A 141861-nucleotide genomic window follows, 5' to 3' on the forward strand; every position below is an offset into this window, starting at 1 on the left:
CGGACTTGAATATAAGATTAAGTTATGATAATAAAAATATATATTATGATTAAAAATGATGATTGAATTTTAACCGGTCTTAAATGAATCTCAAGTCTTAAATGAATTTGATCATGATTAAAGTTTAAGTTTTAAATATTATTTATGTGGAGGATCATAAGTTACTAAGGTATAGATAGAGTAATAAAAATTTAAATGAAGATAGAAATAGAAAAGAAATATTATACTAAATGTTGAGATACATAAGTTAAATTGAATGATGAGTATATACCAAAAATATTATCTTTGTTAAACTAAATTAAAATCAATTAAAGTTATTATAAGTATATTAGTAAAAAAAAATTGAAATGATGCCTAATAGAATTGAACCCTAAACATAAGGCAACGTCCTAACCACTTGTTCTTTTTTTTTTTTTTCATCATCTTTACCAACCTAACAACACAATACCTTTTTTCTCTTTCTTCAACCATTCTTTTAGCTTTTCTTATGCAAGCTAGAAACCCTAACTCTAATGAAAATTGAGGTAAAAAAAAACTTATTTCTTCCTTTATTATACCTAAGGTTTCAGTTTTATAGATTATATACTGATATTATCAATTTTTTTATAACCTAGACTTTTAATTAATATTTAATTTTTGGATATATTTTGTATGATTTTTGTATGGTTTTAAAGTCTCTAGTATGATCTTAATCTAAGAGTGTCACAAATATGATGTACTCAGAATTTCTTATTTTCTAAGAAGTTCTATTTAAGCTAAATTGACTCATTAAATATATGATTAAGCTCTATCCTTTGCGGATATTTTAAAAGATTATTTTAAGGTTCTATGAGATTTGTTATTAAGTGAATAACACTTCTACCAAAATATAAGGTTTATAAGTTCAAACAATCTTAACCTAGTTTCAACGTAAGATAATAGGTGTTGATAATTGTATTAAGAGAATAGTTTAACCTGATTTTATTTTAATCTAAAATTTGTTATGTCTTTAGTTTATATATTTCTTAGTTTTTTTATAAAAATTTATGATAATTCAACATCGTTGGTCAACTAGAATAGTAAAATAAAATTTCTTCGTATAATTGTGTGTTGGTTTGATTGATATTAACTAGTTAATTTGATTATAATGTGAATTGATAGTAGAATCTATATGAATTTTTAAGTTAAGTATAGTTTATTTTATGAGAAATTTTATCAGAATTTTTTCTATGAATTATTATAAATTAATAATTCAAGAGATAAAGTTCTTGATTAAGACATCTCTCCTAATTTGATAAGTATATCAATTCCTAATACACTTGATCATTAAGAAATGTTACATTTCATTGACATCTATATTTTGAGTTAAATCAAGTAAGTATAAGTTTGTTTCATCATATAAATTATCATATTTATAATATATTTTAAAAAGTATATTTCAAATGATATGATTATTTTGAGGTAAGCATGAACTAAATGTGAATGTATATATTTTGTAAGTATAAAAATATATAAATTATGATAAAAAAAAATCTTATATGTATACATATATGAAGATATAAGATATAAGATACGAGAATTAAATATGATATGAGAGTGCATGATTATATTACGACGTACTATGCATGTATTTGTTATGATGTAAATTTTTACTTTCTTATTATTCATATGATATGTTTTAGGGTCATGTTTGCAAAAAAAATCGAGATGTCTACCATTATTTATCTTATGCTGATAATTTTAAAATATGATATATATGATATGATACATGCTCACCTAGATAAAAATATAAAAGCTTATAATTACTGAGTCATTACTTACTATAGACCTTATTTTATAGGTAAAGATACTAATACCTCACCCTGATCAAATAGGGAAGTGAGTATGTGCAAACCTATATTAGTGCATATGTGAACGATAACTTGTAAACATTTTATGTGTATAAATTTTAAACATGTCATTTTTCTTTGATTAGATTTTATAATTATGTACGGTTATCAAAAATTATATGTATATATATATCATTTTATTTAGTAAATTTATATATTTTAATTTTAAAATTATTTATTATTTATTTTAATTCTATCGATAATAATAAGTATGGATTGCAATTAAAATGACAAGGACCGACATGCCCGAGAAACAAGCATATTGATATGTGCTTTAACTGCAAATTAGATGTAAATGAGTGCAATTATGAATGTTAAGAATGTGGACCGATGTATATGTTTATGCCTAATAAATATATCAACTCAATGTCGAGGTAGAATGCTTTGGGATCAGGGAAGGGATGATATAATTGCATTAGCAACATACTAATATGTTTTCTGTGAGACGGTTGCTTAAGCACCCAACTCTTTTTCTAATCACCAATTATTTTTGCCTAATGGTTAGATTAAGGTCAATATGAATCATATCATGAAAGTAATCTCTCTTTTGGCAAATTTAATCGTGCATTTGGACAATTTTAACCCTTTTTTTTTTCCCACTGTCTTGTTAAGTTACTTAAACTAGGCTTTAGAATTCTAAATGAAATTTCTTTTAGGAGAAATAATGAGGTTTATCTCAAACATTTTTGATATATTAAGTGTAAGAAAAAAAAAATGCTTCCTACATCCTTTTGGCCATTCAACATGCATAAAAAATTATGTATAACATAATCCAACGCAAAAATTTTATATATATATATATATATATATATATATATATATATATATGTTTCAACATTCTTGTATAATAACACTTATTTTTTTTTAATTTGTGGAATGTTTTTCTAATTTATTATAGTTATTAATTAAATCCTTACAAATTGTTCTTTTACACATAAAGCACAAAAAGATTGAAGTCAACTCAAATAAAGAGCAACATAAAAATACGTGTCAGTTGAGGGGTTATTTGCAAAACATAAGATATTAACTGTCCGTTTCTCTCGAGGATGCGCCCTTAGCGGGGAATGGGATAACGAGCTCGCTTCGGTATCTCTCTGAAAGGCGTTGGTTTGGGGATTGGTAGCGCTTCCCTTCCGGATTTAGATCTCTCTTTTCTTATCGCTTTTGTCTCTTTTCGTGAAAGGACGCTGGTCGAGAGTCAAAAAGCCTATTTTTCGACTATTTCCTGGTTTTTTTCGCTTGTAATTTGGTAAAGTAACGAAAAGCTGCAATTTGATGTCAGTTTGCTGGATTTTCTGTGTGGTAACGCACTAAATTTTCCTATTTGGGAGCATTTATGGAGGTAGAGATAGGGGATTCGGTTCATGGTGCTTGGTTGAGAGATTCTCTTCCCGTTTGATTGGTTTGGGTTGAGGAATCGAGTTGGTAGGAGGCCTCCACGTCTCGTTAAAAGCCGCCGGTTGTGTTTCATCGGTCTGCGTGAGAGTTTTTGGAGTTCGATTTGAAGGAAATGGTGCTTTGGTTGTGAAAGTTAGGGTTTTGTTTCGTCTTTCCACTTAAGGTTTGCATTCCCGCATCATCATCATCATCATCATCATGTCTTCTACCTTGTTGGCGGCTCCAACTGGCGCTCGTAGCATGATGGAGGAGATGCTGATTGCGATCAGATTGAGGGATGAGAAGCCAAAGGACGCCTTACCAGCATTGCCCGTCCGGCCCACATTGAGACGACGCCCGCCGTCATCGAGGAACTCGCTGCCCATGGCATTCAAGGGTGGGAGCACGGCAGAATGCTCATCGAGTGGTCCTGATCCGGCAAAAGATAAGGCATGGCCAGAACGGAGGGAATTCAGTAATGGCAGCTCTGTAAAAGATAGATCAGAAAAGGTGAATCATCTTGAGGCCGAAGAGTTTGTGAACTATGAAGAAGTGCCTGAAAAGTCCATTGTTTCGCAGTCCTCCATGGCAGGTCCGGTGGATGAGAAGCTTGGATACGACACTCACAATGGTTTTGTTGAAGTGGAGGTAATGCAATTCTGATATTGAGTCAACTTCTTTTTTGAAAATCAACAAAAGAAGATGATTATTCTTTTCCAAAATTTAATATTTTTTATAATTTGCTTATCCCGGTAATATGTGCATAAACTTCCCCATGATCAGTAAAGTTCGTTGAATACTGTGGCTTTGCACCAAAATATGTTTAATTTTCTTCTTAATGATAAAGAAAGATGTATATGCTTTCATGTTATTGTTTGTTGGTTATTGGTACTAATTGCATATTATTTTAACAAAAACATCTGCACGTTGTTTCTTGCTTTTTCATTGTAGGTTTTTTGAAAAATAGTTGAGTTTAAGAAATAATTAGAGTTAGAAGTTTTATGTTCAAAGACTGTTTAGATATGGGACAAAGTGCTGATCAAGTAAACTTCCTCAATTAATAAGAGAACTTAGCATACACATGGTTTTATTAGTTTAAAGTGATCATAATGAGGATATTGGTGTGAAGTTCGGAAATTAGCATCAAGAACTGGCACGACATGATGACCGTGCACCAATATGGCACATTACAAAAGGTAGCTAATACATGCAATGTGGACATGGCTACAATGCATTTAACAGATGGTATATAGCAAAACATGACATGTCAAGTTTAGTTATTCAAGAAAATAATAACTTTTACAACATGACGATCCAAAACGTACAAAAGGAACAAAAATACTAACAGATGTTCAATTTTTCTTACATCTATTTTGAGCATGTTTAAATGGTAGCCAAGCGCATGAGACTCCTGACAACCTGGTAGGGAAGGTCAATGTACATTGCAAAGGTGCAATCTTACTATGGCATGAAGCCTTGGCCTCATTTTAAGCATGGGTCCATTCAACTTAGTTCTTGTTTAGCTAGCATGTTGATCTAGATATTTCATTTTCATCAAAATTTCTTGTGCCATTTTTGCCTACAAACAATAACACCATGGGAGCTCTGAAAAATTTTTGTGAACATGTATGGCAGGCTTCAAAAGAAGATGGCCAGAAGGTGCACCCTTCGAGGGTGGATGACCTTGAGAATCTGGTTTTAAAGACAAAGGCAGAACTGCGACAAAAAGAGGAGGAAAATGTTGCATTATTGAAGCAAGTTCAACAGTGTGAGAAAAAGTGGTCACTGTTTGAGGTAAAACTGAAGTCCATGGAGGAGATGTATCAGACACAAATAGACACTCTGAAGGTGAGTATACTTAGTTACTTATAAAGGAAATAGCTTTTAATATAGTGATGTCCTCGAAGATTCTAAATTTTTATGTTGTTAAGTGATGAGTGAATGAGTATTACTCACAGCAGTACAATGAGTGCTTGTCTTTTCATTGTAGTTTGTCAGACAGCTAAAATGTGATGCTTAGTGTTATGCATTATACAACCGTCAAATTAGATCAACATGTTATCAGACACTAGATCATCATCTAGGTTAAAATCACTATGTCATTGTATTGTGATTTTCAGTTAGAATGTCAAGGAACTGTTGTTATTGTTGAGGGTGTACTATTTTCCTTCTGAATTGGTAAATTAGACACGTGTGTTTTCTGATAATATACTCTTGATTCTGTACCTTTTGAATGAAAGGGACTGATAGTAGGGATTTTTTTTTTGGAAAACAAATTGAACTTGAGGTATTACTACCCTGTTGGAACTTATCCATCCACCGAATGCACATTATGGAATTTATATAATTTGTAGCATACTGCTGCAATTCAAATACAATCTTCTTCTTTCTAATCGGTTGCACATGCAGGTGAATCTAGCTGCGGCACAGAACAGCATTGCTGCTGGTGACACAGTTAAGCAACCTCTAAAATTTGAGGGTGCTATGTCTGCTGAAGCGCAAACGCCTGAAGAAACACCAATTAAACATCATGTTGCTGAGTCAACAGTCGCAGATGGCAGAAATAATGTTGTTCATCACTTAACAAAGGAGTTTGAGCAGCAGAAACAGGTGTTCGAGGATGAAGCGTGTGTCCTTAGTGAGGTGAACTCTGGGCAGTCGGGATCCGTTGCAAAATCTATCGAAGAGCTTCGGAACTTGACGATCCGCTATGAAGCTTGGAAGAAGGAATACAAGGTCCGTCTGCGTGATGCAAAGGCATCACTTCTGAAGCTTGGGAAACCAGAAGGCGAGAAATCGCGGAGAAGATGGTGGTACAAGAAAAAAAAGAGAAATTGAACTTTGATATGATGTTAGTGGTGCGCTAGAGCTAGTCGATACGCTGCCAGTGCCTGAAAGCTAACTCAAGACATCTACCATGTCATAAACACTGATGCTCTATGTAATTCAAGTTAACAAGGCTCTTTGTATTTCTTGTTTCCTGCTTTGCAGTGCACAAGAGCATTGTATAGAACAACAATTTCATAGCATGTTGTACTCACTACAGACAGTTGTGAACATAAGAATAATAAATGTAAGCAAATGGTTCATGTGTTGGAAAAAATGAGATGTATGTAATGCTATTTCACTCTTCCCACGATTTCATATTCAGTATAAAGAAGCATGTTACTCTTTTACCTGTGCAGAAATCTTCTTCGTTATACTAAGTGAATATTATAATTTTGTCCCTAAGGAGGTATCATAATGATTAGGAAGTTGTCTATTATATAATTTGAGTGGAAGAAACAAAGGTTTTTTTGGGCTCACCATAGCAATGTTTAGAATATTAAAGTATATCTCTATTTTATGAAGAAAATAGAGTTACTAATTGGCTCACTAATTACACGAGATCGAATCATGGTGATGATATTTGTCTCACTAGCTTTTGTCAGGGGTTCTATGGATCATAAAACTTATTTGTAGATTCTAAAATCTCTTATTTTTACGAAGAAAAATAGAGTTACTAATTGGATTCTACTTGATCGCACTGATGGAATGTATAACGTGGAGATCTAATATTATGTCTGTGAGAAGTCCATGTCATCCGTAAAGTTCCAGCGGTGAGTCAGTCAATCTGACTCGGCCACCGGCTCCCGCGCCATTTCCTCCCGGTGGCGCGGCTTCTGGCGCCACCGCTGGCCCCACCCTGCCGCCCTCGACTTCTCCCCGCTCATCACCGAGTTCAGCGACGAGGCCGAGGCCGCTTCTACGACACCGACATCAAGCGCTGGCTCGGGTATGCCGCCTCCTGCGGCGTCGAGGAGCTCGGTCCCTCGTGGCCACCTTCGTTAGCCGCGGCCGGCGCCTCCGGAGTTACATTGGCGCCGCCAACTCCTCCGTTCTATTCCATTCCATCTACGAGTGTTCCAATCTGACCCGGCTCACCCTCTCGAGCCCCAGCGTGAACATCAAGCCGCTCTCCTCCCTTGTGGTCCTCATCCTGCATTCGCCGCACGCTTGATCTCCGGCACTGCCGTATGCACGTCACTGTTTTGCTTGAATTATAAGTTGATGTCTATGCCAGAGATAAATGAATGACATACGTGGAGACGAAGATGGCTCCCGACATGCACAACCGACACATTTATCATCACATGGATAGTGCTCCTTTTAAAGCTTTGTGGATTACTGTTGCATTCCATCAATTTAAATTGTCAGAATATATTTACATATATATATAATAATTATTTACCATATAATACGTAACAGTAGTAGCCACGTGTTTTATTTCGCAAATAAGAAGGGAGATTGACGAGCTAAAACCTGCGCTCTTCGACGGGGAGCACTTCGCACTCTCCACATCTCTCGGATCTTCCTCTCGGTCTCTCTCGATCGATCGATTGATCCAGCGCTGGAGGATGCGCTCCGCCACCTTCTTCCTCGACGGCGCCTTCCGCCGCAGCCCCGCCTTCTCCAAGCTCGTCCTCATCTTCGCCGCCAGGTCCCTTCCTTTCCCCAGTCCGTTTTAAGCTCTCCTACTGTTTCTTGATCCAACTCGGCCAATCTCTTCCGAAAAGCCAGGATCTTTCTGGTCTTGGATTTCGATTTGCTTCTTTCTTGATCCGTAGGACCAAGAAAGATGGCATCTTGTTCGTGTCTAATGCGAAAATAATCGTGTAATCTGCTTAAAGAAATGCTAGTGTTTTGGGGGAAAGACGAGGTGGTTCTAGTCTCGATTGCGTCTTCAATCCCTAAATTGTACGATTAGAAAGCCAAGGATTCGGTTTGAGTCACTATTCTATCCGCTTGATGAACTCGAAAATGGAGCTACTGCAGCTTATCTTATGCGTTCTCGTACGAACTGAGATGTGCTTGGAAGTTTTAGTTGTTAGACCATCTCTTTGTACTCTAAAACTCTGTAAATTGCAGCGGTGGAGGTCTTGTGGCATATGCTGATGCAAGAACAGATCCTGCTGCAGAACCATCTCAAACAGCTCCCAAGAAGAAGATGGTTGTGCTTGGTACTGGTTGGGCTGGCACAACCTTCGTGAGGAATGTCGATAGCTCCTTGTATGATGTGCAAGTGATATCACCTCGGAACTATTTTGCATTCACCCCTTTGCTGCCGAGCGTCACATGTGGGACGGTCGAACCACGCAGCATTGTTGAACCAATACGCAAGATCATAAGAAAGGTATGCACAAGATGTGTTGGGATGAATTCTTTGTCTTCTTTATTTTTATGCTGGAGTGACCCTGCTATTCTGGATGGTTCTGATAGCCTTTATGTCAAAAATTTACTTCTTTTATTAGGTACCAAATGGTGTATTTGTGGCACTAATTATTTGAATCTAGGATTTAAATACCAATTGGACCGACATGTATTGACTGATATGGTTCGACCAAGTACTGTTGTCGAAGCATATAGCTTGATGTTATCACTTTCTTCGATGATATTGAGTAGTTCTAATCATTATATCGCCCAATATACCTGTACCAAAATTGACGATAACTATAATCCTTGATTTGAAGAACCCTCTATTTGGAGGGGAGTATCATCCATATAGAAACCTCACATACCATCAAAAACCATGGCAGATTTTATAGGACTATATTTATGTACAATATAAGCCCTGTCATCATAATATTCTGGAAACTGATGACGTGAATGGATTATGATAGGAAAAAAACAATGTTTTTAACACATAGGAGGATTGATAAAAAATAATATGAAATCTTTTGTAAAACTTAGAAGGCACTAAGATGGACTTTGATAATGTCATTTCTATTTTAGACATTTTTTGATTTTTTTTCTGAATTATTCAACATCAAAATAATGTGTCATTTCCTAATTTTCTATTTTTTATTTTTGCTGTAATGTTTTTTAATATTTGAGCTTCTAAATATGTCCATACACAGAGGTAAAAATTTATGAAAAAAATATTTTCCAATACATGGTACACTATTTTTGGGGTTAAAATAAAAATAATGTATTGCATATAAGGACTAGTTTAAATCATTTAAACTTTTCATGAAAGGTTTGGATTTGTCCCAGATGGGTATATGTCACTGTTTTTCTAATTTAGAGAATTATTTTGATATATTTTAAATTTTCAGCATCTCATATGTGATATATTGTTTTTTAGGTTAATGATTTCCCTTTGTTTTGTTCCAAAGTTATCTTCATTGTTGTCACCAGCATATTGAATACCAGCCTCTTGTTGATGATTGATTTTTCAGAAAGGTGGAGAAATCAAGTTCTGGGAAGCTGAGTGCTTCAAGATCGATCCAGACAACAAAAAGGTCCACTGCCGGACTAATATAGGAACAAATTTGGAGGGGAACGGCGAATTCCTTGTTGATTATGACTACTTAGTGATAGCAGTTGGAGCAAGGGTAAATACCTTCAACACCTCTGGTGTGGTTCAGCATTGTCATTTCTTGAAGGTAATTTCCATAATCAATTGATTTCTATGTGCAATGATGTTGGGTATGCTAGTTTGTTAGAACACAAGATTAGAGCTCTTGCATGGCAAAAATAGTCTGGCTTCCGTTTGATGAATGTCCGGTACAGACTACAGATTGTTAGATGATTGTGCATTCAATAGTTAAATTGTTCATTGTTTCTGATTTACTTTTAGGAGCACTACCTTTTTGCAGGAAGTAGAGGATGCTCAGAAGATACGCAAAAGTGTCATAGACAGTTTTGAAAGAGCCATTCTTCCAGATCTTGATGAAGAAGAGAGGAAGAGAACTCTCCATTTTGTTATTGTTGGTGGTGGTCCAACTGGTGTTGAATTCGCAGCAGAGCTGCATGACTTCATCTCTGAAGATTTGGCTAAGTTGTACCCAACTGTTTGCAACCTAGTGAAGATATCAGTTATTGAACATGGAGGGCACATCTTGACCATGTAACACAGAACTTAGTGTGAATTATCTCTAATCATATAGTTACTTTTTAAGTTTACAAGCACTGAGTAGTCTGCACAATTGTAGAACCTTCAGCTCACATCTGTTTGCTAAATGAAACTTCGTTGCCGCTGTCAAATTTTAGCAACTAGGCACATCTGATGTAGAACATCTCACAGGTCTTTTAACAAGTGTAGCTCTAATTGTGCTAAGTTGATCCAACTTCACAAATCACTTTTTTTGCATTTTATACTTGTCTGCTACTGTGACATGAGTTGCATTGTGACATCATCCACAGGTTTGATAAAAGGATCGGCAAATTTGCAGAAGAGAAGTTTCGAAGGGATGGTATTGAACTGAGAACGGGATATAGGGTTGTGAAGGTATCTGATAATATAATAACTATGGAGGACAAATTGCATGTTGAGACTTCTGTATCATACGGAATGGCTGTTTGGTCAGCTGGTGTTGGAGCCCGTCCCATCATATTGGATTTCATGAAACAAATTGGTCAGGTTAATTTCTTCTATCTTGAGATCATAACTGTCTTGTAAATTTTTGTTTGGATGTACTAATTCATGCTGTCTTGAAAAATCTTTTCCTTCTATCCGCAGGGTAATAGGCGTGCATTAGCTACGGATGAATGGCTGAGAGTCCGTGAATGTGATGGTGTATATGCTATCGGTGACTGTGCCACAATGAGTCAAAGAAAAGTCATGGTACATGCTCTTTTTCTATCGATCTCATGACTTGTTTACCTTGTGAGAAGCATCATTTTGGGTAACACATGAACTCTCTCTCTCTCCGGTTGCAGCTTTTGTTTCCCTTATCTTTACCTTTATTACTCTTCATTTTAGAATGCATAATATCATACGTATTGCAAGCAATATATGTATGTATGACATCCTCTTTTTTTCCTTTTTCATTAAATCCTCTTATTGCAAGTCATCTATGTACTTCATGTTAACATCTTCCAGGAAGATATCTTGGAAATCTTCAAATTTGCAGACAAAGACAACTCAGGAACTTTAACTGTGAAAGAAATCAATGATGCTTTGGAAGATATCTGCATACGGTATCCTCAAGTTGAACTCTATCTAAAGAGCAACCAAATGAGCAACATTGTTGATCTGATAAAAGCTTCAAAAGGTGATGTTGGGAAGGAATCTGTAGAACTCGACATAGAAGAGTTCAAAAATGCTCTTGCTGATGTCGATTCCGAGGTCAAAAATCTTCCTGCAACAGCTCAGGTAGTCCTTTCTTTTGAAAGATTGGTCACCTGGTTTAGATAATGTAATAATCACATTTAATTATCAAATCAGGTTGCTGCACAACAAGGAAACTATCTTGCCAGTTGTTTCAATAGAATGAAACGTTGCGAAAAGAAACCTGAAGGTCCACTACGGATAAGAGAACTAGGTCGGCATCGCTTTCGTCCCTTTAGGTACCACCTTTTCCATTTTCTCCATCTGTCTTTGTCTTGCCAGCATTTCTTAGCTGCTTTAAACAATTTTGGCTAGAATTTTATTCATTAAAATATGTGTTTACAAATAAAAGATGTCTCGGAGCACGAGACTCTTGCCAACATGGAGTTCCAAATTCTTGACAGGAATTTGAAACTTCTGAATAAACAGGGAAAATATTTTATCTCCACATCTAACCATAAATTACCCCTGAAAGAGAATGTAAGTAATAGACTAGGCAAGCTTGAGTTCTGAAATTTTGGTGGTCTTCAATAAGAAGCTTCTTCATCTGTTTTGCGAGAACCTTTTGACTAAAAACCATTACTCATGAATTACATGTGGAACTTCATCAACCCCATGCATCTTCTCTATCTATTTCAAAGCTTTTCTGATCTAGTTTGTCCTTCTTTTAAAGGTATAAGCATCTCGGTCAATTTGCCCCCTTGGGTGGAGAGCAAACAGCTGCACAACTCCCAGGAGATTGGATCTCTATAGGACATAGCAGCCAATGGCTTTGGTACTCGGTATATGCGAGGTATATATGCCTTGTATTTCTTCCTTTTCGGAACTTATTTTGTGTAGGCAGTGGCTTTCATTTATGTTATGAAGTATTTGTTTGTTCTTCTTTCAATGCAATGAGTGCAGTGCAGTCTGCCTCTTTCTTGCATGCATTGGCACATCATAAATTACAACATAATCCTTGATTAGGATCTTGTTCACTTCTTGTTAAATCCATGTCCAGCAAGCAAGTCAGTTGGCGCACGAGGGCATTGGTGATATCGGACTGGACAAGGCGATTCATACATGGGAGGGACTCAAGCTGCATATAATTCATCTACAAAAATGCAAATTTTGCTGGAGTTTCAGTAACTGAAGCTGCATCGTACCGTGATCTATCTTATCTTTGCATCGATCTCAGCCTTTTTGTTAGTTAGTAATAAGATAAAACTCTTTTTGCATCGATTCCATTAATGTTGTGTTCTGGAGAGATGCTGAGTATGGTGAAGTTTGTCCATCTCCTCTCCCGTGCATCATTTTCGGATTTTAGTGAGAATTGCTGCCAAAATGTGTCATCAATTCCTCATTCCAGTAGTTCTTCTGAATGAAATATGAATACTTGGAATTCTTTTGATATTGACTGTATACATTAATTGATGCATACATTCTTACAGTATGACGTAATCGGCTTCTAAATCAGATGACATATCTCATTTGTGCTTGTATTGCACATCATCCACCTTTCGACTCCCCCTTCTTCAACCATGTTCACCTCTTCATTCTCTTCTCTGCTGCCTAGTTTGTCTTCTCCTCCATATGTTTCCAACTGTGAGAGCTATCAGTTCTACCTCCATGACTGCTGCTGTGTTATGATCTGTGATCTGATCTACTTCAGAAAGAAGAGCTCATCACAAACACTTGGCAAGCACCTCTCTGAGAGCAGAGTGATACCAACCATCGAGCTGTATCTTCACAGATGAAGAAGCATCCCAAATAATTCTAGGAACCATAATTATTAGAAATAGAGGAAACATTAATCAAGAATGAGCTTGATGTAGTCTTAGATATCAACAATCTTTTTATCATGTGCATCACTGCAGGGTGGACTCTTTGTTCATATTCCCAATTGATGTCTCCTCAGCAAGTCACCTTCCTGATCTGATATATCTCATCATTTTCTTTTTCTGAGATAAAACTCTCAAGAAATTATGATGATAATGAAACTAGCAAGATTCACAACTCTGTCATTGCAACAAAGATAATCTGATAGGATTTTGACTATTTATATGGTCGATCCCATGTTAAAGTTGATCCGATCAAACTCAGTTTTTTCTTCGAATTTAGTCATCCTCAAAATCGAAACTCATTAAGTGTTATCTCGATACTAAATTCTCAAAATCATAACCTCTTGAAATGGCTAAGTTGGTAACGTTTTTTCGAATTTAATAATCCTTCAAATCTAAACTCATTAAGTAAATGTGTGATTTTAATTAACGATTATATTTAGAATAAATCTAAACCTTAAAAATAAAATTGATCATGTAAATATCCTCTCTTCAATTTATTCAACTACCTGCATTTCACATCTATTGCTTTAAGATTGTCGAAAATGAATCATTCATTTCGATGGTGATAGATAGCACAGGAATAAAAAGTCAAAAGACTCCCCAACATATTTTATGGTCGGCCACCAGCGAAAGCTCTTCGGAGTCCCATCTCTCCAACACATGGTTGGCCATCAGCGAGCAACCATGACAGCCTCTTGCTTCAGGGAAGCTTCTCTCTCCTCAGGGCCTTATATAACTCCACCCTCTCTTGCCTCCCATCGAACATCGCAGGATCCTTACAAGCCTTCTTCCATTACCATCATCTTGGATTGGACTCGCATCAGCCAAGAGGAGAGGGAGAGGGAGAAGGAGAGTGAGAGGATGGGTTCCAGGAGCAAGGCCTCGTTGGTGGTGGCAGCGAGCTTGGCCGCGGTGGAGGCCCTGAAGGACCAGGCGGGGCTCTGTCGATGGAACTACATGCTGAGGTCCCTCCACCAGCGGGCGAAAAACAGCAGTGGCGGCACCGGCCAGTTCCCGCAGGCCAAGCTGACCATTCCCTCGGTCGAGCCGTGGCGAAGGGGCGGCGTGGGCGCCGTCGAGAGGGCCAAGCGGACCGAGCAGTCCATGGGCAAAGTCATGTATTTGGAATGCTGGGGTCCCAAGTAGGCAGAGAGAGAGAGAGAGAGAGAGAGAGAGAGAGAGAGAGAGAGAGAGAGAGACGAAGAAGACGACTTCCACGACTCTTTCATGCGTTTTGGCCACTCGTGCATTAAATCCCTGTCTCCTGATGTGATGAAATCATCGATTTGTCCTTATGTTGACTTCTTTATATGAAGAATAAGATTATTCTAATAATTAAATGTTCTGTTATAAGCTTCTTTTTGTTGCAATCATGGACGGGAGGATTATAGTTATTGGCATTCCCACCAAGTATATGGGTCCTTTGGTCTTTTTGAATTTCATATTATATTTTATATGGTTTTTTTAAATTTTTAGTGTTTTTATGGGACTGTTTTGACCAAAATATACAAAATTTCAAGTTTATTACTGATTTTAAAAATTATTAAAATAAAATATATAATTTTAATATTTGTCTTTATTATTTTAACCAATTATTTGATTTTTATTTTTTCATTGTTTTTTCGAAAAGGATATTATTGTCAATTAAAATTTTGATGTCGTTATGTTGATAATTACATTGTCACATGTATATATATATATATATATATATATATATATATATATATATATATATATATATATATATATATATATATATATATATATATATATATATATATATATATACACTGCAGGCGGCGCCTCCGTGGCGGCGAACTTGGCTCCGGTAACCCCCTCCGGAACCGAAACTCCTGCAGCTCGTGATCGGAAAGATGCGCGAGATCGGATGCCTCCGCCGGCGCGGCCTCCCTCCCGTCAGGCTCTGCGGCCACCGCCTCGACCTCCGGCGCCGGGTTGTCGTATCTCCCTGGGAGCGGGAGCTTCTCCTTCCAATCAGTCTGTAGAGGTTCCCTCTCCCATCTCCGCCGTTGCTCCTCCTCCTCGAACCCTAAACGTGTAGAAGTTCGCGGAATCCCGAGCTGCCGAGCTCGCTTCGCTCCATTCCATCATCTCCACCCGACTAAACTACGGCTTCCGGATTCGCCGCAACAAGCGGAGGCGAACCACCGGCCACAGAGCCTCCACCAAGTATCATGGCCACCCCAAAAGAAGGAAGCTGGGGGTCGAGGATGGAATCCTGCCCGAGGATGAAGAGGTTCAGACGACCAAGAAGGCGTCCCGCAGGACTCGTCGGAGGATGGAGTTCCGAAGCAATCCGTCTTCCGGCTTTTGTACCGCAGGAGATTTTACGAAGAGGTTGAGGACTCATTTGTGGCATGCTAAGCGGTTCACGATGGTGAAGCGCTGGGGATTTTACCTTCCTCTGGAGCTTCATGGCAGGTAAACGTCCTGTCTGATGTATCATGTCTCCTTTGGTTTCAAACATTTTGGGTGGGGAAGATAAAATTTCGGCAAATTTTGTGTTCTACTTCACTTCTATTGTTGTTGAGATCCTAATTTTTCAGAGAAAATCATACTAAAGTACCAGAAAGAAACAATATGAGTGAGGTTACATTTGAAAAACCTATAATTAGGAGTGACCTGAAGTTCTTAGAAAGAAACAATATATATTCCTTAGGTTTATGCAGGAGGCTGCCAAACTAGATGAGGATACGTTTAACAGGATAAAGCATGGTGAAAAAAGTTGTGGAAATCTTTTCATCTAGTTGTACAATCATCAGACTTGTGTAGAATTAAACTATGTAACAGAAGCAGAAGGGGAGCTTCTTTTCATGTTGGAAACTAGTACCCATCCATGCTGCAGTGTATTTGAGGAAAGATGATCGAATCATTTTTTATTTTAGAATAATGTTATGGTGTGAATCAAGGTTCTGCTTAGAGTTTCCTTGTTGGGCCAACTGCATAGTGATAGACATGGTTTGTCTGTTTTCATGTTCCAGATAGAATCATGTTTGTTACTTGAATATTCTATCGTTACTTATCGGTCTCACTGTTATTAATAGGACATGCTCATGAACTTCTTCTGATACTGATTTTTTTGAAGTTTAATGGAGTTTCTTAAAATATATGTTTATATTATGGTTTTATGCAGAGGACGAGGTTCAAGGGCTGCATTGAAGTGGTTCAAATATGGTGCCCTCTTGCATGATGCTAGTTATTGTCTTCCCATCCAAGTAGAGGGTCCAGAGGCAGCCATTTTCTTTCTTTTTATGAATTTCGGCTGTTAAATCCATCCATCTCATTTCCGTTTACTTCACATGATTTTTTCTTTTACTGAACATTGCTTCTACAATTAACTCCTTTAAAAAGATTTTACCCCTTCTATCTGTTCAGGACTCCATATTGGCTGTATTGAGAATGGTTTTGTTCCCATTGCCTTATGTACCTTCAACTGCTCCAGAAAAACTATCTAACCAGGTTGCTCATGGAGTTTGCTATGGAAAAGCTATGGTAGGTTGTAATTTTTGTGAGCATGATTGATTCAGTTCCAAGAGGTCCATACTTGAAAGAATTATAACATTGTCATTCTGCAGCTTTATCATATTGAAGCTCCAGTTTCCAACTTGATATCTCCAGTTATTTACATGTGGCAACCCTTCCTAAGAGATAGTGATCATGCTAATGCTGAGAAAGATGGCGATTCCAATAGCTCTGGCAGCACTCATAAAGATGAGTGTAGTTCTCCGATTCGAAAATTGTGGATATGGATACATGCTGCCACCTTCAATGAAGGATTTGGTGTAATTGATAATGCATGTCAAAAACAGGTACCATTAAGCAACTTCTCTTCTCTTCTCTCTCTCTCTCTCTCTCTCTCTCTCTCTCTCTGTCCTCCTTTTCTGGTGCCCCAGGACAATAAACTATATGTTGTCTCTATCCTATTCTTTTAATTAGATAAACCTGTTTATAGATGCATCTATTTCCTATGATGTAATGTCATCCACATGTCCTCTTTGTTTGGTTCACTTAGCAGATGTGCTACCAACGTTCAAATGATATGCTGTTTTGTGTCATTCTCTCTTTTTTTTCCTTATTCAGCAGATGCATTTGTTGTCCTTGGAGTAACTTTGTGGTTCCAAACAGAGTAATGCCCTTAGCCATTTTTGTTGAGTACATGTTAACAGTTGCATGATGATAAGAGCACTGAAAATGACAAGTTGTGGTAAAATAGAAATACTCTAGTGTTTTAAGCCATTTAAGAATGGAATTATATATCTTTGTTGGGACATCTGGGTTGGTTAGTGCAATGTTTCATAAGTGATAGGTCGCAGGTTTGAGTCCACTTGTGAGCATCATATACGTTATTCAATGTAATGAAGATTTCTTCAAATTTTTGTTTTTAAAAAAGAATTGAATTATCTCTATTTTGGACTTGTCAGAACTTTTCTATTTCTTGGTTACTTAAAACTTTGGCCTTTTATGTCTTGCTTTAATAGACACATATCTGACTTGTGTTATACTGAAAGATTACCAAGTTGGCTATATTCTTGGATTGCTAACAGTACATAATCTTCGGTTGCTAAAATTTCAAGTGGATATGTGCACCAGCTTGAATGTCTAATGGCATTCATGAAAACTGTATCCCCTGTTTTCAATTTTTCAGATGCATGAGTGTGGTGTATATGTCAGATGCTTTTCGCTTGAGGGGCAAATTGCCAGATTAGAAGTTATGGGGTCCAAGGCAATAAAAATGATAAAGAAGATTCTACATCCTGTATTCCAGTAAGTTTTTGTTGCCACTGACATGGAGTTTTGAATCTATCAATTATTTATCAATTTAATCTTTGCAATGAGTACAGTACGTTGTACATTCTTTGCGGGTCATGTAGTAGTGCAGATGATTCTCTATTAAATCAATCAAGTCTTACACCTTGGAGCAACTCACAAGTTCAGAAATCTATTCTCCTTTGCCATGCGGAGAAACTTGCCTCCCATGCAATTTTATCTTTAACAGTTCATGATCCACGAGATTTGCCATCTAGCAGAACTGAAGTTACAGATAACGAGTTTTCTACCATCCTTGAGGGTTATTTGCAGGGAGAAGATTCATTGTGGTCAAGACCTGAAACCAATGGCATTTTCCTCTCTGATAGCATAAGTTTGTGGGATTGCAGCAATAACTTAAATCCTCCTGTTCCAGAAAGCATTATTTGCAAAGAGAAGCATGATAGGCGCTTAAAGGACTTCTACCTTGAGCCTTCCAGTCATGCAGGTGCAGCAACTGAAGTAAAAGATTGTCCAAGCCGAACCTGCCCTGTTTTACTTCTAAAACATGCTGACTATAGTAGCTTCTGTATGGGGTGAGATGCTACCTTACTATCAATTTCCTGCTATGGTAATCATATCGTCCTTATCTAGATTATCTCCATGATAGATGCATGCTATTTTATTCTTTTACACAATGTTGTATCTATCTGTGCTTTTTTCAAAATAACCCTTGTCCTTTGCCTTGTTCTGAAGGTTATTTTGCTTCAGCAACTGAGCTTTGAGCTTCGACCGTGAACCACGGAAATAAATAACGGATCAATCTTTGATAACTAAGTTATTGTTAATATTTGAGAAATTACTTATTATTCTTGGTAAAAGGATGGGGAGAGCTTCGAGATTGATGATCTTATCGGTAAAAGAATTTTGGCAAAAAAAATTATTATCATTTATTGAATTCATATTTGAATTGAATGGTCGAGATGTCTTCTTGGTTTTAAAGATATTACTTTTCTTGAACCAATAACTTGGTACTTTGTATAATGGTTACCCCTGAAAGAAAATACTTTTCTTACTGCGTACAGACTTCACTGATAATATTGTGCTACTGCAGAATATGGAAATTATTTGTTTTATGGTTGCTTCATCCTGTGATTTACTCCATCATGGCTCCCTCCTTGACACCGTGCAACAGGAGATACAAACATGATTGCTGATATTCCAGGATAGTCTATTGGATTAGATTGTTTAATTGTGAAAGCAATTTTGTTATAGAGATTTGTCGTACCAATTTCCGCTTCAGTTGTGTTGGGTCTGCTTGTTTTCAGCCTGGCCGTTGGTTGCTGATGCTGCCCGGAAAGGACTTAACATGGGTCTTCTTTGCTTTGCCGCCCCTGGCCGATTGCCAGTCCTCTACTCTCAGCAGCTTGAATACCTTCGACAGGTATTCTTCCACCTCCCTTCTGTTCTCTCTCTGTTGCTCTCTTCCTTCTTCGTTATTTAAATTTATTATTTGTTGTAATGATACGGACCGGTATTTGAATCCTTGGATTGATAATTGACAAGCTCGTGCTGAATGTGTTTTCTAGGCAGTCATTGATTCTTCTAGATCATTCTTCAACGAAATGTCATCTTTACCCTTTAAATTCTTCCTTGTATGGGCGTGTCTAAGTGAAGGCCACGCTGGACCAAACAAGATATGCGGGCCAGCGATATGGATCGTGCAAGGATGTTGTTCGAGGGAATGCCTGAGAGAAATGTGGTCACATGGTGTGCGATTATCTCCGGGTGCATTCAGTGCGGACGCTCGAAGGAGGCGTTGGCTCTCTTCTCACGGATGCAGACCGACGGGTTTGAGCCAAACGACATGACCCTCGTCAGTGTACTCGCCACCTGCGCTCATCTGGGAGCTCTGGAGCAGGGGAAATGGGTCCATATCTACATGAGGAGTAACGGGATAAAGATCAGTGTGTTCCTGGGCACTTCATCGATCGACATGTATGTCACGTGTGGCCAGGTGGAGTTGGGCTTGAAGGTGTTTGAGGAGATGCAGGAGGAGAACTTGCTAACCTACACAATGATGATAAAAGGGCTCGCCATGCATGGTCGAGGATTCGAGGTGCTATGACTCTTCTCAGATATGGAGATGTCAGGCTTCGTCCCTGATGATGTCGCATTCATTGGCGCCCTTTGTGCATGCACTCATGCAGGGCTGGTTGACCAGGGTCGCGAGATCTTAGATTCGATGACCAGGCAGTATGGCATTAAGACAAAGCTCGAGCATTATGGGTGCATGGTTGATCTACTGGCACACAATGGGCTACTCGATGAGGCTCGAGATCTGGTGGAGAGTATGCCAATGGAGCCCGATGCTCTTGTCTGGGGAGCGCTGATGGCTGGTTTCAAGGTTCATAGAAATGTTGAATTGGCAGAGCATGCTGTGAAACACTTGATCCGACTAGAGCCAGATTCTAGCGGGGTTTATGTGCTTTTGGCCAATGTATATGCTTCTTCAGGCAGGTGTGACGATGCCAGGAAGGTGAGACTTCTGATGAAGAAGAAGCAAGTGGAGAAGACCCCAGGATGCAGCCTGGTGGAGATAGGAGGGAGGATTCACCAGTTTTTGGTTTGTGACATTGCTCACCCCCGGATAAAGGATATACTGCTCGAGTGGGACGAGATCGAGAGCCGCATAAGGCTGGAGGGCTATGTGCCAGACAAGAAAGCAGTTTTGCTCAACATCGACGAAGAGGAAAAAGAAGATGCACTTGCTCGTCACAGTGAGAAGTTGGCAATTGCCTTTGTGTTGCTTAGCACCGAGGAAGGCATGCCAGTTCGTGTGGTAAAGAATCTTAGTGTGTGTAGCGATTGCCATCAAGTAACCAAGCTCATATCCAAGGTTTACAATAGATAAATTGTTGTTCGAGATCGAACACGGTTCCATCTTTTCAAAGGGGGTAGCTGTTCTTGCAATGACTATTGGTAGAAGCACTGTTGGTCTCAACTCTTCGATTCTTGTGCTTAGAGACTGAGAGGCTATGATTGCCCAGGGAAGGCATGCCAATTCATGTGGTAAAGAATCTTAGAGTGTGCAGAGATTTCCATTAAGTAACTAAGCTCGTACCCTAGGTTTACGAAAGAGAAGTTGTGGTCCGAGATCAAACAAGGTTCCACCTCTTCAAAGGGGGTAGTTGTTCTTGCAATGACTCTCAGCAGAAGCACCGATGATCTCAACTCTTCAACTCTCGTGCTCAGAGAGACTGAGAGGTTATGATTGCATTAGTTGACTGGAGTTAATTGAAAGAACAACAGTAGCAGACTGCAACTGCTCCATGAAAATGTCATGGCTGGTGAGAGGAACAAGATAGATATCATGGCATATTCATGATGTTTGAGCAAGATGTGATATCACCTGGTGATGAGAACCAGGTGACATGCCTCTCCTTGAGCATCAGACAAAGGGATTACCGGTTCCAGCCTTAAGTGAGACTAATGTATGTGCAAGCAGTACAACAGCATAAGCAGGCCCCAAGGGAAAGAAAGAAACTACAAGACAGACTAGAAGTATGAGAAGCACTTCAGATCCTTGAATCCACCATTTAAACATGGAAGCGGATTTGGTGAAGACATCTATTTCATTCAACCAGCATGTTCCACCAGATTGCTGGCAATATCACCAACCAGCTTCCTCCTCGATAAAATTACTTCTTGTCCAATCATTCCAAAAGGGAGTGAAGTTAGCAGGCTCATCAAAGGTATGATAAATATTGAAAATGCCTTTCCATATTCTAGAAGATAAGCGATGTATAAAAAAACAAATGGTTAATATCCCCATTTTGAGGATCAAAATCTACAGTCATCTAAGCAGTCGAATAGGATTGATTTGCTGATTTACTGGTGAAGGATATATTACTAAGAAGGGACTAATTGTTTATTGTATTAGGTACCTTATGGCATGAAAATTTTGGCACAAATTCTTCTTTTTATTGTACAATCTTTACTTAAATATGTTTTAAGCATTCTAATGGTATATATTCTTTTTTTTATATAGATTGGAGAGAAATAAAAATACATATGTGATACCATGCACTTATGATTAGATGGACTTGAGTCTTTTTATTATACTTGATGAGGATGCTAGAATCTTGTCTCTAATCCCTTCTGGAATATAAGATTTCATTCCGTGAAAATGTCATGACTTATGCTGACAATGCACGATGAAAAAAAGTACAACATACATGATCTAGTTTAGTAATTCTCATTGTGTTGATGCTCATGACTATAATTATAATTCTGCATTGGAAGTGCTTAATTTCCAGCCCAGAATTCAGTACCATCATCAACCAATCTCATGAAGTATTGGCTCCAAGTCTTTCTGAAATAAGTATGCCTTCCTTTTTTTGCAGTGTTCACTTTCTGCAACAAAAAGAGGGGACTCAAACACACCTAATAATTGGACTTAAGCTTGTGGGGGGCCAAACATACTTGCTTTCACTTAAATTTCCTGTGTGTGTGTGTCTTGGATAATTTTTAAGATCAGCAAATGGATGAGAAGATATTTTTTTAGCCTATATAAGATTAGATAAGAGTACCATCTTTACCTATAGACATTTTGGACTATCTGGATCAATGATTTTAGTTTTTCCTCTCCAAAGTGGAAAGATGATTATGAGTTTATATTCCTATTTATCAGATTAAGCATTTTACATTATGTGGTTCTAAGTAGTCAACAAGTCAGTATCACAGTAGTTAATAAATTAGCTATTAAATGATTATAATCAAGTTACTCAACATTACTGCCATGCTAAGTCTAAGCCCTATCAAAGGTGAGAAACAATTTCAAGTATTTTTTATTTTTTGCCTTATAAAACATTAAATCCTAATTCTGTGTCCTCCATGTTGTGTTTGTCAGTAGGTAGCAATCAGCCAAACCATGTTATAATATGGGGACAAGATGACCACTTCCTGAGTGGGTGTTCGAAAGCGACTCCCATGTTACATATTGGAACCAAAAGCAGGTCACCTTTCTGTCATGGAATGACCCCTTCTCCTTGTAGTTATGTGAGAGGCCTTATTTTCCTTATTTTCTTTTATTTAATATTTCTCTCGAATTTTATATCAATTTATTTATTTACAAAAAAAACTCATTAATATCCCATTTTACAACAACAATGTGATGCTTTACATATTATTTTATTCATTTAGAAACAAGATAAAGTAATTTGAGATGTGGATAAATAGGATAGAAAAAATAATAATCATATAATTAGAGAACAATCCATAAAAGGCAACATTATTTTATCACCTAATTAAAAATTAGGTGACCATTGATTGACTAATTTTTATTTGAGAACCAAACCAAAGTTTAAAAAAGATAAAAAAAGTATTATGAAATAAAAAAAGCCCCCTACTCTTTGAACCTGGCCGTCATTTCCGGCAAGGTTCATCGGTCAGCGATCTGAAGGACAATCCAACGGTTGGCATCGTACTACAGTAGATTAACACGAAGCTGTGGTCGTACGCCACGTCTCCTGACAGGTTTATTGTCCGCGATGCCGGTGGGGCAATCCAACGGCTGATATGATGGCGTCTCAGCGTCTCATCGTATGATTCCGGTTGGCACGAATCATTACGGTTTGGTCGTATCAGCGTATGATGGCGTACCTACGTCGAAGATGACGACAGTAGAGATTATGGGCATAACTTTAAGACATGATTAACGAGCTAATTAATCACTTAATTAGGAGAGGATCGAGGAGAAGACTTATTACGGAACAGGTGGCAAACTTAGCTGGCTCCGTTAACTGTTGACTATAAGTGGCTCTCCCATCCTCTGCCCCTTTCCATTTCCACTCCGGAGGTAATCGGAAGAAAAGATCGCTCTTTTACGTTTCTCTCCCTCTGTCGTTTTGCTCTCCGCGGAGCTCGTACTCCTCCGTCAATGGCGACCAAGATTTACATCGTGTAAGCATTTACACCCGCTCACCGTCGGCTTCCGTTCGTTAATCGGATTCATCTTCTTGATGCCCAATCTTTTGCGTGTCACTGTTCGAATTTTGTGAGGTTTTATCAATTTGGGGGCTTTTTGGTGAATTCCTTCCATGAATCGCGGTGATATATCCTCTTGAGTCTGTTTTTGATCGGATCTCGTGTTAGGAACGGTTGTAATGTATTGATCTAGTGGCATCCTCGGCAAAGATGTTTGTATGAAACGTTTGGATCGAGGGTTTCTTTGGAAGGGACAATTGAATTCCTGGAATGTTGTAGATAATCGTTGGTGCTTCTTACTGGATTGCAGCGAAAATTTTTCTCTTTTGACCTTACAAAACCTTAGTCTGGGTTGTATTTTATTTCAACCAGCGAAAACACAAATCAAACAGTGCAAAGCTTGTCAACTCTTGAGATTCCTGATTGGCTGTAGAGTCTTAGAGTTTATGCCGTTTCTTTTACCTAATACTCGATAGGGAATTTGTCCAACATATGATGTATATTGTCTAAAGGTATTCTTAACATTTCGACAAATTAATGTGTAGATTAGTATACCGTTACAGTTCTTACATCAATCTGTAGGCTTTTAAGAACGAGTCATATTATTTAAACTTATTTATCTGATCTGCATTTACATATTTTAGAGTTGATTCACCATATCCCACTATTAAATAGCTGATTATTTCATATCTAAATGCAGTGTAGCTATGCATGTAATTATCAAGCTGCTATCTCATGTTTTTGTTCAGGAGATATATGAAATAATATTATCAGAAAAGAACATTTTATTTGCTTGATATGTTTTTTTTACCATTATGTTTTTGTACATTATTTTTCTATGAGCTGCTAACGGACAACATGATCATTTTCTGAAGGTATTATTCCATGTATGGGCATGTTGCAAAGCTAGCAGAAGAAATTAAGAAAGGTTCTTCATCTGTTGAAGGAGTTGAAGTGAAACTTTGGCAGGTAAAAGCTTGTCATACTATTAATTTCAGCACACTTCCTAATGTTTAAGGATGACAACATTGGCACAGTAATAAAGAAAAAGTAGGCGATGTCTCCTAAAATTCATCATCTTTAACCATTTCTCTTTGAAAATCAAGGGTTGTATGGGCAATAAACTTATTGTCTTCCACTTGATTTTTTTTGACCAGAATCAACTATATCTATAGATGGTGTTCCTTACAATATCCTTTTGTTATCTGGATAACAATTTTATATTCATATGCTATCAGATTAATTGTCAACTGGTCTCCTTTTTCACTAATTGTATCTGTTTTCTTTTCATGTCTTCTTTTGTCTAATATATGTTGCCTGTTTTCATGTTCCAATTTCTGATTTAGTTTTCCTAATTAAGCACTAAATTCATTGTGGAAATTTTTGCATTGAGTTGTAAGTCATGGAACGAGTTGTTTGTTATAGAAGAACTTAAGCTTCTGGGAACTAGTATCGGCCAAAGCTGCTAGGACCTATCGTAGTCAAGTTGCTGGAGTTTTTGTCTTATAAATATATAGACAGAATTATTAAGCTATTTTGGTTGAACAGGTTCCTGAGACTCTTCCTGAAGAAGTTCTTGTTAAGATGGGAGCACCTCCTAAGAGCGATGCACCAATCATTACACCGAATGATCTTGCCGAGGCAGATGGGATTCTCTTTGGTTTCCCAACAAGGTTTGGCATGATGGCTGCACAGTTTAAAGCTTTTCTTGATGCAACTGGAGGTCTTTGGAGAACACAGGCTCTAGCTGGCAAACCTGCTGGACTCTTCTTCAGCACTGGATCCCAAGGCGGTGGTCAAGAGACTACTCCGTAAGCTTTTTACCCCTAGTAATTCGCATCATAACTATAAGAATCCTGATGTCTTTGTTGCACTTCATTGTCACTATCTAAATCTAAAACCATAATAATTATCTCATATAGGCCGTGGTTGAGCAACTTTTGCATCAAGATAATGAATGTGTAATTAAAATAATATCAAATGTGTTTTTCCTGCAAGGTGTTGGGAAAAGTTGTGCAGTAGAACAATGTTTATTATATTCATTTCTTTCTCCTATGGATTGCTAATAAATTGGCTACTTCCTAACATTTAAAATATATAGTTCTTGAAACTTTTTACTGACCATATTTCTTCTACCATTTCCATTTTCTCCTAAGTTTGACAGCCATAACTCAGCTGGCCCATCATGGAATGATCTTTGTCCCAATTGGCTACACCTTTGGGGCAGGAATGTTTGAGATGGAGAAGGTGAAGGGTGGCAGCCCATATGGTGCAGGCACATTTGCTGGAGATGGTTCAAGATTCCCATCCGAGCTTGAGCTGGAACAGGCTTTCCACCAGGGAAAGTACTTTGCCAGCATTGCCAAGAAGCTCAAGAGTTCCTCTTGATGATCCTGTGTCTCCACATAGTACTATCATTGGATTGAGGATTAATATCCTGGTATTTGTTGGCTGTTAAACTTTCATTGAACTTTACAAATATGTTATTTCTGGTACAACAGTTCTTTTATAAGTTTGGTATATGATTGCTTGACTTAGTATCTGATGCTGCCTTTTTAACGTTTTGATATGAATATGGTTATTGCATCTTTGATGTCACTTTTGATTTAACATACTCAATAATCTACATCAAAAACTTAGGAGAAATACATCCCTTTGATTGCTTGACATTTGAGGACTTATGCCCACCAATGCATCTTTGTAATTTCACATTGCATTCCTGTCTTCTATAATCAGTGATTTAAAAAGCACTGGGCGCCAAAAGGTACTAAGATCCAAAAACACCCAAGGCGCTAGGCATTTGCCCGAGTGAAGCGAGGCATTAAAATATAAAAATATATAATATAATTAATAAATATAATTATTTAAATAAAAAATATATTATTAAATTAAAAAAATATAAAATTATAATAAATAAATAAATCATAATAGTATATTTTTATTTTTTAAATAAAAAAATATATTATTAAATAAATAAACATTAATAATATTAAAATTAAAATAATATATTATTAATCTAATAAATAAAAATACTATTATTAATATATAGTTAGTATTATAATGTTAATATACTGTTAACAATATAGAAAAAAGAGTGTGAGAAGACAAAGGCTGCTGAGGCAACGGTAGCGGTAGCAGACGATAGCCGTAGTGGGAGTGGCGAGTGGCAGCGACAGTAGGAGCAACGAGCGATAGCGGGAGTGGGAGCGGGAGCTGCGAGCGACAACGGGAGTGGCGATAGCGACAACGGGAGTGGCGATAGCGACAACGAGCGACGACAGCAATGACGAGCAGTGATTGTGGCAACGACGAACTGTCACGAACTTAGCTGGTTTTGCCTAAGTCGTACGGCATCCTTGCGTGTCCGTCCACAAAGGTCAGCCTCCCATGGTCCCTCAGGACCCACAAAAGAGAAAACAGGTTAGATAAAATGCCTCACTCGGAATCCACAAGCAAACATTTCTGAAAACACTTCACAGACAATGCAAATTACAAACAGACTTTACAAGCTCTGAATAGTTGCATAACAAAGGGTCAAAATGGTTCATTACAGATCGAAAATCTCTCACAAATGTCCATATGACACAACCTTTATTTATAAGCCTAAAGCGGCCACCAACCCAACTAAAATGAGACTATTAAGCCTTCAGTCGTCCCTCTACATGCTGTGCAAAGCATGAACATACAAAAAGACACGGACATACAGAAGCATTACATCAAACATCATGTTTAGAAGTTTGTCTGTGACATTCTCCCCCACTTATTCCTTCGACGTCCTCATCGAAGCCTTTGCCGACACTGCAACTCCTCGCCTTTGCTGAGTCTTCAATCTTCTGCTCCAGCTGCAATGCGCCTCTTGGCTCCCAGCTGCTCTCCGTTGTTGTTTTAGAGTAGTCGAACCTTTAATCCGCCATGCTACTTCAACTCGCCAATGACTCTAACTCTAGTGTGGGGTTGGCTGAGTTGTGTTAATCCTTGTTGGTTCCTGCGGATCCTCCAGATGAAGGCAAAGACCATCCTTACTATGTGCCAGTCTCTCAAATACCATATGCTGCTTGAACTAGGTGAATGCTTGTTGGAGCTTTAATGAGCATCGCCTCATAAACTTTCGAAGTTTTGGGTCCTTCCTCCACAAAATGTCCATCGACTCTTCTTTCATTTAGTTGTCACTTCCAAGTAGATTCGCATCACTTTCGCTTTCGATTGACATTCTGTTGGGAAATGAAGCGGATAATCTACTCTTAGTAGCACTGATCACTATTGGTGGGGATTTGACAACTATTGTCTTCCATTATCTTCGAAGGGTCTTTGGACCTGTGTAGCGCTCCTCTGCTGGATAGATAAGAGAATTGAGATACTCGGTTTCGCCCATTCTCTTAAGAGTTGAGAAGGCAATGGTTACTTGACTTCGCCCGCCTCCTCAAGTGTTGTACTCCATGCATCGAGCTGGTTACTGACCTTCGCCTGCTCTTTGCTCACACTTCTGAAGCACTTGAAGTGTTTGCACTCCTTGCATTGAGTTAGCTACTATGATTCACCTTCTCAATGCCATCGAACTTCTGGAATGCAGGAAGTTTTCACCCCAACTTGGAGTAATTCTCTAATAGTTTTGGTTGCCTCTAGGATTGTACCATCTTCTCCATCAACCCGGTCACCTACTCCACTGAGTAGCAAAGGTACAGCACCACGTACTGCCTGCTTCGTTCCTTGGTCGTGTACTCTTGCATGACCCGAATTCCTTCACTTTCGGCTATCTTAATGAGAAGCTCGTTGACACCGGTCTTACGAAGTTCCTTGGCCTCTACCCTTTAGCCTTGTCTCGGTACTTGGAGTTTGTCTTTGCATGCTCTACCTCTTCGGCCCCTTTCATGACCAAGTGCTCTCCCTCCATGAGAGCAAGGGATCAATGACTTTTACGGAAGTCCCGCCTCTACGGTACCATGGCGCTGCCATGCCCATGGCCCTACTATCCGTCGCCTTGCATCTGCATCCCTTTTCTTCACGATCAGTAGATATGACTCTGTGGCACTCCTCCGAGTCCACCTCCATTCTAACTTATGCTTGATTTTGGGTAGCTAAGTTCCTCTGGACTCATCATCGCTTCCTCGCCCATTTCGACCCCCTGCTTCAACACCTCTATGTTCTCCAAGCAGCTCTCTTTGGTCGATGGAAATACATATTGCAACTCCCATACATGGCCCCTGCCATCACGTTATAGGGTTTACATCGATTCTGTTCTCCTTAGCTTCCTTGGTAGCAACGTTCGCTTACTCAACCTTGTCCTCTAACTTGTCGGGCTCCCTTAAGTGAATATGGGCTCTGGAGCAGTCCAACTCGACAGCTGCTTCGATCATACCTCTGCATGATCAAGTCTCTCCCATGGGACTCACTGGTATTTGCATTCGAACTTTTCCCTTGGTGGAACACAGCCCCCATATGCTGACGACCAAGGATTTCATCCGATGCAAAATTCGATGCACGCACGGAAGACCCACCTCTGTGGTACCATGGCCTTCACTCCTTGAATCCATAGCCCTTCTTGCCATCGTGTTGTTCACCGAAGTGGAGCTTCTAATAGCTCCCGATCATACCTCCGTATGATCTAGTCCCTCACAGGACTCACTGCCGTGTGTATCGCATTGTCACAAACTGTTCCACCACGTTCCTCTGCACCATGTCGCCTCTTGGTGACATCTCTATTGCATTCTGATCCTTGTGGGATGAACTTAAATTGTGATCCCTCCATGTGTGGCCTCTGCCAATACATCGCAGGGTCTCTTCCACCTTCGATTTTGTTCGTTCCTTTGGCAATCGACCTTCATCCACCCACTCTTGGGTCACACCTGGATGAAGCACTGCTATAGAACAGTCCGTCTCCTAGTAGCTCCCGAAGTCCACCGACTTCGTTGAAAATAGTGCACCATTGTCTGGATCTTGGGCCTCTACCCCTACCAACACAATCTCCACTGCGCACCGCTTCCTTCATGGCAACTTGAATGGCAACACTATGGCGTATTCTTCAAAAGCACCCACCTCTGCGTCCTCTTGCCCCGTGCCAAGGCCTTCTGAACCCAACTTCGCCTCCGCAAGTTGAGTCGCCTTAGTTCCTCCATCAAATGCTTCTCCGAGATAAGGTGTATGTGCCCAGAAGCTCTCTTCGTCATTGGCACCATACAAGATGAGCCTGCTCCGTCAGAATGAAGGACCCATGGAACAACATGAGTTCTTGCCTCTGCAAGAGTTCATGTCCTTGACCTCTATCCAAGGAAAGCACTGTGCCTCCACTCCATGTTCCACCTTCTATGCTGGCTCCCTTCATGCGGCTTGGGTATTTCGCCAAGTTACACCCAAGTTGCTCCGCTCCTCGTTTTTGCATTGAGTTGATGGTGGCCCTCGCGCCCACCATTCCACGGGTCAGCCCCCTCTTAAGTCCGATCTCCATATTGACTCCAAGTGTGCCTTCATTTGTGTTGCTTTGGGTCGCTCCCCCACTTGATCTCGCAATGCATCCACCAATGCATTCTCTCAAGCGAGATCATGCGACTACTCTTTGCCGCTTACTCGGTCCATTGAGCTTCGTGGAGTTATTGTTTGTTGAGGCACTCCTCATCAACATGTGCGGTCTGTTGCACATGATTCTCCCTCTGGAGAAACCGGGATCTATCCCTCCTAGATAACTGTCCCGTTGGAGCAACATCTCTCTTCGTTTCGGAGACCACCATCCCCATGGACTACTCCGGTTTGCTGAACAAACTGTGCATTATTCTGCCTTCTACAAACGCACTTGCTAGATTGCGACTCCACGTCAATACAACTCCTGCTGCACCACTCAAGGCCTAGCAACATGCTGAACTCGCTGCACACTTCAGCCTCCTACAGACGTATCCTTCACATGCCGAAGAGAAAGTTTCAATACTTCATGGCGCCGAGTTTTGGTCGCCTTGGGATGGCCGCGAACATTCCATCGTCCGCATACAAGCCCATGCATATGAGTACCGAATTCTTCGAGTTAGCAATTCCCCTCACCTTTGTGTGTTTTGCACAACTCTTTTGGTCACTAAGCAACTTATTCCACCTTGTGTGGTCTTATCCTTTACCAAGCGCCTCGCTTGCCTTGAGCACCATCAAGTATAGTTGTCAACGTCGAGCCGTAGCTCGAACTCAGCCATCCCAACCTTTGTGCGCTCCGCATTCTTCCCAGCTTGCTTGTCATTGTGGTGCCTCTTATGCGAAGGGTTGGCCATTCCTCTAAATGTCACTCTCAGATGCCCGCTCCTCCGAACGACTCCTTTTTCCTACATCTCCATACTCGTTTTCCCTCAAACAGTCACGCGTGTACTGACTGCCCTCAACACAACCCCGTTAGGTCCCCCACATTTGCATGCCAAATGTTTCTATGAGTGCTTGTCCCGCTCTGATACCATCTGTCACGGACTTAACTGGTTTTGCCTAAGTCGTGCGGCACCCTTGCGTGTCCGTCCGCAAAGGTCAGCCTCCCTGAAGCCTCCTATGGTCCCTCAGAACCCACAAAAGAGAAAACGGGTTAGAGAAAACGCCTCACTCAGGATCCACAAGCAAACATTTCCGAAAACACTTCATAGACAATGCAAATTACAAACATACTTTACAAGCTCTGAACAGTTGCACAACAAATGGTCAAAATGATCCATTATAGACTGTAAATCTCTCACAAGTGTCCACATGACACAACCTTTATTTACAAGCCTAAAGCGGCCACCAACCCAACTAAAATGGAATTATTAAGCCTTCGGTCGTCCCTCTATATGCTGTGCAAAGCATGAACATACCAAAAGACACGGATATACATAAGCATTACATCAAACATCCTGTTTAGAAGTTTGTCAGTGGCAGAGCGACGACGACAATGGGACCGGCGAGCAACAGCAAGAGTGGGAGCGGGAGCTGCAAGCGGCGAGCGACAACGGGAGCAACGACAGCAGCGGCGAGCAATCGGCAAGCAGCGATTGTGGCAGCGGCAAGTAGCGACAGTAGCGGCGAGCAGCGATAGTAGCGGCGAGTAGTGACAATAGCAGCGAGTAGCGATAGTAGCGGCGAGCAGCGATAGTGACAGCGACAACAGAGAGTAGCGATAGTAGAGAAGAAATCTCAGCGGCAAAATCACGAGTGCTAGGGTTGGGGAAGTCGGGGAAATTGCAAGAGGGAGCCTGATATCGATGATTTAGTTGGTTTGATTGAACCAACTAAAGCACCGGAGACCAACCTGACCTAAAAATCTGGTTCGGTCGCCTGGTTTAACCCAGGCGCTCGCCTGAAGCGCCCGACGCCCGACGCCCGGGCTTGGGCGAGCACCCAGGCAATGTCTCTTTGAAGCGAAGCGCTCGGACATGAAGCGAGGCGCTCGGGCCTCTCCTCGCCTCGCCCGAGCGCCTATTGAAATCACTGATTGTAATCAATATATGCTTTGCGTCTCTACCATTTATATTTGCTCATTTCTGGAAAATTCTGGGAAGGTTCGCCTATAATTGCATTGTACTATTTATCCTTTTTAAGTAATTATTCTTAAAGATTTTATTTATACTATTTATCCTTTTTAAGTAATTCTGGGAATCCAATATGACTGACATCAGATGGATATACAACCTATTATGTGATATGCAAAGTTTTACTCTGTTGGACTTTCATGACATGAAGATATCAGCAATGTGCTTCTATCTAATTCTGAATGAGTGTTTCTCAAAAAATAATATGTCAATGATGTCCATTCTTTCTATCTGACTGTTCTGTTCTCACTTCTTAGCTTTGATGACAAGAACAATTTCACTTTCTGGATTCTTTGTGCAAAAAAAAAAAAAAAAACTGTTTTCAAGTGAACAAATCTCTTCTTAATCTTTTTATGAATATGGGTGATGGTCTATGAAGAAACAATCTCATTTCTCTCTCATATGTCAGGGTTAGAGATATTCTTTTTACCAGACATGCCTATAATGTAGATGGCTCACATGCACTTTTATCATATATCATCTGTGATATTCTCATTGGAAGTGGAAATATGATCATAATGATATATGAGATTCGAGGAGTCTAATACTATTGACCATATATTGATGTTTAATCAAAAGAATATTTCTTGGGTTCCATGGTCCATATCATGTGCCACCACTGCACATGTTGTTGTTCCTCACCGACCAGAGGGGACATGTGCCAGCCAGCATTTGGCACGGTGGGAAAGATGAGTCTTACCCTATTATTCCATTAGGAAGAATCCCTTTTTCCTTTTTATGATTCGGAGATGTGATTGATACATCCACATGAAGCATGTCAAGTCTTACACCATTTGATTGCTACTTCTTCTGCCTTGTGCTTCCTAAACAGGTGCATCTCTCTTTTACCTTTGCCTCCATCAATGCAACATCTAAACCTTATCAGTAATGGAATACTACAACACAACCACAATAACAAGCTATAATTAAATCAATAACATTCATATCTCTTCTAACTCCACCATCTAATGTATGCTTTAATGACTTAATCTGAACACTGTATATAGTTAATAAAAAAAAATCAATCAATGTGCCATGTAGATAAAATAATATGATTTGATTGTGATATATATATATATATATATATATATATATATATATATATATATATATATATATATATATATATATATATATCGTAAATGGTTACGCTTTCTCTTTGCCCCTCTCTCCCTTTCATCATCATCAGTTGTGCTTCCTTTCTACCCTCCCTCCACTAATCGTGGATGATTGTACTTCCTCTTCGTCCATTTCGACCAATGACGACTATACTTCCTCTTTACTCTTCTCCTCTCATTATCAATGTACCCTATCTCTATAAGTGAAAGTGCATTAGGGCCAACAACTATAGAGGCCTTCCTGAGCATAGAGCGCAAGTTCTAGGTAGCCATCATCGCCAACTGCTACCTTTTGCTGCTTGTTGACTAACATCTACGACGGCAACATCGTTGGAATGGTGAACTATCTCCTTTCACCATTATAATCAATAGTCGTAAATGATACCCATCGTAAAAAATCTCTCTATGAGAAAATTATTCATTGTGTGGGTAAGGGTTTTGTTTTATCTACAACATGAAATTACTTTTTATTTTTATTTCTACATAGATAACATTATGAGATACATATTTGTTTGGTAAAAATATTAAAATTTTCATGGTTATTGATTTTGATACATAGTTTTATGATGAGGTGGAAGAATGTTGTTATTAATTGCACCTTTCACCATTAGCTATTATTTGTATGTTTCCTAATATGTTTATCAAAATATAGCTATCGTTGTATTAAGAATCAATTTAAGAATAAACTTTTGTTTTCTTATTGATATTGTTTCATAATCAAAATTATTGTAATAGAAGTTAATTTTTAAACACGTTAGAGGAGTTGTTACGTACACTCATAATATCATGCCTAACATGATCAACTTCTTATTATCTTTATTGTTTTTGTTGTGTAGACTCAATGATATAATTTTTCTTTATTTCTTTTCCTATTGATGAAATATTACGGATAAAAGTTAGATTAATAATAATAGAGTTCGTAACGAGTATTCACAAGATGTTAAGGTTTCATTAATTTTGCATTAGAAAAGGGTTGCTTGGGATGGAAAGATTCTCTGTCCATGCAAATTATGTTGTAATTTTTGTTATATGAATCATGAAACTATATATAAAAGAAATTTAACATGCTACATAAAAAATCTATGCTATGAGCCTTTCGACCTTACTTAACATGTTTTAAGATGCTTGATGTGATGGCGACATGCACTAATATGGGGTTCTTATCATTTAAAAAATATTTTATATGAATCGAAATATTATTCAATTTTTTTTGTTTTTTTCTACTGAACTTTGAACTTTGATTGAAGGTGAATATTTTCTTTATCCATCTTTGGGAGGAAATACAAATTTTTTATTTAAAATTTTATTTTTTTTATTACTTACATAAAATAATCTTTTCATTTTTTTTTTACTTTTCTCGCTTTACAAAAAAAAAATATATCTATACTATTTTTCTTATTTTTTCTATATGTTTATAATTTAAAGAGTATTTTGGTATTATTGGAAAAAGGAGTCATTATGTGGTGCTTTGCAAAACAAAGAAAAATAAAACTACTCATAATCTTATTAAATATGATGATAAATTAATATAACGAAATATATTACATTCTTCGAGTATTCATACAAATTTCCTATTGTGATGTAATAATATATTTGTCTATAATAAATAAACAAATAATAGTGTTGTATTTGGTCAATAATGAGTATAAATGAAACAATGTGAAGGTTGTCAGCCACATCAACCATAGCGACAAACAACATCAGTCAAAGGACCGGCGGAGGTGGATTTCTTTGATAACTGTGCATATCATCATCATCATCATAATCATCGTCATCATCATGCCAGTTGTGATAAAAGAGAGATTTTTAAGCGGCCTTTGTCGACGACGGGAAGGAGTGCGAGTGGGAAAGCATCGGATGCTCTCCTTGGCTTTGCTTTCCAGATAATCTCGTTGGGGTTCGGCCTCATCCCCCCCCCCCCTCTCCTCCTCCTCCTCTATAAGAATTCGCGACAGCCTCCGTCGGCGATCGACACCAAAACCCCTCGTCGATGGCGGACCTGCTGGCGCCCGAGCAGATCGCGGAGTTCAAGGAGGCCTTCAGCCTCTTCGACAAGGACGGGAACGGTCAGCCCTCCCCCATTCCACTTCTCTTGCTTCTGTCGACCTCTCTTTTTCTCGTTTACGATTCGCTTCGAGTATTGAAGTAGGGTTTTTGCTGCTATGCTTGATTGACGTGGTCGTCTAGGTGATTCCCTTTGCTGCTTTTGCTAGGAATTCATTGGCCTTAAACTTCTCCTTTTTTTTTTCTTTTTGTTTGGGTTTTTCGATCTAAAGAATTATCTTTTAATTTCTTGCTCTTTTACCGTATAATTAGACTGGGCGTCATCATCTCTTTTGTTCAACAAGCTTCATGCTTTCTAGCGGGCTATAACTTGTACCCATGATATTTATTGGAACTCCATCCTAAATTATGTACAATAATTCCTTGTGGTTGTGGTCTGTTCTTGTCATCAGCATATCTTGACAAGAAGATTTATGGTGGCCGTTCTCTCACCGAAATGATTACTGAAATAAATGGCCTCCTTTGAATCCATATCTACAAGTTCAGGTTCGATGGAATTAACCTTAAGAACCTACTGACTCTGAAAGTAATGTATTTTTTAAGAAAATTCAAGATTTTGAATGTTTTGGTCGGGACATTAGTCTAGAAAGCGAGTAATACGCATGAGGGAACCCATTTCTTCCCAGTTTGCGCTGAACTAATGATGGTAAGATTGGAACTTCTTCTCTTTTGGCCAATCCAGCTATTTTTAAGGCTGACATTGGTTTTGGCCCAGACTTAGCCAGAACTTGAAACTGTGACGGAAGGTCTTTCGGAGATTCATGTTAGTAGAGGAACTTCAAACATTAAACAAATATTGGTCAGTTAAGTTAGAAGTTAAAAATATTTCTGAATTTTGTTTAGGTTTGATATCCCTACAATTTGTTTCCATAAAATAGGGATGGCTGTCCTTGTAATTTTTATAATATACATTTTCACCTTTTTTGGTCAGTTTCCATTGTCTACATATTTTTCTCAAGCTCTCTATTTTTACTGTATTAGCATATGATTTGAGTCTACTTTTGTTTGTACGAAACTAAGTTAATGAAATGTTAGGTGTGTTTTACTATTCTAAATACTTGTACCGATTTAGCTGATGAAGTTGCTATGTAAATCATTCCCATCCTTTTGATTTATTGAATATCTATTAATTTTTCCACACTTAGCCTATGATTTTTAAGGTTTTTTGTCTTTGCACAAAAATTATGTTAGTATTTTCTCATTTGTTGGATATCATAAAATTCTCATTGTAGTTACCTTCTCAACAATAGAGTGTATGTTCTTCATTTGGTTTCTCCTAATAAAGAAATATGGTTACCCTCCTCAAAATTAGAGTATTTGCTTAAATTTCCTGAGTATATGTTCTTCATTTGGTTTCTCTTAATAAAAAAATATGGTTACCCTCTTCAAAATTGGAGTATTTGCTTAAGTTTCCATCTCAAATATGTTGCATCATTTTTTTTTTTTTTGAACTTTTGGTCATTGTTGCAAATTGCACTATCAATTATAAACCTCTTGTATCTTCTGGATGAAATGTCATTAGGTCACATCACAACTAAGGAGCTTGGAAATGTGATGCGAACACTGGGACAGAATCCTACAGAGGCAGAGCTACAGGATATGATCAATGAGGTGGATGCCGATAGGAGTGGAACCATTGATTTTAAAGAGTTCCTTAACCTGATGGCACACAAGATGAATGCTGGCTCAGAGGAGGAGCTTAAGGAGGCTTTTCGGGTATTTGACAAGGATCAGAATGGGTTCATTTCTGCTGTTGAGCTTCGCAATGTATTGGTCAATCTTGGAGAGAAACTGACTGATGAGGAGATTAATGAGATGATGCATGAGGCTGATACCAATAATGATGGCCAAATCGATTATAAGGAGTTCATAAAAGTCATGAATGCAAAGTAAGGAAAATTCCTGCAAATGTTTTTCTCTAAAGAATCAATACTTTCATGGCTTTTCATATAAGTAGTATTGTGAGAAAAGGCAACAATTTGTTGGTTTGGTGATTGTTTTATTTTGAACTGGCTTCCTAGAAATTTGTTCTTTCTGTTAAGATTCTTCAGGTTTCAGATTTTTCCCTTTCGAACCTCTGGATACCAAGATTTGCGACCTCTTTTTTTCGTAGTTTTGAATCTCAGAGTCGACTTTCACTATTTATTTACAAAATAAATGTCCAAACCAATCATAATCATATTAATAAGTAAGGCTTACTTCATCCCTATCTATATCGGTTTGGGCCACATCCAAAACCTGGACTACTGCAAAAACCTGCATTATTTAAGTCCTCATGTTGCAAATTGACTAAAAGTATATCTGCTGTGTGTATTTGCTTTTTCTTTTTCATGCTTATTTTGCTATTCACTTGTAATATTAAAATGCCTTGGAATATATCCTGTACCATAGGTCATAATGTCATTCTGTTCTTCCAGCTTTGTTTAGTTGAAACTTGAAGAAATCTCCAAAGGGTGCCTTGTAATATTTCCTACCCAATCAAACACGTGAAAATAATGAAGTAACTTCCATTGATCCTTCCTATGTTTTACTTTACACTCCACAAGTGCTCTTGTTCTCAAAATCTCAGGATTTGCATTACTTTGTGTCTAACTACTAGTTCTTATTGCATCATGTGGCAAGCTAAATTTGTTAGATTAGTTTTCTGTTTTCATTGTGACTGTACTTGTGGGATGAAGGATTTATTGCCTTTTGCATGCAAGCATTTCTTTTGTTTCTTTAGGTGTTCATCATTTCATTTAAGTATCTTCGCTAACTAGATGCTCTTGTGGCAGATCCTAGGAAACCCATTGTCTTTTCAACTCCAATGCTCTGCGTTTATTTTGCTGGCTATTAATTTGCAGCCTATATTATTCTGCATAACTGCTTGATACTGCCTTCTTTGGCATTAGGGCTGAGTCTTTTATCTATAATGTAGGTCCACTCAAATTGAAACATAGATGAAAGTAGCAGACCTCTGCCTCTTGGCCCAGCTCGATTTGACTCAGTTTCTAGGGTTCTATAAGCTTCATTGGTCAACAATTCTTCATATGCCAAATTTAGTTTTTGTTTGTAGACAATACTGCCCAATACTTTTGTTCATTGGAACCCATTTTAAAGCCACACAATTCCAATGCTTCCAAAAACTATTTCTGTTTTAATGGTGCTGAATACTCTGATCATAAGTTGGCTGCTTGTGGCTTGCAAGATGAGTGATGTTACTCTCTGGTGTTGCTTTGGTTACTGTCTGCTCTATTGTCATGGCTAATATTACCGTCTTAAACTTGCTGTTGCAACTCTTGCATCGTTTCCTTGTGCACTAGTCTATAGGCTGTGCTTAAAGAAACTACATGGTCAATTGGGAGGTTTCATGATGGGAACTTCTGATTGTTTATAAAGGTGTCAGCTAGCTTAGCTGGTAAAGATCTTGATAGTTTATCGTAAGGTTCTAAGCTCGAATTCCACCTTTATCATTTACCCTTTGCAAAAAAAAAAAAATTGATTATTTATTGTCTATATAATTGGTTAATAGTGCAACCATCTTATTTGTCATTTTTAAGAGATGGCATCATTTAAAGAATCCATATGATTAAAGCAATACTAGAGCTCTGATTGTGATTGGAATGTGGACTTTTTTTTTTGCAGACGAAGACCAGGTGAGGGGAGTGATAGCAAGAAGGCTGAGACCAGTCCTCGTCACTCGAAGCACAGCGGCGACGATCCTCCATCAAAGTGCAGCCAAGTCTGCTCGAACTGCACTGTTCTCTAATCGACCTGTGTGGGGCATCCTTACTGGAGACATGGAATGAGTGAGTGACATGGTGTTATGTTCTGTATGTATTTAACATTGCTTGGTACCATAAATGAATTCCTCTTCCCTGTGAGTAGACATATTTACTGTATCACACTATAAAAGCCATATTGTTTATATCATATGTATTTGCAAATATTTTCATCTGATTCTGCTTCTTCCTTCTTGTTGTACTGAAGGTGTTATTGGTGTTCACTTTCAATAAGCTTATTTATCTCAATTCAAACATATTTCATCTTCCTCTGACTTTGAATTGGCAGAAATATCATGCACTGGGGTATTTAGAGTAGTAGTATGATCCACAAATGCTAAAACATCATTCATTCTATCTTGCATGATTATTCATGAAAAAAAATCATGCTAAAATTTTTAAAAATAAAATGAATATTTTGCATGGTATATATTATTTGAGGACCCCTCCACCCAGGCCTCACATTGATGTCTTATCCATGATGCTGAGGGGCCTCACTTTGAACCCATTTCTTCCATTAATACTAAGAGAAGTTGTAAACAAGATTATCATACACTCAACTCAGTCCAAAAATGTGAAAACTTCTGAGATGTGTGCAAACCATTACCAAACAATTTGAGCTCCAAAGAGTCAGACTACTGTGGTCACATAAGTAAATTGAGCACCAAAATGCAAAAAGGATAGAGTTTTACTATTCACAGACCCATTTGACTATTGAAACCCTCATATCTCTTTTTTAAAATAATAAAATATTATTTTACTATCTATAGTCTTGATATTATTGATTTTATCTTTTTTTTTTCTTCTTCATGACCCCTTCTTTTATCCTTGATGTCGATGTCGCTCGTCACCTCTTGCTCGTCGTTGTTGATACCGCTCGTTACGAAGAAGAAAAAGAAAAAGAATAAAGAAGAATATTTATATTTATTTATAAAAAAAATAATTAAAAAATATTAAAAAATTAAAAATATGAATATAAATAGTAAATATAGAGTTGCAAATATTAATATCAAAAAAAAAAATAGTCACCTACTCGAAAGATAGTAAGACAGTTGTCAACCAGCATGAATGTGATCCAAACAAAAAAGAAATGACTTCCAAAGAACACATCACAGTCTTGTGGGATCATTCACAATTAGTTCCTTGCATTTAAATTGAGCAAACCCAAAAGATGTTGTCTTCTTCGTCTGCAAAAAGACACGGCATCATCTTCAACAAAGTCATGGGCTCTACAATTTGAAATCTCCAAAGAAATAGGAGATTTCAAATGACAAGTTTTTTCCTTCTTCTATTCATAATCACATTTTAAAAATAAACTTATTATTTAAAACTCCTCTCTTACTATTTATAATATTTTTTAAAAATACTAATAATAATTTACTATTCATAGCCCTTCTAATTTTATTTTTGTTATTTTTTTCGTTGTTTTTCTTCCCCATGGCTCTCCGCTTGGATTCTCTCCATCGCCCACGTACCCTATGACCCTCATCACTATTGTTATTGACTTTCTGTATTGTCCATTGTCGTTGATCATCACTCATGGTCTTGCCCTCACCACTTACTATCGTCGGCCGCCGGTCTGAACCTGCCCACTTGTTATGAATCTTCCACTAACGTCATCACTATCGAATTTGCTACTTGTAAAAGAGGAGGAAGTCATTATCGTCAATCGTTAGTCCCAACTTGCTCGCTTATCGTTAATCTTCTATTAATATTGTCATCGATTTTGTCGATTGTCGAAGGGGAGGAAGCTATTATCGCTAATCATCGCCTTAGCTTTCTCGACTATCGATAATCTTTCGTTGACATCATTTTCATCGACCATGTTGGCTACGGAAGAGGAAGAAGTCATTGTCATTGATCATTAATCCCAACCTATCTATCTACCATCAATCTTTTGCTGACATCATCGTTGCCAACTCTACTATTTGCAGAAGAGGAGGAAGAAGATGAGAAGTGGAAGATGATGACAATGATGAAAAGGAGGAGGAAGAAGAAGAGAAGAAACAAGTAAAGAAGAAGATCAAAAGGAGGAGAAGAAAATAGTCACAACAATCAATGTTCTTACGGATGGTTGGTCGACAAACGAAATGAGTTATATAAAATAATATAATTGAGGAGTCTGGAAAAAATAAAGATGTCATTGGTAATATAGGAAATGTATTTAGTATAATTATATTTTTATCTGTTTAATGATTATATGAAGAAGTAATGGATTGTTAACAACAAATAGCAACACTAAAAAAAGAAAGAAAAAAAAGAGAGAAATACTTTCTATTTATTAAATAAAAAAAATAACAATATTGAGAAACTTTTGTATTATGGGAATCGGTCAATAACAAAGTATAAATAGTACGGCGAGAAAGTTATCGTCCACATCATAAACAATGACGAAGAAACTGTCAAAGGAGCAGTAGAGGTGGATGCTTTAATAACTGTGCATCGTCGTCGCCATCATGGCCAGATGATAAAAGAGAGATTTTTAAGCCGGCTTTGTCGACGACGGGGAGGAGTGCGAGTGGGAGAGCATGGGATGCTCTCCTTGGCTTTGCATTCCAGATAATCTCGTGGGGGTTCGGCCTCATCCCCCCCTCCCCTCCTCCTCCTCTTCCTCCTCCTCCTCCTTCTCCTCCTCTATAAGAATTCGCGCCAGCCTCCGTCCGCGATCGGCACCCAAACTCCTCGTCGATGGCGGAGCTGCTGACGCGCGAGCAGATCGCGGAGTTCAAGGAGGCCTTCAGCCTCTTCGACAAGGATGGGAACGGTCGGCCCTCTCGCCCCCCCTCCCCCACATTCCCCTTCTCTTGCTTCGATCGACCTCTCTCTCTTTCTCGTTTACGATTCGATTCGAGGATTGAATTAGGGTTTTTGTTGCTCTGCTTGATTGACCTGGTCGTCGTCTCGGTTCTCGCTCGCTGGTGATTTCCTTTTCTACTTTTGCTACGAATTCATTCTCCTTTTTCTTTTTGTTTGGATTTTGGATTCAAAGAATTATCTTTTAATTTCCTGCCCTTTTACCATATAATTAGATTGGGCGCCATCATCTCTTCTGTTGAGCAAGCTTCATTCTTTCTAGTGGGCTATGACTTCTACCGATCATAATGTCGTAGATAAGATGATATTTATTGGAATTCCATCCTAAATTTTGTACAATAATTCCTTGTGGTTGTGGTCTGTTCTTGTCATCAGCACATCTGGACAAGAAGTGTTGTGGTCTCCGATCTCGCACCCAAATGATTACTGAAATCAATGGCCTCCTTATATAATCCATATTTACAAGTTCAAGGTCAATGGAAGTAGCCTAAGAACCCACTGACTCTGAAAATAATGTAATTTTCAAGAAAATTCATGATTTTGAGTAGGTTTTCGTGGGGACATCATCAGCCCAAAAGGCTGAGTAATATGCATGAGGAAACCCACTACTTCCATCAGTTTTGCGCTGAACTTGATGATGATAAGATTGGAACTTCTTCTGTTTTGGCCAATCCAGCTAATGTCAAGTCTGACATTGGTTTTGGCTCAGACTTAGCCAGAACTTAAAACTGTGATGGAAGGTGTTTAGGAGATTCATGTCTGTAGAGAAACTTAAAACATTAAAAAAAAAAAATTTGTCAGTTAAGTTACAAGTTAAAATTATTTGTTAATTTTGTTTAGGTTTGATATTACTACTATTTGTTTCCACAAAATAGGGATGATGGGTGTCCTTGTAACTCTGGTAATATACATTTTCAATTATTTTGGTTAGTTTCTTCCATTGTCTATATATTTTTCTCAAGCTCTCCATTTTGTACCCTATTAGCATATGATCTGAGTCTACTTTTGTTTGTACAAAATTAAGTTAATAAAATCTTGGGTGTGTTTTACCAATGTAAATACTCGTACCGATTTAGGTGAGGAAATTCCTAGGTAAATAATTTCCGTCCCTTTTATTTAATGAAATATCTATTAAATTTTTTTTCCAAGTTTAGGCTATGATTTGTAAGGTTTTCGGTCATTGCACAAAAAATTATGTTAGTATTTCTCATTTGTTGGATATCGTAAAATGCTCGTTATAGCTACCTTCTCGACAGTAGAGTGTATGTTCTTCATTTGATTCCTCTTAATAAAGAAATATGGTGACCCTCCTCAAAATTAGAGTATTTGCTTCAATTTCCTTCTCGAGTATGTTGCATTTTTTTAAAAGAACTTTTTGGTCGTCGTTGCAAATTGTACTACCATATATAAACCTATCGTATATTCTGGATGAAATATCGTTAGGTCACATCACAACTAAGGAGCTTGAAAATGTGCTGCGTACACGGGGGCAGAATCCTACAGAGGCAGAGCTAGAGGAGATGATAAATGAGGTGGATGCCGATAAAAGTGGAACGATTGATTTTCCAGAGTTCCTTAACCTGATGGCACGCAAGATGCATGCTGACTCAGAGGAGGAGCTTAAGGAGGCCTTTCGGGTATTTGACAAGGATCAGAATGGGTTCATTTCTGCTGCTGAGCTTCACGATGTAATGGTCAATCTTGGAGAGCAACTGACTGATGAGGAGGTCAATGAGATGATGCGTGAGGCTGATTCCAATAGTGATGGCCAAATCGATTATAAGGAGTTCGTCAAAGTCATGATTGCCAAGTAAGGAAATTCCTGCAAATGGTTTTCTTATAAGAATCAATACTTTCATGGCTTTTCGTGGCAGATAAGTAGTATTGTGAGAAAAAGGCAACAATTTTTTGGTTTTGTTGACTGTTTTACTTTGTATCGTCTTCCTAAAAATTTGTTCTTTCTGTTCTTGTTCTTCAGGCTTCAGATTTTTCCCTTTGAAACCTTTGGATGCCAAGATTTCCGACCTCTTACTTTCATAGTTTTGAATCCCAGAGTTGACTGTCGCTATATATTTGCAAAATAGATATTAGAACCAATCCTAATCATATTAATATAAGTAAGGCTTGCTTCATCCCTATTTGAACTGGTTTGGGCCACATCCAAAACCCGGACTGCTGCGAAACCTGAATTATCTAAGACTTGCCACAAATTGACCAAAAATATATCTAATGTATGTATTTTGCCTTTTTCTTTTTCATGCTTATTTTTCTATTCACTCATAACAATATCATTCTTTTCTGGAACTGGAAATATGTTCTTCCTGCTTGGTTTAGTTAAAACTTGAAGAAATCTCCAAAGGTAGCCCCCTTGTAGCATTTCTTTCCCAATCAAACACATGAAAATAATCAAGTAACTTCACTTATGTTTTGCGTTACCCTCCACAAGTGCTCTTGTTCTCAAAATCTCAGGATGTGCATTATTACTTTTAGCTTTCTGTTTTTATCGTTACAGTACTTGTTGGATGAAGGATTTATTGCCTTTTGCATGCAAGCATTTCTTTTGTTTCTTTAGGGGTTCATCATTTCATCTTAGTATATCTTTGCTAACTAGATGCTCTAGTGGCAGATCTTAGGACTTGGTTGGCCTTTTCGACTCCGTTGCCCTGGGTATACTTTGCTGGTTATTAATTTGCAGCCTAAATATTCTGCATAACCACACACTTGTTTGTACGTCAAACTTAGTTTATGTCTGTAGATAATACTGCCCAATACTTTTGCTGATCGGAACCAATGCTTCCATAAACTATTTCTACCTTAATGGTGCTGAATTCTCTGATCTTACTTAAGTTTGCTGCTTGTGACTTGCAAGATGATCATATTACCATGGTTACTGTCAGCTCTAAATTTTGATTGTTGGTTGTCTGTTTGACTAGACTGGTTAATAATGCAATCCATCTTATTTGTCATTTATTAGAGAGATGGCATCATTTAAAGAACCTATAGGATTTAAATAAAGCAAGCAAAGCTCTGATTGTTGTGATTTGCAATCTTCTGCAGACGAAGACAAGAGGAGGGGAATGATAGCAGGAAGGCCGAGACCAGTCCTCGTCAGTCGAAGCACGGTGACGACCGCCCTTCACCATCAAAGTGCGGCCAATTCTGCTCGAGCTGCACCATCCTCTGATCGACCTGCGTAGGACGTGGAACGAGTGACATCATGGGGGGTGGGGGGGGTGTTTTGTTCTATATGTATGTATCATTGCTTGGTATTCAACCGAGTGTTAGGCCTGAGGCATGTGTGCAACAGTCGAGATGCATTATTCCTCTCTCCATAAGGTCAATCCTAATTAATGTGGTGGTCATGCGAGTAAAATGAGCTCAAAAATCCATAAAGTAACCTCCAACCGAAGATATAACACAGTTCTAAAGATATTGTTGTCGACGCAAATCAATTGCTTCAGCCCATGATGACATATGCTGATATAACACAGTCGGCAAGCTATATTTCTCTCTATCTGTGAGGGCAAAAACCAGTGTGTTGTGATTCACATGAACATTCGGCAAGCTATATTCCTCGTATTTAAATTGAGCAGACCCAAAGATACTCTGTCTTCTTCCACATCACATGGACTCTGCAGAGCATTTATCCTCCACAACATGACACAGTGCATCATCTTCTACGATTTAACCCAACCCCACATGTGCCCCCCGACAAATGGGAATCAATTCTGGTGACTCCTTTTACATGGAGGCTGTTGTGATTCACCCACACAGCATTATAAAGAATGCCAACAGATACAATGGTATAATCTCGCTTCTCATTTCTTGAGCTACTAAACAATTAAAAGTGCAACAAACCTAAAACTACATAAGAACAAGGAGGAGGGAAAATTCTAAAAGAGAGAGCTTTGAAGAAGTTTACAAGCTCACACTAATCTGCGAGTCAGAAAAAGAGCAGCTTTTAGTCATCTTCTCCAGGGGCAGCCTTGGAAGAGCCAGAGCCCGCCTTCTTGGGGAGGAGAAGGTTGTGGATGTTGGGCATCACACCACCGCTGGCAATAGTGACCTCCCCCAATAGCTTGGAAAGTTCTTCATCGTTCCTCACCGCAAGTTGGATGTGCCTGGGGACAATCCTGGTCTTCTTGTTGTCCCTGGCTGCATTCCCAGCAAGCTCCAACACCTATTCACCAAGAGCATAATATTTAGATCTTGAGAGGAGTAACACCACAGTAAAACCAATAAATTAAAGTCGAAAAGAAGGAAATCAGTGAAATAACCCCAAAGCAACACGACCTAGATCCACAAATTACCCAAAATCACGAAAAGATACTAATAGATTTCCAGAACACCAAATTGGAGCCCTATAAAACCAAGACCAAAACCAGATCGAAGAACATTAACCCTAAAGTTAGTAGAAACGACAGAAAACATCGATTTCAACGACGAATCAATAGAAACACCTGAATCAAGTAGAAGAGAAAATAACAGATAAAAAGGGGGGGAAATCCACACCTCAGCGGCGAGGTACTCGAGGACGGCGGCGAGGTAGACAGGGGCGCCGGCGCCGACGCGCTCGGCGTACTTGCCGGCCTTGAGGAACCGGGCGATCCTACCGACGGGAAACTGGAGCCCGGCCTTGCTGCTCCTAGAAACGGACTTCTTCGCCGCGGCAGAACCGATCGCCTTCCCCCTCCCGGCCATGGCGACTATTGCCTTTAGGGTTTCGGAATCAGTGGGAAAGGAAACGCGGCCGTGGCAAGCGATAACGTTGTCGATTGGAGGCGGGCTTCGCTTCCTATTTATAGGCCCGAAGGGAGATGGAGATTGGCAGCCAGAGGTAGCACACGGATCGTGAATCCTATCCGTCGGATGTGCATCATATGGACGGATGGATCTTTTTGATTAAGTAACACGAAGAAACGGGAAACGATTATGAGGTTATTTACATATTGGTCCTCCTAATTTAGATTATTAACTATTTAGTTCATATATTATCCCTAATTGAAAGTGTCAATTATGTCCACGGGATTAAATATTTAATAACCTCACATTAGGTTATGAGGTTAGATTCCGAAATTAAGATTTATATAATTAAGAAAACCATCCAATTGTAATGACTTCAGATTCGAATCACAAATCAAGTAAAAAAAAGAAAAATCATATAATTAATAGATCATTTGGCTAAAAGAATTAAGATTTAGCATATACCTTGGCAACATGTATTACTTTTTATTACCAATAAATAAACATATAATTAAATAAGTGTTCCTATCATTTCAGTGATTTGAAGTATCATCTCACTGTTAATTAAAACTCCAAAACGATTGTGGTTTTATAAATATTTGGGTTATTTAAGTTTTTTGGTTTTTTATTATACTTAACAACTAATAATCACAATTAAGTTATACTTGAGCTAGGATGATATTTAAAAAATATATATTAATATTTTGGATTTTTTCAAAACTCCCATTTTATTTTTTACATAATATTTTTAATTTAAAAAATTTTCATCTTTTTTATAAGATCTATCTATTTGAAAATACTATAAATGAGCTAAATAAACCTCAAACCTTAACTACAAATATGAAAAAATGATACTGTAATATTTTATAAGCAATAATAATTAAATAGACAATATGATATCACTTACAATACTTTTCAATAACGTTTATAATATTATCAATATCTTAATAAAAATATATAAATATTATTTAAAAATACTATAAATAAACCAAATAAAAATATTATAGTAGTTAAAAATAATAAAAAATATTTGATAGGAAAACTTTTGAGGGGTATTTTAGGTATTTTAATTATAGGTACTGTTTAAAAAAATAAAAAAGGGAGTACTTTTGAAAAATACTTAAGATATGGGTATGTTCTTGGAAAATCGTCCATTGAGCTTCTCATGATAAATATTATAGCAATAGAATTAGTGTATGTGACCAATCTTAATATTTGGAGCGAAATATGAGACATATTACAATTTATAATAGTAAGTAAATATGATTTTTTTTTCAAAAAATACAAATAGGTCTAAAAATTATATTATATATATATTATATCATGTAATCCATGACCGTCGTGGAAATCCAATTGGATTTCGCCACGTCATCGGCATTCCATTGCCTTCAAAGCCGAGCTACCTAACCCGCAAGACGACGAAGTAACATCGGGAAAAAAGAGCCACATTTTGGCCCAACGGCAGGTCGATATCAGTCATCCCCCGGTCTCCCAGCCGTCGTCGAAATCTGGGTCTCTGGCGACAGGTCGGAGATTGGGCTCCTTCGAGAACCCTAGTTACTTCTTGGATTGCTCCCTGATCGACGAAATCCCCAACGATGGGGGTGATTTCGCGGCGAACGATGGCGGAGGGTTCTGTTTGTCCCCTCAGGGCTTCAATCCCTCTTCCACTGTCCGGTAATTCGAACTGGAATCTCGGTTGTAGCTCGATTTTCTTTGGTTGATTAGATCGGGTGATGCTTGGTTTTATGGTTGGTGCTGCAATGATGAGTGAACATTTCTGAGAGAACCATATTTTAGTTGTTTGTTAGGAATTACTAATGTAGGAAAGAATATTTTTGAATAATTTACAATTGTTTATGAAAGTAGATTGGTGTTTTAGTTATAATTTGTATTGATTGGTAACAAGGTTGATGATTTGGTCCATTTGGTGCCTATTTTTCTGTCTTGTGTAGGATAATATGCTGCTTTGCTAGGATCTGAAGTTTGCCTCCATCATCTGAACATAGAATTGTGAGGCAAATTATGTTTTTTCAGTAGCAAATTGAATGCATATCAGATCTATTTGCAGCTTATTCTTTTTTCTTAATGCACTTTTGATTGACAATACATTTGACAATCAGTGGTCTAGGATAAAGATTATAGTTTAAAATTCTTTCCAGCTGCCTTCTATGACTTACAAATTTAGAAATCAGCCTGATTGGAGAAAATTTTGCTCTTTATGCTTCCACTCGCCAATTCTGCTCACTGTTAACTCTTGTCCATTACCAGTCATAAACTACAATTGAAATAAATAAGGGCAAACTGCTATGATGCATTTGTCTCACATAGGTGAACCTAGGCATTCCCCAACTCAAATTAGAGGAATAGCAGCAGTGGTAGAAGAGCCAACCACTGCAAACCAGGGTTGAGGCCCCCTCCTTATTCGAACAAGCGACTGGTATGTCTTCTGATTTCGATGAGGGTTCGGTGACGTTCACCAAGTATCAGACAGGGGAACTAAACCCATAATTGTCTTGATTGGCTTTCTCAGGTCCTGTTTGCATTTAGACAAAGATTGATGACATAACACGGCCATTTTTATTCTGATGGGGCCCTGAGCCTTCCACTGATGCACTATGCAGTGCTCACCTTCTGCTGACACTTGCACAGTTTTAGCATGGTGATATGCTATGTATTTTTTAATAATTTAATTTACTAATAAAAGATTCTTTAGGCTAATTTTGTCCTTCCATCAGCATGCTTTGGAGCCAAAAGTTGTTGCACATTATCTGATCTTGAATTTCAATATTAGTAAATCATCCAAAAAGTTCCAGGACAAGTGACCTTATTTTGATGCTACGTGTACCAATGGCAGTTGCACTTTCTGTCACATGTATATGACTTGGCAGAGTCCTGTACCGACTGTTATTTCTGACTGAATCTTGCATTTGTTCTGCTTTTTGTCAGTTTCTTATCTTGCGTCATCTTGACACACTTGAAGACTTGTTTATTTAGATATATCTTTTGATCTTGTAATTGTTTTTGTACAATTTCTTACTTATGAATCTCTTTTGCTAGTGTGGATATTGATAGCTCTTTTGTAAATTCTGAGAGTCTCAAGCAACTAGGCTCGGCAAAGCGGTTTGAGTCCTTTTGATTAGGGATTCTTATAATAGTACTTTAAATAAATCCTTTTGTAATTGCAGAACATTTATGAGTTGCAGTGTCAGATCAGAATCCTGCAGTAGACCTGCCTCAAAAGCCTGAAGGGAGAAGATGAGAAGGGAAAAGTTAAATGATAGGTAAATATATTCATCAGTACATGATTAGTTCTTGTGACTTATCAACCTCCAGCAACATGTCTTTAGAGTTTTCACATTTTCACAATTAAAGGTTCATGGAACTGAGCTCTCTCCTTGATCCTGGGAAGCCACCAATGACTGACAAAAGCAGCTATTTTAAGTGGTGCTGCTCGTTTGGTTTCTCAGTTGCATGATGAGGCACAAAAGCTAAAAGATTCAAATGAAAGCCTCCAGGAAAAGATAAAAGAATTGAAGGTGAGATTTCTTTTCATGTTGCACATTCTCTACGAGTGTAGAGTTGTTGATAGTTCTTTTCATGTTTGTTCCTTTATGATCTGGAAATATCGATAATTTATCATTTGTTTGCTTAATAATCTTTAATCTTTTATAGTTCTATTTTATTTTATTTTATTTTAGTGTTTTTTTAATTTGAAATGATAATTAAATACTATAAATTTCCCTGATAAGGATAGTAGCTAAATGTTGTGCTATTTCTAAATTCGAATTTAAATGGTTAAAGAATATTATTTAAAAGCTTCTTGGAGTTCTAATATAAGTATAGCATTGTTGACACGTTAGGTGTCGCGAACCATCTCGGATCAAGCATCTAAGCCTGTAGTAAGTCTAGTGTTGGATATTAGAGGGATACGGATGTAATGATAAAAATCTCTTCGTTGCTTCGGAAGACTCGTGCCGTTGTTAGGGATCCTCGAGCAACATATCGGGATGAGAGGGCAATATATCGAGTCGATGCTGATGTGAATGCAACGTTCAACCAATATATCGAGCTAAAGGGTGCTTGTCAGGATGTGACATACCATCGGATTGTTTGCATGTCAGACCCTCTCTTATCAATCATAAATTAGCAAAATTGGAGAGTATACTTTGCAAAATAGCAATCTACGAAATATAAATAATTGAAGTTTCAGTAATATTCTATTTTTTATTTCAAATTATAAGACTTCTCAATAGAAATGTTAGGCTGTGAGAGAGTTTTATATCACCCAAAAAATTTTCTATAAGGCGACAAGGAAACCAACATGTGGCAGCTTGACTTGAAAGACCTACTGCATTTGATGTTATTTTCTTGTTTTAGGCTATATATTTTTGCTCTGGGTTAATTCATCGTATTTTAATGTTTTTCTCATTTATATAAGTTCATGTTCATCTTTCAAGATGTTTTTGCTTACCTGGGGAACAACAGATCTTCACACCAAGTCCTTCATCACCTTTGTGTTCATCAAGACCTACGTCTCTTTGCAGGCTGAGAAGAATGAGCTTCGCGATGAGAAGCAGAAGCTAAAGGCAGAGAAGGAGAGTCTGGAGCAGCAAGTAAAACTCTTGAATGCACGACCAAGCTATCTCCCTCACCCACCTTTTGCACCAAACCTCTTCCCAACCCAAAGCCAGGCAGCTGGCCACAAGCTCATGGTCCCCATCATGGGTTTCCCTATGTGGCAATTCATGGCACCCACAGACGTCGATACATCGCAGGATGCGGATAAATGCCCGCCCGTTGCTTGAGCAGCTAGCTGTGGTTTCATGTGTAGTTTCTTAAGATAGGTTTTGTCGATCTCATTTGCTTCAAACGACGGTTATTTAACCGAATGTAATTCTAGTTCTCCTCATGGATGTGGGGTATCACTGTCCATGCCTCCTTGTTCAATTGTATATCATGAATAAGATCTCATCTCTGTAAATTACATTAACGAAGGTCATGCGATACATTTCGCCATGCCAGTATGAAATACATGAAATTTCCTGAACCTTTGTTGTTATGCTGCTTAATTTGATGTGCCATTCTGGGAGAAAATGGTACATATACAAATGGATGTGCCGCAAACGTAATCTACATGAAAACCCTTTTCATTCTTTTGGAACATCAATCTTTTTTTTTAATAATTATTAATATCCATTATTACATTAGACACGTACAAGACTCGAACCAACTTGAGACTCGTTGCTACCCATCAAGTCCTCTTAACAGACACTAAAAATCGATCACTTGTGTATCGATACACTAACCATCAACCGAGATGGAACATCGATTCTTATTTTGTTTGTTCTCTCTTGATCCAACACCCAGGAAGAAGAAAGACTCTGTAGCCACCATTTTCCATGTTTCAGCAGGTCTGCACAAGACATGAAATCACGATAAGCTCCTCTTCATAACAGTATCAGATTCAAACAATGCTGCCGGAATATTATGTTCCCCAAACCAAAAGCTGTCATAAACAGAGCATGCATGGAAGCAGCGTATGATGCAGCAGCAGCAGTAGCAGCTGAATTCCAAGCAATTTGAGGAGAGTGAGAGGTAGAATGGTGTTTACAAAAGAAGAGAAAGCATTTTTTTACAAGAGCTATTTCTTGAGAACCGAAAAATCAATCAAGAGGGACAAAAAAACAGAGACAACTTTCCAAACTAGATTTTCTTTGACAAAAAGAAAAGGTTAAACTAAGGTTAGGAGAATGTGTTCTAAAAGAGGACAAAGTACTTCTTCTTTTTTTTTCCTCAAGCCTTGCTATCAAAAGGATCACTCAAAGAAAATTTTTGTTTTTGAATTTATGTTTCATAAAAAGAAATATTTATAGAAGCCAAAGAAAAAAAGAAGGAAGCATTTATTTTCTAGAGCTGTTCCTTGAAAACTAAGTCCAAAAATTAATATAAAATATAAAAAAAATCACAATCATTCACAATTTGTTTTTGGAAACTAAAAATTATGTTCCCTGACAGATACAAATTAATCATCGGTTTTGTTCTTCGGGTGGAAGCATTTTCTTCTTCTCTGCCACCTTAATCTCAAGAAACTACAGAGTTACCAAGTATTTTCTTGTTCTTTCTTTCCGGCATTGTTTTCAAGATCTGTTTCTAAAAACGAAAACCGAGAATCAAAATAAAATATGTTTTGGGAACGGAAACAAACCGGCCTTTGTTTTTGTTTTTGTTTTGTGGTGAAAGCATCCGGACGCACTTTACCTGCATCAGAACCCCACTATGTCATCCCAATTCCGCCGAGGGACAGCACCAGCAGCAGCGGCGCCACGGCGATCCACATCACGGTCTTGGCCACGGCGGCGCGGCCGACGCGGTCGCCGGACACCCAGACAGCGAGCCCCAGTAGCCCAACCCCGAAGAGGAAGAGCACGAGCAGCGCGAGGTAGTAGGCCACCGGCAGCAGCTGGTGCGACGCGAGGTGGGCGGGTGGTCTCACGGCTGCGCCGATGCAGAAGGACGTCACGGTCATTCCCTCGAACACGAGCTTGCGGAGCAGCTCCGGCCCCGCCGCGCCAGCGATCGCGTCGGCCGCGTCCTCGCCGCCATCGCCTCCCCCGGCAGCGGCAGCGGCATCGATGAAAAGGCGTTGGCCTCCGCCGCCGTCTGCCCCGGTCGTGTCGAGCGTCGCAACAGCAGCCTCCAGGCCGCCTGCGTCATTGGCGTAGTAGGCCACCGGCAGCAGCTGGTGCGACGCGAGGTGGGCGGGTGGTCTCACCGCGGCGCCGATGGAGAAGGACGTCACGGTCATTCCCTCGAACACGAGCTTGCGGAGCAGCTCCGGCCCGGCTGCGCCAGCGATCGCGTCGGCCGCGTCCTCGCCGCCATCGCCGCCCCCGGCAGCGGCATCGATGACAAGGCGTTGAACTCCGCCGCCGTCTGCCCCGGTCGTGTCGGGCGTCGCAACAGCTGCCTCCAGGCCGCCTGCGTCATTGGCGAAGCCGCCGTTGCCGTCAGTTGCTCCGTTCATGGGTGCCTACGCACTCTCGGGGAAAGCAACCCAGAGACAGCAGAGCTGAGATCGACGCTAATCGTGTGTGCTTATATAGGCAGATAAAGTTGACTCTAAACAGAAAGTAAAGCGTAGAGATGGAAAGAAAAAAGGTGGGCCTTAGAATGTCGGAGAATCTGTCGTGGCGGTCGCGTCGGCCCCAAAGGAAAAGCAAACAGTCGGTGGGAGGCAAAAAGATGGGAAGACGCATGTCAGAAAGTATGTGGTGGCGGTAAGTGTTGGCTCTAAAGAGAAACAAAAGTAGCTGACAACGATATTTTGCGAGCGTTGCTCCAAAAAAAAAAAAAAAAATATATATATATATATATATATATATATATATATATATATATATTTTAAAACATTTATTGAATATTACGTAATAAATTTATTTTTAAAAAATATTTTTAATACTTTTTATGTAAAATATAGTTTATTGAATATTTATTCTAAAGAGAAAGTAAGCAGATGGAATTTTTATTTTTTTTCTAAAATAATATTCTTAATTAAAAAATTTTCACCACACCAAAAATACTGTAAATAATATAAATAGACTCCTAATATCAACCAAACTAATTACAAGCCCAAAAATATGATATTATAATGCTTTATGAACAATAATAAACAAAGAGATATTATTTGATGTCACTTATAGTATTTATTTAATAATATTTTTAATACATCAATAAAACACAAAGCAGTATAACAATTGAAAACTGTACGAGTATTTTCTAGGATTAGAGAGCGAGAGAGAGAGGGGTGTGAGGAGGAGACCTTCCCCGCAGCATGGACGGATAGGAAGGCTGTCGTGAACGCGGCGGGGAAGTCTCAGATAGCGATTGTGGTTTGGTTTTGCCTGTATATTAAACGAGATCCGAAACATTTGCTTATATTCCGCTTTTGTGCCTCGGGCACTTCGAATTTGACTGATAGTAGATGACATTTGAGAGTGTCAGATGATAAACAACCACGTAATGGACGACAAAGTATGGAAGCAGGCCAAAGTTGACTGCTTCATTTGATCGCCACGTTCAAACAAAAGCATTCACTCACTAAAGAAACTCTCTCCTTTATCAGAGCCTCACATTAGTCCATCGATCTTACCGTGAACGAACTATATTTTATATTATAATTCTAAAGGAATCCATCATTGCCGACATAAGACATGACATCAGAATATATATATATATATATATATATAATGACATCAGCTATCACAGACTCCCACCTGAAACAGTAACCAAAACATCAGCTATCTCGTCGAACGTTCGAACAATGGGGAAAGGAAACTCATCTTTCTGAAAGAATTATATGTGTATATATATATATATATATATATTCTTAATTAATTCAAATTTCAAGTGTTAAGCTGAACCATTTACCATACACACGAGGGAAAACGTTAAAAATATATATTAATAGATCATATCTTATTTATTAGTTTAAGCTTTTAGATATGAATATATTAGGTTTTAAATCAACTTGACAGGATAATTTAAATTCATCCCAAAGAGCAACTGTTGAATACTCGTTGCCACTTATCTAACATAACATGCAACTTTTTGTTATCAGATACACAAGTATCATCCCACTGCACAGTTGACATCAAGAAACCCTCCATGTAGATAATGCCATACTTTCACAAGTGTTTATTAATGTTAATTTGAGAACTCATCAGTTTGGTCCACAGATGACAACATGTTATTCAAGGTCACTTGGATGCAAATGCGATTGTATCTCAGAGAGCAAATGTAATCTTCAATAAATCACTGAGAGGCCTAATAAGCTTTGATTAGTCATGTAACAATTGTATTTAATTATTGAACTGAACTTTATGGTGGTCATATGCTGATGAATTAAATAGTAACTTGATTACAACTGTTTGACAACATAACCATGGTTTGAAGATGAAATTTCATAACCATGATCTGCATGAACTTAAATGTTGGGCAGATTCATGGACGCCGCCTCATATGGGTTTCTGGATCTGATCTTTGAGGCTGAAGCTGTCTATCTCCACGTTTTGCATTTATAGATCCAGCTGAAATACATCAAGTGGCACAATGGTTGGTGGAATCCTATCACGGACTGTTCTTGCATAATCTGCGCAGTTTGGCAGACTGTCTGCGCCACTCATGGATAGGGACCTACAATGTATAAACATTTGTCTTAGGATTCAAGAAGAACAAACAAAGGAGGAGAAAGAGGAATAAAAAACAATCCTTACTGCAGGAAAACCACCGTAATCACCAGATTCCGCAAGATCCTTTGTCACACAACTATTTGCTGCGAGTCGAACCTGCAATCCAGATAAAGATATCATTGACACAGTTATGCACGAGGCAAAATTTTGTTAGTCTGAACTATGTGCCAAGAACAGTTGTGGATGCACGAAATCCACTGTTCAAGTTCCAGAACAGAATCCAAAAATTATCGATGGCGGTGCGACAAGATCTTGTTAATCCCCAGCTAGCAGGATACTTGATCGACCAGATAGATGTTGCACGACTACAGGTTCACTAGATTGTACACAGATAAGGAGTGTAGAATGAAGAGAACCTAAATGTTGAAGCAGAATCTAGGCTTGAATTCCATAATTATACCCAAAAATAAATAACTTAGATGTCACTCAGGTCAGGCAGCACTAATCTCACCCTCTTTTGGCCAGAAAGATCAACACGATGTTTTTTAAATAAGGTTTAATCTTGTCAAAATGTTTCTATGCAGATCTCTGTTCTCTAGCTGACACAAAGCAGCTGGCTGGTCTGCACGCCAACTATTCATGATATAACAACAAGAGGGGATTGAACAATGCCAAAGTTTAGCTGATTGGTAAGAATTAAGCACAAGAAGTCCAGTTAAAGAGAATAAGGCATAAAGGGGGCACTGAAAGCCACCAAAATAACTTGTTGATAAGAAAGCCAGCAATTTTACTGATACATCAAAGCAATATCTATTGTTATTGTTGAAATAAGTACCTTAGATGCGATGGACACATGATCTCGTATGGCTACTCGGCCTCCCAAAGTGACATAATCACCTAACCTACAAACACAGACATTTATCAGCTACTAATGTATCAGGTGCCAGAACACAGAGGCTAGAGATAGAAAGAAGAGACTAATATATAGTTAGATACGTCACAGAACCAGCAATCCCAACTTGTCCGCAAAGCATACAACACTTCCCAATAATGACATTATGACCTATCTGCAAGATGAAATTTCATAACGCAGCAAAAGGTTTGTATTTAACAGTTTTTATTAAAAAAAGTTCTTGGCTTTCACTTCAAGAGAATCTGTTAGTGCATAAAGGCACTGAAACTCACCTGAACAAGATTATCTATTTTGGAATGATCTCCTATTACAGTGTCTCTCCAGCTGCAGCATGCATATGATAAGTTTTCCATTAAATGGCAGTATCAAAATATTGTCTATCAAGCATGATTTAATGGAACAATTTTCAACATAATGAAATCAGCATAAAAACCAATGAGCCTCCTGGAGCTCCTTCACTAGGCATTAAATGTTATAAAGTTCATGGAACAGTAAATTCAAATGTACCAAATAATTCACCTGCCCCTATCAATGCATGTGTTGGCACCTATCTCCACATTGTCCCCAATCCTTACATGTAGTGCCTTAAGAAAAGGAAAAGAACAAAGATGTGACATATTATTGCTACAGTATTTATTTCTAGAACATACAGTCCTCATCAGCTAAGTTTTAGTATTAAAAAAAAAATGATGCTAAGATAATATCTTAAGAAAGTAGATGCTTGTTGTAATCACCAAACATGTAATTCCATAATTCAAACCCTGGTCTCCCAAGTTACAAAGGACCAACTTTATCATTGTGATGAGGCCTGCTTTCATAGGACTACGTTATAGTTGATTTATCAAATTGGCACTGAAACAACAATCTATTAATGATGTTCCTGTCCTCAAGAGACATAAATTAAGATAACAACATGTCTGCAAACGGCTACGTTTCTCCTCACATTAGTGAATCATGAGACAACATTTAGATATAAATTCATGCTAGCTTGATTGTCCTATGCACACCATGATATATGGGGATACAACATTTCACAATTTTTTTCAGATTCCTCTTCTTTTGACATGCAAGAACCATGAGATTCACTATACGACAGAGACCAAACTTGTAAAACAAAGAATTACTGTAAAACTCTTTTTTATGACAACTCAGCAAATTTTGTGACACGATGTACACTGCACAAATTATTAAGGATGTGTGCAAGTGCATAAAAAAAATTTTATTTTAAGAATAACAAAATCATCACCAACTTGGGGCTTCTTCAATATGTGTCCTTCCTCATTCATAAAAAATCCAAACCCTGCGAGCAGTAAAAATGAATAACTCATGAGCTGCAGCATGATGGATAACAAGCATTAAAACACAGTGAAGACTGCAAAATCAGATGAAGACCAATGAAGAACATGAAAGTCTGTCAAAAAAAAGTCAAAGAAACTCAACCAGAATTTGTTATGGAATCAAGAAAAAAATGTTTGCCAGAAGATTGGCATTAATCTGGAGTGCAGCAGAAAAGAAAAATCACAGATCAAACAAAGTTCAATTTTGAAATAAAATAATGCATATTGTTGGTAAGACATGTCAAGTCATAAATAAAATTCAACATTTTTTATTTCTGTAATAATAAATAAATACACTAAACCAAAGGAATGGAAACTAGATGTCAAAATTTTGCTTCACTAAACCAAACATATGGAGAAAAAGAGGTGAAAAACACTCTCAAACATTTTATCTCTAAATTACAATCAAGTAAAAGAACAGAAAAGTGCTACACAGTGGGATAAGCGCACCATCTTGACCAACACAGACCCCATTATGAATTGTAGAAAACTGGCCCACGGAGCAATTACTCAGCACAGCATTGTACCTGGATCAGACTCGAAATCATCATTAGCAATAGTAAAACTGGAATAAGAACACTAAATCTTGAACCAAAACTAACTTATTATACAATTGAAACTGTCTGCAGCATTTAACCAAGACAACATTGTCCGATGAATGTTTTTAAATGCAAAAGTACGATTCTCAAAAGCAAAGAAGAGATTTCAAAGTCATATTTTTTATAACTTTTTACCATCGATCAGCTAGCTTGGCAGGTATTTGAATTATGTTTTCAGCCATTGTGAGATTTAATATCTCATCTACATATAGCCCAATGAGAGCTATTTTAAGTATACAGTTTACCTACTCTCCTAATTGTATTTTTGCTTCCCAGTTATTTAAAACTAATATCTCATCTACATACTGTCACGGACAAACTTCGAAACAGGATGTTTGATGTAATGCTTATGTATGTCCGTGTCTTTTGGTATGTTCATGCTTTGTACAGCATGTAGAGAGACGGTCGAAGGCTTAATAGTCCCATTTTAGTAGGGTTGGTGGCCGCTTTAGGCTTGTAAATAAAGGTTGTGTCATGTGGACACTTGTGAGAGATTTTTGGTCTGTAATGGACCATTTTACCCTTTGTTGTGCAACTGTTCAGAGCTTGTAAAGTCTGTTTGTAATTTGCATTGTTTATGAAGTGTTTTCGGAGATGTTTGCTTGTGGATCCCGAATGAGGCGTTTTCTCTAACCCGTTTCTCTCTTTTGTGGGTCCTAAGGGATATGGGAGGCTTCGGGGAGACTGACCTTTGCGGACGGACACGCAAGGGTGCCGCACGACTTAGGCAAAACCAGCTAAGTCCGTGACAGATGGTATCAGAGCGGGACAAGCACTCATAGAAACACTTAGCATGCAAACGTGGGGGACCTAGCGGGGCTGCATTGAGGGCAGTCAGTACATGCGCGACCGTTTGGGGGAAAACGGGCATGGAGATGTAGGGAAAAGGAGTCGCTCGGAGGAGCGGGCATCTGACATTGGCATTCAGAGGAATGGCCAACCCTTCGCGCAAGAGGCACCACGAGAACAGGCAAGCTTGGAAGAATGCGGAGGGCACAAAGGTTGGGATGGTTGAGTTTGAGCTACGGCTCAACGTTGACAATCATACTTGATGGTGCTCAAGGCAAGCGAGGCGCTTGATAAAGGATGAGATCATGCAAGGAGAAATGAGTTGCTAAGCGATCGAAAGAGTTGTGCAAAGCTCACGGAGGTGAGGGGAATTGCTAACTCAAAGAATTCGGTACTCATGCATGGGCTTGTATGCGGACGATGGAATGTTCGCGGCCATCCCAAGGCGACCGAAACTCGGCGTCATGGAGCATTAAAACTTTCTCTTCGGCATGTGAAAGATACGTTCATAGGAGGCTGAAGTGTGCAACGAGTTCAGCATGTTGCTAGGCCTTGAGTGGTGCAGCAAGGGCTGTATTGACGTGGAGTCCGCAATCTAGCAAGTGCGTTTGCAGGAGGCAGAACAATGCACAGTTTGTTCAGTAGATCGGAGTAGTCCAAGGGGATGGTGGTCTCCGAAGCGAAGAGAGATGTTGATCCAATGGGACAGTTATCCAGGAGGGATAAGTCCTGGCTCTCCAGAGGGAGGAATATGTGGGACGGACCTCACAAGTTGAGGAGTACCTCAACAAACAACAACTCCACGAAGCTCAATGGACTGAGCAAGCGGTGAGGAGTTGTTGCATGATCTCGCTCGAGAGAATGCATTGGTGGATGCATTGCGAGATCAAGTGGGGGAGCGACCCAAAGCAACACAAATGAAGGCACAATTAGAGTCGATATGGAGATCGGACTCAAGGGAGGGCTGACCCGTGGAATGGTAGGCACGAGGGTCACCATCGACTCAATGCAAAAACGAGGAGCGGAGCAACTTGGGTGTAACTTGGCAAAGTACCCAAGCCGCATGAAGGGAGCCAGCATAGAAGTTGGAACATGGAGCGAAGGCACAGTGCTTTCCTTAGACAGAGGTCAAGGACATGAACTCTTGCAGAGGCAAGAGTAGAATCATGTTGTTCTATGGGTCCTTCATTCTGACGGAGTGGACTCATCTTGCATGGTGCCAAAGACGAAAGGAGCTTCTGGGCACCTGCACCTCTTATCTCGGAGAAGCATTTGGTGGAGGAACTAAGGCGACTCTATTTGCGGAGGCGAAATTAGGTTCAGAAGGCTAAGACGGGGCAAGAGGACTCAGAGGTGGGTACTCTTAAAGAATATGCCATAGTGTTGCCATTCAAGTTGCCATGAAGGAAGCGGTGCGCAGCGGAGATTGTGCCGGTAGGGGAAGAGGCCCAGGATCCAGACAATGGTGCACAAATTACAGTGAAGTCGGTGGACTTCGGGAGCTACTAGGCGACGGACTGTCCTAGAGCGGTGCTTCATCTAGGTGTGACCCAAGAGTGGGTGGCTGAAGGTCGATTGCCAAAAAAAAGAGCGAACAAAATCGAAAGTAGAAGAGACCCTGCGATATATTGGCAAAGGCCACACATGGAGGGATCACAATTCGAGTTCATCCCACAAGGATCAGAATGCAATAGAGATGTCACCAGGAGGCGACATGATGCAGCGGATCGTGATGGAATAGTTCGTGGCAATGCGATACACACGACATAGTCCCGTGAGGGACTAGATCATACGGAGGCATGATCGGGAGCTACTGGAAGCTCCACTTCGGTGAACAACACGACGGCAAGAAGGGCTATGGATTCAAGGAGTGAAGGCCATGGTACCGCAGAGACGGGTCTTTTGTGCGTGCATCGAATTTTGCATCGGATGAAAGCCTTGGTCATCAGCATATGGGGGCTGTGTTCCACCAGGGGAAAAGTTCGACTGCAAGTACTAGTGAGTCCCATGGGAGGGACTTAATCATACAGAGGTATGATCAAAGTAGCTGGAGAGTTGGACTGCTCCAGAACCCATATTCGCTTAAGGGAGTCCGACAAGTCAGAGGACAAGGTCGAATAAGCGAACGCTACTACCAAGGAAGCTAAGGAGAACAGAATCGGTGCAAACCCTACAACCTGATGGCAGAGGCCATGCATGAGAGTTGCAGTCTGTCTTTCCATCGACCAAAGGGAGCTGCTTGCAGAACACATAGGTGTTGAAGCAGGGGGTCAAAAGGGGCGAGGAAGCGACGACGAGTCCAGAGGGACTTAGCTACCCAAAATCAAGCATCAGTTAGAATGGAGGTGGACTCAGAGGAGTGTCATAGAGACATATCTACTGATTGTGACAAAAAGGGATGTAGATGCGAGGCGACGGATAGTAGGGCCATGGGCATGGCAGCGCCATGGTACCGCAGAGGCGGGACTTCCGCGAAAGTCTTTGATCTCTTGCTCTCATGGAGGTAGAGCGCTTGGTCGTGAAAGGGACTGAGGAGGTGGAGTGTGCGGAGGCAATCTCCAAGTACCGAGACAAGGCTGAAGGGTAGAGGCCAAGGAACTTCGTAAGACCGGTGTCAACGAGCTTCTCATCAAGATAGCCGAAAGTGAAGGACTTCGGGTCATGCAAGAGTGCACGACCAAGGAACGAAGCAGGCAGTACGTGGTGCTGTACCTTTGCTACTCAGTGGAGTAGGCGGCAAAGTTGATGGAGAAGACGGTACAATCCCAAAGGCGACCAAATCTGTTAGAGAATTACTCCAAGTTGGGGTGAAAACTTCCTGCATTCCAGAAGTTCGATGGCATTGAGAAGGTGAATCATAGTAGCTAACTCAACGCAAGGAGTGCAAACACTTCAAGTGCTTCAGAAGTGTAAGCAAAGAGCAGGCGAAGGCCAATAACCAGCTCGATGCATGGAGTACAACCTCGAGGAGACGGGCGAAGTCAAGTAACCTTTGCCTTCTCAACCGTTAAGAGAATGGGCGAAACTGAGTACTCCATTTCTCTTATCTATCCAGCAGAGGAGCTCTGCACAAGTTCCAAAGACCCTTCGAAGATAATGGAAGACAATAGTTGTCAAATCCTCACCAACGATGATCAGTGCTACTGAGAGTAGATTGTCCGCTTCATTTCCCAACAAAATGCCAATCGAAAGCGGAAGTGATGCGAACCTACTTGGAAGTGACAACTAAGTTAAAGAAGAGTCAATGGACAAATTTTGTGGAGGAAGGACCCAAAACTTTAGAAGTTTGCAAGATGATGCTCGTTAAAGCTCCAACAAGCATCCAACCAGTTCAAGCAACATGAGGCAGTTGAGAGACTAGCACAGTAAGGATGGTCTTTTACTTCATTTGGAGGATCCGCAGGAACCAACAGGGGTCAACACAACTCAGCCAACCCCACACTCGAGTCAAAGTCATTGGCGAGTTGAAGCAGCATGGCGAATCAAAGGTTCGACTACTCAAAAACAGCAGCGGAGAGCAGTTGGGAGCCAGGAGGCGCATTACAACTGGAGCAGAAGATTGAAGACTCGGCAAAGGCAAGGAGTTGTAGTGTCGGCAAAGGTTTCGACGAGGACGTCGAAGGAATAAGTGTGGGAGAATGTCACGGACAAACTTCGAAACAGGATGTTTAATGTAATGCTTATGTATGTCCGTGTCTTTTGGTATGTCCATGCTTTGTACAGCATGTAGAGAGACGACCGAAGGCTTAATAGTCTCATTTTAGTAGGGTTGGTGGTCGCTTTAGGCTTGTAAATAAATGTTGTGTCATGTGGACACTTGTGAGAGATTTTCGGTCTGTAATGGACCATTTTAACTTTTGTTGTGCAACTATTCAGAGCTTGTAATGTCTGTTTATAATTTGTATTGTTTATGAAGTATTTTCGAAGATGTTTGCTTATGGATCCCGAATGAAGCGTTTTCTCTAACCCGTTTCTCTCTTTTGTGGGTCCTAAGGGACATGGGAGGCTTCGGGGAGACTGACCTTTGCGGACGGACAAGCAAGGGTGCCGCACGACTTAGGCAAAACCGGTCCGATACCGCATTTTGAATCCAGTGTATCATAAATCAATTTGAAATTTTGATCAAGTTACAAAAGATACAATAGACCACGAAGCTTATGCATCCACAAGAAATTTCACATGCATCATTCAAGACTACAGTCATCGGAGAACGATCAAATCTTACCCAACTTTTGTGGACTGCCCAATTGATACAGAAGGCCCTACTACAGTTCCAGATCCAATGCGAACATCCGATCCGAGCACGGAATCGGAATGCACTACAGCTCCAACTTCCACCACCGCAGTAGGATCGATGCGCGCGGACCTGTGGAAGAGGCCGCCGCCGTTATTCCATCTAACGAACGCCGACGTGTCTTTAACCATCTGCTCATCTGATTCAACAACAGTCGATCGCGAGCAGAAGGAGAAGAGCCGAGAAATGGCGGAACAGATCAGTCGAAGACGTACCGGAGAGATCAGAGGGAGCATCTGAAACGTGGCGAAAACCGGAGCGGTGGAGGGGGAGCCGAACCAAAGTGCGTCGGCTTCTTGAGAGGAGACGGACCGCCATGGCTCCAAAGCTTCGAACCAAAGCAGGAATGTTGACCGGGCGGCGTGGAGACCTAAAACCCTGCCACCAAGTGCGAACCCGGAGGCCTTTGTCCACTGGACGATCAAGACCGTCGATTCAATCAAACCGGCAAATTGAATTAATTGGATCGGACCAAATTGATCGGTCCAAATGGCGGTTCTCGATCAAACCAGTAAATAACGGTCGAACCGGATCGGTCGGACCGATTTCTTGTGGCTCGAAACAACTATTTTGTACTTTCAATTTGATTGTGGAAAATGAGCAGTTATTTGACATTAATCAGATATTAGAAGCTTCTTGCTTTGATCAGCACAGGATTGCCATTTTACTTTTGATTTCTTTTGCTGCAAAAAAAAGATGATAAGAAACAAGTAGTAATTTTTGAGAGATTATTCTTAGAATAGTGGAACAGAAATTTTCTTTCTTTTCTTTGTTAGTTGTATCCCACTCATTTTGTTGTACAGCCATGCACTTTATGAGAGAATCAAATGTGTTGAACTCATACATCTTACATTAAATCTCATTTTATAGAGAAGGAAAAATGATTTGATCAAGATAATTTAACTTAAATATTCTGGATCATACAATGGCTTCATTTGGGAAATACATTTATTTATAATTTTAATTTAATGTCATATGAAGAAAATGACTTGAGTAAATATGTAGTTATGAAATGCTTTTAGTGTTTGATAAATAATAGATGAAGATTGTATTTTAAATGTGTATTGACCGTAAAATTATATTTTAAAATTCTATTGAATATTGTGTGATAATATTTATTCAAAAGTAAATATATATTTTTATTTAAATTAATAAGTAAATAAAATAAATAAATAAAATGTGTATTATCATAAAAAAAATTTGTATGGTCCAAATATATAATAAATAAAAAATATAATAATATAAATGAATGTAAAATCATCTTTAAAAATATGTAAATAAAATTTCATCTTAAAGAAAATATACATCATGTCAATCTTATGATTTTAGATAATGTCATAGGATAATTTGAGAATTTAAAAATTAGCATTTGAGCATTTATAATATAACATTTAAGCCAAATACATCTCTCATATCTTTGGTACTACTAATCATTGTCCCTATTTATATGTGCTTTAAACATCTAAACCTTTTTGGGTGTCTCTTGCAGCACACAAGGAGCAGGAGATGGAGATTGTGTACCCAACAGATGTGAAGCATGGTGCTCATGGTGGCTTTGTGACAATCCATTTTAGGTAAACAACAACATCAACTATTTGTCTCTCTTTTCCATGAAATCAGACCACCTTAATTTATTTCCTTCCCTCAATTATAGAAGTTCTTGAGGATCCATGAGTTGGTTTATCTTTCTAATTGTATTTGTCTTTAAATTTGTGCATGTAAGACATATACTATGCATACATACATATAGAGATCTTGAGAAGACCAAGAGTTATCTGCATAAAAATAGTTGATGAGGGAGCTTGAGAAATCACCACTCATTCATCTGCAAATATTGTTTCAGACAAATACTTTTTTTTTTTTTGAGAAAAGTAAAATATATTAAATCAAAGTATCCTTATACAGGCCATTAGGAGGTGTGTCTCCTCTCCAAAAAAAAAAACAAAACTATTCAATCTAGATTGTTGCTGTTTCTCTTGATGTGAACTATTGATGTGCAACAAATCTTTGGTTCACTTTGATCATTTATATTTGTTTTGCTTAAATTAAGATGGACTAGTTAGAATCAATCCTACAGATTTGATAACACTCATCCTTGCTTGAAAGTTTTCTTGATATATATATATAAATAATTTGCTACATCAGATTTGGATCAACAGAGCTGCTGCCATTTTTATGCACCACCATTTGCCTGACATACCAAAAGCCCCAAAGAAGAAGAGCAAGAGGAAGAAGACGAAGGTGGCGTCGCCAGCACGGTCATCGAAGTCGTCGGCGTCGAGAGCTTCCTACTCCACTGCAGTCGAAGATGCTATCGAAGCACAAGATCAATGCAGGATGGCATCAAAGTGTCATCTAGATTTGAACAACACTGGGGTCTGGAAACTATGAATTCAATCAAAGAACACAATCTAGGTGGGGGGGGAAGAAAGGCTTCCTCGATTCTCATCTCACTTGAATAGCACTACTTTGTTAGAGTGGAATTTAATATGATTCTTTTATTCATTGAAATAATTAAATAATAAAGGCTTAGAATCTTTTTCTTTGCCGATGGATCTGAATCAGTTGTCCTCACACTTAGTCATACTGTTTTAGATACAGATGTCAGACGAATGAGGCTGGGAAGACTAATGACAAGCACACTGTCCAACCTCCGGCGGTCCAATGAACAGAACTGCACATGAATTCATACAACTCAGAGCATGTTTTAGTCTGCTGCCAATAAAATGAACAATATGTTGTGAAAAGAAGCAACAATTTTTTCTTTATATAAATTAAATAAGTTATATCATCCATAATTTGATCTTATGATCACATATTTCGAATCTTCAATCTTTCATAATTATTAAATCAATATTTTATGTGTACATATCTTGAATAATGACCTTTATTGATTGAGTCTAATATATTATTTTTTCAAATAATAAAATACTATTATAATGATCCACTTTATGTGAAAAAATTCCTTTGCCATAAAAAGAAAATTCATGAGCTAAATTTATTTTTTTCTGATAATGAGATCACAATTATTTTTCTTTAAATCAACCATAGAATACCAAATATTATTATCTTATCATTAAATATGAGATGACTCGTCAAAAATTGTAGCAATCATCTTGTAGAAAGCTAAATGTAAATAATAAAATACTAAAAAATCATGAACATTAAACTTATATTGACCGTCCAATTATTCGATTCTGCAAAACAAATTATTAGTATTTTTATTTTATATAAACATCTCTATGTAATTAGTTTTATAGGTATTTATGTACCAAACCTAAATCTCAAAGCTTTAAATAATTGAAGCATTATGTCACTTCGAACATGAACAATGTGAATCAAACCGACCTCTCGGGTTGGCAAAGAGCCGCCACCATCCACCCCACACCAAATGAGTTGGGATCCTCTCCGATACCATGAACCTGTTTGATTTCCCATCCACCGTCCATTTCTCATGTTGTCTCATCTCAACCGTTCACTGGATATACCGGTGAAGCCCGCTCTAGCCGACGGGCACGTCACGAACGGCTCCGATGTGAGAACAGCACTTTCCAATTATACGTGCAACTTGGAGAGGATGCCGATTCGATCACAAAAGCCCACCGGGGCCATTCCGGGATGGAGGACTCCAAATTTATAGGGGCATAAAATGCCCATTTAGGGCCGTTTTGCGGTAGGAAGAATATAAATTTGTAAGGTTATCCCGGGAACGTTAGTTCTGCACCAAACTCGTCGCTGCCACCAACCCCGTCCCTCTCGCTGCTCTCTCCACCTCCGCATTAGAGCTAGTCTCCCTCTATTCGATCGCAAGATCCCCTGGATTCTTTATCGACGTGCTCTTTGATCCACTCCCCTGCCCGCTTCAACCCCTTCCTCCTCGCCGTTGCGCTTGGTTTTGCCATCTTTGCAGCCCGATAGATCGCCGTCTACGGTTGGCAAAGCACAGGAAAGTGAGTTTTTTGTGGGTTGCTGGAGTGACCTTCCTGCGGGAACGAACAAAGGTGGGATCTTTTTGAGGTTCTCGGTTGAGTCCCTTGTTCTCATCGACGCGAGGAATCGACTTGATCGCCCCTTGTTGCCTTCCGCTGGTTCCTCCGCCTCTCCGTATCCTAAAGGTCGGATCTCGGCATCAATCCCTAGAGGCCGCGTCGCTCTTCGACATGATCTCCTCCGTGAAACAATCCTCGGCGGCGATCGGCGTTGCCGATCTCGTCGGGCGTAAATCCCCGTCTCTCAGACCTCGGATCGCCTCCGTTGCTCCCTTGTCTGCGATCAGAAGTCCTAGTTTATCGCTTCTCACTCGAAAACCCCTTTACCTTGCATCTCCGGAGGGGTTTATTTTTGGCTTCCGCGATGGGATCGTGTCGGCTGCGAAGCCTCGGGGTCTCGCTTTCAAGTGCGAGGCTTACGAGGCCGATGGATCGGAGAGCGTCGAGGTTTCCCATCAGGAGTCTCGTTCGGCCACCGCCCAGAAAGTAAAGATCGGCATCTACTTCGCCACCTGGTGGGCGCTCAACGTGGTGTTCAACATCTACAACAAGAAGGTCCTCAACGCCTTCCCTTACCCCTGGCTCACCTCCACCCTCTCCCTGGCCACGGGTTCGCTTATGATGCTCATCTCCTGGGCCACCAGAATCGCCGAGGCCCCCAAGACCGACTTCAATTTCTGGAAAGCCCTTGCACCGGTGAGACAAAAGCTCCATCCTCTTATATCACTTGTTTCATTTTGGGGTTTGTGAAGGTTTGGTGGCGTTCTAAAGACACTAAATCTGGCTTGATCAGGTGGCGGTGGCTCATACGATCGGGCATGTGGCGGCCACCGTGAGCATGTCGAAGGTGGCAGTGTCATTCACCCACATAATCAAGAGCGGGGAGCCTGCTTTCAGCGTGTTGGTGTCGAGGTTTCTGTTGGGGGAGACTTTCCCTGTGCCTGTATATCTATCGCTGTTGCCGATCATCGGTGGATGTGCTCTGGCTGCAGTCACAGAACTGAACTTCAACATGACTGGTTAGAAGAGAATTTAAGAGGGCATTTATATTGCTTGATGTTATCTTATTTTTCCTTTTAAATTCTCCTAGCTATTTGAGGTTCTTTCAGTGATCTGATAATCCTCTATCAAAAAAGGATCAATCTGGTAATCTAGTGTTTGTATATCATAAGGTTTCTGGGAGAGTTTTGCAAGCTCATGTCCATCGAAGATGTGCCGCTACCAATGTCACAAAAGATCTAACAAAGTTGAAAACTTTCAACTTGATAGATGAACACACTGATCCAAAATTTTAGCCCTTTTAAGATTAGGAAAGCTGCAACAACTAAAAAGATGTTTCTTTAGGTATTGTTAGGATGGTTGGAGAGGAATTTTATTGGAGTTTTTTATTGTGCTGATTTTAGTCTGTACTGACATATGATTTAGGTATCTGAAATATTTAGATTTCTTTTTTCTTTCTTCACCCAGAGGAGAATAGATGTCACTGTCACTAATTGCTCATGATTTAGGTGTCTCAAATGTTTAGTTTTTTCCTTTTCTTCCCCCTTTCTTCTCTTGAAGAAAAATAAACTTCAGTTTTACTAGTTGCTGGAGTTGATACACTATATCTTTTGGCTTATCAGGACTAAAAATATTTCATATTACCCTAGTTCTCAACATATTTCTTTTTCTGAGTGCTTTTCTCATGCCTGTACTGTTTATGGTTTGGATTATGTTCATGCTTAATTTTCAAGCCACTATTGCTGAATTGGCTTTCTCAAGTGTAATTTGACCATTCTGAAGCTTGGGGGCCAGTTTGAAAAATTAAATGGTGAGGTGGCTTTCTTTATGAGTTTTTTTGGGCAAGGTGTTAGCTGGCTTGTCTTGATTCCAGGTTTTATGGGTGCAATGATATCAAACGTTGCATTTGTCTTTCGCAATATTTTCTCCAAGAGGGGGATGAAGGGCACATCAGTTAGCGGGATGAACTATTATGCCTGTCTTTCTATGCTGTCTCTGTTGATACTCACACCATTTGCCATCGCGATCGAGGGCCCCCAGATGTGGGCTGCTGGCTGGCAGACTGCAATTTCACAGATTGGTCCCCATTTCATCTGGTGAGTAAAAACTAGATGGTTGATCAATCCTATTCACAAAATTCAGTTACTGCAGTAATTTATGCTCTCTTTGTTACCCTTCACATGGGATAGATTTAACTAATTGTAATTCACAGTATATTTGCACTACAGTCCAAAAATATTCAATGTCTTCATGATCTGCTGGTGGCAGTCCCTGTAATGCTTTTGCTGGACTTCAGTTTTCTGGGCTTAATCTGTTAAGGAGTTTTAAACTGGAAATGGCTGAATTCAAACAAGTTGATTTGATTTTTAAATTTTAGTTAGATCTATAGTTTTTTTATTGCCATGAGTAGCTTATTTGCCTATATGACTCAATTGCTTTTCATATTTAACTTCTTTAAAGAAGCGAATTTTGATCTTTATTTTTTCTGAGAATTCAGATAACTTTTAAGCCATTATATTTCTTTTCTTTCATTTTAGTTAATGTCTTGTGTTTGTGTGGCTATAAATTTGTGATGGTAGGTGGGTAGCTGCTCAGAGTGTCTTCTACCATCTGTACAACCAAGTCTCCTACATGTCTTTGGATGAAATCTCTCCCTTGACATTTAGCATTGGCAATACTATGAAACGGATATCTGTCATCGTCTCTTCCATCATAATCTTCCATACTCCTGTCCAGCCCATCAATGCACTTGGAGCTGCCATTGCTATCCTAGGAACTTTCCTCTACTCCCAGGTAACAAGTAACAACTTCTGTTTGTTTTATCTGAAAATATAATGTCATATGTTTAGTTGTATAGAGATGACAAGAACGTCCATGAAGATAAAAGTCATCTGCATGTTGCTTGTATAAGAAAAAGATTTTGGAACCAGGTTACCAATATTAAGAAGAATGATTATTTCTGTGTAGGTATGGGTGTGTGCGTGTGTGTCTTTATGTGAATGCTTATTATAATTTAAGCCAAAGATTTTGTTATTCATACTCCTTTAGTAGTTATGAATTGTGGACATTAATTTTGAGGACAAATACCAGGACTACCAATTAATGTGAAGGAATAAAGATAAGGGCAAAATAGGAAATGAGGGGGAGCATCATATCTAGTGAAGTGATTTTCCACTAAATATCATGTGTTTAAATATCCTCACTGTTCCAGTTTCAAGATTGTGAACTAAAGAAAGTAGTTTCTGTAATGATTTCAGTGTGAAATATTCTAAAGAAGTTTGTAGTTTGATCATATTGTCAAAAAATTCGTTAAGCTAAATTTAATTTTCCTAAACATGATTGAGGAAGTTTTGATGGTGAAAGTATCTAAAGGACAGAAAATATACATGTACAAAGTATTCAACCATAGAAAGCTTACATCTTACTGTAATTTTAGCAATCATTCTCTGGAACCAGACGAGACATTTGATTGCTGATGTTTATGTCGGCTAGGTTGGGAACAGTTGAATAGGTATGCTTAAGCCCCTGTGCTTACTCGATGCTGATAACTAATGATTTTTAGTATCATTTGTTGAACATATCTATGTTCTAAGATCAGCTGGTTATAATTGTTGTGGCAACATAAGGTCATGAGTAATTATAGTGAGGCACATTATTTGTCACTAGGAACACACATCTTGGAAGTGGCTTGTTGGTATCTAGCTTGTCTTGTTAGCAATTCTTATATGATTTGTGCTCTGGATTCGAGACTAAATAGTTCTTTTTTGTCAAATATGATGCAGGCCAAGCAGTAAAGGGGGGATTCGAGAGAGACGTAACAAGATCAGTTTTTACATATGTTCTTCATATATGCATGGCCATGCAACAACAGTAATTAGATGTCGCCAAGTAGATTATTTTGGTTGAGTTCAATAGCAGGTTCCTGTTGTTGATGACACTAGAAATATACCATGATTTGTCGACTGGACATAGAATAATGTTTCTTGTTTTTGTCTGCATTTGCATGGTCATTATGCAGAAAGAGAGACTGTTGAAGTGCTTCTTTTACTTGTCGCAGAATAATGGTTTCAAGTTTATCGCTAAGTTTTATTAGTAATCAAACAGTTTTACCTGAAAGGATTGCTTGCCTAGTTCATCTTCCCTTGCATGAAAACTTTGGTACTGCATGCCCCATAGTCTGGAGCTGTGGACAAAAGCTCAGATGTGGACTTGATTGGAATGTAGTAATTATTATTATCATGTTGGATGCAGACTAGTGTATGTGTGTGTCATTGCCTGGTATGCACCTACTACCAATGTCTTTTTTAGTTCAATGTTTTGATCTTTCAATTGTGCAATGTTCATTCAGATGAATCAATAATCCCCCTGCAGCAAATTAAGTGCACTGTTCGATTGACTATGGCTGCAGAAATTATATTGATCTTTTTCCTGCAAAAAGGAACAAAACCACCAGCAGATTGTTTTTAAGCATCAGTTTCTCATTCAGGGTGGGAGAATTAAGCTCCATGTTGATCAAAATCATGCTGCATTGAACCTGAAACATGTTTGTATTTGTTTATCTGGGAACAGTTTCTCAAATGGAACCTGAAACAGGCAACAAAACCTTAGTCAACTGTTGGAGAAACAGTCAACATTTTACCATGATAGTATCTGTGCATGGTGTTTAGCTGTAAGATCACTGCTTTGTGATCTTAATTGATAAAGGTTTTGGGTCATGGAAATAAATCAGTTTGCATCACTCCATACAATAGCTCAGATGCATATATCATCATTATCATCCTCAGTATTGCTTAATTCTCATTATGAGTATATAAAAAGAAAGAAAAATTAAAAATAACTATTTGTCTAACATTTTAGCCTTTCTGAATTCTTTTGATACAAAAGTCAATTTCTTCTTGTTCTTAAAAAAAAAAAAAGTTCCTACTTGATAGTCTAAAAATTGTGCCTGCAACTTCATGGATGATGTTTTAATGGACATTAGAAAAACATCATTTAGATTGGTTTTGGATGGCAATTTCTTAACGGGTCGGAGTTAGGTTAAAATTTTGGTTCTAATAAGTAACAGTACGCATCTCAATTGAACAAACTCCGCTCGACCCGACCCGTTTAATGCTATCTCGCTCTCCTTTCTCTCTGCCGCTGGCAATCCTACTCTCTCTCACCCCGCCGCTGCCGGTGGTCGTGGGACCGCCGGTGGTGATTTTCCGGCCGGCGATTTCCTGGGAGATGGAGGTTTGCGGGGTAGCGGTTCGGGCCCCAATCCCTTTCCTTTCGTTCTCCCTCGCCCTTCCTCGTCTCTCGGTTCCGTGGCCGACTTGATGAAGAAGCAGCAGCAGGAGATTGCATCCATGGCCGGATGCTGTATCCTTTGCTATCTTATTCATTAACATGATCGTGTTTGGAGCGCTGGTCTTTCTGCCCGTTGATTGAGATGCATTGGTTTGGTCTTCGCCATGAACATTCTTCATTAGATTTCTGTCTTCATTCATGATTATACTTGCATAACCCTTTTCTTTTTATCAAACACCTAAAGGGCACAACAATTGGTGTTGGGAGACATCAAATGATCCACGAAACCAGGTTTATCCTCAGCTCTTTGGAGTAGGAACTTGTTGCTTGCCACAAAAGACCTGCTTCAGGGACCGGAGACCGTTCATGACTTGTCTGAACACACAAGCTCCTGCACCACAGACACTCGACCTGAGGTTTCGACGCCGTCGGCCCCGTCTTCCTCCTCGATCGGCTTCCTCCATGACCTTGTAGATCAAGAACCTCGCCCGCCAGTGCCGCCGCTCCTCGGGGTCCTCCTTGTCGACCCTTGCGTAAGGGTGTGCCATCCTCAACAAGCTCATCTCTCATGAAGAAGCGGAAGAAGATAAGAGAGGGAAGGCCACCAAGAAGACAGATTACATAGCGATCTTCCTTTGGATGAAGCAATTGTCCGTACTGCGATGAAGGCAATGCTTGCCTTCCTAGGCTACATCGACAGCAGATGAAGCCAAGAGTGGGAGGCGCAATGAGGTACAAGCAATTGCATGTTCCTTGTCAGATCAATTCCTGTCGGCTACGTGTTTGTTTTTTGGCTTCAATGACTCCTCAGTCATTATTATATCATAGTAAATTACCAATAGATCCCAATCAAACATTAATTTCATTATATATATATAATTCGATCAACCTATATATATAAATATATCATTTGATTGGTGTGAGATTTGCCATTCCTTTACTCTTGGTCTCGTGTGTTCGACTCTTGCAAGTTGCCCGAATGTGATCTGGTCAAGTTGTATCTATTTCCAACTCAATCTCAACTCAAGATCGAGTTGGGTTATCGCTTACAAAAATAAAATATTTAACTTTAATTTTGTTTACATCATTAACTTTGTTGATGAAAAAAAAATCGTACATGTTAGTCATGTATAAAAAGAACATGAATGGAAGGAATAAAATTATAATTTTATTATTTTTTACATTATTAATTTCTCGCTCGCATCATAAGGCTTTCACATAAATTGCTTTCCTCCCTTTCGACTATGCTGCAGACAATAGACCACGACAGTATCGATTGCGCACGAGGTTTGTTCTTTGGTAGAATGTGACTCTATGATACTGTGAACTACGAGACCTCAGTCCTCTTATGTTCTTCTTCACCTGTTGTTGTTGTCGTCGTTGCAGCAATAGGTTGGCCTTTGACTCCGTCAAACCACCCATTGTTCCCTTCCAGAAGCCAACAGCAACAAAGCTCAAAGGCGAGGAGGAGGATGAGTTCACAACTACATAAAAGCTGCATTGTAGCAACCTTCGCGGTGAGGGAATATTAGCATCGTTAGAGCACACGTTCTCGTCTTTGGCAATGGTGGTGGTGATGTCGTTGCCCAATGACTCAAAGAAGTATAGTGCCACAACAAGGGAGTTGCCACCATCGGTCTTTCGATTTTCCGTTTGCCCTTTTGCCTTCTTTATTAGGGTGGACATCACGTGCCAACGACCGTAGGGCGTTCGCTGTGCTAGCGCACTTTATAGGTGATAAAACTTTCCTCTAACCACATCCTTCCTTGCCGCCATTGGTCGCCCTCCCCTGACCATGTCTACGTCGACATCCATCTTGACGCCCTGCACTAGTAGTGCAAGCATTAGGTCAATGCCGACATGCTGGTCCTCAACGCTGGCCACTGGTGGAACAACAAGAAGATGATTATTGCATGAGTAGGGTTGTACTTCTGGAACTAGGACACCGAGCGAGTAGGTTGGAAAGAGGAGGGAAGGAAAAAATCGATCACGATCGGAGGCACCGCCTAGATCTCCTTTGGAATGCCACTGACCTTATGTGCCACCAACATTGGTCTACCATCCACAGCGCAATCGGACAGGAGGAGAGGAAAACAATTTCTATAAAAGTTTATATAATATTAATAATTTAAAAAATAATAAATTTATTTTTTATTCTTTTTATTTGTATTTTTATTGTCACATATAATTTTTTTCATGGATAAAATTAACGGGATGAGAAAAATTTAACGTTAAATGTTAAGAGATCCCAATACTGTTTAAATTTAAATTATAAAGATCAGAATATTAATCATAATTAACTACAGAATTAATATATAATTACCCCCTTTATAGGTCTAACGTAGGTTTGAAGGGAAAACGAATTAACCCATGAAAAGCCATCAGGGTGATTTGGTCTCTAGGAACAGATGTGCTGCGTGGAACCCGCGAGTGTGGACCGGTATGCATGAGGTGGCATCACCCGTTGAAGGAATTCAGGGCTGGTGCAGCCGGGAGACGAGTGGTGTGGAGAAGATGAAATTTATCGGGAGAATAGTCGTTTCCCACGTTTCTCATTCTCCACCCCCCTTTGCGGTGGGGGTACGTTTCCGCTACGGTGGTGGAAGGAGCCGCCGTGGCGAACCGCACCGCACTTTCCTCTCCCACCAATTCCTCCCCTCCCCTCCATTTCCATTCCCCGGCGGAGTCTCTTCCTCCCCATCGCCCCTCCTCTCCCCGTTTCAAAAGCCCGGATCTCTAGGGCTTCCTCTGCCTCTTTCCGATCCAAATCCCAGGGTTTCTTCTTCCCCCAATAGAGAGAGAGAGAGAGAGAGAGAGAGAGAGAGTGCTTCTCTTTCACTAGCGTTGATCCGAGATGAGCGTGGTGGGCTTCGACGTCGGCAACGACAGCTGCGTCGTCGCGGCCGTTCGGCAGCGCGGCATCGACGTCCTCCTCAACGACGAGTCCCAGCGCGAGAACCCTGCCGTGGTCTCCTTCGGCGAGAAGCAGCGCTTCCTCGGGGCCGCTGGCGCCGCCTCCGCCGCCCGCTTCCCCCGCTCCACCGTCTCCCAGGTCAAGCGCCTCCTCGGCCGTCCCTTCCGCGACCCCGCCGTCCAGGATGACCTCCGCCGTCTCCCCTTCCCCACCTCGGAGGCCCCCGACGGCGGGATCTTGATCCGCATCCGCTTCCTGAACGAGGAGCGCGTCTTCACCCCGGTCCAGATCCTCGCCATGCTCCTCGCCCACCTCAAGCTGATAGCCGAGAAGAGCCTCGAGACCCTGGTCAGTGATTGCGTCATCGGGATCCCTTCCTACTTGACCGATCTCCAACGGAGGGCATACCTCGATGCCGCCACAATCGCCGGGCTGAAGCCGCTGCGGTTGATGCACGACTGCACTGCCACCGCATTGGGGTACGGCATCTACAAGACGGATTCATCCGCTCGTGGATCATCATTCTGTGTCGTCTTCATCGACATTGGTCACTGCAACACTCAGGTCTCGGTTGTGAGCTTCGGATCTGAAAGAATGAATGTTCTTTCACACGCTTTCGATGCGAATTTGGGTGGGAGGGACTTTGATGAAATCCTGTTCAACCATTTCACGGAGAAATTCAAGGAGGAGTACCAGATCGATGTTCATTCTAATGTTCGTGCCAGCATCAGGTTGAGGGTTGCTTGTGAGAAACTGAAGAGGGTTCTGAGTGCAAATGCGGAAGCACCATTGAATATTGAGTGCTTGATGGATGAGAAAGATGTGAAGGGATTCATTAAGAGGGAGGAATTTGAGAGACTCTGCTTGGGTTTATTGGACAGGCTTTTGGAACCATGCAAACTGGCTTTAGAGAATGCTGAACTGAATCAAGATAGAATCAATGCTGTTGAGCTTGTTGGTTCAGGGTCACGGATTCCAGCAATAACAAGGATTTTGACAGAGTTTTTCAGGAGAGAACCGAGCCGGACCCTCAATGCTAGCGAGTGTGTTGCCCGTGGGTGTGCCCTTCATTGTGCTATGCTGAGTCCCATATTCAGGGTTAGGGATTATGAGGTAAGATTTTCTACCATGGTGATGTTGTACCATCATTGGCATCTAATACTTTAACTTGTGCACGATACATGTCATCCTGTTTTGTCAAATGTTGTTTCTTGACACGTGTGGTAGCTTTCTGGACAACCTTGTAGGTACTACCACCTATACTAGTTATGCATCACTTGCAAAACATGTTTCCAGAGGGAACAGAAGAGACAAAAGTGAAATTGCAAATACATGGTGGAAGAGAAAGGAAGGAAAAAATGTTATCTTGGTAAATATTTTATAATGAGTATGGGAAAGAAGATAGAAAGTTCATGCATAAGGTATATGGTTAGCTGTTGATAAGATAACACACAACACTACAATGATTTGTTGCAAAATTTGAATGTTGAAGAAATGGTTGGTCTGTGTGGTGCCTTGATTTAATAATCCATCCTATAGGTTCTATTCACTGTAGATCTTAGTAAATAAATTTGTTTTATCTCCAATCTCAAGCTTGGAGAAAGCAGGGCTGCTTTAATATATGATTGCATTAGGTTCTCTTGGGACTGCAACAAACATGAACATGACTTGATTATACCAGAATTGGGGTTAAATCATGACCTTGGAACGGTGCTCTGCATGTACCTCATCCACGGGCTTTAAAGCAATGGTTGAATGGGCTAGAAAGTCTCCATGAATGCTAATTTTGTGGTTATTGTTGGTTGAGGAATTATTTGCCAGTTTTAAATGTATATGCTAGCATAAGGCTAATCCAGCCTCTGTCTATGGCACTATTCCTGTATGTAGAATATGTTCGGCCACTTATTTGACCTATGTTAATTTGAACATATGGTCTCATATATAGTCACATACAGCTATGCAACTGCATATGCAGTCCACATTTGCAGGAAAATATTATTATTACTTTTACAATTGCATTATTTGAATATTAAAAAAATTATCCATACTAATCATGTACATCTTTGTTTGTTTCCTAGAACTTATCAGTTAAATAGCTTCGTAATTTTGTATTATTATCGTAAGTTATAGATTTTACTGTAGCATATATCTACCTATATTGACAATCGGCTTGCTATTATATATATATATATATATACATATATATACATATACAGATATACATATATATACATATATATATACATATATACAGATATATACAGACATATATATACAGATACATACATACATACATACATAGATATATATATATATATATATATATATATATATATATTACTTTAATGACTCGATTGATTTATAAATGGGGATACAAGAAATAGACAGGTACACTCGTAAATGGGGATGCAAGAACATATGCATATGAATGATCATCCACTATAAGTTTTTTAATTACCAAACAATGACTATGTACATGTACATGTCGCCACTAAGCTTAAAACCCAGAAGGTTTTTGGTGATAGAAATGAAATTATGTAGGTGATGATGGTTTCAAGGTAAATTTGAGTGATTTAGATTTTGGATTTTTCTTTAATGCAGTATTGTTCTTTTTCAATTGTCTTTTCCAGCCATAACATAAAAGGAACTATATAGAAATTGATGGTCCCACTTTAACTTCAGAGAATTATTGTAAGTGATCTTTTGATATTTCCTTATTTCTAGCAACTTTTTTAAATTTAAAATGTGAATACGATCTATTACTCTTTCTATTTTATCAGTCTACTTTACTTGTCTTTTAATTTATGTACTTAGATATACTTGTGGTCGACTGCAGGTGCAGGACTCATTTCCTTTCTCAGTTACTTTTGCAACAGATGAAGGTCCTATTACAACTGTGTCAAGAAATGTGCTATTTCCTAAGGGCCAACTAATACCAAGTGTTAAAATGCTTTCTTTCTATCGAACTGATGCATTTAAGATGGAAGCATTTTATGCTAACCAAAGTGAACTCCCACCTGGTGCTTCACAAAAGATCAGCTGCTTCCAGGTAAGCATTCAAGGAAATTAAACAACATTCTTGTTATATTGTTGGTGGTAGTTGCTCTGTGCATGCAAAGACAGCATGCTAAAGTTTAGAGATGTGGTGTGTTTTAACAGGACTTTTCACATAATTATAGCATCCATAGGTTGACAATTTCTGGCATTGTTCATTGAGTAGAGTTGATTGGATTTGTTTTCTCTTAGATTAGTAGAGTTTTCCCTTATTAATAGTATATGATTGAACTGATGACATGTCCAACATTTCTCAATAGTGTGACCACAGTGCTAGAATATTAACAAATGTTCCATCACTTCCTCGAGCTCTGATAGTATATGATTGGATTTTGGCATGTCGAACATTTCTCAAGAGTGTGGTCATGGTTGATGAACATTACTCAATTTGTCAGCTATTGCTATGAACTATATGTTGTTGTAGAACAAGTTATATCCTCCATGCACGACAACCAAATAACTTTACCTGTGTAATGCCTCTGCCATGCTAGAGAATAATGCACCTAGTGCTTAGATTGTATTTGCTTGTATTTCTGTATCTCTTTTCTGATAGATAATAGCTCTTTTTTTGTCCCTTTCTTTTGTAATTTTCTAGACAGATGGTCTGAATTTGAGTTTCACATTGTTTGGTAATTTTACATTGAATAATTATGAAAATGTTCAAATTATGGTTCCTGCAGGTCGGCCCTTTTCCAGTTCATGAAGGTGAAAGGTACAAAGTCAAAGTAAAAGTTCGGTTAAATCTTCATGGCATGGTTTCTGTAGAATCTGTATCAGTGAGTATGAATTTGTGTGTTTTACCAATATGATAAGCACCAGTTATCATCTTCTTAACTTTAATCTGTTATAATTTAACTGCTTCAGTTGATTGAGGATGATGATAATAGTACAGTTTCAAGGGATGCAAGTCGAGTAGATAATATGGAAACTGAGCCTGCTTCTGATGCAAACTCTGATAGCACTGTCCACACTGCTGAAAATGGAATATATGAACAAGTTGAACATGGATCCATACCCTCCGTGAGTATCACTTTGATGTGATGAACTAGTGATGCTATACTTCTCTCGTATTACCGACTGTTTTATGTTAATCTTGCATATGAATCAGCATGGTTCAAACATAGTTTGGGTGTCTTGTTAAATAAATAATATGGCATAAAGAACCAAACTACCTTATATATGTAACAATCATACACAGTTCATAATGTGAGAGAAGGAAGATCAAAATAACTGGTATAAGGATACTAGGTCATCAGGTCAAACAAAAAATTCAGCTTTTGTCTAACATATTATCTAATCATATGTTAATTAGACTCCCATTTGAAGGTTTCACAGAGATGTATTTACAGAAATTTTTCTGAAAGGAAAACATATATCATCTTTTTCTGATCGGCCCTGAGCCTGAGTTGATTATCTTAATGTCATTCAAATATGAAGTTTCCTTATATGAACTCCTTACAGCTGTCTGGTTATGGTACCTGCTTATAAAATAAATTTTGATTTTTTTCCAGACTTCTCTTAATGATGTTTTCATTCAAAAGCTAATGGAACAAACAGCATCATTTGAAGTGCAGTCTCATAACAGGACTTTTTGATCAATTAAAGAAAAACAATCTGAAAATGAGACCAATCTAAACCAATGAATGGTAAGTCTCAATAGGGGTCTTAAACTAGACTCGGACTACTTTAAGTTGGCTGCAAATGAAATAAAACAGAAGTTAACTACCCAAATTCTACAAAAAATTACTGTAAAAATAACTGAAAACAGACTGAAACTTTGCACATACCAAACATGATATAAATCTAATTTAGGGACACCTAGCTTGCTCATTTTTTTGTCGATAATGATGTGTTGGCCATATGGTGTCCATAATGGTATAGTAATGGCATCCGTTTGGTACATGGAACATGAAGACCACTTCAAAATAGAATTGGTTCTCCTGCAAGACTGATTTTTTAAAACAATGAATCAAGAATAAGTATTAAGAAATGAAGTGAGAAGAACCAAGAGTAAAAAGAAGGATAATATTGTAATTTTCTGCTTTAGTTCATTGTGAACAACCTTGTGTGGTTCAAACAAATGGATGATTCTTGACATTTTCGTTTGCAGCTAGTCTTTATAATGGTTGGACAAATGCATATTTATTGGTATATTTGCATAGTCCTAGATACAATGAATACTTAAAGAGAATTTATGTTGTCATCTTTTTACATTTAGTCTTGTGGATTATTCTGTTGTTATTGTTTCATTGTCAAATTGTTTTCACCCTGCATACAATCACCTTTTGCAGTCTGATACATCAAAAGCAGAAAGATTGCCTAGAAGGCACGAATTGCTAATTACTGAGACTATATATGGTGGAACAACAAAAGAATGGTTATTAGAAGCCCAAGAGCAAGAAAAGTGGCTTGCATATCAGGACAAACAAATGGAGCAAACAAAGGACAAAAAGAATGCACTTGAAGCTTATGTATATGAGATTCGCAATAAGGTGACATCAAACTTAGTATAGTTATCTCCAGTTATGTGTTTCTTGTGATCAAGCTAATAGTTTTAATATTCTTCTTCTTTGGTTTGATATTGCTTATGAACAGCTTTTTGAGAGATATCGAAGTTTTGCAAATGATTCCGAGAGGGAAGGAATTTCTGTTAGCCTACAACAGACTGAAGAATGGCTTTATGAAGATGGAGATGATGAAACTGAAAAGGTTTACACCGGCAAACTCGATGAATTAAAGAAGGTAAGCCATTACTTGTTCAGTCATGACACATCCAAAATTTTGTTGCACTGGTTATTTCAAACTAGTTTTGCAAATATTATGAACTGACTCTCGTTGATGCTGTCTCTGATCTTTCATATGTAGAAATTAATAGGTCCAGCCATATGTTTGTAGAAGTCCTATAAAAGCTATCATATGACTCTTAGATAAACTTTGAAAGTCCATTAGAAACAGGATTTCTTTTGACTAGCTGAAAACTCATTATTCCTTCTTTGGGACAAGAGTTTAAGTTTGTAAAATTGTGTATAAGCCATTGCCTTTGAAGCATGAGTTTTAAGTGGTATTATGCGCATTGCATGGGAAATCTGTTGTCGGTAATGGCAGGATGTATAATTGCTATATTTGTTTACCAGTTGAGTCAAAAGGATTTGTAGAATTTTCAGACAGCAGATAAATGCAGAGGTGGAGATTATCTAGGGTATTTTGGACACGGTTAGAGTTGGGTTTCCTGTAATGATTTAATTTGGCAATGTTGTTAATAGTGGGACACTGCTGAAGACTATAGATTGAATCATCCTTATGGCGCCTGGCATATTTGTTTTATTTGTTGCTAGAAAAGTGAAAAAAATATTCCTTGACTTGTTAGATGTCCAGATTTGTTTTTGGGTGGCACTTGAAGACACTTTTATTGTGTTTGATTTTTTTTTTCACATTAAAAAATCTTGTATAAGTTGGTGTATGAAAAATGTACAAAGAAGTCCCATCATTTAATTTCAGAGATAACTCCTAGATGGAATTCATCTCATCTAAACCAGGATTTAGAGCCTAAAATTTAATCTCCAACCAAAATTCCATCTATGGATAAACCTTGTTCAGTAGAATTTCTTGTTTGCTTCACAACCACAATCAGTAATTAGTTGCATTTTTTGGGTAACTTCGGATTTCCTTGATCTTGATATGTAAAAATCTTGATACTGGTGGAAGGTTCTCAAACAGTTATGTTGGATCTCATTGTGCCTCTTTGTTATGGCAAAACAAGCCTATTTGTCTTACAAATTTGTTGATATAATAAATAAGTACTGAGTTTCAGATGAACGAAAATACAGTAGCTGGTGTCTTCTTCCAAGATGATGCCAGGTTTGTTATAAGAACCATCCTAGAAAGCTAGACAAAAACCTGGTGGTCCACCTAAATATGATGGGAAGGATGATAGAGACAAATCCAAGGGACAGATGATGAGAGAGCAGATGGTCTCAGTAATTCATTGGCTGATTGTATATAGTCTCTCTCTCTCTCTCTCTCTCTCTCTCTCTCTCACGTGTGGGTGCGACAGTCATGTGTGCATGCACGTTCATGTTTATGCCATATATTTGACTCTTTTTAATGTTATAAATTGTGATCTAAGGAGAGCTTCAGATCATCATATAAAGGCTGATGGACAATCTGAAATTTTATTTACTATGCTCCTGCATCCTGTATGTATCTTTTACATATACCACCCATGATATACACAATATCAGGCTTAACTAACTATTAAAATTTTAAGTGTTACAAAATAATCAAGAATAGCAAAATGTCCAGACTTCCCTTTATAAAAAGCCTTATGGCTATCATTAGAAATCTGAGGGCTTAATGTGCTAGAATTCTGTTCATTGGAATTCAATTCTGATTAAGGTATTTCATAAAGTGTGCTGTTGTGATGTCTGCCTATTGGACCTTATTGTTGACATTTTGAGCAGGCCCCTAGATCAAGTTAACATTCTAATTTTGCAGTTTGCGCATCACTAATCTTTGAGTTTAACCTTTTCAATATGTTTTTTCCTGTATTGTTCACTTTTTTAATCACAGTTGTCTAGTTTAAAGTTGACCATGTATCTTTCATATGATTGTGTGGCTTCTTTTGTGTCGTAGCATTCCCTATTTTTGGCGTATTAGTAAAATCAATATGCCTCTATTGACGTAAAAATTTTCCTAAACTAAAGCTCCCATGCTGGCATATTTCCTCATTATGTTGCTTACTGCATCACAACAGCTGGTGGATCCTATCGAGAATAGATACAAGGATGAAGAAGCTAGAGCTCAGGCTACAAGGGAGCTTTTGAAGTGCATAGTTGATTATAGAATGGCTGTATCTTCATTGACAACTTACGAGCGAGATGTTGTGAGTTCCAACTGTTCTAATATATTATACGATGGTAGTTTGACACGTTGCAATTCGGAACATCATCCAGATATCATTTGTTTTCAGGTCATTGATGAATGCAATAAAGCTGAGCAGTGGCTGCGGGAGAGGTCTCAACAACAGGATTCATTACCAAAGAACACAGATCCAGTTTTATGGTCTCATGAAATCAAGAAAAGGACAGAAGCCTTGGACATGTACTGTTCTATCTTTTCATCTTCTTCACTATTTTATATCTAAGATGCTCCTTATACTCTTGCATTAATTGATTTTTTTTTTTTCAATTTTTCGGATCTAACCAATTTCAGAACAATAGTCCTTTCTTGATTTGGTCCGCAAGTTAATGGTGTTCTTTCATATTTTGTAGGTCGTGTAGAAATCATTTGAGACACAAGGGTTCTCAATCGAGATCAGAGGATTCCAGAGGCTCAGACCACTCAAACTATGAGAATTCTAGAACTGATTGATTAGTTCCTTATAATCTAAAGTTAAGCACGATTCATTCTTCTCATCGTTGTCGTGTAGCCTTGTCTGCTGTCAAAGTTGGGAGTCCACAACCAGTCACAGGAAATACCATAGAAATCCTCGGGATGAAGCTTCATGAGAGGTGCTGCCGCTCTGGTTCTTCTGCTTCTTTCCCAAGAGGCAGTTTTTTGTTTCTCACACGTATCAGAAACTCTCTGCTTGTTGTTACTGAGCGTAATCACCAGTGTGCCTTTATGCATATAGAAAAAAAAAAAATCCTATGTAAGCGAATATTGCTTATAATTAGTCAAAAACACTAATCTTGGTCTTGTGCTTATCTTCAATGTCGAGTTCGTCAGGGAGTGTTGCATGTTACGCCCTGCCGCTTGTAAGAAGAATGAAACAGGTCATTTTCTCCTATTTTGATTTTACAACAACATGGCTTTTGTCTTTCGATGATAACGTTTGCAAAATTTTTTATTCCTTTTGGTTGCAGTTTATCATTCGATTGATTTCTGAGGATACACTGCTGATTTGATACTTTTATTATAAGTACAATATTAAGTCTATTATTAGTCTCCATTAAAACGTATCATTATCTTAATAAAGTTCCACAACGAAATTGTAAATAGACACATGGCAGTCGCCATTCTGATTCCAGCATCGACGATCGGATCTTGTCCTAGTATTTTGGGCTAATCTGGCCATATCCGACTCAGCCGAACCAGATCAAATCAGTTCAGATATATATATATATATATATATATATATATATATATATATATATATATATGGAAAAAATCAATGAGGGTATGATTTGGTAAAAACTAAACACTGAGGGTAAAAATGAATTAAGATGCCCTCCTAATTGATTTTTTTAATTTGGGAGCTGTTTTTTTCTCCGTCAATTTGAATATTTCTACCCCTAGTAACCCTTCAATCAGCATCATTAGCAACCCTATATATATACACGTATAATGAGGTAGAAGGGCAAAGAGGAACAAATGCTAATCCTATTGCTACAATAATGACGTCATATGCTCTATCAATATATATACATCATATATATAGTTTTTTATCCTTATCAATTAACAATTAGATTACATATTAATTTAGACAAAAAGAACTAACTGACCCAAATTAAATTGAGACTTATATTGATAGAGGGTTTTTTTGAGGAAAAGAAAACTGGTGAAGATAGATGATAAGCATGCATAATCATTATCAAAAACAGCTAAAGCAGACGTTGAAAGAATAGGATGACAAAAGATGCTTATAGTAGTAAACAACTGGTTTTAGCATTCGAAAACGGAACCACAAATTCAATCTATCATCAGTATCTCTGACAAACCAAAATGAAATAACTAGGCATCAAAATTGAAGATAAACGTAACTATATCTTGCGAATTTGGGGAACAGATTGCCGTCTCGCACAGTATACCGAGCAAAAGCTTTCAATCATTTCTAATCATCACTGAAAGTGGTCTTCTTCCCTGCAAAATGTAAAGCCCCATAAAAAACCTCCAGTAAAACATTGGTTGTAAGGACCAAAAAGAGTTGGTGATAAAAGATGCCAGTGTTTACCTGCACTAGCTGTACCTGCACTTTGCTTGTTTGGTGTGCCACCACGACCCCTGCCACCTCCACCACGTCCTCTGCCACCTCCGCCTCTGCCACCACGTCCACCACCTCTACCTCCAAACCTCCCCCCACCTCTACCTCCACTATCTCTGCCGCCACCTCGGCCACCGCTCCAGCCGCCATCCCGATTGTCGCTTCTTGGCTTGGCTTCTTCCACTGTCAAAGTGTATCCTCCAAGTTCAGAACCATTGAGCTCAAGGGCCTGGGAGAAAGCATCTTGGTCCTTGAAATCCATGTATGCAATCCTACAACCAAAGTTAAAATATGATGCCATTGATAATATTTACTTGTGCAAATGATACAGGATATCAACAATAATGATATCTAAACATACATTAAAAATGATCATTAACAAACTTAATAAGTTGATGCAGTGTTTACTATAGATTTTGAAGAATAGTCTTAAACACAAATGCTAGATAACTACTGACCCTTTGGAAGCACCACTTTCATAATCCCTCGGAATGGAAACTCGTGTAACATCTCCACATGACCCAAAATGCTCTTCCAAAGAGCTTCTAATCTGTAATGAGCCTCACTCTTAAGAGACAATGCAAAAAGATAACAAATCATGATAACAAATAATGAAGTAATATAATAGAAGAATACCTGATCCTCTTCAAGTGATTTATCGAAGCCTCTTACAAATATGGTTTGACTATTACCCTTACTACCCTTTTGGTAAGAATAATTTTCCCTCCTGTAACATGTACAAAAACCATCATGATCACAGAACATGATGATTCTCTTGCTTCTTTGAACATCTAACCTAGCATTACAGTCGTATTAGACACTGTGTTAGTTGAGAATCATACCCACTTTGAGGAGTATATGCACCCCTTTCTCGGGCCACATCAAGTCTAACTGCACGACCAAATAATTCTTGACCATTCATTTCTAGTGCCTGCATTAAAAAAAAAAGCAACCAAACTAACTCATTAGTTGTTCCTAAAAGAATGAACACAAAGCAACCGTAGTTAACTTTTCTATAATGCTGAAAGGAAACTTTTAGCATAAACCCACAAACTAAATTTCCAAAGAATGATAGCATTCAATCCACGAAGATTTGGACATGTGATGTTCTGGAGGAACTAAAAATATATGATTGAAAGAAAGCAAGATGATAACAAAATAACACAATGAACCTTTTGAACTGCTTCCTCTGTAGCAAATTCCACATGACCAAATCCCTTGAAACGTCCATCATCTGCTGTAGCCAGCCGCACATCAACAACTTCCCCTGCTTCTTTAAAAAATTCCACTCTGCCAGAGAAAAGGCAATGTAAATAAGCTTTGAAAGTCAGCAAATAAACTCACACAGGCACATCAGGAGAGTTTGATGCAGATTATAAATGTATATTCATATAAATGAATATACAGATACACATGCACGTGTGAATATATACACATTCATGTATATATTGACCATCCCAAACCCCACATTGGCCTCTTGTTAGATGTATACTCAAATATGCATACATATACACATGCACACATAAATCGATACAAAATCAATGAACTTATGTAAACAGTACAATAAAGATGACACATACACATCATCCTGTCCAGCATCAAAGGACAAGTTTCCAACAAATATTGTTCGGGATCCAAGTGTCTGATTTTGATATGTAGCAGGATTTTTTGGCTTACATCCAAAAGCAAAAGAAAAAACATCAGCCAATTCCATTTACAATAACAGAGATCGTAAAACAATTGTACTAGCAAAGTGTACCCCTTTCTTTTCAGTTGTCGTCTTTGGAGTTGCATCCACCATCTCTACATCTTTATCCTGCATAACAGAGCTTTCAAATTAGAAAATCATACAACTAGCAAATAAGAAATCAATATAGGGAAAAAGCAGCCAGACTAAGAACTAACCATAAGATTCTTTCCATGGTAAAAGTTCAAAAATTAATATTTTTATGGGGCACTTTGTATTTTCAAAAATTATAGAATAATCACAGAACAGTTGATGTTGCTCCTTTGTGACGAACCCAGATTTGATGGCAACCTAGTGTCTGTATTCGCCCATAGAATAAACTGGGTGAAGATTCAATTATATGGATCTTGTTTAAAACATGTGTCAATTGCTACATACAAACCATTGGATCTGTTGGCTTATTCTCTATCTACCATCCAAAGCATAGGTACTTTGCATACATGAATCCCGATTAATTGATTCGGCCAGCATCATTGACCCAACAATCCAGAAAAGCATCCTAATCTGGATAGACATTCGAAAGTTGATTTGACTTGTTTTGGCCAAAACAAAATCAGTTGTTATTTGGAAATCCCAAATGACAGAAATGTTCAGTCCTTAGTACTACATTAGTTACCAATTATGCTACAAACTTTGAAGGAACCACTTTCATTTCACAATTTTTCTTGATGTTTCTTTTTATTCAATTTTTTTAATTTGATTTATTTTTCTAGGCAAAATATTTTTATGCTACAAAGACTGATTTCAGTACACTATTTCCAATGGTACCTAATCTTAAGCAACCAATCTAGAGTTTTCTCTAATAGATAGTAGTGCATGTGATGGCCTTTAAGCTAATACCCCCACGATCTTGGCACATCATCATGGCATACGATAGAAGAGTACCACAATTACACGCACATTATCTTTCTTGCATATAGATATACATACCATGGTAACCACAGATTGCCACAATAGATACCATGGGTAAGACACTTGGCATTATTATCTCAAAAGAATATATAGAAAAAAAGTACATATTCACACCTTAAACATGGAAGACTATGCTTACTTCATATGTAATATCACTTATCAATGTTGAGAACAAAGTACCTTCTTTGGAGTCTTCAGTGGTTGCTCATCCTCACTTTCGTCCTCAGAAGACTCCTCAGAACTACTACTGTCTTTTGATGGCTGGGTTGCCTAGAAGCATAAAACATACAGATGAAGTATTGACATCCATTTAGATTATGGACAAGATGATGCCAAGTCAAAAACAGATAAAAAAAATGAATAAATAGAACAAGATGTACCTTCTTGGCTTGTTGCACTTTTGAAGGTTCATCATCAGAACTTTCTTCAGAGCTGTCATCCTCATCTTCATCACTGCTGCTGCTCTCCTTTTTAACAGCCTTTGCAACAGGCATCTGAACATGCAGAACTCACAAGAATAGTCAAAATTTCTAAATATCAACAGATCACAATATTAAGACAACTTGCAACATGCCCAACATTATGTACTCTAAACTAAATGTGTGCTCTAAATCATGTCTTGATTAATAAAATGACAAAATCAAAACAGAATCAAATTCCAAATCAAGAATTTTGTTGTCAGAATCTTTGACACTCATGAATAATGGATTTAATGGCTAAACTAAGTAAATCAAGAGGATTAGAATCATACCAGAAAAAAATTATAATGGATGTTTCATTTTAATAAAGACACCATATAAAGGTCTCTGTATTAATAATATAGAGATCTGACAAATACAAAAAACCCAGCAGTCCATTTAAACTGTGTTTCATAATGCAATGAAAAAGGGCTTAGAGTTAACAAATACGTGGGGTTGGCTAAGGCTACATGAAACTTCTACACTCGTTAAGCTCTGCAAAAAAACCCATATATTCATTAAATCAAGAGTATTTTAATCTTCATTTATAATTTATAGTAAAGCCATTTTAGGTCTTCCTCTACATCTCCATTGCATACCACTAATAGCGATTGTTTCACAAATTCTATTTACAGCATCTATAGAACATCTACAGGACTCCTTAGTACATATGCCAAAATCATACCGAAACTAAGAAAACAGACAAAAACCAAATCTTAAAAGACAAAATGAGTATTCTCTTCTCAACAGCAGACTGCCATTTGCACCATTCACACATAAAGGAGAATGACTGGCATCCTATGTATGAAGGTTCTAATAGAACTAACCAAAGTTAATGAATAAGTCAATATAACAAAAAAAATGAACTAGATAAAGGTAAGAAAGAAAATAAGTTAAGCTAGCATTTCATGTTCAATTAAAAACATTACCAAGAGACTGACAATCTTAGGACTGGCCTTGGTCAAATATATATCCTTAAAAATATGATGGCACCTTAAGAGAAAGAAAAAAATTCACAAAAAAAGTCTGACAACAGAGACATGCTCAACTCCTAAAGTGAGGATATTGATTACAACTTTGCACTAAACATTGCATACGCCTGGCATGCTAGAAGGAAAAAGACCTATAAAAACTAAACGGTAGAAAACATGTCACCTTGTTAATATTTTGATTTTTGGAAGGTTCATCATCAGAACTTTCTTCAGAGCTGTCATCATCTTCTTCACTGCTGCTTTCCTTTTTGACAACCTTGGCAGTAACCTTGCCCGCACTCGAGGGAAGAGAACTCTATATGATAATACCATGATCATCAGTAAAACAAAGATGAATAAGAAAAAATATGAAAAATATGACCAAGAACTACAACCTTTAACTTCTTTTGTTGTGGCTCTTCATCACTCTCATCAGAAGAATCATCAGAACTTTCAACTACTTTAGCACGCTTCTAAGAACATAGTCCCAACAATAGTGTCAAGACCTCTTAAAATCCAAATTATTATAAGTATTCATAAAATACTACAAATTACACTCAGAATACCAGAAAATCAGGATTCATATAATCTCAGAATGATTATAAAAGAAATGAAATTTTACAAGTCTTGACAAAAAGAACAATGAAAATATACATCGAAAAACACTTAAATTTTAATACATACCCATACCATTTCCTAACGAAACCAAGATGGTACTGGCATAGCTATGGTATTCTGGCTAATACAGAATTAATAGAAAAGGGACAAACCAACCAGGTCGTGGGAAGAGACAAAGAGGGAGAAATAGGAGAAAAGAGGTACAGAGAGACATTCCTCCTCTCCTCATTCCTCCCTTCCGTAGGGTTAGCCATAAAACGATGAAAGATTTTATTAATGTTTTCGAATGGTTCTTTCTTGGAAACAGGTTCATATCCTAAAAACCAAAGTTCTGCAACTGCTTTAAGACCAAACAAGATCTAAACATCAACAAGCCAATTTGGGAGAATTGTACCTGTTTGCTGTCTAGCAGCCTGGCATGGGGTCAGTCAGCAATTCAGTTCTAGCACATACCTAGTATATACCAGGGGGTGTACCTCAAGTCTAATACCTTGGCGGTAGAAGTGAGAAATATACAAATTTAGCAACAATTATCTGAGAATGAAAATAACAAGGTACATTGAGAGGTCTACAGGAGAAGTGAACTGGAAAAATAGTCTAAGATGTGAATGCATGAAGATGGGAATTAACTAATTGTACATGCATCAATCAACCAACATAACTTAATTGTTGCATTTTTCAATGAATCATAATAATAAAATCTACATGGTAATGTAATGAAACTGCAAAGCATTCCTGTAGAACATAAACAAAAGAATGTCAAAATACCTGTTGAGTATCTTTCTTCTCTGCAGCAGCCTGCAATTTTGCAGGTTGACCAGCCTTTGCTGCAGGTGCCTGCACAATAAAAAAGAACAAGCTATATTATCCTGCACCAAACTTTTCTTTACCAATCTAGTTAGTTATCTGCACTGATCAAATATATCTTTAAGATACTAATCTTTCTGTCAAGTATAAAGAGCTTAAAACCAGAGAACTAATTAGTCCTATTTCTCTTCACCATTGTTCCCATACCACGGAAACATGCTCATCGTAGGAGGCAAAGGAACCTGGTGGAGGCACTAAATCACATTATAAAACTAAAACATGCTATATCACATTAGAAAACTAAAACATGCTATTTCAGAACAGTTTGCATGAATGAACAAAAATTATAATAACCTGAATTTTTATAAAACATTAATAGCCATATTGCACATAATAATCTAGACATTTTTTCCCATCAAACGAGACCATGACACAAAATATCAGGAAAGTATTCCACAAAAGTTCTCAGACTTACATTATCCTCATCAGAATCAGAATCACTTTCTGAAGTATCACTTGATTTTTCTTTCTTTTTCAAACCAACTGGAGCTGCTTGCTTCTTGGCTGCTGGAATGACTTTGGCTTCTGCAGGAGCATCTTCCTACAAAATTATCAAGATTAATTCAAGTAAAATAGGCAGGTTCATCATAATTACTTGCATTAGCTTATAGAAAAGATCTAATTATAGTATATACTAATGCCAAAGAGAAAGAAAAAGCAAAATAAAACATTAAATTGCCTACTTCATCCAAATCATCCGAACTACTGTCAGAATCAGAACCATCACTTGATTCCTGCTGCTTTTTAGACACTGTAGGTGTACCATTCTTCAGACTAGATGCTGGCAACTTCTTGGGCTCAAGTGCAGCTTTAGCAGGTTTCTGTCATTTAATCCACACTAACCATTAAGCACACACAGATGACAATTTCAGCAAAACAAAGATGATAAGATGTTTAGGATTTCTTCATATCAAAAGTCTTTGAGTAGTTGATTACTCTATGTTCCAAGTACATGAATAAATAATACATTTTACACTGTTGCAGCATATTTTTTGCTACAAGGAACTATAAACTCACTTCATCCTCATCTGAATCGCTTTCTGAACTACTTTCTGATTTTCCTTTTTTGGTCACAGCACCAGCAGAACCATTCTTGGAGGTAGCAACCATTACCTTCTTAGCTGGAGCAGCCGGTTCCTGAACCAAATGGAACCATCACATATGTATGGTCATAAACTGTGAGAAAGAGCAAGAGAGCATAACTGCCATGACTGTTTAGGCTATTTACATCATCAGATGATGATTCCTCACTACTGCTCGACTCCTTTGCAGGTTTGCTTTGCTTCTTTGGAGGAACTTTAACCTACAATGTCAGCCATCTCATGTAAGAAATTTCAGATATTATTGCTTCCAGAAAAATCAAATTACAAAAAAAGTTATAACATGTTGATTTAGAAAGAACATAGTAAAAACTAGTAAATTTTCTAACAATTAAAGGAAAACCACCAGAAACTACACAACCCTTTCCTATCGCATTAACATAATTTGCTAAGTTACTTCAAACCTATTGCATGAAACGCTCATGGTACAGTCATTACACACCTCCTCTTCAGATTCGGACGAAGACTCATCCTCTGAACTGCTTGTTTCAGGTTTCTTTTTCAATTGAGCCTTTGCAGGTGCCTTTGCTGGTTTACTTTGCTTCTTTGTAGGAACTTTAACCTATAACATCAGTTATCTCATGTAACGAAATCCAGAAATTATTGCATCCAGCAAAATCAAGTTACAAATAAGTTACAACATGTTGATAGAAAAACACAGTCAAAACTAGCAAATTCCTAACTAAAGGAAAACCACCCGACACTACCCAACGATTTCTTATTGCATGAACAATGTTTGATAAGTTACTTGCAACCTTTTGCATGACCGGCTCAAAGTGCAGTAATTACACACCTCCTCTTCAGATTCAGATGAAGTCCCATCCTCTGAACTGCTTGTTTCAGCTTTCTTTTTTGGTGGGATCTCTGCCAACACCTTCTTAGGCTTCTTACTCTCCACCTTTTCGGAGACAATCTCCTTGACTTCTCTCTTCTGCTTCTTGGCACTCACTGCTTTCTCTATTGCTTCTTCAGCATCCCTCTTGCCTGAATAATCAAACAATCATACTTCATCAATGCTCAAGCCAAGTAATCAAAATTAGCAGGACCTAGTATGCCAGACAACTAAATTGTGCTGACCTCTTTTACCAGATTTTTCAGACACCACTGGTACGGCAGCTGCTGCCGCCTGCATGATATCAGTGATCAATTAACACCTCAAACAAAAATATCATCCAAAAGAGCACCTTGAAAGTCCAATATTTACCTCAACACTCTTCTTGTTTGACTTGCCCATTTACTGAGGTAGATGGCAGCTGAGTCTAATACAACAAAACAACCCAAGTCAGCCGAGTGACATGATCAAAATAGAAAATGGCACAAAGATGATAATTTGCACCCTGGGATAATAAGTTAGATAGCATACTTACATAGTTGAGTAGAACTTAAATTCATGTACAAACATAAAAGAGATCCATAACATGCTAGAATCAGTATTTTAGAATAAGAGCAACGGGCTATAATCCAATTTGCATTCAGGGAAAATAAACTTCTTCTAGAAGAACTGAAAACGAAGCAGCAACAGAATCTCATCCACAAGCCATGAAGATACAATCTGTATCGTCGATCCACCATCAAAACGACGAAAGAGTGGGAATATACATAAACACATCCAAGAGCGCTACCCTAAACAACGTCAATCGAGAAGAAAAATCGCCACGGAGAACAAGTAGACACGGTAAAATCGCGTCCGAACGAGGACCAAAACGAAGAAAACGGAAGCGGATCAAAGAACACGAAGGGGAGGAGGACACAAGGGTTAACCTAGCGAGGAGCGCTCGCTTACCTCGACTGAGGAGAGAAGAGAAGAAAAGAGAGGAAGGGAATCAGGGAGAGTGCAGGCGGCCAACAAGATCTCCAACCTGGGAGAGTTAGGGTTTTATAGCGAAGGGTGCGGGGTGGTCGAAGACGCATATAGGAGGAGGCGCGAGCGGTGGGTTTAGATTTAGGGTTTCGCTTGAGCCCGCCGAGATTAACGAGGAAGGGAGACACGTCGGGCTTGGTTCAACCGGACCGAATCGGACCGGTCGTCCGTAGCTATTGGGTGGTGGGTTGTATGTAGACCGCCAACCCGGAAATCGATGGATGTTAAGGTGTGATATATGATCAAATTATATTTGATCTTTTCGTATCGATAAGTATTTTTTTTTATTCCTTGAGCTACTCTTCGTGGAGCATAATAAATTCTAATACAGAAATATTATTTTTGGGTGTAAATTAGAGAATGGTTATTCTCGAGCATAATTAATCATATGAAAATAATTTAGGTTTGGTTATTTTCTTAATAGCTTATGTATCTTTACCTTGGGGATCAAGTTTTGAGAAAATATGGATTTCACTGGCTAAGAGAAAATGAGAGAAAATTTTCGGATATATGTGAGAGGGTATAAAGAGGATTTGTGCTTGAGTTACAATCGTACTTGTAATTAGTCTCATGTAGTAAAAATTTATATAATTTTTTAATCAAAATTTTGATTTATTCTTTGATTATTGATATATGATATTTCTATTTAGTTTTGAAGTATTTTGTCATTCCGAAACATTTAAATGGTTATTGATAGAGAATATTCTGGTATCACCCAATTGACAACCACCTTATATCACACATGGTTCACTCCGATCAAAATAACGCATATATCTCAAAGCAGTACGAAACAACACATATATCGATTTAGAAATTGATTGTATTTTGAAGTGATACAACCTGACTCAAAAGGGACGCAAAGCATAATCCATACCGCTCAGAATTGCACGAAGCGATGCCAAAAAATGAGGAGATAATCCTGCATAGCATGAGATCAAAATAGTCACCCCATAACAAATAAATCGCTTTCCTAAAATATCGACGACGCTAACAACTTATAGATGATCCATCCCCGAAAAGGTATAAAAACTACCATATAGCAAACGCTAAGAGGAGGGTGGACTACAAAAAAACCGACTTAAGTTTTAGGGCTCTCTCTCTCTCTCTCTCTCTCTCTACACACTAATTCTGTCATACAGTTTATAATTTTATCTTCTCTCATTCGTTAACTTAAGCATCAAAGGGGCTTGCTCAACATGGACTGTAATGCAGGACCACCAACGGTTAGGAGACGACCCAACCCCACTGTCAGGATGTAGCCTCGCAACCACGAGGCAACATTTCGACCGGAGGATAACCTATCTGTCCTAAGAGAGGACATTGCAGTTGAGCAGATCTCGGTTCCTCTACATAGCCTCACGGCTTTAAGGCCAGATTGACCCTGGCGAACCGCCTCTCTTACGGACCTCCTACGTCGGTTTGCCATGTCAGCACTCTCACTTGAGCACAAAGGAGATGAGAGGATGAACCTGCACCTTCAACAATGAACCAATCATACCGACTCACCAGTCAATGGTACTCATGACACCATCATTTTGGTCATAGAAAAAGGGTCGAACATCGCAGGCACATTCTCCTATCACTCATAACGAGCGTTCGACAAAGAAACGTTACCTTTAGTCCCAAGCCCCCTCGAAAAGAGAAGGCACGTACCCCATTTTAATAAAACGATGCCTTCGCCTCAACCTAGACACCGGGGCCCTACTAGCACCTATTCAATAATCCAACGCTCTCCATCCTCAAGGGCTAGAGATAAGCCCCTTGCTTATCCTGTTAAAAGCATTCCTGAGCCTCACTCAATGAGTCCAGACTCTTACTAGCATAATGCAAACTATCACCCCACTTCTCCCTCAGTTGACTCAGCCAGTAACCTCGGCATAATAGCTTGCCCTCGGATCACCAACTTCACCTCTTCTTCCCAAAGTCCAACTGGGGAGATCACACCTCATCTTCCAAGGATCTCTTCACGCCAAGAGAGACAAGTGGCCCCACGCTACACCTTTCAATGGCCGAGTGCAGCATACCGCCAAGACACGTCATAGCCCTGTCAAAGTTTGAGGCCTAGCCTAACAACTCCTGGGAACCCTTAGTGCAAGCTCAACAGTGCCTCCGCCTCATCCTCGGCAATGCCAAGGACAGCCTAGGAACCAGGCTTCAATAGCCTAGTGCCTTTGCCTCATCCTTGGTAGTGCTAGGGACAACCCAGGAACTAGGCCATACTAGCCTAGTGCCTTTGCCTCATCCTTAGCAGTGCTAAGGATAGCCCAAGGAACGAAACCTTAGTAGCCCAGTGCCTCCACCTTATCCTCGGCAACACTAAGGATAACATAGGGAACCAGGCTTCAATAACCCTATGCCTTTGCCTCGTCTTTGGCAGCACCCATCGAGCCTCCTCGAGCCTCTGTTCGGCCTCCTTTGCTAGGCCTCAATAGCTCTGCACCTTCACCTCATCCTCAGCAACTTCCTTCGGGCCTCCTCAAGCTTTTGCTCAACTTTCTTTATTCGTAGCTCCATGACTAGCTCAGCAACTTGAACCTTAGTAGTGTTGCACCCAGGCATCCACTATTGGCAAAATTCCACAGCAAAAGTCACTAAGACAGATCCATTCCCTAACCCATAGCAACTAAGTTCAGACCCGACATGGAAGTGTTAGTTATAAGTGCCCTACAAGCCAATCACGTGAGTGATGACACATGTGACATGCTGTGACAATCTCTTTACTTATTATTACTAGTATTTTATCACATATTATCTATATGTATATTGTGATATTTTTGGATCTGTGCAATGTGAATCGAATTGTGATGAGATCATGATAATGAGACCGATTTGCATTTAAACATAGATCCTAAATCATCTCGGTCATAGGTTACTCGAGAAGAACATCGAGATAACTAAATAGACCAATACGATGTATACTCATCCATGTGATGGAGGTTGCTGGTCTTATTATCGCTTGTGTGGGGACACTAGAGGTATAGTGCAAGTGCTCATTGAAGAATGAGTTCATTGATTGATCTGCTTATGGAATACTAGATGGTTAATGATACTTGACGTCAAACAGCGATTTCGTAGTTCCAGTTGTGTGTTTGGTCATTAGACTTAAGACACCAAAGATACCTTATATTAGCACCTCATTCTTTAACGTTGAACCTATAGGTTTGGAAGTTTCAGATTTAGTACAACCGGTTCTTGAGAATGACAACCAACCCTACAAAGATAATTGAGTATCAACAAAGGATCATATACTCTTGGTATCATGAGAGGAATATCCTGTATGTACTCGCTCAAACAAAATCCCTAGCCATGGTCATTCAGATTGAGAGAGAAGTTCTCTAGGAGAATCCAACTAGAGCGAGACTTGGACAGGATTTCATAAGGGCCTGACATTACCATGCCTAATATACAACTTCTAGGATATTAGATAGATGAGAGACTATAGATACATAGTAATTGAGGATAAATAAGTCCGATGGATTAGATCCATTGTACCATTTGGGGACTATGATATAGTGGCCTAGTATGCTCATAGTTGATAAGTCGAGTGAATTATTATGAAGATAATAATTCACTATATCAGAAGGAGTTCTGATATGATCGACTCACGACCAACTCAGTATCGAGCCTAGAGGGTCACACATATATGATGGATGTTGCGACAAGTAGAGGTGCATATATGAGATATTCGCGGAGCCCCTAGTTTGTATCCTATGGATAAGATCCAATTGGATAGAGATCCAATATCCAATAAAGAAAGGATCCATTAAGGGTTAAGCGGCTTGTACCTCTATAAATAGGAGGAACCTCACGGTTCATAGGCTAGAACTTCTGATAGTCACCCCTCCTATTCTCCTTAGCCTCCTCTCCTCCTCCTTGGCTCCGATAGCCTTGTGATGCATGTGGAGAGGGAGATCCCGCAACGATCTGAGGAGTGTCATCATTGTGTCTATTATGTGGATCACTACTAGAGAGGAGTACGCGAATTCTCCTTCATCCTCTCCATCGGATCTGAAAATTTCAAGGTATATGATCTCCCTATGTAACACTTCTTAAATGATATATGTGGTTTTTGGTTTTACGATTTTCTCGTGCATAATCATCACACAATGACTAAGTACTTGACTTTGGGAAATCTAGTTTTGTTTTTATTTTTTGCTACGCATGAGATGCCGATCCGCGATTTTCCAATAGGAAGTTGTGCCTCTAATCACCACACGTTAATGAAACCTGAAGAGGAGCATAACCCCCTAAGCGCATCAAACCTTAGGGTAGTAGAAAGCCCCCTCCATAAAAAAGCACCACAGATAATACAAATTCTAAGGGTAAGATGATTCTTCATGTCGTGGGCAAAGCGCCTTAGCCACCTACCGTAGCATCATTCACCACCACTAGTCAAGTATCATGGCAGGTCCACTCTCTCGCTTCAATGCGGTTGAGCCAAACCCCTGGATGGGTCCACTCTCTCGCCTTAATGTGGTCCAGTCAAACCCCTAGATGGGTCCACTCTCTCGCTTCAATGCGGTCGAGCCCAATCCCTTGGTGGGTCCAATCCACCGCTCCAACACGTTCAAACCCCTTGAAGGGTCCAATCCATCGCTCCAACATGGTCAAACCCCTTGACGGGTCCAATCCACCACTCCGAAGCAATCAAACCCTTTAGCGGGTCTAGCTCCCGAGTCGCGTGTCTTGACATGAAGACTCGAGGGATGCACCTAGGCCGAGCTCATACGGTGCCTAGTTGTGCACTCAGTTTGAAGACCTAAGGCTTGCACATCGAATGAGTAAGAGTTAAAAATGACTCGCTTCCAAGTCATCCACCTCAGCGTGAAACACCGAGAGATGCACCTAGGCCGAGCTTACATGCTTCCTAGCCATGCACTTGGTTTAAAGACCCGAGGCCTGCATCTCGGATGAGTAAGAGTTAAAAAGGACTCACTCCTAAGCCATGCACATCGGCATGAAGTCCAGAGGGATGCACCTATACCGAGCTTACACACTCCCTAGTCATGCACTTGACATGAAGACCCGAGGGATGCACCTAAGTTGAGCTCACATGCTCCCTAGTCGTGCACTCGACATGAAGACCTAAGGCCTACACCTCGGATGAGTAAGAGTTAAAAGGACTTGCTCCCGAGCCATGCACCTCAGCGTCAACCCAAGGGCTGCACTTAGGCCAAGCTTACATGCTCCATAGCTATGCACTCAATTTGAAGACCCGAGGCCTACATCTCGAATAAGTAAGAGTTAAAAAGGACTCACTCCCGAGCCATGCATCTCGGCTGAGGTATACACCTAGGCCGAGCTTACATGTTCCCTAGTTGTGCACTTGGTTTAAAGACTCGAGGCCTACACTTCAAATGGGTAAGAGTAAAAAAAGACTCGCTCCTGAGCCATGCACCTCGGCATGAAGCCCCGAGGGATGCATCTAGACCGAGCTTATATGCTCTTTAGCCATGCACTCAGCATAATGACCCGAGGGATGCAACTAGGCCAAGCTTATATGCTCCCTAGCCATGCACCTCGGCGAGAAGCCTCGAAGGCTGCACCTAGGCTGAGCCTATGCGCTCCCTAGCTATGCACCTCGGCATGAAAACCTAAGGGTTGCACCTAGGCCAAGTCTACGTGCTCCCTGGCCATGCACTCGGTGTGAAGACCCGAGGCCTGCACTCTTGAATCTTGGATTTTGATGATGAAATCAATTGATGTGTTTGTAATCTAATATGCGTTTTAAGTGACGCAGGACTAACTTCGATCAAGAGAGGCAAATTGATTAAAGCAAGAGGAATTAGATGTTGGGCCGGGGTTGAACATGTCAGGAGATTAGACGTCAGGCTAGAGGATTGATCGACGTGCTGGCAGAAGGCTACGTGCCATAAGTTCAGGCATCGGGCCAAAGGATCGGACATTGCACCAAGGAGATCAAAAGTTGTGGGTGTTAACATGCTGATTTGGCAATACGTCGAAGGAGAGGACGATACGTCGAAGGATCGGATGAAGCGCTAGAAGAACCAATGATATGCCGGACAACAAATGATTCGTGCTTTATAATAATTTATCTAGATCGAGTTAGTTTAGGTCATCATTGAGTTGGTTTCGGGTGTAACCATTCCAACTCAATTAGGGGCCCATTGGGCCTGAGTTGGGACTGTTTTGGGCCAAGTGGAATGCCCATTCAGTCGCCCCAAGTTAGGAGGAACCACCTATGAGCTGAAAAAGTCAAGAGCACACTTTTCCATACTGTCAAGCGGTGGTACCACCAGACTGGGCGATAGTACCGCCTAATGTTAAGTGGTGGTACCGCCCAGACATAGTCTTCTAGACTGTGTCAGGTGATCATACCGCCAAACTAGGCGGTGGTATGACCTAATGTTAGTGCTACAAGTGATGGTACCACCAGAACCTCGAAAACCGGGGATTAGATACTTTTAGGCTCCAAGTTTGAATCATTTGGGGCATATAAATACCCCTCTCATCCTTGCCCAGTAAACACAAGAACTGAGAGCAAAAAAAAAGAAAATTGCTGTTGTAATCTAGTGAGAACTCCTCTCAAGCTCTAAGTGTTGGTGAAGTTTAAGAGAGAAGGTAGTGGGGGTGTAAAGGTTTTCTCCTGATGTTATCAAAAGGAGAATCGAGTTGTAAGGGTAGTTGATCTTTGCCTATTGAAAGAAGATTGTTAATAGATATCGATGGCCTCGACGAAAGAAGAATCGGGAGTGGATGTAGGTCATGACGACCGAATCACTATAAAACTCGGTTTACATTTACTTTGAGCTTTTTATTTTCATTACAAACTATTTTACTTACTTATTCACTACGCTTCCGTACACTTTCAAGTTAACATCTTTCCGATATGGTTTTTCATTTAACGAAAGTTTTTCAAATTGATGATTTTAACGAAAGCACTACTTCAAACCCCAAACCCCAAACCCCCACCCCCCCCCCCCCCTCTTGGTGCTGATTCGATCCTAACAGTTGGTATCAGAGTCATATTTTTTCTTGTTTGGTTTAACACCCAAGAGAAATGACTCTTTTCGTCTTTCAAAAGGGTTATTTTATCATTTGTCCTCCTATGTTCAATAGGACGGACTATACTTATTATAAAACTCGGATGAGAGTTTTCTAGCTTTCGTTAAATATCGATTTATGGAAGATTGTTGAAAACGAATTTCAAAAGTCTTCTCTTCCAATGAATGATTAGAATGATTTGGAGAAGAAGACTTTCTCTTTGAACGCTAAAGCTATGAATGCTTTATTTTATGCTTTGGATAAAAATAAATTCAATCGAGTTTCTATCTGTGAAACCACATATGATATTTGATACACTCTTGAAATTACACACGAAGACACTAGTAGAATTAAAGATTCAAAAATCAATCTTTTGATGCATAATTTTGAATTATTTTGAATAAAGTCAAGCCAAACTATCATTGACATGTACACCCATTATACGAATGTCATCAATAGTTTAAAGGCTCTTGGTAAAAGTTTTTCGAATCTTGAACTTGTAAATAAAGTTTTACATTCTCTTCCTAAAAATTGGGATCCTAAAGTAATGACTATTCAAGAATTAAAGAACTTAAATTATTTTTCTATTGAAGAACTTATTGGGTCTTTGATGACTTATGAAATGACGTGCAAGGCACATGATGAACTTGATGAACATAAGAACAACCTTCCAAAGAACAGGAAGGATTTAGAACTTAGAACTCAAGAAGACCACTCAAGTGAAAGCTCAAGTGATGATGACTTTGAACTCTTAACAATAAAGCTTAAAAAGTTTATGAAATAAGAATCAAAGAATAAAAGCAAACTTAAAAAAAATACAACTACTTGCTACGAATGCAAGAAGCCGGGTCATTCTAAGTATGAGTATATAAAATTGAAGAAAAAGTTGCTAAAGGATGAATCGAGCATATCCAAAGATGAGGAGCAAACCAACAAAGTCGAGGTAGCCTTTCACAATGAGGTATGTAACTCGCTCAAAATGTATTTACCTTATTTTGAAATAACTTGATGCATTTCATGAGTTATTTTTAAATTAGTTTAGAAAAATTATATATATATAATTAATTATAAAAATTATATATTTTCTGATGAAGGAATAAAATGTTAGATTTAAATCTAATGCTTATACACCTAATAAGATTAATCCTATGTATATTTTTAAGAAGAAATAATGTGTATCTTGATGATTTCCGTATTGTTTTTTGATTTGATTGAAGATGCTTTATGTTCAATGAAATCATGCTTAATGAGCTTATATTTTGAAATTATGCATGATGATTTTTATGATTTATGGCTTATTGATAATGAAAGTTGCTTTTTTAGTTTTGAACGATGATGCATATTTTTGTTTGGCATAAAAGACAAAGACATGCTTGTATAAAATCAAATCACTTAAATTAAAACAAAAAGGGGAGAATGCATGTTTCTTGAAAATATCTCTAAAGCTTTTCTATTTTTTCAACAAATGATTCTTAGTGATGAATATATTTTATGTTATCTCTTGAATTAAGAAAAATAATTTTAATGATAAGTTTAGAGTTGACAAATTGAATTTGAATGAAAAATTTTCAACTAGGACTTTCTTTTGATTTCTTTACTTGAGCTATCTTTTATGAGAATTAAATTTTTTTTTTATCTTTGATGATTCCTTCTTTCAATTTATTAAAGAAGAGATTTATGCAAATAAACTATGACCATGATAATGGTTTGAAATTGTGCATGTTATACCTTGAAGACTTGAAACCATATTTTGGTATCATGAATGCCCAAGTAATGATGATTTAAAAATTTATTGAATTAGTATCATGCCCAAGTAATGATGATTTAAAAATTTAATGATGATGACTTGACATTTCTTACAAGAAAATTTTATGGATTCAGATATATTTTTTTTATCAAAATCATGATCTTGATTTCTTGATATTTGATATATGAGATTTTTCTATGAATCAAGATCTTGGTTTTGAACTCCCATATTTCTTTTTGCTAATTACTAAAAAAAGAGAATTATTTAAATGAATCATGATTTTTCTTGTGAAATCTTGGAATTATAATATGAGATTTTTTTTATGATTCAAGATCATTTACTATGATTCTTCTTTTCGCTATTTAAGTCATCCAAAAAGAATCATAATTTTTCTCTTGATTTTTTGATATCCACAACTTAAAATTTGTATCATGAAGTGTATATTGATAAGACCCTAAAGGTCTTATCATTTGGTATCAGAGCGACGATAAGAATTTAGGATCTTATCATTTGGTGTCAGAGTAACGATAAGACTTTAAGGTCTTATCATTTGGTATCAGAGCCTACGATAAGACTTTAGGGTCTTATCATTTGGTATCAGAGTGACGATAAGACTTTAGGGTCTTATCATATATCTCATCACCCAATTAAATTTTCTTGATATTATTCATATGATGATATGAAATTATGTATGAAATACTCATGATATTATGTTGATGCATACAAATAAGAAGTTATGATCATGTATGTAGGATGTAATGTAATTTGACATTTTAATACCATCGGGATTTGAAATATTTATGATTTGGAATGATACATATAATACATATGATTTTTTTTTATGAAATGATGTGAAAGTTAACAATTATCATTTTATGAAATGATACCTTATTTCAAAATGCTATATTAAAATAAGAATGATACTTTATCTTTGTCATGATTTATAAATTAACGTAAAGGGAAAAGAATTATAACATTGTAATTCTTCCATTCTTTTTGACAATGATAAAGGGGGAGAAAGTTTTGTTAGCTTGTGCATAAAAAAATTAGCAAAAAGGTGCTAGCTTGCACATTGTAAAGAGAAGCAAAAAGTTATTTTCTCAAAATAAGCAAAAAGTTTGCTAAACTTCATATTGTTAAAGAACTTGCTAGCTTGCCAAAGGAAGCAAAAAATTGCTAGCTTGCATTTCTTAAAAAGAGAATAAAGAAATAACTAGCTTGCATATTCTAAAGTGATGGGAAAATTTCTAAATTGCTAAAATGTAATCATGATAGTTGCACTTCTAAAACATTGATAGTTGCACTTCTCCTTTTTGTTGATGACAAAGGGGGAGAAGGTATGATGATGATCATGCATGGTATAATGTAATCATGTAATGATAATTTTATATTTTAAAAATATACATGATGATTTAGTATTATGCATGCAATACTTCAACTTATGATAATGATGCAGGCAATGATGAAGTATTCATGATTAAATTAGCTTTGACTTGAATTCAATTTGAATTCAAGGCTCATCTCAATTATGACATATTGATTAGGAGAGTTTAGTTTAAACTCCGTCATCAATTGGTTATCATCATAAAAAATGAAAAGATTATTGAATCTCAGTTTTTAACGATGAAATCAATTGATGTGTTTGTGATTTAATCTATATTTTGAGTGATGCAGGACTAGCTTCAATCAGGAGAGGCAAATTAATTAAAGTATGAGGAATCGGATGTTGGGCCAGAGTTGAACATGTCGGGAGATTGGACGTCGGGTTAGAGGATCGGTCGATGTGCCGGCAGAAGGCTTCGTGTCATGAGTTCGGGCTTCGGGCCAAAGGATTAGACATTGCACCAAGGATATCAGAAGTTGCGGGTGTCAATATGCTAATTGGGCAATACGCCGAAGGAGAGGATGATATGCCGAAGGATTGGATGAAGCGTCGGAAGAACCAATGGCAAGCCGAATAACAAATGATTTGTGCTTTGTAATAATTTATCTAGATCGAGTTAGTTTAGGTCATAATTGAGTTGGTTTTAGGTGTAACTATTCCAACTCAATTATGAGCCTATGGGGCCTGAGTAGAACTGTTTTGGGCCAAGTGGAAGGCTCATTTGGTCATCTCAAGTTAGGAGGAACCACCCATGAGCTGAAAAAGTCAATAACATACTTTTCCATGCTATTAGGCGGTGATACCGCTAGATTGGGCGGTGGTGCTGTCTAGTGTCAGGCGGTGGTACCGCTCATATACAATCTCCTAAACTGTGTCAGGCGGTGGTACCGCTAGACTAGGCGATGGTATCACCTAGTGTTAGTGCCACAGGTGGTGGTACCGCCCAACACAGGCAGTGGTACCACTAGTACCCAAAAAACCGGGGATGAGACACATTTAGGGTCTAAGTTTGAATCCATTTGGGGCCTATAAATACCCCTCTCATCCCTGCTCAGTAAACACAAGAATTGAGAGAAAAAAGAAAGAAAAACGCTATTGTAATCTTGTGAGAACTCCTCTCAAGCTCTAAGTGTTGGTGAAGTTTAAGAGAGGAGGTAGTGGGGCTGTAAAGGTTTTCTCCTGAACCTGTCAAAAATAGAATCGAGTTGTAAAGGTAGCTGATCTTCACCCATTGAAAGAAGATTGTTAGTGGATGTCGGTGGCCTCGACGGAAGAGGAATCAGGAGTGGATGTAGGTCACGATGACCGAACCGTTATAAAACTTGGTTTGCATTTACTTTGAGCTTTTTATTTTCATTGCAAACTGCTTTACTTATTCACTATGCTTCTATATGCTTTCAAGTTAACATCTTTCTGATATAGTTTTTTGTTTAACGAAAGTTTTTCAAATTGGTGATTTTAACAAAAGTAGTAATTCACTCCTCCCTCCCCTCCCCCCCGCCCTAGTACTGATTCGATTCTAACATGCACCTTGGATAAGTAAGAGTTAAAAAGGACTCACTCCCGAGCCATGCACCTCGATGTGAAGACCTGAGGGATGCATCTAAGCTGAGCCTACGCACTCCCTAGCCATGCACTCGATGTAAAGACCTGAGGCTTGCACCTCGAATGAGTAAGAGTTAAAAATGATTCACTCCTGAGCCATGCATCTCAGCGTGAAGACCCGAGGGATGTACTTAGGCTGAGCTTACACACTCCCTAGCCATACACTCAGTTTGAAGACCCGAGGCCTGCACCTCGGATGAGTAAGAGCTAAAAGGTCTAGCTCCCGAGCCATACACCTTGGCGTGAAGCCCCGAGGGCTATACCTAAGCTGAGCCTACGTGCTCCCTAGCCATGCACCTCGGCGAGAAGCCTCGAGGACTGCACCTAGGCCGAGTCTACACACTCCCTAGTTGTGCACTTAGTGTGAAGACCCAAGACCTGTACCTCAGATGAGTAGGAGTTAAAAAGGACTCGCTCCCGAGCTATGCACCTCGGCGTGAAGCTCCGAGGGCTACACCTTGGTTGAGTCTACATGCTCCCGAGCTATGCATCTCAACATGAAGACCCAAGGGTTGCACCTAGGCCAAGCCTAGTTTCTAAGTCGTGCACCTCAGCATGAAGACCTAAGGCTGCACCTAGGCTGAGTCTATGTGCTCCCTAGCTATGCACCTTAGCCGAACTAACATGTTTCTCAAAGATATGCACCTCAGCAAGGTAACTCGTTAAGAAAAATACACAAAAGACTCACCTTGAATCCCCCTATGAGAAACACGAGGTATGCCTCTGTGGGAGGGAGAAAATGATAAAGGATATTCTGATACCACATAGCTGGTAGCCACCTCAAATCGCACATGGCGCCACTCCAACTAAAGTAGCCCACATATCTCAAAGTAGTGCGAAACAACACAGATCGATTCAGAAACAATCACGTCCTAAAGCGACATAGCCCAACTTAAAAGTGACGCAATGTAGATTCCAGGCAGCTCGGAGTCACATGAAACGACACTCGAAAGTGAAGAAACAGCCCTGCACAGCACGAGATCAAAATAGTCACCGTAGAATAGATGAACCGCTTGCCTAAAATATTGACGAATGCTAACAACCTATAGATGGTCAATCCTCGAAGAGGTATAGAAACTACCCCCTGACAGATGCCAAGAGGAGGGTGGACTACAAAAAAAAAATCGACTTAAGTTTCAGAAGGGGCTCTCTCTCTCTCTCTCTCTACACACTAACTTTGTCATATAGCTTACAATGTTGTCTTTTCCCCTTCGCTAACTTAAGCATCAATGGGGTTGAACCGGGCAACTCCCATTTTAGACTATATGATTTTGGCTATGTACTACTTAAGCCTTTATGGTTTACTCGTGTCTAAAATAACCTATATATTTTTAAAAATATAACATATAACTCCCTTCCGTCAAGTTTGAGTTAATAGATATTAGAGTATGCTTACGTGACATACTGACTCATAATAAACTAGTAATTTAATGACATATATAATTTAAATTTAAAAAAGGATTAAGATCCATTTTAGCCCATATGGTTTTCACCTTGGATCACTTAAGCCCTTATGGTTTGCTTTTGTCTAAAATAACATTTATATTTTCAAAAATGTTATATATAAACACCTCTTGTCAAGTTTGAGTTAACAGATGTTAGAGTATGCTTACATGGCATATTGACTCATAATAAACTACTAATATAATGACACATATAATTTAAGTTTAAAAAAGGGTTAAGGTCCATCATGTCGAGGAAGAGGAAGCAACAAAGGCCGTAGTGATGAACAAAGGTGGAGAGGCAAAGGTAGGAAAGGTCGGAGATAGAGGTGAGGGAAAACTGGACCATCACATCATAGGCATGGCGAGTGGGGGTGTAGGAGAAAACAAAGTGGGAGGTGATGGGGATGAAGATGCCTAGGAGGAGGAAGAGTGATTAGGAGACCACTACGTACATAGCGTCGGATTAGTTGATGCATATCTACCTGAGGTAGGACTGGAAGCTCCTGAGCTCATTGTTAGCACAGGAAAGGCTACATGCGTATGACGCCATGCTAGGCAGTAGCGGTTTGGTATTACTACTAGTGGTCACTTCAACGACGATGCCTCATCTCGCCATTAATGGTGGTCTCAATTTTTTTTAAAACTTAAATTACATATGTCATTATATTAATAATTTATTATGAGTCAGCATACCACGTAAGTAGACTCTAATATTTGTTCACTTAGACATGATGAGATGAGCTTATATATTATATTTTTGAAAACATAGGAGTTATTGTAGACACAAATAAATCATAAGGGCTTAAGTGATTTATGGCCAAAATCATAGGAGTTAAAATGGACCTTAACACTTTTTAAAACTTAAATTACATGTGTCATTATATTAATAATTTATTATGAGTCAATATACTATGTAAGTAGACTTTAATATATGTTAACTTAGACTTCACGGAAGAGGCTTATATGCTATGTTTTTTAAAAATTTAGGGGGTTATTTTGGACATGAGCAAACCATAAGGGCTTAAGTGGTTCATGATCAAAACCACAGGGGCTAAATAGACTTTAAACCAAGAAGATATTCACTCGTAGAGTTTTGACTTCGAATATACGAGATGACTTGGTTGAAGGTGAGTACTTCAATATCCAATAATAGTTATGCTATAAAGTAATCAGGTCTCTAACACACATACAACATCAATAGTATATCGTAAGGTTCTAGAATTCTATTTTTATTATTTATTTTTTAAAAAAATTATCATGATTGATGAAAGAGACATATCGGAATGAAAGTTTTAAAAGCTTAAAATGAATCAAGAGACTTATGTTGAATCTAGTATTTTGATGATGAAACTACTTGATATATGTTTATGATTTAATCTGCGTTTTGAGTGACGCAGGATGCTTCGATGAGGATGAGACAATTAAAGCAGAAAAATCATGTTGTGCCGGAGGAACATGTGAGAAGATTGGACGTCGGGCCGGTGGATCGGTCGACGTATCGACATAAGGCTTTGGGCCGTGGACTCGGGCATCGGGCCAAGAAGAGCGGGTATTGTGCCAAGGATATCGGAGTTGCGGAGTCAACTGGCCGATTGGGCAATAGGCTGCAGGAGAGGACGATGCGCCGAAGAATCGGACGAAGTGTCGAGGGACCAATGACATGCCGGACAACTTGGTTAATTGCTTAGGATTAATTGTCTCAATCGAAGTTTTGTTTTAAGTGTGTAGGATTAATTACGATGAAAGTAAGATATGCAGGAGTTGCGTCGGAGTCAAGACAATGATCACGTTGGGAGTTCGAGAGTTCGACGGAAGTTCGGACAATCGTCAGAGGTTCTACGGGAACAAATCCGAGAAGTCCATGAGCTTGCCAAAGAAGCTCGTCGGAACTCGCCAAGTGGATCGTCTCAAGTCTAGGAGTTTGCCGGAAGTTCGCAGGAGCATCACCGAGGGTTCATCGGATGATCGACGGAAGTTCGCCGGAAGAAGCGATTGACGCACCGGAGCAAGTTGCAGTAAATATCTTAGGAAATATCGTAGTTAGCACAATGATTAAGTTAAAAATTGGAGGTGATCCCATTAACTTAATCTTGGGACAATTGGGCCCTTGAAAAACTCAAATTGGGCCGAATGGATCAACCCATTCGGACCCTGATTTATGCCAGGCAGTTCAACCGCCACAGTCAGGCGGTGGCACCGCCTGAGCTCAGTCTTCGAGCTCTGGCAGGAGGTGCAACCGCCCTTGACAGAGGTGGCACCGCCTGGGCTCGGTCTCCGAGCTCTGGCTGAGCGGTGCAACCGCCTCAGTCAGGCGGTGGCACCGCCTGAGCTCGGTCTTCGAGCTCTGGCAAGAGGTGTAACTGCCCCTGACAGGAGGTGGCACCGCCCAGAGGCTCAGTCTTCGAGCTCTGCTAGGCGGTGCAACCGCCAGATCCCAGAATTCCGGGAATTGACAGTTTTGAGCTCCAAATTCAAACTGGGTTGGGGCCTATAAATACCCCACCCTTTCAGCACTGAAAGGGTACCCAGAAACCACCGAAATTCTGATTTTACTTTATGATTTTTAGAGCTCAAAAGTGTTGTATGAGTTGAAAGTTCTTCTTCCTCTTTTCTTCCAAGTTCTAATCTGATAAGAGAGGAAAGAAAATTCTGTAAGGGTTGTCTCCTAAGCCCATCAAAAGGAGTGAAATTGTAAAAGGGTGGTTGGCCTTCGCCTATTGAAGGAAGGCCTCTAGTTGACGTCAGTGACCTCGTCGGTGGAGGAAGCCAAAAGTGGAGTAGGTCAAGATTGACCGAACCACTCTAAATCTCGGTTTGCATTTACTTTGAGCATCTTATCTTTATTGCAAACGTCCTCAATAGCTTACTGCCTTCTGTGCTTTTACGAACGTGTTTCAAAGTTCAGTGCTTTCCGAATCGGTGTTTAGACGCAAATCAGTTTTATCGTACGAACATCATATTTCAGTTTGCGCTTACATTCTGATTTCCATCATAACTGCAAACAGCCTTTATATCTTTGCTTTAACCGCATCTCGCTTCATCTCAAGTTAAAGTGGTTTACGAATCGGCTTTCATACCGAAATCGCTTTTATCGTACGAACGTCGTATTTCAGTTTGCGCTTATATTCTTATTTTCATTATAACTGCAAACTGCCTTCATAGATTTACTTTAATGTCATCTCACTTGATCTTAAGTTAAAGTAATCATAGAATCGGCTTTCACACCGAAATCGCTTTTATCGTACGAACGTTTTTTTTATTGTGAAAGATTTCCGTTGCACTAATTCACCCCCCCTAGTGCTCTTGATCCTAACAATTGGTATCAGAGCCCGGTATTTCTCATTTCAGATTTACACCCGAGAGAAATGGCTCTTCGTGGCTTTCAAGAGGGCTTATCGGTTATTCGTCCACCGTTGTTTAACGGATTGGATTACACTTATTGGAAAACTCGAATGAGAGTTTTCTTGATTTCTATGAATTTAGATTTATGGAATATCTTTGAAAACAGTTTTCAACTTCCCTCTACACTAATGAACGAATGGTCGGATTTGGAGAAGAAGTATTTTTCTTTAAACGCAAAGGCTCTGAATGCCTTATTTTACGCATTGGACAAAAATGAGTTCAATCGGATTTCTACATGCGAAACGGCTTTTGACATTTGGCGAACACTTGAAATCACGCACAAGGGAACTAGTAGAGTCAAAGACTCGAAAGTTAACATTTTATTGCATGATTTTGAGCTTTTTCGAATGCAACCAAGCGAGACTATAGGCGACATGTACACCCGTTTCATGGATGTCGTCAATAGTTTAAGAGCTCTTGGAAAATATTTTTCAGATTTTGAACTCGTAAATAAGATTTTGCGTTCTCTTTCTAAGAAGTGGGATTCAAAAGTAACTACAATACAAGAAGCTAAAAATCTAAACAACTTACCACTTGAAGAACTAATTGGTTCGTTGATGACATATGAAATGGTGCACAATGCACATAATGAACATGATGAACAAAATCACCTTGCAAAGAACAAGAATGATTTGGAACTCCGGACAAATGAGTACCATTTGAGCGATGACTCAAGTGATGAGGACAATGATGAACTTGAACTTCGAACACTAAATCTTAATAAGTTTATTAAATAAAAATCTAAAATAAATAATAAACTTGAACGAAGGAAGAGGCCAAAGAAGAAGAACACAAAGTGGGATGAATCGAGCTCCTCGAGGAGAAAATCAAAAAAGGCGAGGTGGCAAACTACGCCTTAACCGCTTTCAATGATGAGGTAATCGAAATCCCCCTAATTTATTTTGAAATTACTTGATGCTCTCATGATGTATTTTCTTTTCTAGTTTAGAATTAATTTTCTTAAAAATTACATGTTTAAAAAAAAAAATTATGATCATGCTAAGTAATTTCGAAAATGATAATATTGCATATTTTATGATAAACAAATAAAATGATTTTGATTGAAAATATGAAATCATGGTTAAGAAGTAATAATGTGTATTACATTGATTTCCATTTTGATTAAAAAAAAATCATGTTTGATTTGAAGAAATGCATAATGATGTAATATTAAGTATTTTGATTAACAATTTTATGCATGAGATTCTAAGCTATACATGATGATAAGCATGTGTTATTTTCATGAGTGTATTTGAAAAACTATGGCAAAAATGTGCTCGAATGCATGAACTTGTTAAGATTATTTTTCGGACTTTCTTGATTCAATGTTCAAATCACTTAATTGCCATGATGATTTTACACTGTTACATGCCTTAATAATATGTTGAAAATTATGTATTTTGGATACAAAAATTTTTATGATCATGAGCATGTTTTATCTTCATGATTGAACTTGAAAATCTATAGCAAAACCTTGTCCGAATGCATGAAAGTGTTAAATTTCATTTTCGGATTTTCTTGATCATAATAGTTCATTTTTGAGAATCTATTAATCTTGATGGTTTTATGATGAAATTCATTTTTCGATCCTAAACGTTGATGCATGTTTAACATAAATGAAAAAGCATGTTAACATGAAATCAATCACTTAAAATGAAATACTTAAAAAAAGAAAAAAAATATATTATCAATGAAATCATGAATCTACTTATGTTACGAATTTTGTGAACCATAAAAATGATTTTTGGTGATTTGAATTTGAATGAGTTTTATCCAAAATCATGATCTTGGTTCCGTGATATTTACAAATTAAGATTTATTATGAATCAAGATTTTTTTCATTAATCGTTCTCCTAAGATTTTCTTTTGATTAATTATAGAATAAGTTTTTCAGAAAGAAATCATGTCTTTTGGTATTCACATGTTCTAATCTTTCATGATATGATTTTTATGCAATTCCTTGTATTCATGAAATGTTTATCTCATCACCTAATAATTCTTCTTGATATTCCTTATGTGATGATAAGAATACATGAAATATTCATTAATTTGTTTTGATGTATACAAATAAGAAGTTTCGATCATGTATGGTAGAATGTAATTTGATAAATTTGGTACCATCATGTTGCAAAATAAATGATGATTAGGAATCATGCATTAATGATGATTGTATATTTTATGATTTGGCATGATGCATACAATGATGAAATATTCATGAATTTGAAATGATGCATGCAATACTTATGACAATGATGTACATAATGTATTGCATATGATATGTATCATGAACGCTTTAAATGATGAATGTTTGGTATCATGATCAACATGTTGATAAATGCTTAAAAATTTTAATGTTTGAGTATCATGTATGATATACCCATTAATGATGATTGATTTATTTTTCGGTATCATGCATGAAAAATAAGGTTTTTGAAATTGTGTATGTTTTAATTTGAATATATAATGATGCACAAATAAAATTGATACTTACCTTTGTCATAATCTGAAAATTAAAAAAAAGGGTCTTCCATTCTTTATGACAATGACAAAGGGGGAGCAAGAATTTCTAGCGTGGACATCATGAAAAGAGGCAAACTAGCTAGCTTATACAATTCAAGATGAAAGCAAAAATTACACTCCTCTAAAGAGAAGATGCAAATGTAACACTTGCCAAATTGTTTGCTTGCCTCATGTAAAACATTATCTCTTGCTAGTTTGGCATTTTGCTAGCTTGCACTTTGCAAAGAAAGCAAAAATGACACTTATCTTGAACATCGCAAGCTTGCCAAACAAAAATTGCAAAAGTGCTATTTTGCCTATGTCAAAAAGCAAAACTTGCAACTTGCACATTGCAATAGGAAGCAAGAATCATAAGCTTACACAAGAAAGCTATCTTGCATTTGCTTTCGAAATTTTTGCTAGCTTGTATGTAGTAAAACTTGCATATCGTAAAAATTGCTGGCTTGTAGTATAAAGAGAAGCAAATAGTTGCTATCTCAAGAAAATTAAACATGCTAAACTTACACCTTGCAATGGAAGCAAAATTGCGAGCTCAAACATTGCAAAGGAAGCAAAAATTTGCTAGCTTGCAACTTGCATATTTCAAGAAGCTAGAGTTGCCTTCTTGAACATCTCTAAATTGCTAGCTTGCAAGTTCTAAAATGTTGTAACATTGCTAGCTTGCATGTCCTAAAAGTGCTATCTTGTATGCTATAAAACTTGCATATCTAAAACTTGATAGCTTGAATGTTCTAAGCGTGATGTAACATTTGCTAAATTTTCTGGCTTCAAAACTACATGATGATAAAACTTGATATTATGTTTTTCATGCAATAAGTTAAACTAATATTCCAAACACAAGAATAGTTGGACTTCTCCTTTTTGTTGATGACAAAGGGGGAGAAGTATGATGTTATGCATAAGTTTATGCATAAGTTCATGATGACGTGTTGCAAGTATTCATAATGAATATTGCAATGACTTGAATTCAGTTTGAATTCAAGGTTCTATCAATATGACATATTGATAGGGGGAGTTTGTTTAAACTCCGGGAGTTAAGTTTAACTCCGTCATCAAGTGGTTGTCATCATAAAAAAGGGGGAGATTGTTGAATCTCGTATTTTGATGATGAAACTACTTGATATATGTTTACGATTTAATATGCATTTTGAGTGACGCAGGATGCTTCGATCAGGATGAGACAATTAAAGTAGGAAAATCATGTTGTGCCGGAGGAACATGTCAGAAGATTGGACGTCGGGCCGGTGGATCGGTCGACGTATCGACAGAAGGCTTTGGGCCGTGGACTCGGGCATCAGGCCAAGAAGAGCGGGTATTGTGCCAAGCATATCGGAGTTGCAGAGTCAACTGGCCAATTGGGCAATAGGCTGTAGGAGAGGACGATGCGCCGAAGAATCAGACGAAGCGTCGAGGGGCCAATGACATGTCGGACAACTTGGATAATTGCTTAGGATTAATTGTCTCAATCGAAATTTTATTTTAAGTGTGCAGGATTAACTACGATGAAAGTAAGATATGCAGGAGTTGCGCCGGAGTCAAGACAATGATCACGTTGGGAGTTCGAGAGTTCAACGGAAGTTCGGACAATCGTCGGAGGTTCTGCGGGAACAAATCCGAGAAGTCCATGAGCTTGCCAAAGAAGCTCGTCGGAACTCGCCAAGTGGATCGTCGCAAGTCCAGGAGTTTGTCGGAAGTCCGCAGAAGCATCACCGAGGGTTCATCGGATGATCGACGGAAGTTCGCCAGAAGCTCGCCGGAAGAAGCGATTGACGCACCGGAGCAAGTTGCAGTAAATATCTTAGGAAATATCGTAGTTAGCACAATGATTAAGTTGGACATGAGAGGTGATCCCATTAACTTAATCTTGGGGCAATTGGGCCCCTGAAAAACTCAAATTGGGCCGAATGGATCAACCCATTCGGACCCTGATTTCTGCCAGGCGGTTCAACCGCCATAGTCAGGCGGTGGCACCGCCTGAGCTCAGTCTTCGAGCTCTGGCAGGAGGTGCAACCGCCCCTGACAGAGGTGGCACCGCCTGGGCTCGGTCTCCGAGCTCTAGCTGAGCGGTGCAACCGCCTCAATCAGGCGGTGGCACCGCCTGAGCTCGGTCTTCGAGCTCTGGCAAGAGGTGCAACCGCCCCTGACAGGAGGTGGCACCGCCCAGAGGCTCAGTCTTCGAGCTCTGCTAGGCGGTGCAACCGCCCCAGTCAGGCGGTGCAACCGCCAGATCCCAGAATTCTGGGAATTGACAGTTTTGAGCTCCAAATTCAAATTGGGTTGGGGCCTATAAATACCCTACCCTTTCAGCACTGAAAGGGCACCCAGAAACCACCGAAATTCTGATTTTACTTTGTGATTTTTAGAGCTCAAAAGTGTTGTATGAGTTGAAAGTTCTTCTTCCTCTTTTCTTCCAAGTTCTAATCTGATAAGAGAGGAAAGAAAATTCTATAAGGGTTGTCTCCTAAGTCCGTCAAAAGGAGTGAAACTGTAAAAGGGTGGTTGGCCTTCGCCTATTGAAGGAAGGCCTCTAGTTGACGTCGGTGACCTCGTCGGTGGAGGAAGCCAAAAGTGGAGTAGGTCAAGATTGACCGAACCACTCTAAATCTCAGTTTGCATTTACTTTGAGCATCTTGTCTTTACTGCAAACCTCCTCAATAGCTTACTGCCTTCTGTGCTTTTACGAACGTGTTTCAAAGTTCAATGCTTTCCGAATCGGCGTTTAGACGCAAATCAGTTTTATCGTACGAACATCATATTTCAGTTTGCGCTTACGTTCTGATTTCCATCATAACTGCAAACTGCCTTTATATCTTTGCTTTAATTGCATCTCGCTTCATCTCAAGTTAAAGTGGTTTACGAATCGACTTTCATACCGAAATCGCTTTTATCGTACGAACGTCGTATTTCAGTTTGCGCTTATATTCTGATTTTCATCATAACTGCAAACTGCCTTCATAGATTTACTTTAACGTCATCTCGCTTGATCTTAAGTTAAAGTAATCTTAGAATCGGCTTTCACACCGAAATCGCTTTTATCGTACGAACGTTTTTTTTATCGTGAAAGATTTCCGCTGCACTAATTCACCCCCCCTCTTAGTGCTCTTGATCCTAACAACTTTAGAACTATAAAGATCATATATATGAAGATGCTAAATATTCATAATGTAACCACCGTCGATTATAATATATTAAATATATCGATGGATGGATTTTGTTTTTAAACACCATACTGACATGTCCACTTGTATTGTCAATATTTTCAATTGATTGGAGTATTAATTGAGATTTTGGATAATTCTATTTAATAGACAAACGTAACGAACAAAATATATACGTGAAAAAACATTCTCTAAACTCTTGATATTTCTTTGGACGCCAATTATGTCATTCTAATTCATTAAAATTATTGATTATTAATGAGCTTAAACCATATGATAGATGGTGTAAATATGCCTTTCTTTTTGGGTAAAAGAAGAGATTTATCAACCAAATAACGAGAGCAAATCAAGATACTTAGGTTTGGTGACCTAATCTCCTTTACATACCTTATCAATCATAAGCATCCAAACAAAATTTGCTAACTAATTAAAACATTAATTCCTTTCTCTAAATACATGACTGATTCTATAATTTTCAAACAAATTTAGAGTACAATATACATCTTGTTAGAGGAAACCATAATTGATGTACCTGATGTGGTTCAAACCCAAAGATATAGGAATGTCAAAGGTGGTGATCAGAGTAACTTCGAACTAGCTCCAAGATGAAAGTGTCGAACTCCCGAAACACCATCTGAATGAAGACCGATGTCAGGAAAATTTTTTTGATTCGGTTCCTCCGATGTTCAAGTTAATCACCGAGGTCTTAAAAGTATAAGTTTTTCTCGGAAGAAGCACCCCCTAACATAGTGCTAGGGATTACCTTTTATACTTAGCCTTGGAGAGGATAACTTGTAACCGCTCCAATATCCCTGTAATATCCCTCATTTTTTAAAATTTTGTAAGGGCTTGTTTGTATTGTAAAGACATGTTTGTAAATATAAGAATTATTTAATATTTTTTTAGCATTAAATGATTTTATATTAAAAGATTATTGCTAGGGACCTAAATGTGAATCTTAGTAAATTAATATGATTTGTCAAAGATTTATATTAAATTAAAAAAAAGAGGACATATATCACTTGCTAACCTAAAGATGATGCCACTTATTCTTATTCTATGGATGACACATAAGCTTCCATCACGCATGTTTGCTATCTTACTAACCTTGTATTGGCCAAGCCTAAGTAATTAGAGAAGAAACTAATGGAAAACTTAACAAAAGAGGGAAACTTACTACAACTAGCATAGACTTGAGAAGAGAAGGGAAGAGGAATTGAAGTAGAAGAGGAAGTTTTGCTTTGGCTTGAGATTTTATATCAATTCCTCACATTTAGGAATCATTTTTTTTCTAAGACAAGTGTTTTGATATTTGATTTCATCTTAATTCTAAAAATTTTGGATGATTTTACCTTCATACATGATATCTCTATTGTTTAGGAATAAAATTATAAATCTAAAATTTTTTAATATTTGACCTTTTTACATTATTCTAGTCGTAACTTTCTGTACCAATCTTTGATTTAGCAAAAACTAAATTTATCTAAAAATAGACTCATAGATCTTTCTTTTGATACTAAGACTAACAAATTTGGAGTCTAATTATCTATCTAAACTATTATTTCAACTGACCCTATGAAATATGTAAAATAGAGACTGTCGATTCTAACCTTTTAATACCCTTTTGCTTGTAACTCTTTGTTAAAGAACCCAATTATGGCCAAACCTACTTCATAAGAAATTAGATTTATAGATCTTTCTTTTATTTAATATGAAAGATTTGAAGTATAAATACATATTGAAGCATCTGTTCTAATCAACTCTATGAATTCTACAAAACAGAGATAATATTCTCTGGCCTTTAGTTACTAAACTATTTATAACTCCTTGTTGTAAACTCCTATTTATACAAAACTTAATTTATCTAAAATTAGATTAATACATCTTTCAAATGATATATAGTTTGCATAAATTGGAGCATAATTGGTGATTCAAATAGTTTATGAAATATGCCTCTCAAATTTTACTAAAATTGAGCTTTTATTGATTTTGCCTATTCTTGTTTCATCTCATTTGAAAATTGATTTATGTTAAAATCCTAATTTCAATTAAGCTTTACATTATTACTTTAAATTTTTGTATATTCTTATCCTTCAATTATTTGTATACCTAAATCTATTATGTAGTGTTTATATTTGTATCGTAATGTTTCGTATAGGTATATGCATTCTGTTATTCAGCATGCGCTTCTGATGTGTCAATTTTATTATTTATAATATCCTTTTGTACTTTGGTGTTTATGAGATAATATGAACTTTTGCTAAAAATAGTAAAGGGAGTTATACATAGAGCCCGCGATGCTCTATCGGCCCCCTCTGACTTCACCCAGATGTGGGTGAACGAAGCTCCTAGACGTGGGAGAATTTTGTCTGCTGGTCATTCAGAAATGGATAGGCCATATTCTATTATAATCCTACTTTACCTTCTATGTATTTGATATGATATTCAAAGCTTTAGTTATATGCTTCTATGTGTGCATTGGATAAGAATGAAATGAATGCAATGTCAAATACAATGTTTGAGCTTCTGTTCGTATTTGTTCTTTGATATATTTTGAAATGATTCTTATACCTCTGAAATATTCATACACTATCAATATACTTTGAAATATTATATATGTCAATGATATGCTTCAAAATATTTCATATGTCATTGATATGTTCTGAAATGTTTCATTTGTTATTAATATGCTCCGAAATATTTCATATGCCATTGATATACTATGAAATATTTCATATGCCATTGATATATTTCGAAACATTTTATATACCATTGATATGCTCTAAAATATTTTATATGCCATTGATATACTCCAAAATATTTCATACGCTATTGATATGCTCCGAAATGTTTCATATATCATTGATATGCTCCAATTACTCTTTATTCAATTTGTTATGAACCAAATATGTTTTGAATAAAATGACATTTATGATTCTGTATCTAATGAGATGATATCCATGAATTCTTGTATTCTACATTGCATTTTGATACCAAGCTTACTTGAAACTTTTCATCTTGCCATTGATATATTTGTCACTTGTTGAGCTTTGCAGCTTACTCCATTGCTATATAAATTTTTCAGGATACCTTGTCACTCATTGAAATACTAGAATTGGGCTAAGACAGTGAAAAGTTATTCAGAATTATGGGCAAGTCTTGTTGGTTGTTATGTTATTGTGGATAAATATATTTTGTATGTAATGAAGGGTTATCGACATACTTGAATATATGTATTGTGTAAAAGCTTTTAACAGACCTCTCATGTTTGGAATTTTGAAATATTATGTTTAGTTTACAATGATATGATGTAGTTATGTTTGATTGTATAGATTCTCACACTTATGAATTTATGATGTAGTTATTATTTTGTTGAGTTGACTTTGGATATTATGAATCATCGTGTGATGTAGTATATGATTTTAAACTGTATAGGTTTTATGAATGTGAATGACACTGAATGTTTTTTAGTGTCCTCAAATGTTAGTTTAGATCCTAGATTGGATTGTTGTTGAATTTTAATATTATCGATGTAAGACAATGTCACACCTCCTGAATGAGATAATTCAAGTGGCGTGACAGAGGTGGTATCAGAGCATGATTTGAGGATTACTAAGATATTTGATATATTTGATGTGTAAAATATATTGAGGTCTAGTAAACTATAGTAACCGGTAAAAATTTTCTTTGATGTCTTTTAGTAATCTAGGATATCGATAACCATCTGGTTCTCTTGCTTCATCTTTTTTTGAGTAATTAAGTGAGATGAAAGTGTAAGAAAATCTAGGAGCAACGTCACATGTGCAATATAAGAACATAAAATAAAAATCCCAAATTTCCCAAAAGGTGTTTGTCGTCGTGCGAAGATTGGTGTGCAAAAACTTACGAAATTAAAAATCACGTGTGAGATAGTTATGTTACCTAAAGAGATCATAGATCCCTAAATTCTTATATATCTATGAGAGAGGATGAAGGAGGTCAATTGTTCTCCTCTTTAGTGATGATCTATATGGTAGGAGCTATAAAGACGCTCCTTAAATTGCTACCCAAATCTCCACACCTGATATCTAAGGAGGAGAAAGGGAGAGGAGAATAGGAGGTGGTAACCAAGAAGCCTAGCTTATGGCCCTTTGGTTCTCTCCTATTTATAGAGGCCCCCTATCAATTTAACTCTAATGGATCTTGCCTTATTGGATACTGGATCTCCATCCAACTACCTAAACATCTTAGATTAGTGGATCTCTATCCAATAATCTCTTATTAGTTCTTATTGGATCTTATCTATAGGATCTAATAATTTAGGGGCTTAATGTATATCTAATAAGATAGGGGCTCCGACATATTTCTCATATCTGAACCTCTACTCGTTGTAATACTTACCATATATGTGTGACTCTCTAAGCCCAATTTTAAGCTGACCATGAGTCATACCTGTTAGAACTCATTCTAGCTCAGTGAATTATTATCTCCATAATAATTCACTCAACTCATCGACTACAAATGTACAAGGCCACTACGCCACAGTCCTCAAACAATAGAGGGAAATCCAATCCTTTGGACCTATATGTTCTTAGTTACCATGTACCTAGAGTCCTTTATCTATCTAATATCCTAGAGACTATGTATCAAGTATGGTGTTGTCAGACCCATATGGTATCTCCTCGAGTCTCGCTCTAATCATATTCACTTAGAGAACTCTTTCTCTCTCAATCCGAATGACATTGGCCAAGGATTTATCTAAGCAAGAATATATGGGATATTCCTATTATGATACTGAGAGTGGATGATCCTCTATCGACACTCAATAACCCTCGTAAGATTGGCTGCCACTCCCAATGATCGGCTATGCTAGATCTGGAACTTCTAAATCTATAAGTTCGGTATCAAAGAGTGGAGTACTTATACATGATATCCTTGGTATCTCAAGTCTAAGGACCAAATATATTACTGGGACAACAGAATCATTGTATGACATTGAGGTATTATCAACCATCCAACATTACGTGAGTGGATCAATTAGTGAACTCATTCTCCAATGAGCACCTATGCGGTATCCCTAGTGTCCCAACACGAGCAGCTATGAGACTAGTCACCTCCATCTTATGGATGGGTATACAACATACCAGTTTGTCCGGTTATCTTAATGTCCCTCTCGAGTAACCTATGACTAGAATTATTTAGGGTTTGTGTTTAGAGGTGAATCGATCTCATTATTGTGATCTCATCACGATCCGATTTCTGTTGCGCAAATTCATGTACATCACAATATATTTATGCATCAAGCAATATAAAATAAAAAAATTCCATAATAATAATAAGAAAAAAAACTGCATGTCATGTCACATGTGCCATCACTCACGTGATTGGCTTGTAGGACACCTATTGTTGAATCTCGGATTTTAACGATAAAATCAATTGGTAAAATTATTTGATTTAATCTATGTGTTGAGATAAGTATGCATGATTAACTACGATAGCGGTAAGGCATAAAGCAGATAATGAGCCGGAGTCAAAGATTCAGACGATGTACCGGAAGTGTGTCGGGAGCTCGCCAAAAGTTCGTCAGAAGATCGCCGAGAGTTCGTCAGAAGATCGCTGAGAGTTTGTCAGGAGTTCGCTAAGGGTTCGACGGGAGTTCGCCGAGGGTTCATCGGGAGTTTGCCGGAAGACTCGCTGGAGGTTTGCCGAGAGAAAAATCGACATACGGAACAGAGATTGCTTGCCTTAATCGTAGTTAGGCCTTAAGTTGAGTTAGGATTGGGAGGTGATCCCACTAACTCAGTTAGGGGCAAACTGGGCCCTTAACAGGGCTGAATTAGGTCGGTTGAACAGCCCATTCAGCACTTGAAGTCACGGTTGGTGGTGGCACTATCAGGGCCAGCGGTAGCACCACCTAGGACTCGGTCTCCCAAGTGCTCTAGGCGGTGGTACTACCGATAGTTATTGCTATCAGGCGGTGGTACTACCTTGTAAGGCGGTGGTACCGCCAGAGCTCAGTCTCTAAGCTTTGTCAGGAGGTGGTACCGCCCAGTATTAGTTTGCAAGTGGTGGTACCGTCCAGTGTTAGTCTGCAGGTGATAGTACCACCCAATAATAGGGGTGGTATCGCCAGTATCCCGAAATCTAGGGATGTGACACTTTTTAGCTCCAATTTAGAAGCCATTGGAGCTTATAAATACCCCACCCATTTCTGCATGAAAAGGCATGAAAGTGTTAACATAATCTTGAATTTTTGGGGTATTAAAGTATTGTAAGAGTGCAAGAGTCCTCCTTATCCCTTTTTGGAAATATTCAAGAGAGGTGTGAAACTTGTAAGGGTTATCTCCTAAACCCGTGTAAAGGAGAAAGCATTGTAAATAGGTGGTTGGTCTTCGCCTATTGAAGGAAGACCATTAGTGGATGCCGGTGACATCAACGGAGGAGGTGTCGGAAGTGGATGTAGGTCACACCGACCGAACCACTATAAATTCTGGTTTGCATTTCTATTATCGCTATTTACTTACGTTGCAATAGCTTAACTTCCTTCTTACTTGGCTTTCACTACCCTTACGATCAAACACTCTTTCAAGTTATCTTCTGAGATCATTTTTAACGTACAAAGAATTTTAAACCATTGTTTTAATCTGCTGCACTAATTCACCCCTCTCCTCTTAGTGCCGACTCAATCCTAACAATTGGTATCAGAGCTTTGTTACTCTCGATTTGATTTAAAATCCAAGAGAGATGGCTTATCCTGACAATCAAGAGGGTCATTCAATTACACGTCCTCCTATGTTCAATTGGGCGGATTACACGTATTGGAAGACTAAATGAGGATCTTTCTAATTTTAATGGATTTTGAGTTATGAAACCTTGTGGAAAATAACTTTCAAAAGTCTTCTCTTCTAATGAATGATTGGAATGAGTTGGAGAAGAAGACTTTCGCCTTAAATGCCAAGGCTATGAATGCCTTGTTTTGTGCATTAGATAAAAATGAGTTCAATTGAGTGTCTATTTATGAAATGACTTTTGATATTTGGCACACACTCAAAGTCACTCATGAAGATACTAGTAGAGTAAAGGAGTCAAAGATAAATCTTTTAGTTCACACTTATGAATTGTTTCGGATGAAGCCAAGCAAAATTATTGTCGACATGTACACCTATTTTACGGATATCGTCAATAGTTTAAAAGCTCTTGGCAAATATTTTTTGAATTTTGAACTTGTTAATAAAATCTTGAGATCCCTTCCAAAGAATTGAGACCCTAAAGTAACGGCCATTCAAGAGGTCAAGGATTTAAAATAACTTTTATCTCGAAGAACTAATCGGGTCACTAATGACCTATGAGATGACTTGCAACGTTCATGAAGAGCTTGAGAACAACCTTCCAAAGAACAAGAAAGATATGACACTAAGAACTCATAAAGACCACTTGAAAGAAAATTCAAGTGACGAGGACTATGATGATGACACTCTTGATAAGAAAGTTAAAAAAATTCATAAAAAAGAATAAATTTAAAAATAATACTAAAAATAAAATTGAACCCAAGAAAGAACAAGTTATATGCTACGAATATAAGAAGCCGGGACATTAAAAGCGAATGTCCCCAAGCAAAGAAGAAGCAACCAAAGAAGAAGAAGACTCTTAAAGCAACATGGGACGATTCAAGTGCATCCGAAGAATAGGAGCCAACTAACACCGAGCAAGTTGCTCACCATGCACTAATGGCTATCGGAGATAAGGTAAGCAGTTCATTGGATGCAAATTTATCTTTTGATAAACTACTAAGTGCTTTTCATGATTTATTTGATGAATGTAAATTAGTTAGTAAAATATATGAATTATTGAAAAATGAGCATGCTTCTCTTGTTAGTGATTTTGCTAGACTAAAAATTGAGCATGATGATAGTTTAGCTCCTTGCACAAAATGTGATGAATTAGAAACACTTAAAAAGAAAATTTGTAACTACATGAAACCTTAGAAAAATTTAAAATAGGTAGCAAATCCTTAAACATGATTCTTGCAAGTAAGAATCATGTTTATAGAAGAGATGGAATCGGCTTTGTGAGTAACACTTATAAAAATCCAACCATCTTTGTTAAAGGCCCAACTTTGCATGTTTCACCCCAAAATAAATACAACTTTTGTTGCAAATTTGGGCATGTTGCTTATCAATGCCCGTTTAAGAGATGTAGTCCACACAAATTGATTTGGTTTCCTACAGGAATCGTAAAGAACTCCATGCAAAATGATAAGTTAAGTCGATCGATTTTTGAGGTACCCAAGGTTAAATAAGTACATAAAAATCATCCTTTTTTGTAGAAACGTTCACTATCACAAGTTAGGAGCAAGAGATGGTACATTGATAGTAGATACTCAAGGCACATGACCGGAGATCCATCTCAATTCTCTAAGTTCACTAGCCTAAACGAAGGGTATGTCACCTTCGGAGACAACAACAATGGTAAAATCATTGGCAAAGAAACCATAGGTAACAAATCCAACTTGTTGATTAAAGATGTATTGTTGGTCAATGGCTTAAAGCACAATCTCTTGAGCATTAGTCAATTATGTGATAAAGGATATGTCATTAAATTTGAATCCAATGCTTGAATTATTGAACAACCACACAAAAACTCTTCTATAATTGCCCTAAAACAAAATAATGTGTATACTATTGACATTGATGATCTTTGCAATGAAATATATTTTTCGGTTTTGAATGACAATGCTTAGCTTTGACATAGGAGATTAGGTCATGCTAGCATGAAACTAATATCTCAAATCTCATCGAAAGAACTTGTAAGAGGTATTCCTCACATTAAGTTCGTTAAAGACAATGTGTGTGATGCATGTCAACTAGAAAAACAAATAAAAGATAGTTTTAAACCAAAGAATCAAATAAGCACCTCGAAACCATTATAATTGATCCATATGGATTTGTTTGGACCAATTAATACATCAAGCCTAGGAGGTAGCAAATATGCCTTTGTAATTGTAGACGATTATAGTAAATACACATGGACATACTTCTTGGCACACAAAAGTGATTGTTTTAGGTATTTTTCAAAGTTTTGTAAACTTGTTTAAAATGAAAAAGGTTTTATAATTTCATCAATTTGGAGTGGTCATGGTGGTAAATTTCAAAACCGTAATTTTCAAATTTTTTATGAATATAATGGATACAACCATAATTTCTCTATTTTGAGAAATCCTCAATAAAATGAAATAGTAGAAAGAAAAAATAGAAACTTACCAGAAATGACAAGAACCATATTGAACGAACATAGCCTACCCAAATATTTTTGGGCCGAAGCCATTAATATGACATCCTATGTCATGAATAGGGTTCTAGTAAATCATTACTTTCTAAAACTTCTTATGAATTATGGAACAATAAAAAACCCAACGTTTTATATTTTAAAGTTTTCGATTGTAAATGTTTTATCTTGAATGAAAAAGATGCCTTAAGAAAGTTTGATGCAAAATCCGATGAAATGATTTTTCTTGGCTATTCTTCTATTTCTAAAGTCTTTCATATCTTTAACAAAAGAACTTTGGTTATAGAAAAGTCTATTCATGTTGTATTTAATGAAGTTTTCGAATTTAAGAAAAAATGAGTTTGATGATGATCTTAATTTTGATGCTTTGAATTTAAATGAACATTCTTCTTCAATTAGCAACTTGGATGCATCTTCTTCCGAAACATCCTTACCCAAGGAATGAAAGTACGTAGATGCTCATCCTAAAGAGCTAATATTAAGAATTTTTGTGCTAATGCCGCTTTTCTTTCTTAAATTGAATCTAAATGCATTGATGAGGCCTTGAAAGATGATTCATGGGTTATCGCAATGTAAGAAGAGTTGAACCAATTTGAGAGAAATGAGGTGTGGAAGCTTGTTTCGAGGCCAAATGACCATTTAGTTATTAGTACTAAATGGGTCTTTAGAAACAAGCAAGATGAATTTGGTATCGTGGTTAGAAATAAGACTAGATTAGTGGCCAAGGGTTTCAACCAAGAAGAATGTATCGATTATGAAGAAACTTTCGCTCTTGTGGCATGATTAGAAGCTATAAGGATGCTCCTTGCCTATGCTAGTAGTAATAATTTTAAGTTATTTCAAATGGATGTTAAAAGTGCTTTTCTTAATAGCTTTATTTCCAAAGAAGTTTATGTTAAACAACTTCTCGGTTTTAAGAATGATAATTTTTCTAATCATGTGTTTAAATTGGCTAAAGCTCTCTATGGATTGAAACAAGCCCCAAGGGCTTGGTATGAGAGACTTAACTCATTTCTTATCCAAAATAATTTCTCTAAAGGCAAAGTCGATACTACATTGTTTATTAAAAATTTTAAAAATAAATTTCTTGTTGTTCAAATTTACATTGATGATATTATTTTTGGTTCTACAAATGAATCTCTATGTGAATCATTTGCCAAGAGTATGAACCAAGAGTTTAAAATGAGCTTAATGGGTAAACTAACATTCGTTTTAGGCTTACAAATCAAATAATCTAGTAATGGTATTTTTCTTAGTCAAACAAAATATGCATTAGACTTGCTAAAATGGTTTGATATAGATGGTTCAAAGACTATCAATACTCCTATAAGTACCCCCACTAAATTAAACATTGACGAAAGTAGAGAAAGTTTTGATCAAAATGCTTATATGGGTATGATAGGCAGTTTACTATACCTCACTGTAACTAGATCGGACATTATGTTTAGCATAGGACTTTGTGCTATGTTTCAATCTAATCCTAAGCTATATCATCTTAAAGTAGTTAAAAGAATTCTTAGATATCTTAAAGGAACCACTAATCTAGGATTAGGTATCAAAAATTTGAAAACTTTGAATTGATTGTTTATGCTGATGCGGAATTTGCTGGATGTAGATTAGATAGAAAAAGCATATCCGGAACATGTTAACTCTTAGGTCATGTACTTGTCTCTTGGTCTTCTAAGAAATAAAACTCGGTTGCACTATCTACGACCGAAGCCAAATACATAGCGGCTAGTGCATGTTGTACACAAGTCGTATGGATAAAAAATACATTAGAAGATTATGAAATTTATCTTAAGAATATTCCCATAAAATGTGATAACATAAGTGCAATATATTTAACGAAAAATCCTATTCAACATTCTAGAACTAAACATATTGATATTATGCATCACTTTATACGAGATCATGTTAATAACCATGACATATCTCTAGAATTTATTGATACAAAACATCAATTAGCTGACATTTTTACAAAATCCTTGATTGAGAAATAATTTGATTTTATAAGAAGAGAATTAGGTATGCTAAATTTCTCTGATACATGAGTTCCTCTTTAAATTTTTCTCCAGACTTTCTTAATTGAGTTATATTTTTTGAGATCATTCACTATTATTTCTTCACTTGAGATAAGATTTGAAGCATGAATTTATGATATGAGTCATATGAATTTTTCTATACAAATTTTCTCCTCGTACAAAAGTACAACTTCAAAAATCTTATATGATGTTTGTGTAAATAAGTGTGTGCATCACATAATGATAAAGATCTTGCGCGCTGGAACCACACAATGTCGGCACCACACAAATTTGCACCACACCACAATGCAGCAAGCACTCACTGCCTGCTGTAGGCGGTGGCACCGTCCAGCTGGCGGTAAGCACCGCTAGTGCTCACCGGTTGTAGGTGGTGGCACCGCCCGCAACTCAGCACTATAAAAACTAAAGTTAGAGCCGACGGTAGAACCGACCCCAACTCACTCTACTCCTCTCCAAAGAGCTCCAAATCCCCAATTCCTCTTATTCTCCCTCTAGTAACTCAAAAGAATCCTCATCCTCTACTAAATCAAGGATCAATCTCAAGAAGGTTAAACTACTAAGGTAATCCCTAAATCAAATCGTTTCCTTCTTTGCATTACTTGTTCTTGCCTCTCATTTGTTCTTAATAAATGTAGTTTCCATGACTTCTAGAAGATCCTCAAGGGATAAAGGGAAGAGGAGATTAGATGAAACCTATGACTCCCTACTTTTTGATTCTCCTCAATAAGTCCTTAAATTTCCAACCATAGAGACTAGAAATATTCATAAGGGGAAATACGTAGATTTAGAGGAATTGAGCAATTTGGAACAAATTCAATGGTTTGCTAACCTAGATATCCTCTCAATCCTTCAAATAAGTGAACCTATCTATCATAGACTTGTTAGGTTGTTTTACAACAACTTGCATATGGATGAACATGATAGGGTCTCCACTTATCTCTTAGGACATCATATACCCATTACGGATAGCATAATTTGCAACTTCATAGGAATTGTTGAGAAAATGAGAGGTTGTTACTTTAGAGGACAATGAGACGAAAAATCAGTTGGGACCACTTATTCCGATGCCTTAGGTATAATTTTTGGTAATCCAAACTTGTTTATTCTTCCAAAAAGTTGTGAACATTTACCACCCTTCAACACCAAATTGTTTCATCAAATCTTGATTAGTATTATACTCCCAAAACAATATCATCATGATGAAGTTAGCCAAATGGAATTAGGTACGATGTATTGGATTATAAAGGGACATGAAAATTGTTTTGGTTACCTAATACAACAAAACATGATCGAACTATGAAAAAAGTATATGATACTTCCATATGGTGGCTTGATCACTAGACTAATCTATGCATATGACATAGTCATTTCACCTGACGAAGAAATATTGAAACTAGATAGGTTTAATATCATAAATAGAAATATGTTAAGAAGGTTAAGATGTATAGTCAGAAATGAGACTTAGACTAGATTACCTAGAAGGACTGATCCCTCTCACCTGATACAAAGCCTGAAACATCAATATTTAGGGAACATTAGTCTCCTCCTACTGGCCCCTTTAAGGCAACACCTCCAACAAAGCAAGCACCCTCCTCATCTGCCGATGACATAGGGACTCGAATGGATCGATTTAAACAATGTCAAGATCAAATTTTAATCGAGTTGTAGCATATTCATCGACAACTTAATACTTTGTTTTGCCATTTTGACTTGCCACCACCTGAATAACTATGTATGTCTTTTTGCTGATGACAAAGGGAGAGAAGTTGACATAATCTCACACTTTAATGTTATGAACTTTTGATATTGTATTCACTTTGATATTGTGATCTCTTCGAAAACCTTTAATGTTGTGAACTTTTGATGTTGTGTTCACTTTGATGTTATGATCTCTTTAATGCTGAGAATTTTTAATGTTACCATACAATTATACAATATCAGGATTCTTAATATTGTAAACTTTTGAATACTATCATACAAATTATATCATGATGACATTTCATGTAAGGCTATGCCCGAAGCATTTTATCATGAATGAAGTGATGAAATTGTGTATTTAATGCCTTGATGACTTAAAACTATTATGATGTACAATGCATATGATTTCTAATTAAAATCGATTAAAGCTTGAATTCAAGGTTGTGAATTCAAGTTTGTATTCTCTCAAGTATGACATAGATAGGGGGAGTTAAGGTTAACTATATTACCAATTGGTTATTATCATAAAAAAGGGAGAGATTGTTGAATCTCAGATTTTAATGATGAAATCAATTGATAAAATTATTTGATTTAATTTATGTGTTGAGATAAGTGTAAAGGATTAACTATGATAATGGTAAGGCATAAAGCAGATGATGAGCCGAAGTTGAAGATTCGGACGATGTACCAGAAGTGTGTCGGGAGCTCATCGAAAATTCGTTGGAAGATCATCAAGAGTTCGTCGGAAGATCACCGAGAGTTCGTTGGAAGACTCGCCGGAGGTTCGCCGAGAGAAAAATCGACATACCAAATAGAGATTACTTGCCTTAATCGTAGTTAGACCTTAAGTTGAGTTAGGATTGGGAGATGATCTCACAAACTCAGTTAAGGGCTAACTGGGCCCTTAATTGGGCTGAATTGGGTCGGTTGAACAACCCATTCAACACCTGAAGTCACGGTCGACGATGGCACTGCTTGGGACTCAATCTCCCAGGTGCTCTATCGGTGGTACCGCTGATAGTTAATACTGTCAAGTGATGGTAACGCTAGAGCTCAGTCTCCGAGCTTTATCAAGTAGTCGTACCGCCCAGACTGAGCGGTGGTACCGCCTAGTGTTAGTCTACAAATGGTAGAACCGCCCAATAATGGCAGTGGTACCACCAATGCCCCGAAATCCGGGGATATGACACTTTTTGGCTCCAATTCAGAAGCCATTGGGGCCTATAAATATCCTACCCTTTTCTACATGAAAAGACACGAAAGTTTTAACATAATCTTGAATTCTTGGGGTGTTAAAGTGTTGTAAAAGTGCAAGAGTCCTCCTCCTCCCTTTCTAAGAGTTGAGATCATTCAAGAGATCATGATAATATGATCAATTTATCTTTAAACACAAACCCTAAATAATCGTGGTCATAGGTTACTCGAGAGGAACATCGAGATAACCAGACTAACTATTATGTTGTATATCCATCCATATGATGGAGGTAGCTGGTCTCATAGCTGCTCGTGTGAGGACATTAGGGCTACTGTGTACGTGCTCATTAGAGAATGAGTTCACTGATGATCCTCTCATGGAATGTTGGATGGTTAATGATACCTCATTGTCAAATTACGATTCCGTTGTCCTAATGATGTACTTGGTCCTTAGACTTGAGACACTAAGGATATCCTGTTTGAGTACTCCATTCTTTGATACCAGACTTATAGGCATGAAGGTTCTAGATCTAGCACAACTGATCATCGGGAGTGGTTGTCAACCTTTCGAGGACTATTGAGTGTCGATAGAGGATTATCCACTCTCGGTGTTATGAGAGGAATATCCCATATTTCTACTAGTCACAGGAGCCCTGCAAACCAATCATGTGAGTGATGACACGTGTGACTTGATACACTGTCTTTTTTTTTCTTATTATTATTATTTGATATTTTATCACTTTATATTGCTTGTTGCATGATATATTATGATGTCAATGGATCTGTGCAATGGGAATCGGATCGTGATGAGATCATAATAATGAGATCGATTCGCCTTTAAACACATATCATAAATAATTTCGGTCATAGGTTACTCAAGAGGGACATAGAGATAACTAGACAAAGTAATGTGGTGTATACTCATCCATATGATAGATGTAGTTGGTCTCATAGCTACTCGCGTTGGGACACTAGGGATACAGTGCAAGTGCTCATTGGAGAATGAGTTCATTGATTGATCCGCTCACAGAATGTTGGATGGTTGATGATACATTATTGTTTAATAGCGATTTCGTCATCCTAGTGGTATATCTTGTCCTTAGACTTGAAATACCAAGGATGTCATGTATAAGTACTTCACTCTTTGATACTAGACTTATATGTCTGAAGGTTCCAGATCTAGCGCAACCGATAATCGGGAGTGGTAGCCAACCTTACGAGGGCTATTGAGTGTCGATAGAGGGATCATCCGCTCTTGGTGTCATAAGAGAAATATCTCATTTATTCTTGTTCAGATAAATCCCTAGCTAGGGTCATTCGGATTGAGAGAGAAAGAGTTCTCCGGGAGAATCCGATTAGAGCGAGACTCGAGTAGAAATTGTATGAGCTTGATAGTACCATGCCCAGTATACAGTTTTTGGGGTATTAGATGGATGATAGACTATATATACATGGTAACTAAGGACAAATATGTCCAAAGAATTGGATTCCCCTGTATCGTCTGGGGACTCTGGCGTAGTGGCCTAGTACATCTGCAGTCGATGAGTCGAGTGATTTATTATGAAGATAATAATTTACTGAGCCAGAAAGAGTTCTGATATGTATGACTCACGACTGGCTTGATATTGGGTCTAGAGAGTCACACATATGGTAGGCGTTACGACGAGTAGAGATTTAGATATGAGATATCCGTCAGAGCCCCTATCTTATTGAATATCCAATAAGCACTAAATTATTGGATCCCATAGATGAGATCCAATAAGAGCCAATAAGAGATTATTGGATAAAGAACCACTAATCTAAGATGCTTGGGTAGTTGGATGGAGATCCAATACCCAATACGATAGGATCCATTAGGGTTAAGTTGATATGAGGCCTCTATAAATAGGAGGGAACCAAACACCCATGGGCTTGAGTTTTCTTGGTTGCCACCTCATTTTCTCTTCTCCCATTCTCCTCATCAGATAGCAGGTGTGGAGATTTGGGCAACGATTTGAGAAGCATCGTTGTAGCCCTACTATGTGGATCACCATTAGAGAGGACGCTTGACCTCCTTCATCCTCTCCTATAGATTTGTAGGGCTTCAGAGATATATGATCTCCCTAAGTAACACAACTATTTCACATGTGATTTTTAGTTTCATGATTTTTGCATACTAATCTTCGCACGACAACGCACACCTTTTTGGAAAATTTGAGATTTTTTATTTTTTGTTCTTTCGCTGCGCACGTGATGTCACATCTAGATTTCCCTACATTTTTAAGTTTCGTGGGTTTTGCGCACCAATCTTCGTATGATGACAAACACATTTTTGAAAAATTTAGGGATTTTTATTTTTTGTTCTTTCACTATGTATGTGATATCACCCATAGATTTCCCTACATACTTCCCCTAAGTCCTTCATGGAGAAATGTCTCGATAACCAAGTCTTTACCGTGTAGAGCATTCCTACATCATTTCCAATGATCAGGATGTCATCTACATATAACACCAAGAAGGTGATAGTGCTCCCACTTACCTTCGTATAGATATAACTCATCTTCATTCTTAACGAAATTATAAGATTTAATCGCCTCATCAAATCTTATGTTCCAACTTCGAAAAGCTTACTTCAGTCCATAGATGAACCTAAGCAACCTACACACCTTATCTGGACTATCCTTGGACATGAATCCCTTAGGCTGTATCATATTCATCTCCTCATCGAGGTTACAATTGAGGAACACGATTTTCACGTCCATCTGCTAGATCAGTGTGCTGCAGTAGCCAATAGAATTTGGATGGATTTTAGCATGGCTACGAGTGAGAAGGTTATATCATAGTCAACACCTTACCTTTGACGATACCCCTTAGCCACTAGCCTTGCTTTATATGTCTCTACCTTTCCATTTACTCCGATCTTCTTCTTGAAGATCCATTTATAACCAATGGGTACAATACTCTCGGGTACATCAACTAGGTTCCAAACTTTGTTGGAGTATATGAAATCTATCTCAAAATTCATGGCTTCTTGCCATTTCCTGGAGTCTATACTCGTAATAGCCTCCTCGTAGGTCTGAGGATCAATATCCTCAACATTCTCTCCTTTGATATGTCCCACATATCTCTCAAGAGGATGGGGCACTCTACCGGACCTACGTAAAGTCGGAACTTGTGTGCTAGATACCTGAATAGACTCGGACTATAGAGTGGTACTTGAGTTAGGTTCTCCAACTTCACTTAACTCTATCACGCTCTCAATGTCTCCACTAATAATGTGTTTCTTCTCAAGGAATACTATTATCTTTGTTACAAAATCCTTTTGGTCCTCGTAATGATAGAAATAATACCCACAAGTTTCCTTGGGGTATCCCACAAACTTACATCACTTCATCCTGGATTCCAATTTGTCGGGGTTGTGTCTCTTAATGTGGGCAAGTGATAGGATCCTAGCAGGGTTGGGTCCTACTCAACCAAGAAGCAGCTAATAAAACCCTATGATATTATAATAAACCCCACCTAGCCGTCTCTATCCTATAAAAAAGAGTAGCTAGGGTTTATATTTGGTCCTTTGGGCTTCCTAGTCATCGCCTTCTTTTATTGGATTGGTTGGTTAGGGTTGAGGGCAAAAGGGGTAACTCACTTAGGAAGCAGCCCGTAGGACTAGGGTTTGGAGCCCTATATAAGCATGTAGCCTCCATCTCTTTGAGAATAAGATCTATCTACAATTGCAGCCATTTGACCGACTTCTAGGAGGGAGAAACTCCTATAGTGTTCTAAGGGTTGACCCCCTCAAAGATCAATCTATATAGAATTCCTCTGGGGTTCTATCATCTGGTATCAGAGCAATGATCTTGCTGCTTTTGCTGCCACCCTTGCCGCCCACCACCAACCAAGCAATTCCCATAATTGCTCTTAACGTCACTATCTACACCGTCATCCTCCATCGTAGATCAAATCAATCTACTACCGTCACCTCCAATTACATCGGAGATATGGTATTCTCTTATCACCAATATCTTTTGCTGCTGCAATTTTCCATTCAAAATATCAAGAAGTCTTTTTATACATCTCATGCTGCGAATTCCTTTCGTCGAAAAATTTATTATCTTTGTGAACGAAGGATTGCTATAGAAAATTTCAGCTGCATATTATTGTCTTTAAACCGATCTATTTGCTATCCTTTTTAAATGAAATTTCTTATACACTTTATAGATCATATTGGCTTCCATTTAAGATTGATCTATTGAGGAATTCATCTTTAAAACTTTCTTATGTTATTGCAAATTATTGTTGCAAACCATTGGAATTTTTCGACGAGAATTCTGCTATCGCAACTTGCACTGATTTTCTTGCTGTTATACTATCGAAATCTTCTTGATCAAATTTGTCATCATTGTTATTATCTAAATCAAGATTTTTCTGTCAAATTTCCTCCTCAAATCTCTCGGTTTTTGTTAGAAATTTCGTCGTGAAACTGAATTTTTCGATGAGAATTCTGCTATCACAACTTACACTGATTTTCTTGCTATTATTCTACCGAAATCTTCTTGATCAAATTTGTCATCATTGCTATTATCTAAATCAAGATTTTTTTTTATCAAAATACCACCTCAAATCTCTCAATTTGTGCTAGAAATTTTGTCGTAAAACCGCTGTTTCTTCGACGATAATTCTGCTCTTACAAAACAACCACAAAACAAGCCTGAACCGCAACCACTTTTCTAAACTAATATATGCCTTTAACTTGATAACAAAAAGATAGATCTTAACATTTAAGATTTGGAGACATATACTATGTCATCTGAGGAGGCAATCAATGCTAAATTCGAAACCTTCGAGAGGTGAATGAAGTATAAAATTCAGACTTTTTTTACCGAACTCAGTTTGGGCCGACCACTGAGCCCGAAGAAATCACAACAAGGAGAGAGCTCTGATTGAAGAGATGACTTCCAGGAGAGAGGAGGCTCTGTGACTGATCCCTACTATTCACGCATAAAGGTGGACTTCCCTAGATGGGAAGGAGACCCGATTGGTTGGATCTCGCACGCGGAACGATATTTTTGGTACCACAAAATCGTGGACGCATCTATGGTGAAAATTACGACTATACATCTTGAAGGGGATGTCATACACTAGTTTGATTAGTTTGAATACACTCATGGAGTCTTCTCATGGCAACAATTCAAAGAAGGACTATTGATCCGTTTTGGACCAACCGATTATGAGAACATTGACGGATAATTAGTAAAGCGATAAATCTCCATCATTCAGGAGTACCAAATCAGGTTTGAAAGGTTATCTAATCAAACTCGTGATTGGTCTAAAAAATAGCTATTGGGGACCTTCATTGAGGGCTTGAAGCTATTGGGGACAATTCCTAGACCTGTGAGTTGTTAGGATCGAGAGCACTAAGAGGGGGGGGGGGTGAATTAGTGCAGCGAAAAACTTTCTGCGATTAAAATCGAAAGCTGCGTTTGAACGATAAAGACAACTCTATATGAAAGTTGATACTAAGCAAGGTTGCAGTCAATCTATGCAGGCAGTTTGCAGCTATGAAGAAAACCATAATATCGGCGCAAACTGAAATCCGACGTTCGTACGAAGAAACAGATTTATGTCTAAGGGCCGATTCGTAAATCACTTGTTTAGATAAAACGCAGTTTAAGCAGAAGTATAAAGACAGTGTGCTGCTATTGTATAGCTCAAAAAGTAATCTGTAAAAAGCAGATTTACGTCTAAACGCAGATTTACGTCTAAACGCAGATTTACGTCTGAACTTTGAAACTCGTTTGTAAAATCGCAGAAGGCAGTATGCAGTTGAAATCAAGACATAAACGTAAACTGAAATCTGATGATTGTACGAGGAAAGCCGATTTACGTCTAAATGTAGTTTTACGTCTAAATGCAGATTTTCATCTAAACCTTGAAACTCGTTCGTAAAATTGCAGAGGGCAGTAAGCTATTGAGAAGTTTGCAGTGAAGGTAAAATACTCAAAGGAAATGCAAACCGAGATTTAGAGTGGTTCGGTCAATCTTGACCTACTCCACTTTTGGCTTCCTCCACCGACGAGGTCACCGACGTCAACTAGAGACCTTCCTTCAATAGGCGAAGGCCAACCACCCTCTTACAGATTCACTCCTTTTGGCGGGCTTAGGAGACAACCCTTACAGAAGTTTTCTCTCCTCTTTTTACAACTCAAACTTGAAGAATAGAAAGAGGAGAACTAGCAGTTTTGAGCTCTAAGAAACACAGAAAGATAGCAAGATTTCGAGTGTGTGTTCTGTACTTTCAGTGCTGAATGGGTGGGGTATTTATAGGCCCCAACCCAGTTCAAATTTGGAGCTCAAATCTGTCAATTCCCGGAATTCCGGGATCAGGCAGTTGCACCTCCTGACTGGGGCGGTTGCACCGCCTGGCAGAGCTCGAAGACTGAGCCTCTGGGCGGTGCCACCTCTGTCAGGGGCGGTTGCACCTCCTGACTGAGGCGGTTGCACCGCCTGGCAGAGCTCGAAGACTAAGCTCAGGCGGTGCCACCTCCTGTCAGGAGAGGTTGCACCGCCCAGTCTCGCTCGGAGACTGAGCCCTGGGCGGTTGCACCTCTTGGCTGGGGCGGTTGCACCGCCCAGTCTCGTTGGGAGACATAGCCTGGGCGGTGCTACCTCCCTGCCTGGGCGGTGCTACCTCTTGGCACTATTTCAGGTCCGAATGAGTTGATCCATTCGGCCTAATTTGGGTCTTTCAGGGGCCCGATTGCCCCAAGATTAAGTTAATGGGATCACCTCCCATTTCTAACTTAATCATTGTGCTAACTATGATTATTTCCTAAGACATTTACTGCAACTTGCTCCGGTACGTCAATCGCTTCTTCCGGCGAGCTTCCGGCGAACTTCCGTCGATCATCCGACGAACCCTCGGTGATCCTCTTGCGGACTTCCGGCAAACTCCTGGACTTGCGACGATCCACTTGGCGAGTTCCAACGAGCTTCTTTGGCAAGCTCCTGGACTTCTCGGATTTGTTCCCGCAGAACCTCCGACGACCGTCCGAACTTCCGTAGAACTCTCGAACTCCCAACGTGATCATTGTCTTGACTCCGGTGCAACTCCTGCTGCATGTCTTTCTTCCATCGTAGTTAATCTTGCACACTCAAAACAAAAACTTCGATCGACACAATTAATCCTAAGCAATTAACCAAGTTGTCCGGCATGTTATTGGTCCCTCGACGCTTAGTCCGATTCTTCGGCGCATCGTCCTTTCCTGCAGCCTATTGCCCAATCGGCCAGTTGACTCCGCAACTCCGATATCCTTGGCACAATACCCGCTCTTCTTGGCCCGATGCCCGAGTCCACGGTCCGAAGCCTTCTGTCGATACGTCGACCGATCCACCGGCCCGACGTCCAATCTTCTGACACGTTCCTCCGGCACAACATGATGTTCCTGCTTTAATTGTCTCATCCTGATCGAAGCACCCTGCGTCACTCAAAACGCAGATTAAATCATAAACATATATCAAGTAGTTTCATCATCAAAATACGAGATTCAACAATCTCCCCCTTTTTGATGATGACAACTACTTGATGACGGAGTTAAACTTAACTCCCGGAGTTTAAACAAACTCCCCCTATCAATATGCCATATTGATAGAAACTCTTAGATTCAGAAATCTAAGCAACATGTCATCATAAACAAAGTTAACCTTAACTCCCAGAGTTTAAACAAACTCCCCCTATTAATATGCCATATTGATAGAAACTCTTGGATTCAAAAATCCAAGCAACATGTCATCATAAACTTATGCATAACATGTCATGTCATCAACATACTTCTCCCCCTTTGTCATCAACAAAAAGGAGAAGTACCACAATCAAGTGTTTGTGATGTAAGTTTAACTCATTGCATGAAAAACATAATATCTTTTGTTATCATCATGCAAGTTTGAAGCCAGAAAATTTAGCAAATGTTACATCATGCTTAGAATATTCAAGCTATCAAGTTTTAGATATGCAAGTTTTACGGCATACAAGATAGCACATGCAAGCTAGCAATGTTACAACATTTTAGAACTTGCAAGCTAGCAGTTTAGAGATATTCAAGAAGGCAACTCTTGCTTCTTGAAATATGCAAGTTGTAAGCTAGCAAATTTTTGCTTCCTTTGCAGTGTTAGCTTTTGATATCGTAACGCAACTATTTCAAGTGTTTATCAATTGTAGCATTTCATCATATTGCATGATATAGACATGTAAAGCTGTGAAGCAAGATTTTGATATCATTTCATGATGTACACATTTCGAATATTTTAGCAAGTGTAGCATTGCATCACATGGTAAGATATCAGTTCGTACGATGCAAATTTTTGTTTGATATCTTGATACAGGGCATATGGCAATCATATATTTCTTGGTGATGCAAGTATGGCCTAATCATAGCATCAGTGATAGCAACCATATCAAAATCAGTAATAGCAACCATATCATTATCAGTGATAGCAGGTATGGCCTAATCATAACATCAGTAATAGCAACCATCAATTCATATTTTTCTCCCCCTTTGTCATCAACAACAAGGAGAACGATATAAGCAAATTTTAAATATAAGTGCGATGTCATAAGTTGGTTCATGTCATTTTCCAACAGTGAGTGATAGGATACCAGTAATGCAAACATCTCGAGGAAAACATGACATGGAGATAGCTTTTATTGCTTCTTCCTTTTTATTTGTTATCTTTTTACATGAAGGAGAAAAGCCATATGTGAAGTTCAAATTGATAAGATATTAAAGCACACTTCATTTTTGCAAGGATTAAGATATGTAAGTGAGTCAAATCCTTGTAAAAATATCTTCCTTTTATAAGAGGGAATCATCAAATATGGTTCTCGAAAAATATTTTTCACATGATAAGTGCATTTGCTAGATGATTCCATATGTCAAAAATCAATGATGTGAATTAAACTTGATATGACATATGCTTGTTAAGTTCGGAAGAGGATAATATATCAAGAAAATCCAATTGTTAGGATCAAGAAAATCCGAAAATGAAATTTGACACTTTCATACATTCGGACAGGGTTTTACTAGAGATATTCAATTACAATCATGAAGGTAAAACATGCTTATTATCATAGAAATTTTTGTATTCAAGCACATAATTTCCAACATGTAATCATGGCATGTAATTGTGTAAAATCATTATGGCAATCAAGTGATTTGATCATTCAATCAAAAAAGTCCGAAAAATAATTTTAACACGTTTAATCATTCGGACAGATTTTTGCCATAGTTTTTCAAATATAATCATGAAGATAAGGCATGCTCATCATCATGGTAGTATGATAGCAAGTTTACCATATTCAAGCTAGCAAAAAATTTCTACATTTTAAGGCCCGCAAGCTAGCAATTTTGAGATGTTTAAGAAAGCAACTCTTGCTTCTTGAAATATAAGTTTTGCTAGATGTGCAAGTTAACTTTTTGCTTCTTGAGATAGGCAAGATAGCATTCCTTGGTGATGTTCAATATAGCTAAGTTCTACATCATGCAAGCTAGTGAATTTTATAACATTTTAGAACATGCATAATCACCAAAGCATCATAAATTTTAATAATGTGCAAAATTATAAATTTTGCATGATTGCATTTGTGTGTCTTGAGATTTGCAAGATAGCACTTCTTGGTGATGTTCAAGATAGCAATTTCTTCTCTTTTGAGAAGTGCAATTTTTGCTTTCTTCTTGAATTGTGCAAGCTAGCTATCTCCCCTTTTGTCATTGTCAAAAAGAAGGGAAAAGCCCTTTACATCAATTTTTAAATCATGACAAAGATTAGTATCAATCTCATTTGTGCATCATTATATTTTCAAATTAAAACATGCATATTTTCAAAACATATAAACTCATTATTATATGCATGATTCCAAATCATCATTCATATTATTTCAATCATTGTTTCACTCATCACTATAGCTTATCATGCATAATATGTAAAACCATCTAACATGATATAAACATTTATTTATTTAATTTTTTTAAGCATTCATGATATACATCATACATTATTATAATAAAAAGCATATGCATCATTCCAAATCATAAATATTTCAAATCATCATGGTATTAATTTGTCACATTGCATCCTACCATGCATGATCGAAACTTCTCATTTGCATACATCAAAATAAATTCATGAATATCTCATGCATTCATATCATCGCTTGAGGAATATTGAAAAGAAATAATTGGGCGATGAGAAAAATATTTCATGAATACAAAGAATTGCATAAAAATCATATCATGAATACAAGGAATACAAGTCACAATCATTCAAGAGAAAAATCATCATTCATTTTCAATTCATTCAATTTGATAAATCAAGATCATGATTTTGATAAAACTCATTTCAAATTTAAATCATCAAAATCATTTTTATGGCTCACAAAATTTATAACATAAATAGATTCATGATTTCATTGATAATATATTTTCCCCCTTTTTAAGTGTTTCATTTTAAGTGATCGATTTCATGTTAGCATGCCTTTTCATTTATGAAAACATGCATCAATTTTTTTAAAGCCACTGTTATTATCATGAAAATCGATAATCCATA

The 141861-nt window shown here is 38.3% G+C and overlaps 13 protein-coding genes, 1 long non-coding RNA gene and 2 pseudogenes across 19 annotated transcripts; 12 read left to right on the plus strand and 4 right to left on the minus strand.

Moving 5' to 3' along the window:
- Positions 1-2906: 2906 nt before the first annotated feature.
- LOC104000254 (myosin-2) lies at positions 2907-6361 on the plus strand. 2 transcript variants are annotated; one of them, XM_018819279.2, is made up of 4 exons: positions 2908-3755; positions 3825-3893; positions 4881-5093; positions 5655-6361. In XM_018819279.2, exons 1-4 carry the CDS (start codon positions 3465-3467, stop codon positions 6081-6083), a joined length of 1002 nt encoding a protein of 333 aa, XP_018674824.2. In that variant the 5' UTR covers positions 2908-3464; the 3' UTR covers positions 6084-6361. The 2 variants fall into 2 exon arrangements, with proteins under 2 accessions (XP_009420533.2, XP_018674824.2); XM_009422258.3 differs by having other exon boundaries at positions 2907-3893.
- Positions 6362-7552: 1191 nt separating this feature from the next.
- On the plus strand, positions 7553-12554 carry LOC135612345 (external alternative NAD(P)H-ubiquinone oxidoreductase B3, mitochondrial-like). The gene is made up of 10 exons (XM_065108517.1): positions 7553-7725; positions 8154-8418; positions 9464-9670; positions 9884-10134; positions 10431-10647; positions 10747-10851; positions 11110-11382; positions 11455-11576; positions 12011-12130; positions 12338-12554. Exons 1-10 carry the CDS (start codon positions 7643-7645, stop codon positions 12423-12425), a joined length of 1731 nt encoding a protein of 576 aa, XP_064964589.1. The 5' UTR covers positions 7553-7642; the 3' UTR covers positions 12426-12554.
- A 2401-nt stretch (positions 12555-14955) lies between these two features.
- LOC135596387 (ribonucleases P/MRP protein subunit POP1-like) lies at positions 14956-21972 on the plus strand (annotated as a pseudogene).
- Positions 19627-20055, plus strand: LOC135594912 (putative pentatricopeptide repeat-containing protein At5g40405). Its single transcript, XM_065085421.1, has one exon. The coding sequence runs from the start codon at positions 19627-19629 to the stop codon at positions 20053-20055; it is 429 nt and encodes a 142-aa protein (XP_064941493.1).
- LOC108951448 (pentatricopeptide repeat-containing protein At1g08070, chloroplastic-like) lies at positions 20068-20959 on the plus strand. The gene is made up of 2 exons (XM_065085430.1): positions 20068-20769; positions 20882-20959. The coding sequence occupies exons 1-2, from the start codon at positions 20068-20070 to the stop codon at positions 20957-20959; spliced, it is 780 nt and encodes a 259-aa protein (XP_064941502.1).
- A 1767-nt stretch (positions 21973-23739) lies between the features above and the next one.
- On the plus strand, positions 23740-26457 carry LOC104000257 (NAD(P)H dehydrogenase (quinone) FQR1). Its single transcript, XM_009422261.3, has 4 exons — positions 23740-23891; positions 24791-24884; positions 25464-25726; positions 26072-26457. Exons 1-4 carry the CDS (start codon positions 23869-23871, stop codon positions 26301-26303), a joined length of 612 nt encoding a protein of 203 aa, XP_009420536.1. The 5' UTR covers positions 23740-23868; the 3' UTR covers positions 26304-26457.
- Positions 26458-35382: 8925 nt separating this feature from the next.
- LOC135596423 (calmodulin-2-like) lies at positions 35383-39555 on the plus strand. Of its 2 annotated transcripts, XM_065088476.1 has the most exons (3): positions 35383-35621; positions 37142-37508; positions 39244-39555. In XM_065088476.1, exons 1-3 carry the CDS (start codon positions 35546-35548, stop codon positions 39365-39367), a joined length of 567 nt encoding a protein of 188 aa, XP_064944548.1. In that variant the 5' UTR covers positions 35383-35545; the 3' UTR covers positions 39368-39555. The 2 variants fall into 2 exon arrangements, with proteins under 2 accessions (XP_064944548.1, XP_064944551.1); XM_065088479.1 differs by lacking the exon at positions 39244-39555 and having other exon boundaries at positions 35404-35621; positions 37142-37512.
- Positions 39556-41898: 2343 nt separating this feature from the next.
- Positions 41899-45567, plus strand: LOC135596417 (calmodulin-like). 2 transcript variants are annotated; one of them, XM_065088468.1, is made up of 3 exons: positions 41899-42144; positions 43638-44004; positions 45252-45567. In XM_065088468.1, exons 1-3 carry the CDS (start codon positions 42069-42071, stop codon positions 45376-45378), a joined length of 570 nt encoding a protein of 189 aa, XP_064944540.1. In that variant the 5' UTR covers positions 41899-42068; the 3' UTR covers positions 45379-45567. The 2 variants fall into 2 exon arrangements, with proteins under 2 accessions (XP_064944540.1, XP_064944544.1); XM_065088472.1 differs by lacking the exon at positions 45252-45567 and having other exon boundaries at positions 41929-42144; positions 43638-44008.
- A 423-nt stretch (positions 45568-45990) lies between these two features.
- Positions 45991-46961, minus strand: LOC135596433 (probable histone H2A.2). Its single transcript, XM_065088483.1, has 2 exons — positions 46707-46961; positions 45991-46374 (listed from the first exon to the last, which is right to left on the minus strand). Exons 1-2 carry the CDS (start codon positions 46893-46895, stop codon positions 46156-46158), a joined length of 408 nt encoding a protein of 135 aa, XP_064944555.1. The 5' UTR covers positions 46896-46961; the 3' UTR covers positions 45991-46155.
- Positions 46962-48374: 1413 nt separating this feature from the next.
- LOC135596403 (transcription factor ILR3-like) lies at positions 48375-51987 on the plus strand (annotated as a pseudogene).
- Positions 51988-52216: 229 nt separating this feature from the next.
- LOC135596410 (uncharacterized) lies at positions 52217-54019 on the minus strand. The gene is made up of 2 exons (XM_065088464.1): positions 53199-54019; positions 52217-52353 (listed from the first exon to the last, which is right to left on the minus strand). Exon 1 carries the CDS (start codon positions 53962-53964, stop codon positions 53215-53217), a length of 750 nt encoding a protein of 249 aa, XP_064944536.1. The 5' UTR covers positions 53965-54019; the 3' UTR covers positions 52217-52353; positions 53199-53214.
- A 1721-nt stretch (positions 54020-55740) lies between these two features.
- On the minus strand, positions 55741-64427 carry LOC104000262 (probable UDP-3-O-acylglucosamine N-acyltransferase 2, mitochondrial). Of its 2 annotated transcripts, none has more exons than XM_009422268.3 (10): positions 64276-64418; positions 63992-64191; positions 58829-58905; positions 58292-58341; positions 57561-57625; positions 57314-57365; positions 57125-57195; positions 56964-57030; positions 56213-56284; positions 55741-56132 (listed from the first exon to the last, which is right to left on the minus strand). In XM_009422268.3, exons 1-10 carry the CDS (start codon positions 64294-64296, stop codon positions 56067-56069), a joined length of 741 nt encoding a protein of 246 aa, XP_009420543.2. In that variant the 5' UTR covers positions 64297-64418; the 3' UTR covers positions 55741-56066. The 2 variants fall into 2 exon arrangements, with proteins under 2 accessions (XP_009420543.2, XP_009420542.2); XM_009422267.3 differs by having other exon boundaries at positions 55744-56132; positions 63992-64199; positions 64276-64427.
- A 3344-nt stretch (positions 64428-67771) lies between these two features.
- On the plus strand, positions 67772-72165 carry LOC135596460 (glucose-6-phosphate/phosphate translocator 2, chloroplastic-like). The gene is made up of 5 exons (XM_065088506.1): positions 67772-68745; positions 68843-69068; positions 69923-70145; positions 70629-70842; positions 71832-72165. The coding sequence occupies exons 1-5, from the start codon at positions 68221-68223 to the stop codon at positions 71841-71843; spliced, it is 1200 nt and encodes a 399-aa protein (XP_064944578.1). The 5' UTR covers positions 67772-68220; the 3' UTR covers positions 71844-72165.
- Positions 72166-73037: 872 nt separating this feature from the next.
- On the plus strand, positions 73038-74261 carry LOC104000264 (uncharacterized). The gene is made up of 2 exons (XR_672844.3): positions 73038-73488; positions 73583-74261. It is a non-coding gene; the product is annotated as an uncharacterized LOC104000264 (long non-coding RNA).
- A 1635-nt stretch (positions 74262-75896) lies between these two features.
- On the plus strand, positions 75897-85127 carry LOC104000265 (heat shock 70 kDa protein 16). Its single transcript, XM_009422270.3, has 9 exons — positions 75897-77365; positions 79089-79301; positions 79987-80082; positions 80171-80326; positions 81598-81798; positions 81902-82048; positions 84060-84188; positions 84276-84406; positions 84577-85127. The coding sequence occupies exons 1-9, from the start codon at positions 76193-76195 to the stop codon at positions 84674-84676; spliced, it is 2346 nt and encodes a 781-aa protein (XP_009420545.2). The 5' UTR covers positions 75897-76192; the 3' UTR covers positions 84677-85127.
- Positions 85128-85920: 793 nt separating this feature from the next.
- On the minus strand, positions 85921-94911 carry LOC104000266 (nucleolin 2). 2 transcript variants are annotated; one of them, XM_009422271.3, is made up of 22 exons: positions 94745-94911; positions 94166-94220; positions 94039-94087; positions 93755-93945; positions 93404-93523; positions 93090-93164; positions 92879-92998; positions 92545-92682; positions 92277-92402; positions 91763-91831; positions 90772-90849; positions 90561-90692; positions 89328-89441; positions 89128-89217; positions 88048-88104; positions 87869-87960; positions 87461-87578; positions 87131-87219; positions 86925-87015; positions 86747-86838; positions 86259-86560; positions 85921-86167 (listed from the first exon to the last, which is right to left on the minus strand). In XM_009422271.3, exons 2-22 carry the CDS (start codon positions 94193-94195, stop codon positions 86139-86141), a joined length of 2202 nt encoding a protein of 733 aa, XP_009420546.2. In that variant the 5' UTR covers positions 94196-94220; positions 94745-94911; the 3' UTR covers positions 85921-86138. The 2 variants fall into 2 exon arrangements, with proteins under 2 accessions (XP_009420546.2, XP_018674809.2); XM_018819264.2 differs by having other exon boundaries at positions 90772-90846; positions 94745-94886.
- Positions 94912-141861: the final 46950 nt, after the last annotated feature.

The sequence above is a fragment of the Musa acuminata genome, chromosome BXJ1-2 (genome assembly GCF_036884655.1).
Source record: "Musa acuminata AAA Group cultivar baxijiao chromosome BXJ1-2, Cavendish_Baxijiao_AAA, whole genome shotgun sequence".
NCBI classification, from domain to species: domain Eukaryota; kingdom Viridiplantae; phylum Streptophyta; class Magnoliopsida; order Zingiberales; family Musaceae; genus Musa; species Musa acuminata.

What these genes read in the sequence shown, in the direction of transcription:
- LOC135596433 (XM_065088483.1), bottom strand. Translation starts at nt 46,895, where the DNA reads ATGGCCGGGAGGGGGAAGGCGATCGGTTCTGCCGCGGCGAAGAAGTCC. An exon ending in TCGAGTACCTCGCCGCTGAG is followed by an intron (nt 46,375 to 46,706) that starts GTGTGGATTTCC and finishes CTTGGTGAATAG; the next exon opens with GTGTTGGAGCTTGCTGGGAA.
- LOC108951448 (XM_065085430.1), top strand. Translation starts at nt 20,068, where the DNA reads ATGGAGATGTCAGGCTTCGTCCCTGATGATGTCGCATTCATTGGCGCC. An exon ending in AAGGCATGCCAGTTCGTGTG is followed by an intron (nt 20,770 to 20,881) that starts GTAAAGAATCTT and finishes ATCTTTTCAAAG; the next exon opens with GGGGTAGCTGTTCTTGCAAT.
- LOC104000254 (XM_009422258.3), top strand. Translation starts at nt 3,465, where the DNA reads ATGTCTTCTACCTTGTTGGCGGCTCCAACTGGCGCTCGTAGCATGATG. An exon ending in ATGGTTTTGTTGAAGTGGAG is followed by an intron (nt 3,894 to 4,880) that starts GTAATGCAATTC and finishes CATGTATGGCAG; the next exon opens with GCTTCAAAAGAAGATGGCCA. An exon ending in CACAAATAGACACTCTGAAG is followed by an intron (nt 5,094 to 5,654) that starts GTGAGTATACTT and finishes TTGCACATGCAG; the next exon opens with GTGAATCTAGCTGCGGCACA.
- LOC135612345 (XM_065108517.1), top strand. Translation starts at nt 7,643, where the DNA reads ATGCGCTCCGCCACCTTCTTCCTCGACGGCGCCTTCCGCCGCAGCCCC. An exon ending in GTCCTCATCTTCGCCGCCAG is followed by an intron (nt 7,726 to 8,153) that starts GTCCCTTCCTTT and finishes TGTAAATTGCAG; the next exon opens with CGGTGGAGGTCTTGTGGCAT. An exon ending in ATCTTCCTGCAACAGCTCAG is followed by an intron (nt 11,383 to 11,454) that starts GTAGTCCTTTCT and finishes TTATCAAATCAG; the next exon opens with GTTGCTGCACAACAAGGAAA.
- LOC135596417 (XM_065088468.1), top strand. Translation starts at nt 42,069, where the DNA reads ATGGCGGAGCTGCTGACGCGCGAGCAGATCGCGGAGTTCAAGGAGGCC. An exon ending in CTTCGACAAGGATGGGAACG is followed by an intron (nt 42,145 to 43,637) that starts GTCGGCCCTCTC and finishes AAATATCGTTAG; the next exon opens with GTCACATCACAACTAAGGAG. An exon ending in GTCAAAGTCATGATTGCCAA is followed by an intron (nt 44,005 to 45,251) that starts GTAAGGAAATTC and finishes AATCTTCTGCAG; the next exon opens with ACGAAGACAAGAGGAGGGGA.
- LOC104000266 (XM_009422271.3), bottom strand. Translation starts at nt 94,195, where the DNA reads ATGGGCAAGTCAAACAAGAAGAGTGTTGAG. An exon ending in CATCTGAATCTGAAGAGGAG is followed by an intron (nt 93,524 to 93,754) that starts GTGTGTAATTAC and finishes CTGATGTTATAG; the next exon opens with GTTAAAGTTCCTACAAAGAA. An exon ending in TGCAGGTACAGCTAGTGCAG is followed by an intron (nt 86,168 to 86,258) that starts GTAAACACTGGC and finishes TACATTTTGCAG; the next exon opens with GGAAGAAGACCACTTTCAGT.
- LOC135596410 (XM_065088464.1), bottom strand. Translation starts at nt 53,964, where the DNA reads ATGAACGGAGCAACTGACGGCAACGGCGGCTTCGCCAATGACGCAGGC.
- LOC104000262 (XM_009422267.3), bottom strand. Translation starts at nt 64,378, where the DNA reads ATGGCGGTCCGTCTCCTCTCAAGAAGCCGACGCACTTTGGTTCGGCTC. An exon ending in ACATGCATTGATAGGGGCAG is followed by an intron (nt 57,366 to 57,560) that starts GTGAATTATTTG and finishes TGCATGCTGCAG; the next exon opens with CTGGAGAGACACTGTAATAG. An exon ending in ATTACGGTGGTTTTCCTGCA is followed by an intron (nt 56,133 to 56,212) that starts GTAAGGATTGTT and finishes TATACATTGTAG; the next exon opens with GTCCCTATCCATGAGTGGCG.
- LOC104000265 (XM_009422270.3), top strand. Translation starts at nt 76,193, where the DNA reads ATGAGCGTGGTGGGCTTCGACGTCGGCAACGACAGCTGCGTCGTCGCG. An exon ending in AACATGGATCCATACCCTCC is followed by an intron (nt 80,327 to 81,597) that starts GTGAGTATCACT and finishes CACCTTTTGCAG; the next exon opens with TCTGATACATCAAAAGCAGA. An exon ending in CAACTTACGAGCGAGATGTT is followed by an intron (nt 84,189 to 84,275) that starts GTGAGTTCCAAC and finishes ATTTGTTTTCAG; the next exon opens with GTCATTGATGAATGCAATAA.
- LOC135596423 (XM_065088476.1), top strand. Translation starts at nt 35,546, where the DNA reads ATGGCGGACCTGCTGGCGCCCGAGCAGATCGCGGAGTTCAAGGAGGCC. An exon ending in CTTCGACAAGGACGGGAACG is followed by an intron (nt 35,622 to 37,141) that starts GTCAGCCCTCCC and finishes AAATGTCATTAG; the next exon opens with GTCACATCACAACTAAGGAG. An exon ending in ATAAAAGTCATGAATGCAAA is followed by an intron (nt 37,509 to 39,243) that starts GTAAGGAAAATT and finishes TTTTTTTTGCAG; the next exon opens with ACGAAGACCAGGTGAGGGGA.
- LOC135596460 (XM_065088506.1), top strand. Translation starts at nt 68,221, where the DNA reads ATGATCTCCTCCGTGAAACAATCCTCGGCGGCGATCGGCGTTGCCGAT. An exon ending in TCTGGAAAGCCCTTGCACCG is followed by an intron (nt 68,746 to 68,842) that starts GTGAGACAAAAG and finishes TGGCTTGATCAG; the next exon opens with GTGGCGGTGGCTCATACGAT. An exon ending in ATTGGTCCCCATTTCATCTG is followed by an intron (nt 70,146 to 70,628) that starts GTGAGTAAAAAC and finishes TTGTGATGGTAG; the next exon opens with GTGGGTAGCTGCTCAGAGTG.
- LOC104000257 (XM_009422261.3), top strand. Translation starts at nt 23,869, where the DNA reads ATGGCGACCAAGATTTACATCGT. An exon ending in GCGACCAAGATTTACATCGT is followed by an intron (nt 23,892 to 24,790) that starts GTAAGCATTTAC and finishes CATTTTCTGAAG; the next exon opens with GTATTATTCCATGTATGGGC. An exon ending in GGTGGTCAAGAGACTACTCC is followed by an intron (nt 25,727 to 26,071) that starts GTAAGCTTTTTA and finishes TTTTCTCCTAAG; the next exon opens with TTTGACAGCCATAACTCAGC.
- LOC135594912 (XM_065085421.1), top strand. Translation starts at nt 19,627, where the DNA reads ATGCGGGCCAGCGATATGGATCGTGCAAGGATGTTGTTCGAGGGAATG.